We start from the raw sequence: 140717 nt of genomic DNA, 5'->3' as shown, positions 1-140717 counted from the left end.
GGAGAGAGAGAAAGCAAGAATCTCCTTTTAAAAATAAATTACAGATGCAAGTCACATTAGTTGAAGCCCCACGAGGCAGCGGATTCCTGAGCACCGGGGCTGGCACCAGCAGCTTGGTCAGCCTGGACCAGGCACAGCGGCTTCTCACCCCGAATGCCACCCCTGGGGAGCGGGAGGGGACAGGTGGCGTGGCTTTGGCATGGGGGTTACGCTGCTGATTTATGTGAGCTGAGGACATGACCTCACTTCTCCAATTGGAGCTAGCGCTTAAATTACAGCCTAATTACAGATGGGGCCATGAGGAGCTCCCACTGGTGGGTCCCATGGATGGGATTCAACCTGCCTTTCCTGGCTCAAGGCAAGGGGCCTCCTTCTCCACTGTTATTTTTTTGGGGCTGAATTTGCCACCTTTCCCTGTGGCGGTTTGTCTGGGTGAGCTAGACACCGTCCGGCCACTGTCGAGCTGGCACGCTGCTCTGCATGTTGATGCAGCATCCCTGCGGCTCAGAGCTGTTCTGCCCGGCCTCGCTCCCCCTTCCTCCGCTGCTGCTTTCTCACCTCCTGCAAAAATAGCCATCTGGTTGTGTGGGAAAGGTAAACTGTATTTTGGGTGGTCTCGGGGTGGGGAAGAGCTGCCCACAGTGAGGGGGTTGGATAGGCTGTGCTGGGGCAGAGGGATCCTGCAAGGCAGAGCTGGACATGGTAATCCATTGAAAGCAGGAGTGCTGCAGGAGGGTCCTGGCATGCCATAGGGGACAGGAGCTGCTGAAGTCCCCATGGGACCAGCTATGGCCCCATCAGCATCTCCTCTGCTCCTGCTGCGGTGAACTGGGGTGACGGCCCGGAGGGATGTGGCCAGCCAGCACGAGTCTGCGCAGGAGCAGCCCTGAGATGGGGACACGCAGAAGCACCTCTGCAATGGGGACACGTAAGAGCATCCCTGTGACAGGGAGATGCAGGAGTATACATGTGACAGGGACAAGCAGGATCTGCCCTGCAATGGGGACACACAGGAGAATCCCTGTGACATCGGTGTGCAGCAGCATCCCTGTGCCATGGGGCTGCCCAGATTCCCACTGCAGCCAGCCACAAGGGCTCTGCCCCAAGCACAGAGCTGGAGCAGGGGTGGCACTGTCCCATGGCACTGCTGCCCTTACCCCCATCAGGGACCTCCCTAGGGACGTTCTTCTCCATATTTCTTCTGCTTCACTCCCTGTGTCCTGCGCCTCTTTCCCCTACACAGAGCCCTACTCCAGGGGATTTTGGGGCTGCAGGAGGTTTATTATTCGCGTTGATTCTCAGTGCACCGGGGATGCTGAACCTTGCCATGCCATGAACCCATCACACACCTTGTGAGCGGCCGGGCTGGTACCCCTGGGTATCAGCGTGGAGGAGCAGGAGCATCGCTGGGGCTCATCCTCGTCTGCCACACACCTTGGAAACCCTTGGTGGGGTAAGCTGGAGGCTGGAGGAGGCACAGGGTGATGCTGGTCGGCCCCTTTGTAGCAGAGATGTTTCTGGTGAGGAGGAGAATAAAAAAAAAAAAGGAAATCAGTGTTTGTTTCTTTTAGAGAAGATTGCTCTCTGCGCGCTCCATGTATTTAGTTATTATTAAAGGGTTGTTTTGCTGTCAGTGAAAGCCTGCAATTACAGGCTCTCTTTTTTTTTTCTGGCTGTCACTACTATTCCCCATGAATACATTGCCCACAATTTTAACATTTCTGCATTTCAATGTGAAAAACCCCCCAAACAAAAAACAAAACAAAACAAAAAAACCCACCACCAACAAACAAATAAACAAAAAAACCCCACAAAAACAGATTTGGGTCAACACTTTTCACATATGTACTGCTGGTTTTGCTTGTCCCCAAAAAACACATTATTTTGGGGGCTCAGAGCAGAGCAGGATGTAGCTGTGCACTAGCAGGTGTTCATTGCTCTTTAACCCCTTACTTGCTCAACCTGTATCCCTGCAGGCAAAAAGCTCACAGGAATCCCACCAATACCAACGCTGTGGCTGAGGAGCCAACACTGCCTCATGCCCTGTTCCCATGGGTGCTGCCAGGGAAAAAAATGTACCTTTTTCACAGAAAAGCCTTATAAATTTCCCTTGATTAAATAACTAACAGCTGATGGCTGGAAACACGCTTCATGCCCTGCATCTGTCTGTGGCAGCTCCACATTGCACCTCCCGTCCCTGGCCCCACGTGGCGTGGGACACCCCCAGGTGGAGCAGCATCCCCACGGGAGCCAGGGATGCAGCATATGGGGCAGACCCAGCCCTGCCAGACCCCGAGTCCTCGATGTGCCTGGAGGAATTCCCCTAAAGTTCATGGGGATGCGTCTCCTCTCTCCGAAACCCTCCTCCCCAGCTGTATCACCACTAATCTAATGTGGCTAATTTTAAACGAAGCTGCCCTCCCTTGACATGCATCTCCCCGTGGCATTGAAATTAAATGTAGGCTGTAATTTGGCATTTGAGAAGCGAAAGGGATGGTGGCCCTAAGGGAAAAGATAACAGCTTGGCTGTTTGTGTTAAATAGCTGTCTGCGAGCTTCAAACTGCAGCCGGAGATCCAGCTCGCCGGTGGGCAGGCTGCCAGCCGCTGGCCTGCTTTTGGCTACAGCTCCTGTGCAGCAGGGAGCCCTGTGGGGGGATCACAGCCCTGACTCTCCCACCGCATCTCACAGGGAATCTGCTTCTTCCACACCCTCCATGGCTCCTGCTAAAACTGTCTTGCAAGCTCCTCGCTGTGGCAAGGGTGAGTGTCCAGGGGGCATGGCACCGGGCAAGCACCAGGGATGGGTACACAGCCCTGGGGAAGGAGAAGCAGCTCTTCTGGAACACCTGGAAACCTGGCATGGGGCAACACAGCCTGGCTGGGACATCCCAGCTGCAGGTTGCAGGTTGCATGTTGCATGGTGAGGACAGCCCATCAGGGATGTTCCTGTGGCACGTTGCACCTTATACATTGCAACTTGCATATGGCATGGTGAGGGTGGCTGGGGTGACATGGGGTGACACAGGGTGGGAGCAACTTGCGCCAGGGCCTAGAGCAGCTCGAGGCTGATGTGACACTGAGCCATGAATAGTTCTCACCAACCCAAGCAAGCTTGAACCCTGCTGGCAACGGGAAGTGTAACCTCAGCCACCGCCAAATCATAGAATCATTTTAGTTGGAAAAGACCCTCAAGATCATCAAGTCCAACCATAACCTAACTCTGGCACTTAACCATATCCCAAAAAACCTCATCTATATGTCTTTTAGACAACCTCCAGCCAGTGACACTGGATTTGGCCTTGGCACAGCACAGGAGTCTCTAGAGTGGCTCTGGCCCCAGCACTGCGTGCGGAGGAAAGCTACCTGGCACCCAAGGACTTTGCTTTAAACGAAGCTTTGCCTTGCTCGAATCAAATGTTTCTCTTGGCCCGTAACAAAAATTAATTATAATTTCAAGCTCGCTTTTTTGTTGCTGTTGTTTTAATGGATGTTGTTAATAAAAGGGAGACGTTGAGATGGCCATTTCGAGAGCAGAACATGCCTGTTTCGGGGGCAGTTTGCTTTCAACCAGAGAAATTCGTCAAGCGGTGGGAATTTGCCTGTGCTCCCTTTCCACAAGCTTTCCCTCCGGCTGGGGGGTGCCTGCCTGGGACAGAGACCCCCACCCCCAAAACGGCTTTGCAGGGGACACTGTGACAGGCAGGGACAGGCAGTGATGGGCTAGAGGCAGATGTCCCCACAGCCAGAGCTGGTTGCAGCCCAGGAACAGGGTTCCACGATGAGGTGGGTGACCTGATGCACCCCACAGACCCCTGACTCCCATGGGAGACCCAGCCCACCCGTCACCATCCATCCCTCTGCCCTCCTCTTCCTCGCTTGCACTCCGTTGCCATTTCCCAGGAGCTGCTCGTCCCTCCCAGCCCTTTGTACCGCTTGCCTCCATCCTCCCCTTTGTTTAGCATTTTAATTATTTTAATTACCTTGTTTGCCAGCTTATCGCGGCGCTCAAACCCATCTGCATGCACACAGGCAGACACACAGACTTTTATCTCCAGCCCGCCGTCAGCCCTATTAGCATTTTTTGCTCCATCGTTTGGTGGAGGAAAGGAGAAATTAGCATTTCTGCCTGGTCCAGTGGGGCAGGCATCACCACCGTCCCCCGCCTCACAGGGTCACTTCATTCTTCCCAGAAGAATGGGACTAATTTATCTCTTCCCCTCCTTGTATCCATTTGAAATGAGAGATTAAAAAAATAACCCATATAAAGCCCAAGGTGGGGGGCAATGATGTGCCCTGCTATGGGGGTTCCCTCCCCAGGGAGGTGGCTGTGCCCGGGTGAGATGGGTGTCATCCCTAGGGAGCATCATTGGGTCACCAGGAGCAACGTGACTTTGGAAAAAAGCTTTTTTCTTTTGAATTCAATTGCCAAAAATGCCACTTGGCTGGGGAGGTGGGGGGCAAAAGTGGAGATGCCAGACCTGACAGCAAGCGGGAAGGGATGGGAACATGATTGGGGGCTGCAGCCCCCTGTTAAAACAGCCATGTTGCTACAGCGGTGAGTGCTTTTTGGGTGAGCTGCATGGCTGGAGCCTCCTGCTCTCCTTCAGGGACAAATGACAGATTTCACCACTGGAAACACTTTTCCAGCATCCTCTTAGCGCTATTTGAACGCTGCTCCCAAAGAGACCGGGCCACCAATAAATCTGTATCAGCTCACCTTCAAACGCACTTTGGTGCCCTATTTTCTCTCAATAACAACAAAATAACAGCCCTGTTTTGGAAAGGGCTGCCAGCCGCCCCCCAGTCCAGGCTCCCCTGAGCAACCCGAGACCCTTTTTCCTGCAGCAAAGCTTTGTTATAAGCACATCGAGAGCTGCCCTTGCAGGACATGCCCAGGGTGGGAGGTCATGTAGTGAGGGTGTTATGGGGGGCCAGGCTGGGTGAGTGACAGTCCCTTGAGGGATGCCAGGGTGCTTGGGGCGGAGGGGGTCACAGGCACCCAGCTGTGCCCTGGTGTGAGCAAGGTGGAAATGTCCTATGGAGTGGGGCTGGGAAGCCCTGTCCATCAGGGACAGGACACCCTGTGGGGACAGAAAACCCTTCAGAGAGGAGACACCCATCCAGAGAAGGATGACCTTTGGGGATAAGACCCCTGTAAATGACAGGACATTCCTTGGGGAGAGGATCCCCCTTCCAGGACAGGATGTCCCTTAGGGACAAGACCCCTATGCAGGACAGGATGTCCCTTGGGGAGGGGATGACCATGCAGGACATGATGTCCCTTGGGGACAGGATGTCCATCCAGGACAGGATGTCCCCTGGGGACAGAAATCCCCCTGGGGCAAGGACACTCCCTGGGGACATGATGCCCTGGGGGGACAGGCTGGCCCCTTTGCCAGGGGCTGCTGGGCAGTGACCCTCAGAGCCATCCCTGCTCCCGCTTCTAAACCCTCCTTTAAACACTCAACATGCTTTAATGTGTGAATAAAGGGCCTTGTGCTTCTGATTTGAGTCATCAGGGGCAACAGGGTGAATTAACCAAATTCTGGATGAGGAGAAACCACCCAAAAGTTTGCACACTTTCCCTGTACCCAGCAAAATGCGTTAGGACCCAGAGAAGGCAATCAAGACCAATTTATTGGTCTTAAACCTGTTAAACAAACGAACCAGAGGTGTAAAAGCATCTGTCAGCCTGGAGACACTTCAGGGAGGCAGGTGGGGAGTCCTGCGGGACAGGGCGCAGGGACAGTGTCCCCAGCAGCTGGGGACCCATCACAGCTCCGCACTGCAGCCTGCACCAGGAAGGCAACAGGCAGGTGTTTTGCCGAGGTTTAGGCAGTGATAACTTAATGAGAAAGAAATTAGAAATAGAATCATTATTAAAACAGCATTAGAACATCATCCCACTAAAGTGATGGGATAGAGAGCAATGGAAGGTGTACGGACAAAATCCAAGGGAAGGCAACATCTGACATGGCACCGTTCAGTGAATTTGCTTGGGTGAGAAGGAGGAGGGTGAGGAGGAAGGGCTTGCTTGTGAAAATGGGCCTGGCTGCACGGTGACACTGGTGGCAGGGCAGGTGAGAGGAAAGCACCAGCCCTCCCAGTGTCCAGCTGTGCCATGGGGGACAGCAACTCCATTCACAAGCATGTCACAGGCTCAGCTGCTCTGCTGCTGCTGGAAGTTGCAGCAGATTTGATCTATAACTTCCAGGGATGTCCAACTGGGGAGCAGCTCGACAAGCCTGGGGGACGGGTGCTGCCCTCTTGGCTCTCCCTCTTCTTTTAATTTAAAAAATCTTTACATTGAGGGACAGTATTAATAAGGACCAGTGACATGTGCCATCACCTCCTTACCCTGCCATTTCCCTTGGCTTGCCACAGCAGGTCCCCACACCCTGCTTTTAGCACCCCTGGGGCATGGTTCAGAGGTGCCGGCTCCTGCATCTTTAACTCAGGCCGTCAGGACACACTTTCTTAGGAAGCCCACAGAGAGATTCTGCATGCATCAGGGCCAGGCCAGATGACGCTGGTTGCTGTGGAAACGGCAGGGCTGGATCCAGGGACCACAGCATCCTCCCTGCACCTGGGACCAGCTCCTCTCGCCCAGTTTGCAGCTGGAGAGCATAGGCTGCAGGAGACAGATGTTGGCAGCACTGGGCCATCCCTGTGCCCAGCCTGCTCCAGTCCCATCTTCCTGGGGACTGGCAGAGCCACCCTGTCCCACCCTGCCTGTGTCACACACGGGGTGTTTCCTCACACGGTGCTCCCTGCAATGGGAGACAATGCTCTGGACCTTGGCCACCACCTCTCCTCCCAGCCAGCCAGGCCCTGCATCCAGCCATCCGACCAGGTACCACCTGGCACAGCCTGGTACCTCCAGACTATCATGACCCCAGCAAAGACTTTTGCACCAGCAGCAAGAGTTCACCCACCTGTTTCACTGCCACAGGCTCTCCTAAACATCACCCAGACCTGGGGGGAGGTGGGACACAGTGACACGCCACACAGGTCCCTGGCGAGCTTAGCCAAATCCCACCACTTGCCAGGCAGGTGCCTGTTGGGTGCCAAACTCCCACCCACCCCAGGCTCATCCCAGCTCCGCTCACCAGCAGCTCTGCTCATTAGGAATGCTGGGATGATGGAGTATCCTGCTGGAGCAGAGGAAGCCAGGCAAAACGTCTCCATCCATCAGGGCCCCCACTTTCTGCCAAGCACATTAGGGGATAATTAAGTAAAAATAGGCCTTCCGACCAGTGTAGCTCATTAAGGGCTAATTAAGTTAATTAGTGCCAGGTGTGGATTGCAGCGCTTGCGCGTGTGGCTGTTGTTTGCTGTAATTGCATTTTCTCAGCAGCTTCCTCTGCGGAGCTGGAGTGTGGCCAGCAGGGAAGGTATTCAGTGCCCGGCTGCTGGTGTGACACGGAGCTGCTGATGGGCACCGAGTGAGGGCACTGCTCTGTGGGCAATGACCCCTGCTCTCGCCATGCCGGGCACTACCACTCCCAAAACAAGCCTGGCTGTGGGGCCTCTTAGCACTCTGGGTCTCTTCTGCAGCTCCTGTCCATCCCCCTTGGTGTGGTCCTCCTGCCTGCATACAGGGGATGGATGAGAGCGTTTGCCATAGTGGTCCCCAAAAGCAGGCAGGGAGGCAGGGGACAGCAGCAGGCAACATCCCCTCATGGCCCAGCAGGGTTACCAGGACTGGGATCTCTGAAAGCATCTGAAGGCAAATATGGGCAGGGATGACGCAACAGAGATAGCTGAGCATGCTGGTCATATTGGTGCTGGCAAATGAAAGAGACAAGGCAAAGAAAAGGGTGGAGTGTATGTGAAAAAAGTGAGCAGAAAGCATGAGAGAGTGAGCAGAGAGCTGTCAGGCTCTGATCTCTGCTCCCCACACCCGGGAACAATTAGAGCTACTCTGCCTGTGCCCTGCGGAGACACTGGAGGGATGAAGATGTGACAAAGAACAGGCTATTTTTTGCTGAGGTTACCGTCACTAATAAAAGGAGACTGTCCCTTGCCACAAGTTCCTGCTCCTTCCAGTGTTCGGGCATTTGGCATTCTCTTCTGAGCACAGACCTGCCGGTGGCAGCCTTGCTTGGAGCTGACCCACACTCCCTCCAGAGGGATGAAACTCAGAAACAATCCCACGAAAAGCAGCCAGAGACGGGACAAAGAGGCCATGCAGGATGGCAGCTCTCCCCCCATTCCTCTCCCCATACCATGAAACAGCTCTGCTGGGGCAGGAGCTGGGCGGGGAGCCCCATCTGTAACTCAGGACAGATGCCTGGGAGCATGGCGGCACCCTGGGGGCTGCCTTACCTGGCCCTCCGGCCAAAGGAAAGTTCCTGCTGCCAGCACTGCTGTGGCAAACGTGATGGGGAAAAGGAGGCAGGAGGGGAGCTGGGTCCTCACATTCCCACAGCGATCTCTCAGCACCAAGATAATTGCCTGCCAGTGACAGCTGAGGTCAGGCATGACGGATACCTTGGGAAGAGTTCCCGGCTGCGAGACCTCCCTGCAGCAACCCAGTTCAATACTGGGGTTGGGAGGCAGTTTTCCTGATCTCCTCCAGCACAGGCTCTGTCTAGGTGGATCAGGGTCCAGGCAGTGATCCTTCAGGCATCTCTGCCTTCAAACCACACACAGCCCCACCGAACAGTCCGACACATGGCCCCCAGAAGGGGTGGTAAGCAGTAGAGTACCAAGCATGAAGCCCTGGAGCTTCCATGGGGTGTGGTGAGAGCACCCAGGCAGGAGCAGTGCCCACCAGGGGGTCAGGGTGGCACAGATGGACCTGCTCCTGCTTTTTATCCCTCCATGACCATGGGATGCTTTTCCACCTTCCTCTCCCTGTCACCCTATCCTGACACACCAGAGACACACGGAGCACCAAGCAGCCCCATTTCATCTGCTGTGGGGACGGGGCTGGGGAAAGGGTGTCCTGCAGCCCCCTTGGGTAGTTAGAAGGCTGGTGGGCACATCCTGGTGCTGTCAAAGGCTTCGCTTGCCTGTGCCCTTGCGCCGGCAGTCGGAACAGAGCAGGGCAGGAGAGCTGCATGTTGGGCAAGGAGAGGCCAGGATGAGACACTGAGCATGATGCCACTAATTTGGCACCCGCAGGAGCCAGCACGTGCCCAGGCAGGCAGGAGCAGGCAGGGAAGCAGGCAGGCAGCGTGCGCCGAGGCAGCTCGGCAGCACCCCGGCTGCCCTCTCCCCGGAGTGGGTGCGGAGGCTGACAGGATCATTACAGCCGCTATCTGGGCTCACTGGCTCGGCTCGTCCCTCTCCCCTTCGCCTTTTGCATAATGGATAGGCTGTGAGTAATGGAAAATGGCAGCCCAGCCCCGCTTGCTGGCAGACCCTTAATGAAGAATATGGAAATCTCATCAGTCCAATCAGGCCAGCAAATGAAACTGCTTTCCCCCGCCGATGTGAGCAGAAGGCTAACGACCCACGCTCCCCAGCTCCCTCCCTCTCCCAGGAAGCTCCCCCTTCACCTTTCCCTGTTGACAAGTGAGCTGTGAACTTCATTTTCTCTGGCAAGCAGAGGCCTGTCTCATCTTCCTTGCCCCCATTTCCTGGGCTTTGTCCAGCAGGTATTCATGGTCTGAGCCTTCCTCTTGGTCCTGCAAGGGCTTCACTCCCCACCCATGGTGCTGTCACTGGATGAGTAACACCATCTGCCGGTCACCCATTCCCAGCAAGACCTCCAGCCATGACACCTGCACAGGGACACCTCCAGTTTTGCCAGATTTGGAGCATCTTTCACAAAACTATATGCCTCAGTCATGCAGGGACCACCCTGCTAGGAGCTGGAACCAGCACCCCATTCCAAAAACACCATGCTTTGGTGTCATCTGCACACTTGATGATGTGCCTTTTGTCTCCTTCTCCCCGTAAGTGCTCTCATGGTCCTGAGCAGCCTGGAAGCACCTCCACTTCATCTTAGTAGGATGTTTGTCTGAGAAAGCCTGGCCTTGTCCATAGTGGGACACAAGATGTGGTCAGTACTGGGGTCTCAGTCCACCCTGGGATCTGTAGGATGGTCCCCTTGGAAAAGGACCTGAGAGATGCAGGCTTAGCTATGCGTTGGACTCTCAGCACAGGCTGTTTGCCAAAAATCTACACCAAGGCTTCATAGCTGGACTTGCTGGGTCCAAAACACGGCTGAAAATAGATGTTTGCACAGCCCCTCACACTAGCAGGTCCTGACCTCCACGACAGTGTTCTCTGGCCTTTGCAGTGCTCTGGGCAGGGCAGAGCAGCAGCATCATCCCCTGCATCTGTCTGCTCCCTGAGCAGAAGCAGGAGACCAGCAGGGAAACGGACGCTCGCTGGTTTGGGGGAATGTTTCATTGCCGGCTTTCACAGGCAGCACACAGCTCCTAAACTGATGCTGTGCTTCAGCTGCAAATTTGCCCAGAAGCACCGAGGTTGGTATATGTTCTAATAAAATCCCAAGCTATGTATACACGCAGGGCATTCATCCATGCATAAATATATCCGTAGCGTGCAGTCTTTGTAGAGCACAGGATGCTAACTCAAGACTGGAGGAAACCATTCGTTTTCATGAGTTATAAGATCATATCTGGAAACACCTCTAACAAGCCAAGATCAGTGCAGCAGCTAAGCTGGCGCTGGTCCCCAGCAGAAGCTGTTTGCACACACCAGTAATGACGAGAACGGGCTGCTGTTCAATGTGCTGATCAACATCAAACCATTTAAATTAAAGGCTGAGGAGAGGCAGAGCCATAAACATTTATTGCAACACTCTGCATATCATCAGCTGCTGATTTGGAGGCAGTGGAAACGTGCAGCTGAAATAATAGGATTTATTGGAGGCTGAGATGAACTGTCCTTGATGGACAGTTGTGGAAGGGAAACAAAGTGCCATGTCCAGGGAAAAGCCATTCTTAAAATAAAGCTAGGGTTTGTGGGAGGGTGTTGACTTTATTAACACTAATGTCTCATGATTTTAGAGCCCATACCACTCATCACACCCAACTGTGGCTGAATGAGAAAGCAGCTTGAAGAAGATGCACTAGAATATCCCAGAGGACCGGAAATCAAAGTTGTGGTCTCTAAAGGCTGAGTGTGTAATTTGCTGGAAAGTTGACACCGTTTCTGATTCGTCTTGATGCGTTTTCCATTTGTTTGATCTTTACATTTTTATCTCTGTTCTTCAGACAGAAAAACCAAATCCAGGAATTTCTTCTGCTGCTCTCTCTTTTCTTCCTTATTTTTTTTCTGTTGCTGCAGTCACACAAGTCAAGTTCATTAATAACGATACTGACAATTTGCCTTTCAAACCAGAAGCACCTCCATCTCCTGCCACCCGCTGAAGCAGGGGATGCCCACCTTTTGGGGGACACAGCTGCTGTGCTTCCCACAAACAGCAGGTTCAGGCAGGAACCGATGGTGCTTGGAGCTCAGCACTGCTGTAATCAAATTGTCTCCTGTCATCTCGGAGCACCCTGTAATGCTCCACCAGCTAACAGGCTGGGAGGAGGAGGGTGCTGAGTAAGGCAGTGTCAGAAGAAAGCAGGAAGAAAATAATTTGATCGATTTTTTTTTAATCTTTTTTACATTGATCTAAAAATTGAGGATATAGATTGTTTTGTAAAAGGGAACTTCAGATAAAATCTCTCTTTCTCCTAGAAGTGATCCCAAGGAAATATTTTCATGCAGACATCTCTGACTCACAGATCATCCAAGGTGTCTCACACACATCAAAGTACCTAATATTTCAAATAGGAGACAAGCCCCATTTGACTTCATCAGATTTACAAAAGATTAAGCTTTGGCTGCATTTAACACCTGCCACACACCCCATGGAGATGAAATATCTCATATGTCTGCACCCAAACCTCTCCTGGGGACCCCTAGGCATGGCTGGATGCAGAAAGGCTGCTGCTGTGATGAACTGCCTCTAATTTGCCCTCTGAAGAGTGGGGGTGAGCATTACAGGTAACACCCTGTCACGCCTCTGTGGCATTGACAGCACAAACCCACTGGGACTGATGCAAGAGGGAATGCAATGATGTTTCTGTCCCATCTGAGACATTCCTGACAGCCCAGAATTTACTGCAACATTCATACCTCATTGGTCTCTTGTCTACCGCCTCGACACCAGTATCTCAGATAAAACGAGCCTCCCTGGGAGCCTCTACTGTATCTCATTTTTCTTGCTCAAATGGGTTGCAGAAGGGACTTGCTTTTGTTTCCACAAACGCAAAGCCAAAAAAAAAAACCCAACAAAACAGGCTACATCAGTATGGGACGTGGGTGGTTGGAGAAAAATGGGTTTCCTGCTGCTTTGTATGTTCAAAAGCCTACTAACCGGTACTCTGTCTCGACCACTTCTTGTTTTGCCTGACAGGTTAAGCCTGTGTTGGCTTGACAAGACATTAGTGGCAGAACTTCCATGCCAGCCTGCCATGCTTCCCATCCCACAATTCAGATGTCCAGCGATTAGCTGCTGTTGAAGGCAGCATGTGAAGTTGCTGCACATCTACCTCACTGAGACCTCGAGCAGAACCCGTGGCCCTCTGAAGATTGCTGTGAACTATGTAGAAACTAAATTGGTTTCTTCAATACGAGGTTCGATGCAGTGAGTGACCAAGGCAGTGTGGGGGTACAGGGGCACCTAAGCAGAGTTTTGCTGTCTATTCTGCTGCTTTGGACATTTGGCTTCCCCCTGCCTGAGTTCCTGCATGCACAGAGGTCCCTGGGGCATCCCTGCTTCACAGACCTCTCAGAGATGAAGCTGGTCATCCCACCTCTTTGTGAAGGTGAGAAGCAGCCCATGAGATATCTGAAAGGGCAGCAATGGGGTCTGGTGGGATGGCAACTGGAGGGACTCCTTCCCTAGGGCTGTGTTGAGCTTTCCTGCGTGCTGTCTGTCCCAAGAGCAGAGGCCATGCAGTGGCCTTTGGCTGTAAACTGGGGCTGGAAGATGAAGGATAAACCACCCACCACTATGTCTCAAGACCTCCCCTAACAGAACTGCTTTTCCCCCCCCTTTTTGTGCCTCAAAGACCACTATGTCAACCTTTGCTCTTCCTCCTGAGCTGTATCCTTCCAAGAGCCCTGTTCCCATCAGCAGTGAGAGCTCCAGTCCTTGTTCCTTCTCATCCAGAAGCGGGTCTCTCCTGCTGCACTTCCCACTAGAGATCAGCTTGTGAGTGCATCTGTGCCCGCTTCCTGCTGCCCACCCAGAGTCCTGCTCAGTCCCACGAGGAGGAAACCTGAGGAACATCAATGCTAGCGCTCCTACAAATGCAAGAAAAGGGACCTTTACAGTGTGGCTTCTTGTTGCAGGATTGCTCAGAAGATGTTTTCAAGCACTTCAAAACACACAATGGAATTCGCAGCTCTGCATCTTTTAAAAAGGAAAAGCAACACTCAAGGAACCTGCCCAAAAATGAGGAGTCTGCAGGCCGGTGTGAGGGAGGTGCAGGTGATGGGGGAGTGATGGGACAGTGCCTCTGGGAGCAGGATCCCTCACTGCAGCTGAATCATTAACCCCTGAAACACAAATATCAAACCCAGCTCGGAGTTATGCCTGTGGACATCCTCTGTTTGACCCAGGAGGGCTCACCTTAGCAGCAGCTTTTGGAAAGACTTTGCCAAGACTGGACGACGGGAAGGAAGGGCTGCCATGTGTTCTTGTTTGCATTGACACATTTGCCCCATTATTCATGGCTGGTGTGCATTTTCCTTCCACTCAGTTTCCAGCTTACTTTATCACTGGGTTTTCATGCCTTTGAGGCAAGCAGCATTGAAATGGTGCCAGAGCGATAGTCCTTTGCCAAGAGCCAACTGTGTATGCTCTGGGCTTTGGTTTTCCTTGGCGACAGTCCCAGGAGACGGTGTCTGTGGTCCTTCACTGTCTGTGTTGCTTGTCCTCTCCCCTGCCCAGCTCACTAATCATTTTTTAAATATACTAGCTAATTTTTTCTAAGTAGATGTGATGGAATAGTGGGACTCTCAAAGACAAGTGTTAAGAATATGGGTGTCCAGGTCTTTTTCCTCTGCCTTCTTGCGGTGCCAGCTGAAGGGCAAGGCTATGATGTATGAGCTCACCTCTAGTTAGATATCAGATAACCCAGCTGGGAGACAGCAATATTGTATAAGTCCATTTGGAGCTAAAGAAAAGCTTCCAACAGTGGCCGTCACCATTGATAAGACACTTGGTGTTTCTGCCAAGAGCTGCAGGCTCTTCTCTGCCAACAGATCAAGTGGGACAGAGTCCCCCAGGATGGCCGAGCACTGAGGGAAGGAGGACAGCCATGGGACACTGTCCGCAGCGGGAGCCACTGGCTTCTTGACAGGTCCTTGCCCAGACAGGTAACAACGATTTGGGCTTTATTTTCCATTTATGCCCCCCAGCAGAACTGAAGAAAGCCCAACACCCATCCTGCCCAGCGTCCCATCTCTGTCCATGCCTTTCACTTTGCACAATTGCCCTGAAAGCAAAACAGCGTGGGGCAGGGTACAGGGGAAATGGCACTGTCTTGCAAGTGCCAGGTCCTCAAAGTCTTCTGCCCAAACCCTGGATTTATTTGCCTTCTCCTGAGAAATTATGAAGTGGGAAGGCCAAGAAGAGAGTGATGCTATGGGGTGCACCCCTGAAACGAGCCACCTGAACCCAGGCACAGGTCTGGTCCAGTCAGGCAAGAGGGTCTGCAGGGGCTTTTGGCTGCTGCTGGAGCTGCTTGGCAGCACAGGAGGACAAGGAGAAAGACTTGCTTGCCTTTCCTCTGCAAAGGCACAACTTGGATGGTGCCCGCATCGCTTATCCCTGCAACGCAGGGCTGGGAAGGAGTTGCTGCTCTCCCAGCGACTGGCACGAGGAGAGCCAACTGGCCGCCCTCTGCTTTTGATATAAGGCTTTCCACAAACACCAGCTAATGGGAATTCCTCAGTGGTGTCCCTGGGAGCTTCAATATTGGATGTCAAGGCAGCTTTTTGTCTTCTCAGCAGGCAATGGGACCTGATGTGCTTAACCCTTTCCAGCCTGAACCAGAGGGTGAGGGACTGATCTTCGCAGGGTCTCGGTGAGGGCTGGGGCTCCTGCTCCAACTCTCTGCTGTGCTTGGCTGCTCCGTGCCCTGGCTGCAGCTGCACAGCACTTCTGCTCCTGCACACCTGGTGCACACGCAGCTTCATTTTATCAGCAAGGTGCTTCAGAGGATGGGGATCCACAAGGATTAAGTATCTTGCAGCTTGGAGCTGGCAGGCACACAGGGTACGCTGAAGGGTTTTGTTTGTGCCCGGTGAGAGCAGCTGTAGGCAGGAGTGGGTGAGCGGGGAAGTTACAAAAAGAGAAATAAGGAAACAAAAAGCACGTTGGGGCAGGGGGGTATGTTTGCATGGGGGAGGGCAGGAATTTCTTTTCTTACCCAAAAGTCTATAATGCCTTTCTTTAGTGCCTCTGTCACTGCATGGGGCCTCGGTCAATAACATTCCTCCCTCGCCCTGCGGAAGGAGACGGGCCAAACACGACACGGCTGAATGAAATTCCTCTCACCTCACCCCGTAAACATCCCGAGAGTCTGGCCCCATTATGGCTGGGTACAAAAGTCTGGGTCCGAGGCCGAACAAAAGGATGGGGAAGAAAGTATAGGTTGCCAGGGCAACGCTGTCCAGGCCGCCTGGTTTTATCAGCAAGGGGCCTGGGTTTTCTGCCTGAGTTACTGGAATCTGAGGCAATTTATTTCCACCACAAGACAGAGGCTTCAGAGGGCAGGCGCAGCGAGGCTCTGGCTCTGCTTTTGGTGTTCGCAGCAGGGCAGGTGCGGCGGGAGCAACCGGCACAGGCTCCAGGGAAGCCGGTACCCAGACAGCCGGCAGGATCCCGGGCAGTGCGGGGAGCAAAGTGATGCCCAGGGCACCTCCTGCAATGGGTGACACAGAGCAGTGACCCATGGGGGGCCCATCCCTCCTGCCCATTACAGGACGTGGGCTTTGTGCCAGCCTCCCTACAACATGTGCGGTCTGCTAATCCCTCTGTTCACTGAGTCTGTTCATCTCTGTTCACTGAGAATGGACTTACGTCTTTCTCCCTGCTTAGGGATCCTGGTGTCTCAGCAGGTTGGATTAAATTGGGAAATAGCTGTTACTTTACTTCCAGGCAAAGAGTGGTGACTCCCAGGTCTAGCGTTGTCCCCACTAGAGAGGATCTGGTCCATCCCTATAGAGAATGAAAGCTATCTCTAACAAGCCTGGAGTGGAGTAGGGTCATGCCTGAGGGTCAGAAGCAGCAGCACTACCAGGTGCCCTGGCATGGCGTTGAGAAAAGCCAGAGTAAGACTTTAAAGCTCCCTGAGCCCATAACTGAGGACTGGATCTGGGATGCGCTGGCCTCAGGCTGACAAGGAAGAGTTCAGCTATGGAAACTAACTATATCAATGTACCCACCTATCAGTTCTGGTGCCAAGAGAGATGGTATGCTAGAGACCTGAAAGCAGTAGTATAATAACATGGCAAGATGAGCTGAGCTAAATCTTACAAAGCATGTTATTACACAGGAAAGACCATTCAGGCATCAATGCAACACAGTAGGTCTACTGGGGGGCAAAGATCTTCATCATATAGCCCCTCAACCAGTCTGAAGGAGGTGACAGCGCTGGGTGTAGGGTCAACATGCAAGATAGAGAATGACAGTAGAAAAACTGAATGGTATAACAAAATAAGGGACAAAAGTCAGATCTGTTAATGCACTGCAGACAGGAGAAGCAGGTATTTGTGTATTCCAAACAAACTGATGTGCCAAACCGCATGTTCAGTGGCAAGATTTCCAGCGGCAGAACCCCTTGTGAAAGAGAAAGTACCACACTGAAAATTGCGACCATAACACCCATTCTTCCTCTGCTTTATTTTTTTATTGTGAGGCTTGGGGAGTTTGTAGGACGGGTCAGTAGCATGCAGAGACCTGGAACAAAACTTGCAGACCAGCATGTTTAAGTGGCTGGAGGAAAACCAGCTCGGCATGCAACAGAAAGCATTCAGCTGAGACAGCCTGCTCATCTCAATTTATCTAAACAAATTTCTAGACAAATGCAGCAAGCTGTGCTCAATGGAGTAACAGGGAAATTACTAATTAAACTGAAGATGATGGGATTAGTAGAAGAAATAGACGTTGACTACAGAAGCTGTACCCCTGGACGGAGGCAGTAGCAGGCTAGATAGAGTTCACCACTGGAGTTTCTCTGGAATTGATCCTGAGATCGATCTTGTTTATTCTCTCCATGAATTATGTTGTCATAAGAAGTGGAGGCGCTTAGGTTAAGCCAGCTGATGACGCAGGAGGAGGCATTGTGAATGCAGAGGAGACGAGAGATCAAACAGAAAGCAGCAGACAACCTTGAGCGCCGAGACGCAGGAATGAGTTGGAATTCAACAGGACGAAATGCAAGACTAATCACAGGGCTGGGATTTTTTTGTGCTAGACAGGGAGTGTGTCAGTTGGACATGACTGAGGAGGAGGTGAGCTTAGTTGTAGCAGTCATGGGTCGTTATGAACCACCAATGAGCTAAAGGCACAAAAAGGCAAACAGGACCTGAGGGGCCTGGGATATTTCCAGTAGAAGCAGAAAATTATTAATAGCATTTGCCAAGTACTGACAAGACCACGGCTAGCATTGGGTAGGAGTCCTGGGCAGGTAGGCTGAATTCAGGCCAGAAGCAGTGCATAAAAATTCTCTGAGTATGATCAAGAGACCTGAGATCCTATTTCACAAGTTAAACAAAGGCTAGAAGGAGTTATCTTCTCCATTGGTTCGCTAGCTGGGGTGGTGGAAAGTGCGTATGTGAGGAAGAAAAGCTGTATAAAGTAAGGGGTGGTGTTGGCACTATAATAACTGTGATCCAAGTGGACCAGAAAAACTCAGTACTTAGCAAGCAAGGATTCTGACCACCCCAAAGACCCTATGTCCCCTGTGTCTCCAACCCACCTGAAGCCACCTGTGACCTTGCCTTCTGCAAGGATCTCTTTTGCAGAGTGACTGCTTGCACCCTGCCTCTTCCTCCTCCCCCGCCTTCGTGTCTGGAAACTGATCCCCACTTCAACTTTAAAGAGGGAAAAAGAAAAAGAAAGCCAGTAGACTGGGCCTTTTGTACAGCAAAACAGATTAGGGGCCTCCCAGGGACTTGCATCTTGTGTACAGAAGAGGGAAGGGCAGGGAGACAGACAGACGCAGGGAGGGACAGACAGGAGGCTCCCCTCTCCTCTGCAGCTGGTGACATTCAGACCTGCCTTTAGCCTGCTCCTTGCCAACCATTTTTTGTCCACCTTCCTTCATTCTCTGTGCCCCCTCCACCACAACCCCTCACCCACTTGACACTGTGGATCAGCATTTTAGGGACAAGGATCTTTTCAGTTCCTGCAATGGATTTAATTCCTGAAACATGTGTCGTGTTCCCCTGCTTCCATGCTGAATCAGGAAAGCATTCACCTAAACAAAAGCCAAATCCCCCTCCTAGGGGCAATCAGGAAAACGGGTCCCTGCGGTGGTCTCTAGTCTGATGACAAAAGGTTCCTTGGACTACAGACAAGCAGGTTAGTGCTGCCATGGATCATAGAAACAGCTGTGGACAGCAGGGATTAGCCACCACCTGTGTGATGAAGGCTGCGTGGCTCCAGTCCCGGGGCCAGGAGGACACACGCCAGATGCTTTGTGCTACCTCTCTGCCTAAGCTTGGCTCTCAAGGTGTTTTCTTTATTTCCAGCTCACCCCTCTAAATGCAAAGTGCCTAGACTGGAATGAGCCTAGACCCGGGTTTGGACAATCTCAGTCTCTTGTCATTTGAAATGACCGATACCCCCGTTGCTCTGGGCTGTGGGAAATGATTAGGCACCAGTGAGCACAGTAAGGCAGTGTGATGCTGGGGTACGGTACCAGCACAGACCCTCTGCTGCCACCGGGCACAGGGATCCGTTAAGCAACTCCTTCCATGTTGGTGTGTGCTTCATTTTCCAGGTGTCTGCCATGACACAGCTGGCATTGGGACAGACTCCTGTCCTGAAGGGAAGCTGCTGCACCTTTCTAAGGGCGCTGTAATGTCCCACCTGAGGTGCGTCCATGCAATGCCCCAGAAATCCCATCCCTCTAGCCCTTCTGGGCTCAGGTTGTGTTCTCCATAAAACAGATGTAGCGCAGACACTTCCTCTGGCAGGGGAGTTGCAAAGCTAAAATCATTAACAGTTTTGAGACATTCAGCTGTTTTAGCGAACTCGACTGAAAAGCTTTTTAGGAGACTAATAATCTTACCTCCCCAGCAGAGATTGAATAACGTGCAGTAAATCCTGCCTAAGGCTTTGTGCACTGAACAACACAGTGAAAATGAAGTATTGCGAGACCTTTTGCTAACCATGCAATGTTTGTCCTGTGTGTGGGAGGAATTGGGGTCCTCTGGAAAATAGCTCAACTGTGTAATTAACATTAAAATTTTAAAAATCTGTGCAATAAAAAAAACCCAAACCCTAAGGTCTGTGCAAATGACTTTGGCCTAGTATTTCTCATGCTGCAACCAGATTGGACTTTGGATGATTTGCTTGTGTAGATACATGCATGTTTTGTTCTGTAATAGTCACCTATATAGTCCTTTTTGCCAAAGAGTTTTTTATTTTGGCCAAATTCGGGTATATTTCACAGGGACAGCAAGAGCTGGGAAGAACCAGAACTTCTGTTTAAGTATTAAACAAAAAACTTTACCGTAAGGGTGATCAAATGCTGGAACCGGCTGCCCAGAGAGGTTGTGGGGTCTCCATCCTTGGAGACACTCAAAACCTAATGAGATGTGGTCCTGATTAACCTGTTCGAGCTGAATCTGCTTTGAGCCAGGCAGCTGGACTACATGGTGTCCAGAGGTTCCTGTCAACCTCAACTGTTCTATGATTTTTAAGTATCTATAGAAGGTGATAGAGTAAACAGATACATATACATCCCTCAAACTTAAGAAGTAGGTGCCTTGTAGAGAAAATTCAGTGAAAACCACTAAGCTGGTCAAAATTCCAATCAGCTGAAAAGTTGGTCTTACAGTGGGAAATGTTGAGCAGTCCCAACTGATACTTCTGACCCTGCTGAAAATGGGGTTGTCTCTCTTGTTTTAAATACATTCAGCAACCTCTAGGGCTGCTTTAGCTGTTTGGAGCTATCTTCTATAACAAGACAGACAGAACAACAGAAGCTTGAATTTTGACTGGAGACGTGAAGAAACTAGTTTTTCCAATCCTTTTTCAGAATATCTTAATTGCGTTTATTCATTATATTGGGTGAGACTGAAGACCCACCTCCCCTAGCACTGTTTGGGCTGGCAGCCATGGATAGGTCCTTGGAGGAGAGATGGTGTGTGACCCTTTCCTCAGGCTCCTGAAAACGACCAGTATAGGGTGTCAGTGCATTGGAACAATGTGGTTTAGCCTCTAACCTTCAGGACATGAGGTTTGCTGTGGGAACTGACCATTCAGATGCAACAGCACTGAGCCTGCAATCCTTTGTGAGCTGAGGGCAAGGTTCCGCTACCTGCTACCCTGCTACCCATGGAACACGAAATCCTCTTTTTGCTTCTTCCCTTCAGTCCAGAGAAAAAGACAGTGCTGGTGGACTGAATTATAGCACTTGTGGCATTTTCCTGTTGCAGACCATATCGAGGGGCATCATTAGTTTCCAGGCAACTGATTTTGTGGCTTTCCAAGGGCCTCTGGCACCAGGGCTTCTCACTGAGGACCTTCTTTTCTTCCCCTCCCTTTAGAAGCATTACTCTTTCACCCAAATCGCACAGATTTCACTCTCCTGGTTGCAGGTTTTTTGCTGTCCCTTGTCTTTGATTTTCAGATCCTCACAGATCTTTTTGGAAATATCAGCTAACACAGGCTCGCCTCAGGAAAATCCCGAAAGGGGGTAGATCTGCAGGGGCAGCAACACAAAGTGCAATGGCAGAGATTGAAGAACTGGGCTGGGGGAGTTGGCAGAAGAAGACACAGTGGTAAGGCATAGTCCCACATAAGGGCATGTAAGCTGGTGCTTCTCATAGCCTGGAGTGATTAGACAAATAAGAAAGACAATGAACTGGGACCAGCACACAGCTGTGACAGGCCTTCATACCTACAAACCTTACAAAGCCACACAGAAGATATTTGGCTGAACTCAACCGAGTCCTCATCTTGGGTCACTGTGCTACTGCAGCAGGACCTGAGGGGAAGAGACACCCATGACGCTGCTAAACACCATAGCATATTCCCTGCTTAAACCAGGGCTATCTTACTGCTGAGCCTGGGGCTTCTGAAGAGGAATAAAGCTAAAATACTGGTCTTTACCAGATAAAGCTGAGTAAAGCTGGTTATTTCCAGGAAAAAGGGAAATTAAATTCTCCAGACTGCATTGTAAAGCGGTCCCAAATGTTCCTCTTGACCAAAAACACATAAAAATGTAGATGTGCTTCTTTTAGTCCTAGAGACTTGACATTTTAGAAACCTTTTTTTTTTTTTTTTTCCTGGAGCTACACTTTTTGTGTTTAAAATGCAAAATTCCAGAAGAGAAGGAAAGCTTACAGGTTTCTAGGAACAGCCAGGATCAACTGTTCCCTAATGCAAGGCAAGCCAGGAGCCAAAGGTGACCCCAGTACAGGCAGTGCCCTCACTAGGGCACAGTCCCACAGCATCTGAACCTGGCAGGCAGATCCCAGTGCTGGTAACAAGGGTCAAGGCTGTCCCACACAAGATAAGATGACGAACCAGCTCCAGGGTCCATCCAGGGAGTCCTGTTAGGAGCAGGAGAGCCAGGGGCAGAACTGGAGACAAGGCTACAACACGGGTCTGATGTCCAACCAGGAGGCAGGGCCAGAGACGAGACTGGAGATGGATACACCCATAATGTAGGTCAGACAAGAACTGGGGATCCAGGTCTCAGCTTAAGGTGCTCCTGGGGCCTGACAATATGAACTTCACAGCCTCACTGGAAGCAATAGAAATACCCCTACAAAACCCAAGAGGCAGATCCTGCTTATTCCTCTGTTAATATTAATAAGCACCTGATTTTTTCCTGGTGTCCTCTTGTGCATCACTTGCATCTTGGGAAGGGGGGAACTGGATCCAGGAATCAGAGTGCTCAGCTCAACCCCAGGGAAACGGCAAACATATCAGACATGCCCAACATGAAGCAGGATAACATAACAGGGAAGAGGAGAAGGAAGGTGGAGAGGGATCCATTATTCATGAAGGCAACAGTAGTACAAGACAGGCTCCACAGACCCATGCAGCATCGGGTAAGGTTACTGCAGAAACAAGGGTTGGTAACTGCACGCCAAAGCTCTGTTTATGCGGAGCAGAAAACAGAGAGGAGCTGGGCCTGGACCTGCCCTTCATGGCTGGTAACAGTCTCCTGGGATACATGACAGCAGAAATAAACTTCCTTGAAAAGCTCTACTTATGGTCCTTCGAGGAAGATTTGGGAAGTGAGAAGCCCACACAGCACAGGAAGAGGGAGAAGCAGCTCCGCAGAGAGGAGCAGCCAAGTGAGGTCAGGGCAGCAGAGGAAGTGTCAAGATAATCAGATGAGCAGAGGCTTCTGGGCAGCTCCTGGATGGATGTATCAGAGCTTTCTACCTCCCTGTGCACATTACCTGCTTTCCTTCTCCATCTCTCACCAAGGCTGATCCTGATTTCCTCCATAAGCCTGTCAGGGCTTGGCACTTGTCTCAAATTACAGCATGTGTTTGCTGTGGCTCTACTGTTTCTCACAAAACAATTATTTCTATTACATCTTCTAGACATGCCTTTTTTTTTTCCCCTCTGTTTTCTGCTGTCTTTCCCTTGTAACCAGAGCTGCTGACTCCTGTTGGGCAGGCTGGATGGGGGAGCAGGGAGCTGTGTAATGCTAACTGCTACAGCACAGAAAATACATCTCAGCAGCTGTCCTAGGGAATTAAACATCCCTGGCTGTTTGCACAGGAGCCCAGGCTCTGGCTTTGCACCACTTGGCTTGGGACCATCCTGAGAGTGTGATGGAGTGTTTGTTACAAAGAGGGGAAAACTACCAGCTCACCGTAAGATAGAGGTTAAACAGAGCTAAACTAATTTGCAGAGAAAGGGCTATCATCTTTATAGCTCATTTCCCCTGAAGTGGTGTCACCTGCAGCAATTTTACCAGAGCTACTTAAATAGTGTGTGATGGGCAAGATCCAGCCTCTCTTTCAGGCAGCAAATGGTGGTTATTGTCTGTATCACTCTAGCTGCTGGAGCACAGTCACGTCCATAGAGCAAGGAGAAGGCTTGTTTCCTGGGCACTTGGTGGTGTGTGTATACATAGCACAGATGTTGGGCAGGACAAACATTGAGACATTTGCTTGAACTGGTATGTTCCTGCTCACCTTTTGAGTTTGTTTGATGTGTAGGAAAGAAACAGGGAGGGAGAGGATTATCTATTCAAAATACAATCAGGTGTTGAATGTGAATATGGATGATGGGCTAGGAGGAAAAAAAATCCATGACTCACTGCAATGGTTTTGTTTTGCCTTGAACAGAATCAGACCTAGAGCAGGTAGAAAATGAAGTGCTTCCTACCTTGGGCAGCTTGTGCAAGGCAGAACTGTGTGCAGGTGTGCAAAGGGTAGATGATCTCAACTTAGCAGGTGAGGAGGCAGCAGAAGGTGCAAACTTATGCTGGCAGTGTGGTGGCCCTGGGGCTGCAGCACATTTGCAGGGGCTGCTTTGATAGATTGTAGTGTGGGCTGAATCAGGCCCACATGCAACAAAAAGCTCTTGCTTGGCTGAAGAAGGCTTCACAGGATCAGAACCTGTTGGTGCTGCAGGAGATGCTAATACCAAATCAGTGCATGTCACTGTCACGCTGTGCCTGGAGGGATGTAAGGCTCAGGCATGCTGGCTTGGATCATGTCCCAGGTATAGCATGGAGGCTGCCAGGCACTGCAGCCAGGAACACTTAGTGCTCACCTGGAATATGTTGTGTGATATATTTGGAAACTTTTTTTAAAAATTGTTTTTAATTATGTTCAGCTTTTCTGATATTTCTGCTGGTGGTTGTCCACACGGTTTTGCAAAAAAAAGCCACCATCCAGCAGTGTGTGGGCCCTGTGTCTGCCTGTGAGCCAGGTCCCATCTGGCTGTAATTACCAGCTTCACATCAGCAGAAGAGTGTAATATTTAAACACAAATGTTTGATGTTTGCATAGCAAACCTCAGGATGGAAAGCTCTTGATAATCAGCCTGCTGGAGAGAAGCTGGGTCTGCTGCAGGTGAGCACTGAGGCAGATGGGTTGTAGCAAGACCTTGTGGGTTTTTATGGGGATAGAGGGAAGAGCAACACTGGGTGCAGGAGCCTGGGAGAACTTTGTGCCTCGCTCCAGTCAGAAGCTCCACACAGCTTTGCATTTCTCATTTCTTGCTTAGACAGGGAAGGGCTGCCAGCAGAGGAGCTCCAGCTGCAGACTACAAGCCGTGCAGAGCGGTGCAGTACAAGGCAGCTGACCGCTGCAGGGGTCTCTCGTCTCCTTCCGTTCGATACTTCTGAGATGGTTGTCAAGACTTGTAGGGTGGTAGAAGAGCTACTGAAACCAGCAATAGCTTCTTGCTCAGCATGGTAGCCATCAGGATGGATAGCAACATCTGGTGGATCTCAATGACCAGCTATTCCCGGAGAGGACTGCAGGCTCTGATCTATTTCTTGAGTACCCAAGCCCTCAGAACACAGTGTAGTGCTCACAGAAATACAGTGTATTGTGCTGGCCTCTACAAAGCAAGATCGAGAGTGCAGTGGGTGTTAGCTACTACTGGGTGGACCTCATCTCCTCTGGAGATGGTGAATCCCAGCCCTTCCAAGACCCTTCCAAGGGTCTTCCCCTACCCGCAGGGGACCCGGTCTGATCTCTCTTGTGCATGAGACTTTGCCTCCCTGCACTTCCCTGCTGATCATCTGGGGAAGGAAGACAACAAGCCAGTACTTCACCCTGCTCCAAGTAGCACGACGTAGGAAAACAGTTTTGTCCATTCCAAGACACCTCTGGAATGTGACAGAGACATGTGTGCTGTCTGCAGCATCCTCCTTTTCGCATTAAGGTCTGAGGTTGACCTGGCACACCCAGCCAAATGACAGTCCTGGAGCTGCTGGTCTGTGAACCACCTCCCGTGGGGTAAATGGCACCCTTGGTTTGTTTTCCTGATGAGGAAGAAAAGGCATGGCTGGAGATGGCTTTCCTTCGTGATGCCATCGTGTGTGAGTGACTGTCTCTTCCTGAGCTTGTCCAGCCAGGGCTCAACCTGTTGCCACTTGTCATTTTATATCAGTGGGAAGCTAAAGCAGATGTAGGGTAACCAATGCCTCCTCGCTGTCTTGGGGAAGGGGGTTCCAGGCCTCTTCTCTGCAGCTTGCACACCCTAGGCAAGCCAGCCCTGATGTCGTCATTGCCTTCAAGAAACACTGCTCATCTCGACAAAGTTTAAAGCCACATCCTGACAGACAAAAATAAATCAATCAATAAATAAATCGTCCGTCTCGTCTGCTGGGTTCTGCAGTTTATTTCCTTGGTGCTGATGAAAAATAGTTGGATGCTTGGTAGCTTCATGAGACTAATTATGATAAACGGCCCCATTGCTGCTAATATCCGGCCGTTAATTCCCAGATGGAGCTGCAGAAAATGTCAGGAATGGAAATGTCAGCTCTCTAAAAGGACCTGACAGGTATTGAAGTGGGGACTGGAGCGTCAGCAGAGGAGGGAGTAGGGGAGAGGTAGGAATTAGCGAGATGACGATATGCATCTGAAAGCTATAATTCTTCTGACTTGATTGCTCAGTTTCTCCCAGTTATGTCTCCCTCGAGCAGCACAAACCCATGGCTTCCTTTGGATTTTGGCTACACTGAGCTCTGTTCCTTCCACTGAGCAAAAAGGCTTGGCACTCACTAAATGGGCGACGCTTCCTTTGGCCAGAAGCAGCTCAACCTTAAGCTTAAGGAATCTCCTCCCAGCAGTTCCCTTTATACGTGGTGCAGGGTGGGCAGGCTGATTTGCAACAAAAGGTTATGTCCAAGCTTGACTTCCATTCTCCTCTGGGTTTCATATGTATATTCATATTCACATTTACATTGCTACAACAATCAGTTGCATACAAAAATCAAATGGAAAACAGCAAATAACACTTGAGGTTTTGCTTTTTTGCTAAAAATAAGTATTTTTAGTTGGTTTTCTGTGTCTGAGAGGGCTCTTTACAGCAAAATTCACTGCTAAGTGAGAAGGTACTTCAAGAGTAGATGGACCAGCCAGATAAATGATACGAAATCCCAGACATTGACAGTGCTGTGTTACTGATGGCAGGAAGTCAGGCTGGCACCTGGTGCCATAAATCACCTGATGAACAAATGTCTAGAAGGTATGTTTTGAAGTCACTGTAAATGCAAAAACATTTTGTCCTCTTGTGTTTAAAGATGCCACTCTAACATACTGGCATGCTTGAATCTCTGCTTCTGATGGTGTCACATTTCTTCTAAGGTCTGGTGCAAAGAAATGCATTGATTTTGTTCTGTGCAGCACACCGGCTCAGGCCCTGCTCTGTACAGCTTCTGAAGTGGTGCTGTTCAGATGGGGATCTCTCCCAGCTTTTGGTGTGTGCTTTCAAGTGGAAAATATCTGAACAGATTGAGGATTCCTTGATCAAATGGCAGTTGGTTGAAAGAAGGGCTTTTCACAGGAATCTGTTACTGTTTGTCAGCAAGGGATGGCATTTTTGCTCAAAATCAGACTATTTTGACTCTAACCTGCTGAGAGGAGATATAATATTGAGCCTGATGGTTCTAGTCCAGACCACAGACTTGAACCAGAGCTCCCCACACCCCCCAGCAGGTGCTCTTATGGTGGGGAGCCAAGATGTCCCTTGTGAAAAGCTTGATGTTCCTCTAGAAGCTTCAAGGAAAGATTCTAGACTTTCTAAAAGTGAGCAAGTCACTTCTCCTGATGCTATTAAAAAAAAAATGATAAAAGTGTAGGCGTCCCGCTGGACTTCCTTGGTCATTCCAAATTAATCATCTGAGGACCTCAGTCCCTGTACGTTGTGTGGGAATGCCTGAGTTGTAAGACTGCTCGTAGCTCTTCAGAAATGTTTTGCAGTTCTTTTGGGATCATTTTCGCTGGGGGCGGGTGATAAATTTCCTAGAAGAGAGCAGGCTCTATCTATATCCTCCTGAGTGCTGTGTTTTGCATGCTTGAAGAGTGCTTATATGTGAATCTCTGAAATTGCTGAAGAATGCCAGGAAATATCACCTCTCAGGCTACCTCCTCCCCAATACAGACTGGGCATATTGGCTTCCTCATGAGGCAGACCCTTGTATTCTTACCTGAGATGACTTGTGTCACTGCTGTCAACAGTTCCCTCTCAGCAATTGAAAGGCTACAACCACCTACCTTGATGCTCCTGGGTGCCAGCGGTTAGACTGACGGCTCCATTTTGATGTTGTCTCTTAAGGAAGACGGGGAAGTGCCTGCACCATATTTATTGGGGGACCTACGGAGCTCCAAGCCCCCTGTGCATGTCCTGACAAATGACCTGTCTGCATGTCACCTCAGGCCACATGAAATCTGACCATTTATCTGGCTGGAGCTTCTGAGGAATTTAAGGGTCCAACCCCAAGGGGTTTGGAAGCCAGACGGTGGGATCTTCAAGAGCATTGCTGCTGCTAACCCTCTCTGGAATCAAAGTCCCTATAAACAACATATAGTCTTCTTCTGGAAAAGTCTCCCAGCTCACTGGTGGCTGACAGGCTCCTTCTACCTGCAGCCCTATGGAGAAGACAGCAGCATTGTGTTCGAGACAGTTCTGGCCATTTCAGCTGAGCCTGAACCAGTTGTGTAAAAGATGCCTACTGTGAGCTTCTCTGCCTGCCCCTGCTGAGATCTCGTCCTTGAGGCTTGCTTAGCCTCTCCATCACCACCACTCCCCGCCTCTTCAGGCTTGGCCCTGGCAATCCTCACTGTCATATTTCCAATTTTGGCCAGCCCCACACATTCTGTGCACCTTCCTTGGAGAAGCAACCTCTGCCTGCAAAGCCCTTGGGGGCAACCTTCTGGCTGGGTTGACAGTGTGAGCCCGAATGTGAAAGGACGTACCCTGGGGAGATTACTTGGTGGCGTGGGTTAGGGAGGAAGCTAAGCAACAAAAAATTACACTCTATTGGGGTCAAAATCTCATTCACTTTTTGAGGCTGCAGTGAAAACTTGTTGGAAAACACTGAATTTGCAGCTGGCTGCTATGAACTGCTCCTCTGGTCCCAGCCTGCCTGAATTCAAGGTAACAGCCTTGCACTGATAGTGCTGTTGAAAGTAGGAGGAATATAAGGTGAATCAGGCTTGATATCACCTTCCTAGAATCAAACTGCTTCTTTAGAAGGGCACAGGTGCCATGAAGCCAGACCTTGTCCTGACTGTCCCTGCTTTGTGACTTTCTTGTGAGTTTGCATTCCGGGGTTCGATCTAAGGAGTTTCTGTCAAATGTACTGTTAGCATTATCAACATGTAGTGTTTTACTCTAGATTAATGCTGTATCTTGTGTGTGGGAAGGCATGTAGGTGTGGAGACAGAGAAATCTAGAGCCTTATTCTCCAGTGGCCTTGTGCTTTGAGGATCATTTACACCTTCAGCAACATGTAGGGGGGTGAGTACGGAAACACTGCTAAATCTGAAGGGCCTGCCACCCACGTCAGGTATGTGCAAGTGATGAAACAAAGCAACCAGCACATCATCTCTAAGGTCCACAGAAGTGGGAATTTTTGATATTTAATTATTCCTCCCATAACTAGAAGAAGGCTGCTCTCTGTAGAAGTGAGCTTTGCTGTGGTATGCTGCCCTGGCAATGTTGTTTTCTGAGCTGTTGCTTTGGGATGGATGCCTGAGAGCCAAGAGAGTAAAAGTGAATGGGAGGAAAGGTGGTTTCAACAGCTCATGGACAATGAAAGAAAGGAGCTGGGCTCTTCAACAAGAAAAGAGCTTCAGAGACAGAATAAACCATTTGCACGTTACATATATTTCCCCTTCCCAGTGCCAGCTCACATCCTAACACCTACTGAAACTGGACTGATTCTCATGTCTGGCAACTGGAGGAGATGAGAGCCCTCTCCCTTACTGTGGGTCCAGACCCTGCTAACACCTGCTCATGCTTTCACCACACCAGTCATCTGCCTGGTTGGACAGGGAGAGCAGTGTTTTCCTTCTCCCAAAACAGCCTCGCCTTAGGGAAAGTTGCGGGTAAGTCACTGATCAGCCTGTTTCAGCAGGGACTTGGGAACCTCTTCTTAAAGAACCATTAGCTTTGGAACTCAGCATCACCTGTAAGTATGGGTGGATCTGTGGCCTCAAAAGAGCCCATGACAGAAAAGGAACAGGAAGAAGGACTGTCAGAAGAAAGACAATGCTAAGCTTTCTGTGGTGGCACAGCTGGGGACAGTATCTCAGCTCGAACTGATGCTAGAAGGAAAAATCACAGAGATGCTCAGATATTCTGACTGCGGCCACTGCCACTCCGAACCTGCCTTTTGCAAGTGATGGGGTCTCACACTCCCCTGCCTGGACATCCTGGGCTAAAGGAGCACCCGTGGAAGCGGGACATGGTGTTGGTGCACCCTGCTGCATCCCCTGGGAGTGAGTCTCTGGGGAATCAGAAAGCCCTTTTGAAGGCAGGTCCGGAAATGCATCTGTCATGGCAGCACACGGGTGGAGAGCGGGGTGGCTCACACACCTGTCTGCTCGCTGTTCTGGCCTGGTGGGTTTGTGAAGGCCCAGCCAGTTGAAGCAGCTCGGCTTTCATCTCCTGTCTTGCTGAAGCATTTTGTGTCGAACTTTGAAAGCCTGGTCAAAAATGAAGCACAGCCAACTGCAGGGACAGCAAGCCCGCCTCTAAATCCCAACCTGCTGCAGGGGAGGCAAAGCAGGTGTGAAGTGGCTGGATACTTTTCCCATGCAAAGGGACTTCACCATCGCTTCTTCCCAGCCAGAAGAATCTGGGATGTGACTCCTGGGAACCCCAGCAAGAGCTGTAATTATATCAAACCTAATCAAGGCAAGCCAGCATGTGCTCCCTTCTTAAATAGTGATGAGGCTGGCAGTATGACAGCAGTATGACAGAGTACCTACACCTGGGAGTTTCTCCAGCAGCCGCTGCATTGAGCAGGGTCAGGGGCAGTCCAGCATGGGGTGCGAGTCCGCAGAGACCTCCCTGCTGCACCAAGGTGATCCGGAGAACGCCTTGGCAGGAGCTGAGCATTGCTGGGAGGGAGCTTTCTTGTTGGGAGAAGCTTGTGAGCCTCAAGGCTCAGCCTGCACCTCTCTCTGCCCAAACCTCACATCCCCTTGCTTGCAAATTTTTGGATGGTACAAGTGCCTCCTCCACCCTTGACTCACAGGCCTTTTGCATCCAGTGCCGAGCTGGTGCCAGTGCCCAGTCAGTGAGAGGACCCGGTGCCCATCACCTGGGCTCTGCTGCCTCCCCGTGGCATGTCCCCTCACCCCAGCCCTGGTACCACCCTGCCTGACCCTCTGCCCCCATGCAAGGCCAGACAGGTGTCTGGCCAGCCAGCCTGCTGGGTGTTTTGTCTGCAGGGAGCCCTGCAGAGCCCTGTTGCTCCAGTCCTGGTTTCTGGGGCTCATACCTCCCCCGGGTGCAGACCTGTGCAGCAGCAGGACTCACTCTCAGCTCTCTGCCTGCCTGGGCAGGGCTGGCAGGTGTGGGGGGCGAAGTGATTACAAAGCAGCCCCTGCCCATCTACCTGCCCATGGGTCCCCTCCTGCACTAGGGGACTGGCTGGTCTCTGGTCTCCTGCTTCATCCTTTCCTTCTCCTCTTCTGCCCTTTGCCATCCTTCCCAGTAGATCTCTTATGTTTTGTTTGGTTGGTTGGATTTGTGGGGTTTTTTGTGGTGTGTTTTCTTGTTGTTGTTTTCCCCTCTCAAAATCCTTCCTTTCTGCTCCTTCCATCTCTTCCATCTCCCCCAAAATAATCCAAACCTCACTCCCCCGCAGGGCTGGCACTGCTTGTCCCTTCCCCACCATCTCACCCCTGATGGACAAGCTGGTTGGGACCTTCCCTGTGCCACCTTTCCCTGGGCAGGGTGCGATGTGTTCTCCAGGATTGTAGCACATTGGTGGTAAACACACGTCCGCACGTGAAATGACCCTCTAGATATGATTGCTCAAGAATTCCATGGGCACATAAGCTTGGCTGTAGACAAGCCATCATGCAGCTCAACGTCCCACAACCTGCCCACCTACAATGTTTTTGGGGATGGGTTGAAACAGGGATTTGCTGGACCTTCCGGGACAGCTGCCGGTGGGGCTGGCAGCCAGCTGGCATGGAAGGTGCCACCGGAGAAGCAGACACCCAGCCCCTCACATCCCTTGCATAGGGAATGGGGGCTGCCTCCAGAGGCACTCGCTGGAGACCAGTTCCTCCGTGGGATAGACCAGCTCCTCCGTGGGATGGCTCAGCACCCACATCCTGGGGCTGGCAGCCCTGGAAGGTCAGAGCTGATGGTGGCTCTGTGGTGCTGGTGGCTTGGTGGCAGTGATATCACATCAGTGGCGGTGGCCTCTGGTGGCAGTTCTGTAGTGGCCCTATGGCAGCTCCGGGGTGGCCCTGGGGCGATCATGGTGGTAGCTCACTGATAGTGCAGTGATGACTCTAAGGTGGCAGGGGGGGCTCTATGGGGGCTCAGTGGTGGGGGCTCGGAGATGGCACTGGTGTGTCTGCGGCGACCTTGTGATGGCTGGCTCAGTGATGGTGGCTCCGAGGCGGTACTGGGGGCTTTGTGGCAGCTCTTAGGTGGCGTTGGTGGCTCCGAGTTGGCAGTGGGGACCCCGGCAGCCGCTCTCTGCCCGCAGCTGCCCCGGGAAGCCCCCCAGCCCGAGGAGCCGGCTCCCCCTTCTCCGGGCATGCGGCTGCCCGGCCCGCGCTGCCCGGCGCCTCCCCCGGACCAGCCCAACCGCCGGCGCGGGGGGAGCCACCCCCTCGAGCTGGACTGTTGTGCCTGTTCTCTCGTCCCGTAGCAACGTTGCCGGCGGGGGTTACGTGCAGCCGCGGCGCAGCGGGCCGGCCGGTGCGTACCGCCCGCCGGGGACGGCCGGGCCGGGGTCCCCCGCTCCGGGCAGTGCCGCCGCAGGCTCGGCCGGGAGTGAGCCCGGGGCTCCGGGGTCTAAGGAGGGGCTGGAACGGGGAATGAGGCCGCTCCTGGCTGGGCTTCGCGGTGGGGGAGGAAAGCAGCCTGGACGGGCAGGACAATGGCGGGGGGGTGGGGGCCGGGCAGGCGGATAGACAGACGAACGGACACGCAGGTGTGGGCTATGAGGATCACCCCTCGTGTTTTCCCCGGTCCAGCATAAGTGGGTGTCCCCCTCCGCTCGTGCAAAGCTGGGGTTGGTGGGCTGCTCTGCGGGGTGCCTGGCTCTGTCCCATCCCCACAATTAGCGACTGCCCTGGGGCTGCTGCTCCCGCACCCCGCTGGCGACCGGGGCTGTTGTGCTCGACAGAACGGGCGTTGTCGGGAGTCACGGTCTAAATCCTTGCTGTGGTGTCTCGTAGCACCCGCCGTGGCTGAAACCTCAGAGCGTGCGGTGTAACCTGGTCGTTAATGTCCTCTGTAATGAGAACACCGTTTGCCGTCACTCTTGCTGTTTCCCCCACTGCGTACGCAGGTTCTGGTGGCCGTTGTGTGGTGCTTTCCCACGGAGAAAGGAATGCATTTAAAAACCCGGAGGAAAATCAATTTTAAAACCACGCAAAATGTTGGAGGGAATGGGCTGTTATAAAACTCGAAATTACTTTTTTAAAGTAGAAGAGATTTGAAGTAGCGGATAATGTTTAAAGCAGTTTGAGAGCGCATTGCCTTGTCAGAGCTTATATTATCTGGCTCAAATTACAAGAAGAAGGAATTTCTACATGTTGGTGTCTGGATGGTGCTGTAGTTGTGGTTTTGTCCAGTCCATAGATAAACAGATTTCAGATAAATGACTACTAGATTTCAATCTGCAGTTTTGCTTTGGGGTTAGATTATTTTTAAAGTACTTTTCTCTTGTTCTGTTGCAATTTTTAGCTGTTTTGAACCTTATTTGACAGAAAAAAGTCCATTTTGTCAAAGCTTTGGATCAAAGAATCAAAGTAGAGGCAACAGATCAAAAAGCTCATACCAGACAGTGAGAAAGACATGTGGGAGTTTGACTTGGATATGAAAAGCCTGGATTTACTGAGAAATTGTAATTATAGTTTTGCCACGATGACACACAGACGCTATAGCTAATGTTGTGTCAGCAATGCTATTAGAGTATGCTCTCATTTTGAATAGTTCAATTTAGCATAATACAATGCACCTGGTGTATCTAGGAAAAATGCTTTTCAGGTGTGAGAGAGCATGACTGAGCTGCCAGGAAGATAGGTGTTTCAGCAGTGGTGAACAGCTTTTCAAAGCTTATTGTAGCTAAACCTGGGACAGCTTGGTGCAGGCTGATGTTTGCCACTGAAGAGTGGAGAGATGCTCCTGAATATATAGGGGCAGCAGAGTGAAGGGTTATGGAGGGAGGCTGAGGGTCTGCTCTCAGGAGACATCTCTTCTCCTTATCCCAGCTTTGAACCTCCCCTTGTGGAAGGGCCACCGAGTGGGAAGGGGTTGAAGGCTGCGAACGCGGAATGCGGCCGCAGCAGCCGGAGTGTGACACACAGGGCCCTGGGTTGTTTCTCACCATGGGCCATTGCTGGCTGAAGGCTCGAGCTGCCCTTGTGTGCTCCCGGTGAGATGGAAGGTGTTCCCTTCCCATTGCAACCCGAGCCCTGGCTGCCTCAGCAATCCACACCGAGCTCTGCTGCCTGGGGGTGAGGGTCTGGGGTCACCCTCGGATGGGGGGTGGGGAGGGCAGTCTGCCTGCTGGTCCTTGTTTTGGGGAGTGAGGAGACAGGAGGTGCCATCAGTAGAGTTAAAGGCTGTGGAAGTGTGAACTGCTCTGCAATAAACCCCTGGCTCAGCAGCTAGGCTGAATAAAAGAGACAAGGTCTTTTAAACCAACCTGGAGACTGTTCACGAGAGCTGGGTGGGAGCACTGAAGCACCCCCTCGCTGGAGGCTGGCACCGGAGCGAGCTCCCCATTGAGCTCTGGGAAACCCTGCTGGAACCCCTGGCCACGTCCCAGCAGCCGGGGTGGCGGGAGAGTAGGATTCCCTTTGTGCTTAGCAGTTCTCCCATTTGTATATCAGTTTTAACACACTCAGACAAGCTGTTTTACTCGTCTGTCTGGGGAATTGCTGGGAAAACTTTGGAGGCTTTGTTTTGTTCTTTATTTTGGATGGTGTGTGTCAGGTTTATTTGCAGTTACAAACACCAGACCCTCCCTCTGTGCAGCTGGGAGAGCGTGATAGATGGATGTTTTGAGCTGGACACTCAGTAGGGGTTTGTTTTATTTTGAGATAAGTGCTCGGGAAGGACTTTATGGAGGGTGAGCACAGGGGGAGCAAAGCAGTGAAGAGTTAGGTGTGCTGTGGGCAGGCTCAGTGCACACTTTCCCTATTGCGGGAACTCAGCCATCATTGGCAACATCCACATCATTTTGGTTCTAGGCAGAGATAGCCAGTCCTGCTGAATCGGGAGTGGGCTCAATTGCTCACCCCAGTAAAGGTTCAGATGAACCTTGCATTCCAGAGTTAGCTTTTTTTGGGGTGCTAAGAGGTAAAAATGCAGCAAGTCATGTTGCCACCTCTGCTCCTGTTCCCAGGAAGAGGATGTTGCGGTGACACATCAGGAGAGCCACCCCAGGGCTGTTCCACCTTGCTGCTGTTCTCTGTGCCAGTGCAGCAGGCACGAAACGGTCCAGCAGTGATTCATCAGGAACCCTTGGATCTTGGCTGATAGCAATCAGTCCTGCTGGGCTGCTAAAATAGATATGGCCAGAGCATGAAATAGCTAATAAAAACAAAATCCTCCATGGAAAATTCATTTTTCAGGGTACGAGGTTCTAGTTGCTGCACCACAGAGAAGCTGAGAGGAGAAATATTTGAGATTTTCTATCTTGAACAAGGGGAGGGGGTATTATTGATCTTGTCTCCCAAGTCTCTCCAATCTGTTCGTTTACTCCATTTCACTTAAAGGATTCGCATCATGGTAACCTTGATTTATTATCTGATTTCTTTTTTGAATCAACCTCTCAAAATTGTGCACTGGCTTGAACCTGCAGTAATAAAGCAGCACAGTTATCTCTGGCACGCGTGTCATGCTTTCTCTGCTGAGTGTACCCGATTCATTCTTGCAGACAGGCAGCAAGGTGAAAATTAGAAAACATTGCCCTTTCTGATCAAGAGTATAGGATGGACAGAGTCTTCACTCCATCCAAAAGCAGAGCAGAGAGGACGTGGCAGGAAGGGATGCCGTGTTGTCACCTCCATGTCTGGATGAGACTCCAGACAGGTACTACTGAGTCCTACCAGCCCAGACAAGGTCTTTCTGATGCTTAGCTCTGGCAAGCTGGAAGGTTCCCGTGTAGCAGCCTGTTGCAGAGGTTTGGCCTCTGAAATTCAGCAGGGCAGACATGTGGGTCCTGGCAATGATGCAGGACACAAACTGTTAGTCAGGTAGGGCTGGATGAGGAGTCTGGGTCTAACCCTGAGCAGGAATTGATGAATAAGCCATATTGCACTCAGAGTATCCTTGAGAGACATCACACAGAGCTTTGACTCATAATTTATAGGAATAAGATATGTGAGTATGTGTACATCATCACATCGGTGCGTGTGTGTGCAGGCTGGAGGGGCTTGTGTCACTTTAGCTGTACTAATTACTTACAGTAGTAATCTCTGTGTTTAGAGAAGCCTAAAATCATGGGCTGCAGTGTCATTGTGTCAGAAGTCTGAGGGCTTCTCTTAATTAGTATTTCTCAGTGCGCAAAGGTTTTTATAAAATAAAGCTGTACAGCTGTGATATTTGCTTGGACTTGAGTCTCCCAAGGTGGATGGGTAGAAATTATTTGTGAGCTGAGATCATCAGCAAAAATATCCCTTGCAGGAGGAGAGAGAGGGGAGCTTCTGGCTATATTTTAATATTCGTTACGTGATGCTTAAACATCTTTCCTGAATTATTTAAATGAAAGAGTCAGACTTTACACCTGGGAGTAGCTGTGTTGGTATCTAGGCTGGAGTCTATTCCCACTGGAGTCAAGTGTGACAAGGTTTTTAAGGGATTTGCGTAGAGCAGAAGTAGCATTTCTCTTGTAGTGTCAGTTTACTCAGATTCTGGCAGCCTTCTGAATGCTGCCACAGATCTGGGAAGCCCCTGCTGCTTCAGGAAAGCAGCTTTTCATGCATATACTGCTGGTTTTCCCCCTTCAAAACCCATTTGGAATAATAAAGTGCTCTCTTTCCCCAGGGTTAGTGAGCCATCAAGTCAGCCACGTGAGACTGATGTTCCCCAGGTCACAGAGGCACCACTTGGTACCAAAGCAGGGGGTCCAACCTACCTTGTTACCCACTCATCTTAGCAAGCCAACGATATGCAGCACGGTGGGAGGGTGAGGACGAGCACCAAAGATTGAATGTTTAACAGGCTCAATGTCTTTCCACTCTAGTGAGCACAGGGTTGCATCGTAGCACTGTTCTCCTAAGAAGATGGAAAAAGCAAAGAAGGATTTGACAGAATCTCTGGGTTGGATCCCCAGGCCTCCCAATATCAGTAATCAGGCTTCAGGCTGTGACTGCAGTCAAGGAACAAGTTTCTTGTTTCCCGATATGTGCAAACAGGGGCCAAAAAGACTCTCCACCTTTAGGCAAAAGAAGCTCTATGGTGATGTCCTCACTCCAGGAGCCTCCAACATCTCAAGGGTAGGTGCAAAGATCAATTCTTTACCACTGTCCTTCTGAAATGGGAAGACCTACAGTACACCTGGTATGGAGAAATACAGGTTTCACCCTAGGTCCTAGCCCTTCGTTTTGATCAGAGCCCTATGTGCAAGACCTTGACCCTCACAAAGTGAAGCCATAAGGCTCTTCCTGATGATCGCTGTGTTGCCTTCCTCAATGGCCAATGCCATCTGTGTTGTCGTGGTGTTGCCCGGGTTTAGGATGCCAGCATGGCAGGGCACACATACAGTTGTGACTGCAGGTCATATTTGGAAGTAAAACCCTAATGACCGCCTGCCTCATCAGCCCCTGATCCACATTTTGAGCTGACACCAGGCTGTACTCTGCTGAAAAATCCCCTGCCCCTTTGTGCATTGGGCTGAAGTTTCCGGGTATTTGTGCCTCTTTGAGCCTTTTCTGACCAGAATTCACAGTCTCAGTTGTCCCTAAAGCTCTGGTGAAGTGGGTCTTACAGTCTCACTCTCTCTCTGGACCTCTGCAACCCACCCTTTCACTGTGCCACAGCTGTGCTCTGCTCTCTCTGACGCTTCCCTCACATGCTGCATTTCAGGATGTTTGTGCTGGCCCCCGCATGTACCACTCTTTGGTAAGCCAGGCGAACCTCGAGCAGCACACCCCTGAAGGTAAATATACTGAGAGGAAACCTGGCGTGGCAAGAAATGGGGCCAGAACTCTTAAGGTTGCTTATACTGAGCGTGCTGGGAAGTGGGCTGGTGACTCTAGGTTAGTGCTCTGCTTTCATTCTCCTGTCAGTGCCGGGAGTGGTGCTGAGCTGCTTGAATGTCTCGTGAAAAGTGAATCTCATTTAGAGGTGGAGCAAAGTGATCTGACTGGGTGGTAAAACTCTGCTCCCTTTTCTCCTGGATATATCTCCCCAGCGTTCAGGGTAGGTGGCATTGCTGCCTAGGGGAGGTTGGTCCTGAATTTGCACTGAATTTGCACACATTATAATTGTGTATGGAACCAGCAGTGCCCCTTTCCTGTGAAAATGGGACCTGCCTACGAGCGCTGTACTCAGGATCTGGACACCCATAGCCAAAATCATGGGCCTCTCTCATTTATTCCTTCTGCATCCAACAGTGCCCCAGAGCAGCTTGTTCTCCCTAGATGCAAGGGGTCTTTGTGTATAGGGGGCTGCTGGTCCCACCTCCTTACAAGAGCTTGTTGTATCATAGATGCTCAAATACAGAAACAGAGCATGGTTGGAAGGTCTGCCAGTGCTTACCTGGCCCCTGGAGCACTCCTGGGCATATGGATCATAGCCTGGCAGCAGGTGGGGAAAAAGTGTGTGTGTGTGAGAGGATTTTAGTCTTAGAGAAAGATGGTAACTATATATACCACCTTCCTGTGCTTATAAGTGACATTTATTTTCAAGAGTGAGGACAAATGAATGCATCCTCAAGTGAATCTTGACAAGCTAGACTCATCCCTAACAAGTGGAAACAGATCTCTATTTATGATCTGCTGCTTCTTCAAGGGGGGAGAAGCTATCAAGCTGGAAATGTAAATGCAAATGAAACACTAAGTATTGACATAAATAGTTGATAGTGCACAAAGTGCCATAATGGATGGTGCCATGGATTTTGCAACAATGAAGTGACAAAATTGGAACAGCTGTGCTCCCTGACAACAAATATAAATCAGGGCCATTCTGTAAAGACCCCAAGCAAGAGATATGCATGAGGCTGAAGGAGCTATAGTAAACCCTCTGCGTTTTAGAGATTCCTCTACATTGTTCTAAGTGTCCATGTTGGTGTGGACAATGGAAAAGTTTAGGATCATATTTATTCCGGGCTAGGATAGCTATGGGGATTGTGTCAGGGGACATTTAAGAAGGGCAAGGGAATGACCTCTTGGACCCTTTCTATTCCTGATCGTCCTGAAACATGCCTGGCTTCAGATTATTGACTGCTCTGCACAATTACTTTGAAATCAAGGGGTCGCATCCATGGTGCAAGCAGAAGCACATGGAGCAGGGTGAAGGATTGGGCCCAAAGCTTGACATCCAAAATACCTGCTTACAAGCCAGAACCTTAAGTCTCTCCTTGTAAAGTGTGAAAGTTCATCAAATAAAAAGCTCTCACTCCACTGAAATCTATTTTTAGCTCAACGCTTATCTCTGTGTAGGGAATAGTGCTTTTAAAGCTTGCATGCAATTACTTCATTTAGGTTAAGTTTCAAATTCCCAGTTTGCTGCTCTTCTATTATTTGTGGCTTGTTTAGCAATATAAACAGTTTGTTTTATTTATGGGGTAAATGACACGGTTTAATTTGAGCCAGTTCTTGGAAATGTATACTTTTTGTTTAGTCCAAATTTCCGCTCAGAACGTTTGGCCAAATCGTGAGATTGTTAGCTGTTTAACTCGATGTTTTCTCACACCACTGCTGATGTGAGTGGGAGGTTCGCTTCGGAAAAACTGAGGAGAGGTTTGTCCCAAGTAAGGCATGAATAGCAACTTCATATAAAGATGACCTGAGCGGCTTGTTCTCTCCTGCAGTATTCACAAGCCCTTTATCACCATCTTGACCAAGTTCTTCCCAGCTACGACTGACTCTTGGTCTCGGAGCACCCGGGGAGGCAGGGATCCCCGCCCCTTTCCGAGAGCGAGGGAGGCCATGCACTAGAGACAGTGGCTTGTCCACGATCACACCGAGAGGCTGTAGCAAAGCTGGGAACAGAACAGAGCTCCTTAGAGCCAGGTCAGTTCCTGGCCTCATAATAAGGTGTGTGATAGTAAATCTCAGTGGAGGCTGCTTCTGTGCCATCATTTCAATATTGGAAAACCATAACGACTTATTGCAGAAGGAAAAAAGGTCTTCCTTTCTGTTTTGCATTTGGTGTCTGTTTGATTTCTCTCGCAAATCCAGTGAAGTGGCTTCTGCTGACAGCCCTGGAGACAGCACAGTCCTCCTGTGTGTGTGGATGTAAAGCAGAGTGATGTCTGGTGGTTTCAGACGTATGTTTGTCTCTTAGTCACAACCTTCCAGATGCCTGAGGACTTTGCAAGTATCCTGGATAAGCAAAGGATTGGACCAACCACTGAGAAACTCATCGAGTCAGATTTCCCAGCACAGTCATTCCAGCCCAAAGTGCAGGTTGCCTTCAAGGTGCTTCCAGGGCAATGTCCTCGCAGGGTTGAGATAGAGAGGTAAGTAACCAGGAGGCAGCTAGAGACATCGCTATGGAATGGAGACAGCAGATTAGGGTGTTGATTTTTGCTTTGAAGGAAAACACTATCCTGTAAAGCAGTGGTCTCTGAAGTGGGGGCGTGCACACTGCAAGGAGTGTACAAGACAATTCCATGGGATGTGGGAATAAAAGATTATTTTTTTTATAATAGCATTTATTTAATCTTTTTCTCATTCTTTTTTAATTTCTTTATGTCTGCTCTATAATGTGCATAATATATTAGTACAGTAGTACATCTATATAATTTATAAATTAGACTAGATGACCATTGTAGGTCCCTTCCAACTGAACTATTTCTGTTCTATAGATGAAGAACTATACACGTATGGGGCGCATGACCGAAAAGTGGAGCTGTAGGCGTGGGAGCCCTTCTAGGCACATTAAGAGGTTGTTCTTCATCTGCTTTAAAACAGGAGAAGACGTCTGTATCTCAGCTTTGATATTGCTCAGCTCTTAGCCAGCAAGGGGATAGACTCCAATCAGCTGATGCCAAGGCACTATGATCCTGACAATATGCCAACTATTGCAGAGAGGGCAGATCCCATCTTTCCCATCTACCTCCCGTTAAAGGTAAGAGAGCATGTGATCTAGCTCACTGCTCATACCACAGGATGTTTCTGAGAACTGCAGGACACAGGCATCACTGATACAACAAGCAATAAACCTGCGTTAGAGCAGATTTGGGCCCTGAAGGGTCTCTGCAAGATGCTGAACGTCTTCTGCAGGGTGCCCACAACTTCCATCAGAACTAATAGTCCTTGAGGATGCTCCTCACTGTCATTTATGTATCCAAAGAAAAATTGTTGTCTCGTGTTTCCTCCTGGATGCAGTAGTCAGTAGTAGTATTGTGTGAGAGCTCTCTAGGTGGTGATCTCTGCTCCCTAGGAAAGAGCTAGAGGTACAGATATTGCTGTTTGGGAGAAGATTATTGAGAAAAGCTTTTCCGCCTGGACTGTATTCTCTTTTTGTAGCCCATTTGGGAACTGCATATTAATTTTCCTTTCATGAAATTTTGTGTCAGGTATTTTCTTCTCTCTGAAGTAAGATTTTATTTCACTCATGTCCTGGCTTTCTAGATATTTGACAACAAGGAGTATGACTGTCGAACTCCAGAAGAGTGGATCTCGCTAGGACTGGAGCCAGGATCTTGTGATAGAAAGCCAGTGCCGGGAAAAGCTCTTTTACCTACTGATGATGTACTGGGACATGGTAAAGCTTGAATGAATGAGCCAACAGTAACAATTACAAGCCTGTTCAGCAGGAGGGAACATGTAGATTCTGACAAATGCAGCTCTGAATAGCAGAAAAAGCAATAACTCATTCTGACCAGGCTCAGGCAGACAGAGACCAGGGATCTTAGTGGCTGTTGGTGCTGCTCTGGACTGTTTCCACTTCTTTAAAAGTAGCCTTTGCTTTTTCCCCTTCCCGTTTTTGTTCCTGGAAGTCAGTTAAGTCAAAATTTAGCTTTATTGATATGTAGGTGTCATCATGAATTTACTTAGTTAGCTTGAACACAACATGTTCTGCCTGGATTTCACTGCAAGTGCAGGATCAGAAGTCAAGTTCAGACTGCAGTGAAAATCCAAGTAGTAACTCTGCGGCAAATTAAGTCGCGTGGATCACTATTGTTTTCCTGTCACTCAGAGCCTTCCCAGTCAGGCATCACCAGGTACACGTGCCCAGTTGTGGCTGCAGTTCATATCAACACATCTGTTTTAGCTTTAAAGCATAAGAACAGGCATTCACACTAACTGCAGCTTGGGGCCAACCTCCAGAGGCTTGGCTGTCTGCAAAACATAAGCATAAAACAGCAGCTGTGTGGATCATGGGGCAGCCAGCATGTGATAGCTGAGTTCTGCTGTGGGGGCATTGCACCCGATCGCTGCCCAACTGGGATGGGCTGTTCTGCACACACATGGTCGGACCCTCTAGGCCCTGGGGAGATGGGACCACTAACATCCATTCTCATCTTCAGTATAACACTGTCCTGACCTGTATCTATATTGACATCAATATCTTTATATATCTGCCTGGTCAGCACCTCTCAGCATTTAAGAGGATCCAGACATTTAAGAGTTAGAATGACCCAGAGAAATAATAAGCTGGGGGAGAAGTTACAGTGTTTTACGCCCACTCCCAATTAGAAGAATGAGGACTCATTGTGGAGGACAACACAGGGCCAGAGCTACACATGGCAAAGGAGAATAGGATCCCTGTAGGTCAAGAGGGCCCCTGGATCAAGGGGTAAAGGAATCGGGAGGCAGAGGTGTCCCCAGGTATGGGCTGAAAGAGAGGAGGTAGGGGTGTACAGGACCCAAATATGAGACTGTGGCTGCAAAGAGTGAGTGGGAGTGCCTGAAGCGGGCGGTGGGAGGGTGGTCAACAGGAAACCCCCAGAGGTAAGAGGAAGGAAATGGAGGGCTCTGGTGTGTGCGAAGAGTTGAAAATGCTAAGCTGTAAGACCTGAGTTCATGATTTCATTGATCACAATAGAAATTATGTGAGATTGACCGACTTTCAAGCTAGTAAATGGATTTGACTGTAGCCACACCACTCTGATCAGGAAAGTCCATTTGCTGTAGCCTCCAGAAGAATGGACTAACCCTGTTTTAATCCTTGATTCTCTCAGAGGACTCCAAAAGCCAAAAGTTAATCTACAGTTGGATTGATGTTGGTGTTCTGGATTATGACAAGAAGACAGAGCTCTACTTGGTCCATAAAACAGATAAGAATGGGCTAGTGCGGGATGAAGCAGGGAGACCCATCCTCAATGGAGGAATGACTCCAGAAGGTATGTTTCAAGTAAGGCTTTTTGAGAGCCAGTCCATTACTCTGGTCCCAGGTAAAGATGGGAAAGACATAATTTAATTCCTCTCCGTGTTATCAGTCTTGATGTGTCTGTTTAACCTGTCTGGAAAAACCTCCAGGGGAGAGAACTCCGCATCCTAATTTGACAACCTGTTTGAAGCCATCCCTTTAAAGACACCTTTCCTTTTTCTCTGTCTCCCATCTTTCCTGCTTTCAAAACAAGCTAAATAATGGTTTTTCTGGGCCAATGCCGTTTTGTGGTGGTATGTTGATAGATTAAGATGAAGTACCCCTCTTTAGAAAGGTTTGGAGATGCTGCTAATTCCATGCTCTTTGTCTCCTGCTCCTCAGCTTTGGCCCCTCATTTTGATCTCCAGTAAGGCAGCCCAATTATGTTGTCCATCAAAAAGCTGCTGTCAGCATTGCAAAGCCGTTCTGAGGTTTGCGCTCCCTGTAAGCCCTTATAAGCTTTCCTTTCACTTCCCAGGAAGAGCGCCACTGTTGTCCTGTCAGTACTGGGTGCCACGAGTTTGCCTCCTGTTTCTGGCCGAAGATCCCCAGGTGTTTGCACAGCGGGTAGTTGATGCTCACAGCTTGCGTAAGAAGACAGAGGCGCTGCTCCGGTATAACCTGTATGTGGACTGTATGCCCATAGATGGACTAAACAGCATCAGTGAGGAATGGCTGGAGCGTATGAAGCTGTTGGCTTTGCAAACACCCAGGCTGGAGAAAGAGGAGAGGTAAGGCATCAAGTACATGTCTGGGGTCTCAGCCTTCAGTCTGTTAACATTGTAGGGCTTCATAGGGCTACAAAATGAGTGACAATGGAGACACATCTTGGGCATCCAACTCAGAGACTGTGGATCTCATCTGTTTTCCAGGCTGCGCACATGCACACCACCCTCTTGCCCAGAGCGGTATCAGAAGTAGGTAGGACAGGAGCCCAGGGACACATGCACAGAACAAGTGATCTGTCAGTGTTCCCAGATGAAGTAGATGTACTTCTTATGCAGATGCACTGAGCCCTGCTTTCACCTGCAGCTGAGCGTCCTTCAGCAGCAGGAAGGCTGGACAGAAATGGCCTGGCTGACCTTGCTTTCAGGGAACAGATCAGTCACTGCTGAATTGATCTACAGACCACCAGTTGTCCCCAGAGTCGGTGTTTGTCTGCTGGTGACTCTTCTACCTGTTAACAGCTGCTAAAACAAATCAAAAGAAGATCTGCACAGAGTGAAGCAAACAGAACAGGCGATCTCTACCTGAATATAATCAAGTGTCTGTTTGAGATGCAGCTCATATCAGGAACGTGTTTTAAGAGTCCCCGGGCTGATGAATCATGAGCCATTGGTGGCGTCGCTGGGAATCAGCCATGACTGATTGCCCTGCTCAGAGACAAGGAGGTGTGAAGCGCTGCATGGTCTGCCAGCCTACACTAGAGAGTGGAAGAGTAATTAGTCTCTGTTTGTGAGCAGAAATAGAGGCATAAAGAAAAGTACTCTGCCTGCTTGAGGTGAAAGATGATGATTTTATAGGGCAAACGGAGCAGGGTTTCAGCACTTATACACGTGTTCTGGCTGAGGAAACTGGTGTCGTGTTCCACAGTTGGGAAGACAGCTCATAGAGCCCAGCTTTTCCAGAACTACCAACTGGCTTCCTCAGTTCTTAGTCTTTTCCTCTTCTCTCTGTAACGCTTTTTCCCCTGCACACTGCCAGTGGAGATTTTGCTTTGATCTGAAAAGACACTGGAGAAGGCTGTCGTCCAAGTCCTAGGGCCCACTTGCCTCTGTCATGAAGTGTCCAGCTGATAGCTTTGCTGGCTGCTTCAGTGTCTGCACAGCTCTCCTGATGCGTTCAGCAGTAGGTGAGCTTCTAGGCTAGCAAATCCAGGAGGAATGAGTGAGGGATGGGGTTTGCAGCAAAGCTGCAGACATACTTCTGCTCAGACACTGTGGGTTATCATTGTTTCCATGTCTTGTAACAGGGTGTTAGGCCGTGTGTGCCCTCTGGAGAAAGAAGTGAGATCAGACTATGAACGCACCATGAACAAGATGATCTTCGACAGAGTTGTCTCTTCCAAACCTCAGACGTTTTATTATGTCACCCTGCCAGACAAAGAGGAGGAGAAAGTACCAGAGAAAGGTATGGGACACAGGGAAGCAGTTTGAACTCAGCATGGTGATAGGACCTCTTGTCTTTGATAGGATTCAGGCTTTGTTGCAGAAACTCTCAGGTTCATGTTAATGATTAAAGCTCATAAGGGGAACCAGAAGGAGATTATATGAGATGTTCGAGTATGCGTGCTCATTTTTAGAGTATATTTGCACATTCATATTACCATCCACCAGCCAAGCTGCAGTAACTCTGCAAGTGGAGCCTTAATGGCACCAAATACATGGCAGCGTAATTAGCTTAACTGCCTTCTGCTCTGCACTGTGCTGGGACCGGCCACCTTTCCTTTGCTGTGCTCAGCCATGGCATACCTCAGATATGAAAGGGGACTCAGGATCTTTTAGAGTTCCGAACTGGAGGAAAATGACCACAGTAAAAGATGAGGAGGTGTACTTTTTGCACTTCAGTCTTCCAAAGTTTGGAATGCCTTGAGGTGGTTCACAGGTGGCCTCTCACAGGTGAGATGACTCAGCTGTGCCTTGAAGCCTTAGCAGGAAGATTCTTCAAGTCCAGTGTTCTTTCTCATGGAAACTTCATGAGTCAAAGCCTCAAGAACATCAGGGACTGAGAAGGTCTCTCAGCCCCTAATGGGAGGCTGCAGAATGTCTCTTTCACCCAGCCCTCTGCTGAGACTGCTCCATGATAAGACTTGGGCACTGGAGTAGAGTCCTTTTCGTGAGTGCTGTCCCAAAAGAGAGCTGTACTCTTTCTCCAAGACAGAAGCTGGGATGGCTGTTGCAGGCAATAACGTGTTTATTTTTTGGTGGTTTTTTTTTGGTACCAGGGCTCGTATCCATCCCAGATTATCCTTTTGATGAACAACGAGCAAATTTCAACTTTCTCTCACTCCTGACCAGGCCAGAAGTCATCCTTCTCCTTATACAGGTGCAAGATGAGTGCAACAAGGCAGCCGCCATGTCTCTGTTTAACTCGGCCTTAACCGAGCATGTCTGCTTGGAGGAGTTTGAGCAGATCCAGACTGAGACCTTCACCCAGGTGAGCATGGGGGGTGAACACGTGGAGAAGCCAGCAAAGCTCTCAGCCTGCGTTAGGTGCAGCAGCTGCTGATCGATTCCCTGGAAATGGATGAGCCTTCAAAGGAGATATTTGGGTGAGGCAGGGAGGGATTTGCATGCGTGTGTCAAATTTATTGGGATGTGGGGAGAAAGGGCTGAAAGAGCCATTGCCCCCTAGTTGGCATCAGCCAATGCTGACTGTGCTTTCAGTCATATTTTGAGCAAGTGGCCGCAGAGGGCTACAGCTCCTCTTTCCTCTTCCTGGTCTCCGTACAGGTAGCAGTCCTACTTGGCGCTCGAAAGTTTCCACTTGTTTTGTTTTCTTTTTATTTCCCTATCCCTCCAGCTGCAAGGCACAAGAGCTTTCATTTCTCCTGAAGCACCCATGGGGCTAATGCTTTTCTACGCTCTATGTTCTTTATGTACTTAATTAAATTACTCTGCTTGCAATGCCAGCAGACTAGGACAAAAATTTGCAACTCTGTGGTAACTCTCGCCAGAAGATCTTCATGTCCTCTAAATGAGGGCAGCACATCGCACCCTGGATGTGGCCATACAGAGTAGCTTGGGCAGGGTTACACAGTAAATCAATGGCAGAGGGCATGTGCGGGTCCTTCCCAGCCCCATGCTGTTTCAGCTAGGCTGTGCTGTCATCCACTTAGTGACTGAGGTTATTTTATTACACACAAACAGCAGCTGCCTGTGGAGCAAAAGTGACACTTGGTGGTATTTTAATAAATTAAAACGCTGCAGACTGCTGTTGCCCTTGGCTTCTTCCACTCTTTCTCCTCGCTTGTCAAGAGAAGACAACATTCTGTCCTTTACTTGCTCATCATACTGTCTATACAACTTTTTTTGAGGGACCTTGACACAGGCTGCTCCAGGCATACTGCTCTATAGAAAAGAGAACAAAAAGAAAACACTGTACATAAGAAAAAAAAAGAAGAACTGAGTACTCCTGCTTTTTAATATCAGGCTTTCTTTTTGTAAGTCTTTTGTCGGTGAAGGAGATATATGGCCAGGTTCAGATGCCACGTGTGTGTGCATGGATTTGAGAGCTACTGTTGAGCTGCTGCAGCTCTGAGAGAACAGTTGCCTTTCAGAGCAGAGGAAGGTCCAGCAGTTCCAGGTAGCAGCTTTCCCATCAGTCCTTGGAGGATAACACAGCTTGCTTTGTTTCTTTGCCCTAGGTTCAGATGTTTCTCAAGGACACTTGGATCAATACTCTAAAGACTGCAATAAAGAACAACCTGAGAGATTCAGGCAAAGGCTTGTATGACCTGGAACAGGACGACTGGGATCTCTACCAGATGTCCAAACTGCATAAGTTGATGATGCGGATCAAATTCATCCTTCAGGACTCTGTGCGCTATCTGGTCCAGAACTCACTGATCAGCTTCACCCAGCTTTTGCTGGATGCTTGCCATGGTATCCTGAATTGCTCAGAGGACATGGAATGGGGAGATGATCTCATCAATAGTCCCTACAGGTAAGGAAAGGGAAGAAAAACAGAAGAGAAAGAGCAGAAAAGCCTTGTAGCATTGTTCGTCTTTGCAAGCAAGCTTTGCACTGTACGGGGGTTTAGGCGGGGCTGTTCCCCCAGTCCTCTACCGGACACATTTACTTGAGTCTAGAAGAATGTCACAGAACTGGCTGTTCTGTTAGTGAAGATTTGAAGTTGCTGTTAGTGATCAGAACCAAGGTCTGCTACTTTGTCATACTGTTGTAAAGATTACCCACTTCTAGCATTCTCGAGGGAGCATATATTTACTGCCAGCTTCTTCTGGAGGACAAGAAGAATACCAGGAGGCATGACTGCTTAATTCCATTCTTGGATTAAATCTCAGGAGTAGGATGTAGCCTGGGATCTGTCAAGAATACAAAATTGTCACAGTGCCTAGAATTTTCTTCTGGTCAGCATTGATTTAGATGAATTTGAAAGCATATTGGAGATGCTGGATGCCTAGTTTGAAGAGCATCTGCAATTTTCTCAACATAAAGTTATGACTTTTGGGGATTCTGGTATGTTGTGATTGACAGTTCCTTTGCCTTTGGTAGATGAGAGGTCTCAATGTCTTTACTGATAACTTCAGAACTCAATGTTTTGTACCTTCATCTGCATGGGACAGTCCTCTCTTCTGCTTTCCTTTCCTGTCCAGTAAGCATTTTGCTATCCGCACGAGAGCAATGTAGGTGTATGCTGTTGTCTCAAAAAGCATCCCTGTTTTCCCTTATTTCTTCCCATTGCAGGCCTCAAAGAAATCCACTCTTTAAAACAGACCTTGTGCTAGACAGCAGCGGTGTTCACTTCAGCCCCCCTGTGGAGAGCTTTGAGAAGTCCCTCATTTTTCTGTTCAACAAGGGAATCCTGGTGACTCACACTGTCCCACAACTGGAGAAGGTGAACTCTTTTGCATCAACAGTGGCAGAGCTCTGCAAGTCTCCTCAGTGCATTGCAGCTTGGCATAGACACCCCCGAGCTCATACTGAGGGAAACAGTTCCAGAAGTAGGTAGTGGGGAATCCAGTTACATTAGTTTGGGCACAGGACTGTGCTAATGCAGTTCTGTTCTGACAGGATTTCTTCAAGCTCTGCAACCCTGTAGTTGTTTTATGGGGTTGCTGTCTCTGCTTGGGTGCTGCAGGTTCTGTGGAGACGTGTCCTAAGTAGCCTGGTTGCCTGAAGTGCATGGCAGCTGGTAAAAGCAGACTCATCAAGGAAACAGCAACTTTTCCAGTGTCATCAGTCTGGTGCAGATCTTTTCTGCATATATGTCCTTCTGCCTGTTACTGTCAAAGCTCTATCTCACTCCTGAGATCCTCCTTCTTTGGGGAGGTGACATTAAACTGATAAAACAACTCCTGACACGATGTGGAAGGGTGGACTGCATGACTTCCCAAAGGTGCCACTAGGTATTGTCTCGCCGCTCTCCTGAGGACACACAGTTAGCTCTGCTGGTGCTGACAGACCTCTCTCCTTCCTCTTCCAGTATGTGTTGGAGAGCATGGGTATCACAGGCACACCCTTGCTGAACTCGGTGGACTTGCACGAACCAGAAGTGGAAGAACTCCGCGAGACTGTGTGGTCTGCCATTCAAAAGGCACTGATCCCTCTCCAAGCCTATGCCAAGAGATACGAGAAGTTCTTGGAGCTGAATAACAATGACATCGAGTACTTCCTCAGGTAAGTGGCCTCTGATGGAGGCACCTCTATAGCCCAAATGGCAAGTCTTTTCAGAAGCTGTTGTGTGGATGTGCTTGAGAATGTGAGACCTGTTCCGAGACCATGGATATGCATGATGTACCTCAGATGCAAGATCAGGTGTCCACCAGAGGCAACCATCAGCCGTGGGCAGTGGTCCCTGCTTTTAGAGGACACTGGTGACAGTGAGAATTTCTTCCTGGCTCTGACAGCAGTTGCATTCCTGTCATGTTTGTAAGTATAACTGGCTATATTAATGGCCCTGAAAGTGACTCATCCTATTTGAAAATCCAGTTAGCATACTTGACTCTGACCTCCTCAAATAGCGTCTGTTCCAGCTGGTAACATTCTGTAGAAAGTGATGTTTTCTTTTGTTTCAGTCTTGTTGTTTTTACTGCCAAAACTCTTTGCACCTATGCTGTCCTTTAGCTTCTGCCACTTTAGTGGTCTTCTTTTTAGCCCTCATGTTCTTTCCAAACCGTGGGACTTAAGTGCTTTTTCTCTTTTGTTATTCCAGTCTAATAATTTAAAAACCCAGTCTGAGAAATTCCTGTCTCTTCCCAGAACACACTGAAGTACCTGCCCTCCCCCAAGGTGCCTCCTGATCTCGCCCTGTTTACCCCAGTGCTTTCATTTTGCCTCTCCCTCTCCTCTTACCTTATTACCTCTTTTATCTCTTTCTTCCACTCCTTTTCTGCAGCTGAAATGTTTTCTGCTTCAGATCTGTTGCTAAAACCCATTGCAGATTTGACTCTATCCCTTCCCTTGCTCCCCAGTAAAGTTCCTCAGCTACATACCAGTTCCATGTCTTCTCATACAGACATCTTCTGAAGCTGGGGGCCTGTCTGCACGGCTGTGTGGGCACAGCTGCCGTGCAGGTAGGCGCAGGCAGCCTGGCTTCCTCTGCTCGGCACTGGTGGCCATAGCAGTGAAGACACTGAAGCAGAGCTTTCAGTGCAGGCTGGTCACCCAAACAGAGGGACTTTCTTTGCTACTATAGCTTCCCATGCTCAGTCAAAGCTCCTCACCTCCTGTGCCAGCATATCTTTGGTTGTAAGGTCTGGAAGGCATTGGTACCCTCTCAGTCTGTACTTGCAGAAAGCTGTATATATTTCAATAGAAGCATGTTTTAAAAACAGTAAACATACTTGTTATTAATTTCATATCTTAATCCTTTGGATGGACACATCTGGACATCCTACAAACAGCCTGGATGTTGAAGTAATTTTAAGGTCTACATTACCTTTTTTTTGTTGGTGTTTTTATTTATAGAGAATATGAAGAGCAAAGTCCATCTGCCCAGGAGGTGATGACTATAGTAAACACGTACTTGTCTGAAAAGGAGAACCTGCAAAACAGTTTGCCTCGTTCTATTGTCATTGGTCCCTTCCATGTCAGCACAGAAGATGTTAAGCGAAATCTGTGCAAAAAATACAAAGCACTTGCCACTTCCATGTTGGACTTACTTGCTAAAAACCTGCATTTGCAGGTGCAGAATGTAAGTTACCTTGTTCAATAGACATTTGTTAGTGTCTTGTCCTTTGGCTTTTGAAGTTGCTGTGTTTGTGAAATGGTCAAAAGATGCCAACTGAGGCCACATTAATGAGGACATTTTAAAGATTGTGTCAGAGTGATTATTTTAAAAAACTTCTAGAGAGAAGATGTGCAGACTCAATCAAATCAGGTATTAAATATACGTAATAAATTATGAACCTGAAAGCTGTACCTCTTGAGATGAAATTCTTCAAGACCCTGCCATCTTATAAAAACGTGTGGTGGATTGAAAAGATCTGCCTAGGAGACAACTGGAAGGTCCTTCTGCTTGCTCTGAGTGTAACTGGAATGTAGACAACTGCCTCTGCCAGAGGGTTGTCTAAATCTGTTATTGTCATCATTTCAACTACATACCTGCGATTCCTCTTCCTCTTTTTTTGGCAGTCTCATTCCATTTGAGCTCAAATGAGAAGGATGGAGAAGGACTGCAGAAACAGGAACAGGACTGTGTACTCATCACTTTAGACCACCTTCAGAATGGGAAGTGGGTGGATTATGGCAGGTTGTCCATTAACAATTAATGACTTTTTGATGGTCTTTTCTCTGCTGTGTCCTCCTGTAGATCTGTGATGTATATAAAGCTGTCAGCTGCAAAATGCATGAGAAACCAAACATTATCGAGGAGCTGGCAGAGCTGCGGGAGTGGATGAAGGGGGTCCCTGAGCAGCTGGCTGTGCAGGAGGTAGGACGCGCTCTCCTTGTGGACAGGGGACCCTGGGAGAAGGGAGGAGGAAATTTGTCAATGTAATGTGTGGTGTCTCAGAAGCAGAACTCCAGGTTCTTTTGCTTCGATGTCATTGCATGCAATGCCAGAAGATCTCTGGCTTTGTAGTTTTGTAATTTCTAAGATTTGTACTTTTAAATACAAATATCATGAATTTAAATATCTATTCAAAACAAAACAGCAGTAAAAAATCTTTCCTAAAAGACAGAAAAGTGTGCTTTTTGCTATCTTCATGATCCATTATGCATTTGTCTACTGAATAGCTGTTTTCTAAAAATGATTGTTGTTTTCAGGAAGATATTTCTGCTACCAAATACCTATATTGCTGTTAATGTATTTCTTCTAATAGGATATTCTAGTGCCAAGTTATTTCAAAGTTATTTGAAGTGTAGGTCTTCTCTCAGCTGAACAAATGGCGAACAAAAGCATCAAGCTGTAAGCTCACTTGTCCAGGTCAAGGAAAGAACCTGAAGGATAACCCAAAACATTGAATTTCTGTCCAGCACTTTATCCACTCGGTCACACTTCATTCATGTAGAACAGAGGGTGACAATGGCGTGATCATTCGCAGAACAAGGGATTGTAAATCCATTCCTGTTGAAGCAGCCTACATCACGTTAAGCTTGTGTGACTAACGCCCTTCAAAAGCATCTCTTGAAAATGAGGTGTACACCAGACAGTTGGAATCAGTATGGTCTAAAGGTGTCTGGTTTTTTGTGTCTTTCTCTCACCCTGTGCAGGAACTGATTCATCAAGTCGTGGAAGATTACAAGGTCCTAGAGGAATTCCTTTACAAACTTACTGACGAAGATTTCAGTGACATGTGAGCACAAGGCATTTCTCCCACTGTCAAAGTGGGATGCTTTGCAGCAATTACTGCTCTCGGTGCTTCAGGGGCTATGTGTCTATCAAGGGTTCCAGCAGAACTTTCGAGTGCCTCTCAGGCTACATGAGCACTGAATCCTTAAAATGCAGTTTATAGATAAGTGTGGGTTTATGCTGCCTTCTGGCCTGAGGACAAGGCAAACCAGTAGCTATTAACCTGTTTAAGGTATTAAAGCTCTTTTGGGTTTTTTTTTGAGTCATTTGCAAGGTTACAAAGTACAGGGTTTAGGCTGTGTCAGAATCTGAATGAACACTTCCAAGGTAGGAACATTCAGGGTTTTCTTAGGAATAGGAAGGAATGTGAACCCTGTATTACTGTTGCATTTCTTTTCCCTGCAGTCTCCTCTTAGTTTTATTATTTTACTATTCAAATTGGGGGCTGGCTTTGCCCCAGTAGCAGAGTGCACTCACAGCTACACAGCTTCTAAAGTCAGCTCAGTCCTGGAAGCACTTCTCATATAGCCTGGACAGTCCAGTGTGTCTGCAACCTCAGTACCTGCAGAGTGCTCCTGAAACTAGAAACATGGGATGCACGGTCCAAAAAATGCACAGAAACCACGGGAAAGTAGCTCAGTTCTAGGACAGCTTAGCACAGATACAGCTGTACGCCCACCAACCAGACCTGGCACATGCAGGTGGGAGGTTGCTTCATCCCCAGGCTCTGAGAGGGGTGTGAGCTCAAGCGTAACGCTGCAGAGCTTGTGTCGGGCACTGCACACAAGCTAACAAGTCCAAATAGAGTAATGGTTGGGCCAGGGCCGGGTAAGATCCAAGAGATCTGCCTTGGCATAAGCAGCTGCTTTGCACAGCCTTTTCCATATCTACCCAGCGTTCCCCAGGGTGCTCTGCAGAAGCCTGGCCAGCCAGAGCTTTGCTGTTTCGGGGTTACCCTGGCCCCTCACTGCCCTACTGAATGGGAATGGCTTCTTCAGTAGCCCTGAAAAGCTGCAAGCCAAGATTCTGACCCCATTTTTTTCAGTTCCTTGTAAATGCATTCAAAGACAGACATTCCCTCTGGATGGCAACTGTTATTCTGTCTCCTAGCTTTTCAGTAGCATAGTGGATTTGTTCCTTTTAAAAAGGCCCTCCACTTCTCCCCAGCCCTCTCCAGTTGAATAGCCTAGTCACAAGAACTGCATATCAACAAGACAAGCTGGAGAAAAATGTTTTGTTGAAACCACATGTGTTTCTGTTGTTGTAAAGCTTCCTTGTTTGGTGGGATTTGGCTTTCTCATTCTGTTATTTTCAGCATTTCAAACATATGCTCAAAAAGCTTCTCTCTCTCCCTCCTCCTTTCTTTTTTTCTGTTTGTTTTGTTATATCATGTGAGTGCAGGTGGGCTGCAAGACACTGGCCACACAAAATAGCTCTGCAAACTGAGTCCATTCAGCTCCAGCACCTGGAGGATGAAGAAAAATTTCGCAAAATCCAGGCCATAGATCAGAACGTGTTTCAAGACAAACTGGAGGAGATGCAGGTATTAAGCCCCTGACAATAAACTGTCCAGAGAAGGGGGCCGTGAAGCTCTTGTGGTCAGCTAGATGGGAAACTTTCAGATGAGATTTTAGTCAGATGAATTTTTAGGTCAATATGCTGTTGGACAAAAATTTACCACCTCCTCCCTGTTTTTTTTTCTCGGAAGTTGGGCTTTTGATTAGGAGTTTCATTTTTGTGTGAAAGATGATATTCTGGGTAGAAATACTGATTTTTCACTGGGAAGGTGTTCACCAAGACACACTATTCCAGTTCTTGGTACTCAGGCAACACAGGCACCGCCTTATTCTTTCTCGTGTACTCACTTCCCTGCAGAGCATCTCCCATGGTGTGCTGCCATCAAGGGGGAAAATGCAGCATTCGGTCATGGAACTCATCTTGCATGAAAGATCCTGAAACAATAGCAGAGTTTTGGAGCTGAGATAACCTCTGGTTTCTGCTGAAAGAGTTTGAATTTTATTTTTCACCAGAAACCCTTAAATACAGGAAAAAAAAAAAGCCATCTGGGAAAGGCTGTGATTAGTGACCTAGATTATCTTGGAAATAACCTCCCAAAATGATAGTACCCCAACACTGAACAGACAGACAAAACCAAGCCACCAAGACAAGACAGAAAAGTTATTGGAGAAGCTCTGGACGGATTGGAAATGAACGAGTGACTTAGTAGAGCTATCATTTTTGCTTCACTGATTCTGTAACTAATTACAGTATAAATGCAGTAGCAAGAATTTTGAGCACAGATTTGCTGCTTCTTCTCCTCAGGAATTAGCTATTGTCACAAAGACAAAAAAGCAGCTGATCCTCACACTTGCACTTTGAACCGCCTGGCCAGTGGTTATTGCTTCTCCTCACCACTTCCATGGTCTAAACAGAAGTGGAACTGGATTAGGAGAGGTGAAATTGTGAGGATAAGAATCTTACCTTTGAATGTAACAAAGAGCACACCAGGAAGCTGTGTCTCCAGAGGCAGCACTCAGGTTCAGAGCCACATCTCATGCCTGCCGTTTCTCTTCCAGCTGATTGTATATGGCTTTTCTGTCACCGTGGACACTAATCAAGCTCATGATTTGGCCAAAAAAGCAAGGCAGGTCAAGAAACAGCTGAAGGAGCTTCAGAATTTGGCAAATGTCTACAACAACAGGGAAAGGATCTTCGGGATGAAAGTTACTAAAGTAAGTGTCAGGTCCTGTATCTGCAGGATCCTTAATCTTTTTTGGGCCTTCTAGGTAGTAGGTAGAGCAAATAATGAGACAGGGAGGAATCCTTCATGCTCATTATCAGAAAAACTGCTCTGTGGTCCTGTAGAGTGACCACACTGCTCCGTCACTCCACTGTGCTGCAGAAGAGCTGATGCCACGTTCATGGGCCTGATATTGCTACTTCTGTGAGAGACTTTGGGTGCTCACTGGGTGACGATTATGAGGAGGAATTGGATGGGGAGGGTCCTGAAGCAGCAGTGCAGTGCATCAGTGTCTGTAAGGCTGTTACTGCAGTTCTATAGACCTGAATGCAGTGGCTGCACAGCGGTGTGCAGGCAGCTGGCTGGGCTCGGAGCACAGCCTGTTCTCCTAAGGCAGCAGTTCTGTGGTTGCAAACACCCGTTTTGCCTGTAACTGTTCAGCTGCCAAGGAATCATTGTCATCCACATCCAGCCTTGCCTGGCTGCAGAGTAGAAGTGGAGCTCACCTGATCTCTCCTGCCTCTCAGTCTATGGTTAATTCTCCTTCACTGTAAGGAGCCAAGTTTTGATATGATGTGCAGTGTATGCTTTCACTGTTTGTGTGTGGACTACCCATCAAAATCTCATTCTGCAGCAGAGCATTTGTAGAGGCAAGTGGAGAGAGTGCTCTCCATACCAGAATGATGGTGCAGGCCCAGCTCCACTGGATGTTTCATTTTGGCCTGAATGTGTCTGAATGTGAAGCCCAGCTTTGCTAGTTGTTCTCCCTTGGAATCTGTATTCTGGTCCCAGGAGGTGGTCTGATACATGCTCCTGAAGTACATGTTTCTTGTTGCTTGCTTGAGATTAAAAAAAGAACTGTGGCTTTTTTGGCCATTTGACATGCAAGCTGTCATGCAGAGAATACACTTGGTACTTATGCTTGCTTTTTCTCTCTTTCCAAAGTACAGTACGCTATCCAAGATGGTTAAGGACTTCCAGCCATACTATGATCTCTGGACTACAGTGTCAGACTGGATGCAGTGGCATAACAGCTGGATGAATGATCCTCTTGTGGAACTTGAGGCAGAGCAGCTAGAAAAGAATGTCAATGAATCTTCTAAAACAATGCAAAAATGCGTGAGGCAGTTCAAGGATTCACCAGGTAGATAAGCAGCCTGGGGGGAGGAAGTTGGTCCATGTCAGCATTTTGATGTGAGGTGTGTCACAGAATGCTCTGAATGGGGATTGTCAGGATGTCACACGGTTGTGTTGTGTGTGATGGAGCCAGCTGAGAAAATGCTAGCAAAGTTATTTTCCTCTTCTTTTCTGCAGTTATGATGATTCACATCTAGGTGCTAGTTTGCTGCTTGAAGTACCAGTCTGGCATGGAAATAACCAGGCTGCAAATTCCTTTTCATATCTAATTCCCAATACAGTACTGAAAATAAAACCCACCCTCTTATGTTGCAGTTAATAGTTACTCATTTATATAAAGTAATATAATCCAGAATTGTGATAGAGAATTACTATGTGGCTCAGTGGCTAGACAGGTGGGTTTAAGCCCTTAGACAAGCCAGGAAGTAAAAGAACCTAAATACGGATCTTCCGGGTGCTGTTTTCTTGGCCAATATTGTTTTCTCTATTGGCCAATGAATTTAGTGGAAAGCCAGAAGACATCTTGATTTTTTTGTGAATAAAATGAAACTGCAAATTCTGGAAATGATCTGTGGAATGTAATAACCATTTTCCTTCCTGCCTGAATGTGTGTGAAGTTCAGATGATCGCGTCCAGCCCTTGCAGTCCACATGAAGGTCTTTTAATCATGGCTGCTGGTAAAGCTGGAGTTGAGACTTCACTTGCAGCTTAACTTCCCATTCCATGATTCTCAGAGATGCGTTGGTCATTCTTTAGAGCTAATTCTAAAATCTCCTGCCAGATGGCTTAGATTGAAATATATTTTACAGTGGGAGATTTTTGATTCATCCTTTTAAACTTGAACTCACTCTTAAACAATGCCATGAATCAGCCCCAATGGAGGAGGTGATGAGTGGTTGCGTGAGTAACTATGAATCATTATGGTAAACAGAAATACTAAGAATACCTGCTTGTATTCATTGCAATATTTCCTGGCACCTGGTGAAATATGTGCCTCGTCCTTGACTCTGCCTTGTGTTCACAGACCACCCAGCAGGGAGTGCGAGGCGGTCACGTCCTTGCCATGAACGTGCAGTGCAGCCATGCAGGGTGCAATGAAAGGAGGCACGTGCTGCAGCCAAATTTTGGAAAGGAAGCAAGTCCCATGTTCTTTGCATATCTGTTGCTTTACTCGCAACAGCACAAGCTGGAAAAGGACATGATGTGAACAATGCTAAGACATGGGCTTCCAGGATGCCCCCAGAGTGAAGCCCTTTCCTTGACTTTGTCCCTCCTATGAGGCTGAAGTGTCTTTGGCTCTGGTGTGGCCATGGGCTGGCAAGGCGTCTCCTGCGTGCTTTCCCTTTCCAAAGCTGGCTGCAATCCTAGCCTACTTCTAGCTCCTATGTATTGTGTCCATCTTCTATTTAGGATCGCCTGAGCTGGGTGTGAGATAACTTGCAGCCTGATCTTGTTAAGGAAATTAAGATCTTAGAATGAAGACCAGAGCTTCTAAAATATCTATTGGCAGATGGGTCTTCATCACGCTTCCACCTGTATAAGGAAATAAATTTGTTTGCTTCTCGTTTTCTGGTGAGCTCTAGGCTAAGGCACACTCCTGCTTAGCATGGACTTGCCTGGAACAGACTTTTGGCTAATAAGCAGGTATGCTTCTGGGAGTGGGTGTGAATCCTTGCTTACTAGCCACGTAGAGAGAGCCCTTGTGTCCTCATTACTTCAACCTGCATTTTCCAGTGTGCTCTTCTGTTGCTTACCTACCCTATTACCATGTGTCTACAAGCACATCAGGCTTTGGACAACTTCTAGGGAGTTCCTTAAGGAAACATCCTTACACACTGTGTTGCTGATGTTCTTCTATTTTTCTCTCTGCAAGCCTGCCAGGCTGTGGCAACGGAGTTTCGAGACAAGATTGAAGACTTCAAATCATATGTCCCCTTAATTCAAGGGCTGAACAATCCTGGTATGAAAAGCCGACACTGGGAGATGCTGTCGGAAGAAATTAACATGGATATCAAGCCAGAACCCAGTCTGACAGTTGGTCACTGCTTGGAGATGAATCTGCTGGATCATATCGAGAGCATTACCAAAGTAGCTGAGATAGCTGGCAAGGAATACGCCATTGAGAATGTGAGGAGAGGGGGACTTGCTGTGTCTTTGGTTGCATTTCTGTTGAGCAGGCAGTCATTGCCTTGGGTGATGTTCCTTTTGTCCCAGAGCATTAGACACATTCTGCAGCACAAGTGAAAAGGCTGCTGGCCTTAGAGAGAGGAGCAATGGCCACGCAACTGAGTTCACACACTAGAAGAAGTAATTTTGCCTTGCATAGAATTTCAGTTGTAACATAACAGTGCTGCCTGATGGTTATGCTGATCCATCGGTTGGGTCTCACACCTCACTGTGGGATTAGTGACTGTTTAAATTAAAATAAATTGATTGTCTGCATTCTGCCATTCAAATCTTATGTCAGGGATTAGCTGTGACTGGAAACGGAGTTGGGAAATCCTTTAACATGCAGGGAAGACTTGCTGGCTCTGGGAATTCGTGGGTTAGATAGTCTTTCAGCTTCAGTTCACCAGTTCAGATGTGATCTAAGATGGTCTTGATTGAAAGTCATTACCTTCTGGCAGGTTTTGTTCTCTGAAGTCTCAGGCGAGTTCTCAATGGGTAGCTGCCCCTTTCACAAAGCTGTCATTAACCGTAATCATTAATAGACACTTCACTGACAGCCCCTGTGCATCTAGTAGCATAAATGGGCCTGGAGATGAAATTGCCCTTTTTTCCCCTCCCCTCGGTGTTGAGTCCATGGGCAGTGCAGAGGAAATGTGCTGTTGCTGTGTGTGTCATGCATTAAACACTCATCTGCAGTTTCCAGTGGAATCCAAGAGCAAAAGCCTGTCAGTTGCTAGAGCGGGACATTTAGAGGGTTGTGGAAGCTGGGAAAACCATTGCAAAGGCTGTATCTGAAAATTAAATTGCTTGTCCCTCTGTTCCAGGCACTCAACAAGATGGAGAGTGAATGGAACTCAGTTTTCTTTACTGTGGAGCCTTACAAAGACACGGGCACCTTTATTCTGAAAGACACTGATGAAGTTAATCAGCTCACAGATGATCACATTGTCATGGTTCAGAGCATGTCCTTCTCACCGTTCAAGAAACATTTTGAGGAAAGGATGGGCACATGGGAAAATAAGCTGAAGATAACACAGGTATTGGTTTCTTACCCACACACATGGTGAAGGCAGGCAGCTGGGCTGTGCTGCCATGCTTGAACGTGGACACTGTGCAGTTGCTTCTAGCGAACTGGGAGGACAACTATCAAGAGAATATCAGTCTTTAAGAAGGAAGAGGGCCTGTCAAAGCCCTCTGACTCTAATAACATAGGGGATAAAATCTCAGAGCCTTTTTCTGCAAACAGCAGTGATGAAATTCCAACTCTTTTAGTATCTGTCGCCGCGCTTTTTGGCAGGGTCAGGACTCTCCCATTGCTGTGAAGAGCCCTACTGGTATCTCTAAATGTATTATACTAAGTGAATCTTACAGATTCTTACAGGTCTTGAGGAATGAATTTCCATTCATTCTCTTAACTCAGAGTGTTGTTCAAGGATGTTTTCATGGATTATTCTGTAGGTATGGCTGGGGCTGAGGTATATCAGGCAGCAGAGAGGATATGACAAATGCAGAGTCTGGCATATTATTTTTCATTCTTCTTCCACAAAAGAAAGCTCTTTTCACGAATAAAATCCCCGTCTTACTGTGTGCTCACATAGTACTCTTTTCTGTAAAATACAGAAACACTAGCCACAGAAATTTGACTTAGCACCACAAAGTCCCTTTGATCTTAAGTATTGGCTTACACATATTTCTAAACTACCTGCTGACAACAATTAGCAAAAGGGATTAATTATTCGGGAAGGAAATTCCAGCTCCTGATGCTGCATGTAGATTTTAGAATTGTGGAAGGTCTGAGTGCAGCATCACCTCTTTTTACTTTTCTTTTTTTCTTCTTTTTTTTTTTTTTTTAACCCCATTCTGGTGCAGTTTGAATGGTTTTGTTGAACAGGTTCATAGCATGGTGTCCCGATATGCTCCTTTTGTGTCCCACTAGGATGTCCTAGAGGAATGGCTGAACTGCCAGTGCTCTTGGCTCTACTTGGAGCCCATCTTTAGATCAGAGGACATCAAAAGACAGCTCCCATTGGAAAGCCAGCGCTACCAGGACATGGATACAGAGTGGAGGAACATCATGAAGAATGCTAAAGAAAACCCTGAGGTGCGTGTCTTGATGAAAGCCAATGCAGATATCCCAAATTCCTTGGAGCTGTGCTCACACAAGAACTGCCTTTGGGTTGTTGCCTTTGTAATGGTGTGGGCATGAGCAGCCCTGCGTGAGCCATGCACCCTCTCCCAGGGTGCCATGCTAGGTTTCTTCTCTTGGAACATGTCCTTTTGTTCTAGTGTCCAAATGGACAGCCATTCCCCGCAATGCATTGCACCAAGCTGTCCGCCCCACCAGAGACCTTCTCCCCAGCACACAGACTCCCTACCTCTTATGACTCTTGACCCAGGCCTGCTATAGTCCTAATCCATAAGATATCTCCTTCAATTCTTCCTCAAGACCGACCCTTTTAAATTGTTTAGAGCCATTGTTTGGCTCTTTTGCTGCCCTTCACCTGTTTCTGTGGCCTGGTAGCAGTGCTCTGCACCCTTCTGTTCTCCAGTCGCCACTTCCCAGGTCTCCATCACCACTTGTATTCCATATTACAGATGTTGATGGTATTTCCGGGAATCTAGAAATGCGCTTGTCACATCCATAATTGCTGTTTCCTCTCTTTGCCCACAAAGCTCACACTTCTCCAGATCCCTGTGAATGACTCATTTAAATCCTATCAGTAACATCAGTGGGCAACCCAATTATCTCCCCTGCCTTGTCTCTAACATGCTCAGAATACTGATGCTTCCTCTGTTCTCCATTCTCTTTATAGGTGATGTCTTTGTGCCCAGATCCCGTGCTACTAGAGAACCTGCGAAAATGTAACAATCTACTCGACCTAGTGCAGAAAGGGCTGAGTGAATATCTGGAGATGAAGAGACGCGCTTTTCCCAGGTAACCCCAAACGTCAGTGGGCTGGATCACACTTGCTGGTTCAGAAAACACAAAAGGAGAGGCTCGCTCCAGTTCGCTCTGCCAAGAAAGAGCAACACAATCTAAGCTTAGGATATTGTCATGAGACTTGCAAACATGAGCAGGGCTGTGCCTTTCAATGCTGCCATCTGATGGGGAGAAAACAGGCAGACACAAGTGTTGTGAGTCTAGTAGCATCGTTGCATATCTGTCCCTTGTGATTTGTCGAGAAAGGATGGTGTAAAATGGAAACTTTCATGTAACTCCATCCTTTATTCCTGATGTAATATGTCTATGCTTTAATACTCATTTAAGCCTACTTTGCATGGGAATGACTGATTTCTGCAGATGGAGAAGTCTGTCTCTACAGAAAGGGAGATGACAGGACCATAGCTGCTACTCTCCTACACAAATACAAAGAGATCAGTGGGTGGTCAGAAGCAGTGTCTCCAGCGATAGGCTTGTTCCTCGCATTGCTGGGACTTCACCCCTGATGCTACAGTATAGCAAGCCTCCCCTCATGCCTCACTCTGTGTTTCTAGGTTCTACTTCCTTTCAGATGATGAGCTGCTGGAAATACTGTCTCAGACAAAAGACCCCACTGCTGTACAACCTCACCTCCGCAAATGCTTTGAGAACATTGCACAGGTAGGCAAAGCAAGCACCCTCATGTCTTGGCCCACCTTTGGGAAGTTGTCTTGGGAATCCGAAGGCATCCTGAGGTCTGGAGGGCTGTTCACATTCTGCTGCGCGGACATGGATCTTCTGGGGACCTGTGACTGCACACAGGCATTGCAAGGTGCTCCCTGCCCTGGAGTGGGATTCCAGCAACCTCACTTTAGGCATTTCAAAGCCAGACATCTGCCTATGAATTGGGTACCCTCGATTTCCTTTTGGACAATGAGGGGAAAACAGGGTTCTGCAAAGGGCAACTTGCAGAAATTCACTTAGATCCCCATTTTAGGAGACGAGAATGCTCTCTCTGGAGATGTCTGTCCATCACACTGTGGAGGCCAAGAGAAGTAGCTCAGACTTGGCTGTCTACTCACAGGCACCTGGTTAGGATGGAATCACACTCTTGCTGACAGCCCCAGCAGGGACAATGAGCAAGCCTGAACTGAATTAAGTTTCTGCCTTCATTCCCACTTAGGAGCCGGGGTTAAGCCAGCTATTTTTCCTCTTTATTATTCGTAATAGGTTTCAGACTCCATGGCTAGTCACAGCTTGTACCACCACAATACTCAGACACTAAAACCAATCTCCTACTCATTAGATTGGGAAAATAGAAAGGAAATTGAACTGGAAAGCTGGTGCAAAGCCATTGGAATAAATAAGGAGACTTTCAGTGATATGCTGAGGTACTGGAGAAGCTGTTAGAATTTTACGCTTAAAACCGGGCACTGTGGCCTCAGGGGAAATGATTTGAATCTACAGAATTGAACAGGGTTTGCATCCTAGATATGCAATGAGACATGTTCATCCTATCTGTAATTTCATTTATTTTGCTTAAGTTAAACCAGCAACATGAATCTCTTGTTTTCATACGGGCACCCTCCATTTTTTGGAGAGGTCATTTTGCACATCTATCGCACACTTTGTTATCACTATTGACACCCAAGTTTGGCACCGGAGAGCATACACCACTACAGCCTGGCTGTTCCCCCATGGCAGGAGGGGAGGAACAGAAAGAAAATCCTCCTTTCACATCTCCTGTTGCGCTTCTTCCATTAGCTGCTGTTCCAGGAGGACCTGCAGATCACACACATGTACTCTGCTGAAGGAGAAGAGGTGAAGCTGTGTGTTTCCATCTATCCCACTGACAATGTGGAGGAGTGGCTGCTGGAAGTGGAGAAATCCATGAAGGCCAGTGTACGGGACCACATAGAAAGATCAATTGGTGTTTATCCGGAGGTAAGAGTTTTATCACAGACTGGCTGGTCTCCAGTGTCTTGGTTCTAGGCTTACCATAAAGTTCACCAGTGATCGGGCTGATGAATTTGCCATATTCTACTAGTTTTAAAATACACCTTTAATCCAGTTGTGTGTGTGTTAAGTGCAGAATGTGCAATTAGGCAAGCAACTAATGCTTCAGAAGAATGCAAACCCTGCACACTCACTCAACAGCCACAGAATGCTTCCCAGTATCATAGAGCAACCCTGCATGAATCCATATCTATTCTTCTCTCCAGGCAACTTCTTTTTTATCAGGATCTCCTTCAAACTCTCATGTCTTGCACATGTGCTAGAGGCTGGTAAAAGTAACCAAGACATGGGAACTATTGATTTCAGTCAGTGCACAGGGGATGCATCTTGGCTCTGGTTTCTGTGTAAAAGCTATGCTTGTAGAAAATTTAAATTTTAATTTGTTTGGGTCTAAGAAGGCAGAAAGCTGAAAAATGAAAAGGCCTCAGATATTTCTGTTGCCATTTTCTACTCAGCAACTGGAGGAAAAGAAAAGGAAAGCCTCTTAAACAATAACACAGTTCTTATTTTGTAATTATGCATCTCAAATCAGGGAGACATAGGAATAAAAAAATAAAATCATTATCTTACCACCTTTTTTTTTGTCTTTTTTGAGACTGCACGTACTACATGGGTCTTGCAATGGCCTGGCCAAGTGGTCATTGCTGGCTGCCAGATTTTCTGGACAAAGGAAGTGTCTGAAGCTCTGGAAGCTGGAGATTTGTCCAGCAGGCTCTACCCACAGCTGACTACTCAGGTATGAAAGTGAATATAAGGGTGAGATTCTGCCAGATGGAGATTTTTCAATCATGAGACCTTAGATAACTTATAAATACAGCCAGGACAATATTGTAGGAGAAACAGAGACATAGTCCCACATAGCACAGCTCAAAACCAGCTAAATAACCAGGTTCTTATCATCTTAATCATTAGGATATTTGTCATCATAAACCTCTAATAATGTACAGCACAGATAATATGGTCATTACCTGAAGACAGAAACAGAGTGAAAGAGCCTCTCTCCAGGGTCACCCAAAAGTCAAAGGTGGAGGAGAACTGAAGGGATGGATGGTAGTAAAGTAAAACTGCATCCTTTATATCTGTTCCCTGCATCTAATCACACCTAATACCTGGGATATATTAGCTCTGGGCCTCATGGTGGCTCTAACTCTTTCTTTTCACCTGAACATGGTAATGGTGTAGGCAAAAGTGAGCTCTGACCACTGTTTGCTTTCTGAGGGGTCGTTTGTATCTATGGCAAGAGAAGAGGCAGAAGTTGCCTGGACACAGGCTGTGATCTGGACGTGGCATGCCATAACTTCAGTTGCATTGTGTTAGTACAGCCTGGCTCTTTGGGATAGGTATTGCTTCAGAGTATTTTCTTTTCCTTTCCCAGCTGGGTGATTTGGTTGCCCTGGTCCGTGGACAATTGTCTAAGATGCAGCGATCAGTGTTGTCAGCTCTGATTGTGATTGAGGTCCATGCGAAGGATGTTGCAGCAAAGCTGATTGAGGAGAATGTGACAAGCATGAACGATTTTGAGTGGATCTCTCAGCTCAGGTAGAGAGCAGAGCTGTTGAACCTCACCTGGCCTCCTTGGCCAGTCTTCATCCTCCTTACTCATCAGTTGTGTCCATAGCAAATGGTAACAAGAGTTTGCATGGTCTGTAAGCAGTATTCATGAGTTGCCTCTAATGTCCCTGTGAGGAATGAGATTTAAATCTAAAAAGGATGCTGGTTCTAAGGTGTCTAACAGATGTAGTTTTGACAGCATCCACTTTGGCAATATAGATGAAGCCGTACCATGGTGTTTCACTGTGAAAGGGCATGCTCCTGCCTAAGGAATATGACCCTTGGTATAACACCTAATTTCAGAATTCCTGTCTGCCCTGTTGTGGTACCTTATCCTTTCTTCTCTCAAGAGGGAAACCCTTGACATGCAGGTCTCCAGACTTGCAGGTTGCAGCCTTATGAGCTGCTGTGTTGTCTGCCAGGCAGTGTTTATCTTTCTGATGTCATGTTCACTCATCGTTAGATATTACTGGACGGAGGAGGACATGTACATCAGAGCAGTCAATGCTGAATTTCTCTATGGCTATGAGTATCTGGGCAACAGTGGCCGTCTGGTCATCACGCCCCTCACTGACAGGTAAGGAAGTGGTTTTCTGGGTAATAAGTGTATCTTTTTATTTTTTCTTTTGTTTTTGTATGAACAAGGCTTATTGGGGATTAAACTAAGGATGAGACCATGCCAGTCTTACTGCTTAATTCATGTAAATAGAAGCTATTTGTACAGTAGATGACTACCTGAGAGAATAGAAACACCCTGGTGTTGGTTCGGTGTTCCTAGTGATCAATGCTCAGACTGGTTGTTTTCACTCTCCTAATTCTTAATATGGTGCTCTGACTCATATAAAATGCCTATGTGGTAGTTAAGGAGCGCTTCTACAAACAGGTAAATAGGAGCATCTAATACCCTAGAACACGCAGCAGCGATCGTAGCTTTACCCTTTTGTAACTGTTCTTTTTCTGGAGAGTGAATTCGTAGCCAGTGGCACAAGGATGTATGCATGCAGGCCCCCATGAATACTAATCAAGGCCATATAGCTAACTCCTTTGCAGAGTGCTGCATATCCAAGCAGTTCTGCAGAGTAATAAAGGATGGATTCCTACCTGTCTCTGACTGAATAGATCATATGTCTCCCTTACTGAAATCACTAATAGAAATGCTTTTCATCATCTGGTCTCTTCTTTGTTGTAGGTGTTACCTGACGCTTACAGGAGCTCTGCACCTGAAATTTGGAGGAGCACCTGCAGGACCAGCGGGAACAGGCAAAACAGAAACGACAAAAGACTTGGGGAAAGCACTAGCAATCCAAACTGTAGTGTTCAACTGCTCCGACCAGCTTGACTTTATGGCAATGGGAAAGTTTTTCAAGGGACTAGCCAGGTACAATGGAATACTGTGTGTCATTATCAAGGAGTGGGTGGGATACAGGGATGCTCACCACTGGGAATCAGTGGGTGTTTTTCAGAGCAGCCCAGAAGAGCAAACAAAGCCCTAGTAGGAGTGTTACTGTGTTCCTGAATGAGCAAAGTTACAAAATTCCTGCCAGAAGGGAGAGACAGTTGAGCCAATTAAAAAAAAGAAAAAGGATAAAAAGAGATACTGTTCATTTAAGGCAAAATTAAAATGCTTGACACCAATCCACTGTTAGAAACCTGTGCAAATGTTTGCAGCTCTGGCCATCGTTTTAGTATCATACACGTTAGACTGAGATTCAGCCCACAAGCTGCTTAATCTTAAGGAGGAGAGAATCTGCTGTGTATCCAAAATTGAGCAGCCAAGAGAGACTGCTTTAAGCCCTGAGGAATCCTCTCAGAGAAGCTCCTCTCTTCTCTACATTTCAAACAGAGCTGATCCAATTAGTCTGTTGCATGCTGGTGAATCTGAATTAGTCACTCCAACAAAAGCTGATGCTCCCTTCTCAGATGTTTTCTTTATAAGTAATTTAACTTCTTTTTTAAACCCTGCCTTGTGGGAAGATCACCTTCCTCATAAACATGCTTCCAGCTTTATACATAGTCTTCCAAGCTCTGAAAAATGGACTTAAGAGATGCCTGAATTGTATCTGCAACACTTACAGCTCACGTACAAAACAGGAACTCAGTGTGATGCCTCTTTCAAGCCCAGATCTGTAACATGCAGAATTTGTTCCAGGCTGTAGGGTAGGACGTTGCCATAGTCTTATAGGGACCATGTAGCTTCTCATCCTATGGCCTGGGATGCATAGATGTGGTGAGAGGCCACAGCCCCTTCCACTGTACCAGTACCCTGTGGCTGTGTCACTTACCTGCTCTGGGACATTAGGGGCCTTCTGGGTTCACTTCTTGCCTCTGTGCTGCCTTCCCAGCATATGGATGTATTATTTCTAGATCTAACTGAACTTTTGAGTGCAAGTTTGCTCTGTGTGATGTTCCTGACACCCTTCTTTTCTTCTTCCTTGCCCAGTGCTGGCGCATGGGCTTGTTTTGATGAGTTCAACCGCATTGATATCGAGGTGCTGTCTGTGGTGGCCCAGCAGATCACAACCATTCAGAAAGCACAGCAGCAAAGGGTACGTAATGGACATTAGGCAGACAAAAAAAATCTCCACTTGAGCTCATCCAGGCTAATCCCTGTGTTTGCGTGTCTCTTCATGGAGGACCAGCCTTACTGCTTGGGGGCAACTTGGACAGATGTACTTGAGCTTCGAGAAGCGTGACTGATGCCCTGTCTGTAGCACATCGTATCGGGCCATTGCACAGTCAGCATCTCGGGTGGGTTTTGCAGCCTCACCGTAGTCTGTGCTGCCACAGTTGCCCAAAGTCACAGACTGAAGTGTGTCTCAGCTTGAGCTGCAGTGCCAGCAGACTTTGGTGTGGGAGACAATCTGATACAGATCCACTGAGCTGTGGTAAAGGCAACCAGTGTTCTGCCATGAGCTGCTCAGCACCACCTTTGTCTAAATGTGTTAGCCAAGCTTTAGTGGATTCACAAAGCCCAATATATGCAGCAGAGTACATGCTCATACACACACAGATCTGCAACATAAAGTCAATTGTTGGTTTTCATGGAGGCTCAGCTGTCAGCCAGTCTAGCAGCCAGCCTCTGCGTTGTTCTCTGGAGACTCACAGGGGTTAGGACCTGAATCTCCCTGACTTTGGCTTGGAATTAGAAACTTGCTCTCTGTGAATTCTTCTGCATTACTTTATCCCTGATCTGAAATTACTACCTACGCAGTTTTAAAAAGGATTTAGGTTTCTCTTTGCCCTCTCTGCCACAAATTAATTCAGGCACAAACTCTACTGCAAAATAAATAGAAAGATGCTTGTTTACAGCTGCAGCGATAGAATTCTGTTCAAGAGCCAAAAAAAAAAAAATTATCCTATCAGTAAATCTTCCATGAGCCCAGTTTCTTAAATGGGGAGGAATATTGCTGGTGACACTGGATTCCTGCAGTGGGGCCAGACTGAGTCACTACCATTGTGGGCAGCTGTGTGTGTCCATGCTTGATAATTTAACTACTGAAAGCCATTGTTTTCCTCTTGGAAGATTCTGCTACAGTGTTTAATTTGCAGGTCAGGCTCTGTTCTTTGAGGATGATAATATTTTTTATTTTCTAGGTGGATCGCTTCATGTTTGAAGGCACGGAGATCCCACTGGTCCCATCCTGTGCAGTCTTCATCACAATGAACCCAGGGTATGCTGGGCGCACTGAACTGCCCGATAACCTGAAGGTAAGGAGGGCAGACGACAGACAGAAAGTGGAAGGGTGATACAAGTGCTCCATGCTAACTAGACCACCAGTGTGTCTGTGACAAGGATTGGGAAGTGATGCTTTTGGAAAGTTTCTAGTATCATTTTGAGATTTGAATCATATCTATAAGCAAACAGCACTCCTCAGATTGCAGTCTACAGGGATGCTGCCCTGGCAGGTGCCAGGGACACTCATGCTGTGTCCTCTGAACAGTCTGGGAGAGACGCTCAGCCTTTTCAGTTTGCTGGAAAAAGCAAGAAACAATAGTGTTTTGATCTTGTGTTGGAACTGTATGTTTCAGGCTCTCTTTCGTCCTGTGGCCATGATGGTCCCAGATTACTCCATGATTGCTGAGATCTCACTCTACTCCTTTGGGTTTAATGAAGCCAAAGTCCTTGCGAAGAAGATCACCACAACATTCAAACTATTGTCAGAGCAGCTCAGCAGCCAGGTAGATGTGATAATGTCCATGAATGTTTTTTGAATGTGAGGCTTTCCTAGCCTAGACACAAAGTACCTGGATGCTTCTCTTGGTGCCTTGTCATAGTGTATCGCAAAAAGGTCACAATACCCATTTATCACCTGCCTCCTGTCTTTCTAATCCTCATTTCTCCTCCTGAGGCTGGATTTGCATTCACCTTCAGTCTTAGTTAGGATTAGAATGGCAGGACAACGGAGCCAAGCAGCTCTGCCTGCTTCTCCCTCCATCTAGTATTTTTCTTCATCCAGTTATTCTTTTCTTCACCCATAGTCTGTACAGCTGAGGACTAGTTAGTTGTTGGAAAGATTGCAAGAGCAGACTTTGATGAAGGAGCAGTTGTTCTGAAGGAACTCTCTCTTGTGAGAGGCTTGTTCTCTCTCATTTTTCTTTTCTTACCTGCTGAGTGCATGTATACGTTCACTCTTTTTAGCTAGTGCTCCTGTATCTGATGACGTTGTTTCCTCTGTGCCTATTCCAGGACCACTATGACTTTGGGATGAGAGCTGTGAAGACTGTCATCTCAACAGCTGGTAACCTCAAAAGAGAGAATCCTACTATGGATGAGGTAAATGTGCTTCTGCCTCACACTGTTGCCACATAAGAGAGGCAGGACCTTTGAAGTTCTGAATTCTTAATCTTTGCAGGAGCTGATCTGCCTGCGGGCTATCAGGGATGCCAACATACCCAAATTCCTGCAGGATGACCTCAAGCTCTTCAGGGGTATTGTCTCAGATTTATTTCCCAAGATCAAAGAAGAGCCTGTTGATTATGGTATCCTGGAAGAAGCCATTCGCAAATCCTGCATCAAAGAGAATCTGAAGGATGTCGATGGTGAGGGGAAAGGCCCTCCACGAGCTCCCCCCGGGCCTGGGCTGTTAGTCCAGCACCCTGCGCTATGAAAGAGGGAGCTGGTCCCAGACCCTCTCCTCATCATCTTCCTTTACAGGCTTTGTGACTAAGTGCATCCAGCTCTATGAAACCACTGTGGTTCGTCATGGCCTTATGCTAGTGGGGCCAACAGGCTCTGGGAAGACAAAGGTATGGTTGAGATACTGTGCTGGCCCCTGCAAACCACCTATTGATGCAGAGGGTTGAGCTTCATGGAAGACATGTACTCTGCTATTTCAACCTCTCTGAAACAGAAGTCAGGGGACCAAAATGCTGCCTTTTAGCGCTGATTTATAGCCATAGCGAAGTATATTAGTATCTCATTCTTTTGAGTTGGGAGATTAGACTGAGGCTTATTAGATCTGCTGCAAATTTCTAAGGCTGAGACTTGCTTCGACATCTTGAGATTCTTCAGGCCTCTTGCATAGATGATCTAACTTCCTCCCCCTGCATCTGGATTATTTTATTTCTGTGAATACAGCCAGGCGTCTCCTTACCATGCCATTATCCTTCACTACGTCTCCTTTCTTGCTGGGTTTGGAATACAGTTGCTGTGTCGTTACGGAGCCATGGCAGCTAACTCTCTTGCTCTCCTGCCTTTGCAGTGCTACGAGGTGCTGGCAGCTGCAATGACGTCACTGAAAGGTCAGCCTGCAGCCAGCGGTGGGAATTACGAGGCAGTCCGCTACTTTGTGCTGAATCCCAAATCCATCACAATGGGCCAGCTTTATGGAGAATTCAACTTGCTAACGCATGAGTGGTAAAGTACAAAACCTGCTTTCCTTCCTCCCAGACGGGAAACGTTTTTCTTCTGGTCCTGAGCTCTTCTCTTCAAGGCTGAGAACAGTTTAGGATAGAAGCATAAAACCAGAAGCGATCAATTCCTTATCCTCAGCAAGCCACAATAGCCAGTCACAGCGATTTAAGCTGACATCTTTTATTGTGCGCTTGGCCCGGCTGCCAGCACATGCCCAGACAGTTACTGCAGCTCCGCTGGCAGCATTAGCTGCATAACAAGAAATAATTCAATTGCTTTGGAGCACATGCCCCTGCTCTAAGATACAGCAGCTTAAAACCACTTGTTTTGCTTCTGAAGAAAAGTGACCTCTGTACTGTGCACTTGAATTGTTCTGTATAAATACCCTGGTGGCCTTGAATGATGAGGGATGACTGTCAGACATAAAGGGGCATTTCATTCCAGTTACCAGGGCTCCTGCTTGCTTCTGTGGTTTGGAAGCAAGAGCCAATAGCCTGTTTGCCCTCTTGACAGCCAAGTCCTACTGCTTGTGTTTCCATATGTGACCTGAAGTTGACTTTGCAGCTCACTCTATCCAGAAGCTAAGGTGTGAGAAGTGCTGTGGATCTCCCTTTGGCTCTGTCACCCACCACTTGCTTGTGGACAAAGCTAAAGACTGTGTTCTGTAAAACCAGCTAAACTAAATAAATATGAAACTAACCACCCTCTAGGAAAGGTGCAAGCAGATAAACATCACTGATGCTGAGACCCAGCGCTTCCCAGACTGGGCTCTGGTGTGTCTTTACCAAAGGACCTTTTATAGGATATTCCAGTTAAGTTTGACAGTTCATTTATGATGTAACTCTACCCAGGGGCAGCACACAGGCACATCAACATGACAAAAAGAAAAATACAGCAGCCGTGTAAAATGTATTTACAGACAAATCCATCTGTTTTAATCAGCTGAGCTTTAGAACAGACTGCTTTCCTTTGGTTTCAGTAACAATACCCTGGCATTCACTAGCACTATGAAATAACAAATAATTATTTAATAATGGGAGTGGAGTCCAGGGCCTGAACAGAAATTGCACTCCAGGTTTCCACGTGCAGATTAAGTTCTTGCTGTCAATGGTCAGCGTTCCTTGTGTATCTGCTCTCCTGTTCACCAGCTCCAGCACCACCCGAGTTCACGGGCAGCTGAGCATGGGGAACTTAAGTTATAAAGAGGGTCATGCTCTTTATGTTGGATTCACCCTCCTAACCTACAGTTACTCAGCTGAAGCATCTGAATTAGCAGAGTACTTGTCCTGAGTCTCCCTTTGCACTTGGTGGAGAAAAGGAGGCACCTCCAGAGAGCAGGTAACCCACCTATAGCCCGAGTGGATGCTTGCAAGGCCTCTTTGCTTTTCACTGAGGACAGAGATGTGAAAGGGAAACTTGGAATTTTATAGTTAAATGACATGAAGTCCAGATCCTAATGCCAAAAGAAATTGTTTCATGGTGCCACTCAGGCTTAGGCGTATGTCTCAGTAAAAGAAAGAGTGAGATGGACCTTTATGCAGCTCATCAAGAAGTGAGCCACAGGTATCCTTGGACACATGAACCAGAGTAAGATTCTGGCTCTGTTGCCTTGTATGGTGAAAACTTTGCCATTGATTTCAGCAAAACAGGAATGAGCCAAGCCATGCCTTCCTCCTGCCTTCCAGGACAGATGGGATCCTTTCCTCACTCATCCGACAGGGAGCTGCGGCCACTGACACCATCAAGAAGTGGTACATGTTTGATGGGCCAGTTGATGCTTTGTGGATTGAGAACATGAACACGGTGCTGGATGACAATAAGAAGCTGTGTCTCAGCTCGGGGGAAATCATCAAGATGACAGAGGTAACTCATACCTCCCACATTTGCTGCCTGTTTTCCTTCCTCCTTCCTGGAACAGACTTGCCTTTGACTCTCTACTTGATGCTTGTGATGGGCTTGTATGGAAATTGGTGTCTCAGTGGCAGCCGTGTGTTGGCCAGACCTCTGTGGTGCTGCACGAACACAATAAAAAGAGGGCTCCTGTAACAAAGGGAAGGATTTCAGCTTCACCAAATTATACTGAAAGATATATCACAAGTGATCAAGTCCTTATCCTCCTTTCTCTCCTTTTACAATTTCCAGAGCATGACCATGATGTTTGAAGTCCAGGATCTGGCTGTTGCTTCCCCGGCCACAGTGTCCCGCTGTGGCATGGTTTACCTGGAACCCAGCATCTTGGGGCTTGAGCCCTTCATTGAGTGCTGGCTGCAAAAAATCCCAAACATCATCGAGCCCTTCTCAAAGCAGCTAGCATCTCTCTTCAAGAGGTTCCTCAAGGTGAGCTACTATGCCGTTCCAGCCTTTCCATGGCTTGGAGCTTGTCAACTCAGATATCGGCCAGCCCAGACTTGTCAAGGCCTGGATTTAAATGCCATTGTGGGAACACTCCAAACTACCAGTATACAAACTGTCCTGTGAATTTCCTGGGTTTAAAAGATCACTGATCGCTGCAGATGTGACTTAGTCTTGTTGGTCATTATTGTTTGGTTTATTTCCTTTTAAAATTATCTTCTGGACAAAATCATCCCTTGTGCAAAGCCATTGCTTAAAGTACAGTTATTCCAGGGGAAAAGTTGTAAGAGCAGGTCTGGTCATTTCTACTCATCTCCTGATCCACTATTTGAATGAATAGCCCAGAGCTGCAAAGTAAAGGTCATAGAATCATAGCACAGTTTGGGTTGGAAGGGACCTTCAAAGCTCATCCAGTGCCACCCCTGCCATGAGCAGGGACATCTTCACCCAGATCAGGTTGCTTAGAGCCCTGTCCAGCCTGGCCTGGGATGTCTCCAGGGATGGGGCATCTATCCCTGAACACAAAGAAAGGTCTGAAGGGAGCAAACCATTTGACAGCAGCAGTGGCACAAGATGCACGTCACTGTTGCACAGAACCAAGAGGCAGGCCTAGAGGTTTCCTGCGGCTAAGCCTGAACCAAGTTGTTTGACTTACTTTTCTCCAGTCATTGTGCTGGTACTCGGGATGCAGCATTCTCAGTCATACCCTCCCTGCTAGATGTAGCCTGCAGGGAAGTGAGGAGAAACCAGAACCCTGGAAGGTAAAAGCAAAGTCAGGTGTGTTGGATGGTGACAGTGAGCTGTTCCTGCCTCTCCTTACAGGATGCCATCGGCTTTGTCCGGCGGTTTGTGAAGGAGATAACAGCCTCAACAGACAGTAACCTCACAAGGAGCCTCCTCGTGCTCTTGGAATGTTTGTTTCAGCCTTTCATTCCCAGTGAGGTAGGATTTTGCTGCTGTCACTGGTGTGCACCTGTAACTCTTAAGGGCAGTAGGTCATGCAGAGGGTTAGTCACTGCAGAACAAAATGTTGGTGCAGAAAGGTCAGACTGTAGTTCATCTGCATGGCAGGAGGCAATACAGCATCCTGCCAAGCACAGGCAAACCTAGAAGGATTATGCTTTGCCCACTAAAAGATAAACTCTCTGCCTAGCAGACTAGAGGGAAGAAGTTCACTTTTATATGTAGCAGAGGGAATTTTAAAATTTTCTACTGAATTTTCTACTGAAAGCAAAGATTAGAGCTAAGCAGTGATGCACTTCAGATTGCGGGTCTTTTGAGAACTGGTATTGAAGAGGGCTGGACAATTTTCAAATTTAAAAACCAAGGACTACATTCTTCTCCCAGCTCCTGTTGAGTGACATTAGTTCATCAAGGGCAGTCTCGCAAGTACACCAATGAAACAGCAAGCTTTAATCCACAGAATGCATTGACAAGGCCTGTGAAAAGCTGGCTAGAATAAGCTACATAGAAGCCAAGCAAAATTATGAGCAATTAAGAAGAGTCTGTTTTCTGTGTACCTTAACTATGCCTTAGAATTTTACTTCTGCTCTTGTCTGGTTCCCAGGGAGTTAGGAGGATTCCCCAGGAGAAGATGGCTCGTATTGGAGAGCTGATTGAACCCTGGTTTATATTTGCCTTGATCTGGAGTGTGGGTGCTACTGGAGACTCCCAAGGTCGCACGGCCTTCAGCTTGTGGCTGAGGGAGAAGATGGCAAAGGAAAAGGTGAGGAAAGGAAAAGCAGATCCTCTCTTATTATAGAGGAACTGGTAATGAGGAATGGGTATCAGAGCTGCTTGAATGTTTGGAGGCTTCGGATGGGCTGCCTCTTGGGATCTGGGGTAACAGGTCTGCTTCAAACTTCAAGGCTGTCCTGGAGCTGGAAGATCTGGGAGAGAGACCTGACGCCCCTGCCCTGGGCAGCATCCTGTTAGTAAACTCTTCCTTGCAGTAGGGCAGATCCTCCTGTGAATTCACGGTGGCAGCCAAGTTCACCCCAGCTTTATTCCCACAGATACAGTTACTTTTCCCAGAAGAAGGACTGGTTTATGACTATAAACTGTATGATGCTGGGCTTAGCAGTCCTGAAGAAGATCTGGATGAGGAGGTCATTAAGGAGGTAAAATATTTCACTTTCAAACCCAAGCTGGGAAATTTGCAGGGGGGGATCAGGAAGCAACACAGTCCTGCCAGATTTGGTGGGATTTTCTCATCAAGGGTAAATAAGAAAGGGCTATAGGAACCAAGTGAGAATGTTTAAAGTGAAATGAAGCTTTCCATTGAAGGAAGAAAGCAGTTTCTTGCCCTCAGGGTTATAAAGCAGATCTTTTGAATCTGAGCCAAAGGCTGGTCAGTTCAGACCTGAGTGCCTCTGCCAGTGCTCAGAAAGTGAGAGGGCTCTACAAGTGTGGCTGCTGGAGAAGGACAGGGAGAAGCTCAGATGGAAATGTCTGCCTGTGTTAGAAAGCAGTGCACAACAGCTCAAGAGCTGTGTGCAGCAGTCTGGAGGAGGAGCAAGGCAGACAAATACACCATCTTTTTCACAGGGGACAGCAGAGCAGTAGGGCACGCAAGGCCCATCTGACTGACAGTCACCGGGCCCTCGGCTGAAATACAAAAAAAAAAAAGAGGAAAAATGCTTCCCCATCCTGAAATTGGAGTCAGAGCTAAGTAAAGAGCCCTACATGAGCGTCAGATGCTTAGCAGAAGCTGCCAGTATTGACTCTGTGGGAAGGCCACATGGGGTGCTCAGGAATGCACATTTTCTCAGTGTTCTCCAGCGCATCCCTGATAAAAACCTCTATCTCACTTGTGTAGTGGGCTCTGGGAGGTTAGTCTGTGCCTTCATTCCAGCACGTGTCATCCATGTCTTGTACAATTGCAAAACGTCCATTGTGCCACTGAGTGCAACACAGACGATGGCACCAGACATGAAGATAGGATCCAAGCTAAGCCCTCTTTGTCCTCTGCTGTGGGGACACTCACAGGGTAGGTCAGCTTAGGACAGAATTCCCATTCTTGGAAAGATCACAAGTGCTCCATCACCCTTTGATCCCAGTTCTCAGACAGAAGGCAGATATGTTGCTGCTGGAGCAATGATGTCTAACTCTTGGGCTACCTCCTTCCCAAAGGAAGTGAGTCAGGCACTCACAGCATTGCTGTGCAGAAAGGTAGGGGTGGCAAGAGTAGACAGGGGGTCTGGAAAGCTCAATTCCTCATCAGAATCTGAACTACTACGTAAGGAGCTGTGATGGTGAAAACAGCAGAAATACTGGTTTTGGATTCCCATAGGGGATAGATGCAACCACTCCCTCTAAACATACCTATACCTTTCAGGTGTGCTGGGAGCCGTGGCTGGACCCTACAGCAAAGTTCACCATGGTTCCTGATACAAACTTCTGCGACATTATTGTGCCCACGATGAACGCAGTCCGAATGGCCCACCTGCTGGGGCTTTTGCTCACCAACCGTAAGCCAGTACGTGCCCAACCTTGTCTTTGGTTTTTTAATTCAAACCTGTTCTCTTCAACAGGAGCACCTTTTCTTCTCCCAGTACAGTCAGAACCTAACAGCTACCTTATACTTTGAGATTACTTCCCACTCTCATGCGTTTTTAATTCTCTGCTCAAAAGCTGTGACTAAGCAACAGGAGTTCTCCATTCAGTCCCCAGGCACCATGCCAGTGCCCCAAAGGGATATCAACACTCAGTTCTTCAACCAAAATGCATCAATTGCTGGATAGCCCATCACCATCCCTCTTTACCTATTCCCTGTGGTTCCATTTAATACTTCTCTGGTTGGATTCCCTCCACGCCAAGAGATCTGTTACCTTGAACACATGTCCTTACTGAAGCAGCGAGCCTTCTGGCCTCCCCCAGCCTTTGAATGCCTAAGCGAGGAGTAACCTGCATTTCCTGCAGCAAATGTCAGAGAGCTGGGAAATGCAGACTGTCTGCTTGTGCTTCTAGGTTCTCTGCATTGGTCCCACTGGCACAGGGAAGACTCTCACAATTACAGACAAGCTTTTGAAGAACTTGCCTCCCAGATACATCACCCACTTCCTGATGTTTTCAGCACGCACCTCTGCCAACCAAACCCAGGATCTCATTGACAGCAAACTGGATAAGAGGCAAGTTTCCTTTCTGTGTTTGCAAAGGCAGTATCCCTGAGCTCAGTGTTTCTATCAGCTTGGCTAGTTAATTTCACGCCAAGACCTGAAGAGGCCCCAAGTACATAGAGCTGTGGGAAACAAATAGGAAACACACCAAATCTGAGCTGGGCTTGTGGGAGCCAGTAATAACTTGATACAGTGGCAAGAAAGTAAGAAGGATTAGTGGGGGTCTGTAAAAGTTGCTCCAATTCTAGTTATTCCAGAAATACTACATTTCACAGCGCAGGTGTGAACATGGGAGAACATGTGGCTGCTGACCCCCAGTTCCACCCCCATGGTCAGCTGCTTCCCATTTTCCTCCCTGGTCAGCTGCTGGTTTGAAGTTTCCAAAAGATTTACAGGCTCAAGCTTTGATTTTATTTGCACCTGTATATTCATTGATACTGTGCATTAGTAGACAAAACTTCACTCCTGTTTGGAAAGAAGCCAGTGCCTCAAATGTTGCGCTGGAACTTTTCTGTGCAAAGGCCCATATAAAGAGGTATATGGAGTGTAAGTGCAAGGCCGGCTCAAACTGCTGGCTCAGGAAGCCTCTGGACAAAAAACAGCTTTTGGGTCAAGGTAGGAGTTACACTGCAACAGGAGTTTTCCTGTGTCCTTATGTGGCTTCTGTCCTTACAGGCGAAAGGGTGTGTTCGGGCCTCCAGTTGGGCGGTACTTCATCTTTTTTATTGATGACTTGAACATGCCTATGTTGGAGACATACGGTGCTCAGCCACCCATCGAGCTGCTGCGGCAGTGGATGGACCATGGGGGCTGGTACGACAGGAAGCAGATCGGTACGACCCAAATTATTTGCCCAGTACTCATGGCAAAAGTTGGCCTGTTGATAGATGTGCATACCTGCTGTGCAGATGTGTGGCAAGGGGTTTTAGCTACAACTTGTCATTAATTCCTGATTTTCCACTCTTCAAGGTACCTTTAAGAAGCTGGTAGATATTAATTTTGTCTGTGCCATGGGACCTCCTGGAGGAGGAAGGAATGCTGTCACCCCACGCTTCACCCGCCACTTCAACTACCTCTCCTTCACAGAGATGGAAGACAGCAGCAAGAAGGCTATCTTCTCCACCATCCTTGGCCGCTGGATGGGTACGTTCTGCAGACAACTGCCACCTTCTCCTCATGTTACAAGTCAACCCAATGATAATAGAGGTTGGAAGGGGAGGCATTAATACTGATGATCTGATAAAAGTGTTGGAAACTGGAACTTGCGTTAGTTTTTTTGAAGATGCTTTTTGGAAAGCGTTGTTTGAATCTTAGCAAACAGTCTCAGGGCCAAACTCTGGTGGTGCAAATCAGCAAACTCCAACTTTGACTCTCACAGTTTCATAAGGTGTTCCATAGCCCAGGCCTTTCACAGAGGATTTTATTTGTGATAAGTGCTGCAGATATCCTTCACCTCAGCAAGTAAAGTGGTAACTCAGGGTTTTTGTCTTCTTCTAGATGGACTCCTAGGAGAAAGAAGTCACAGAGAGCCAGTGCGTAAGTAAGAGCAGAAAGATGAGAGTGAGAGACTGTGAACAGACCAAGCTGATGGGCACAGCATGGCGTAGCTTACCTGTGCTTTCGGCAGACAGACACTTGCCCAGACAACAGCCTTCTGTGGAAGCAGAGCCTTCTGTTACTCTCCATCTGCTGCAGCCTGTGGACAGCTGAGCAGGGAGGCTCTAAGCATGGTGCTGCAGCCACCCAGAAAAAAAGGGTTTATTTGGAGTTAAATGAGTGCTCTTATATTTGACAGGGTGGGAATTTAGGATCATCCTTGCAAATGTGCCCTCATCTGCAAATCTGCTGGTAGGAAGGAGTGAGAATAGCGAGCTATGAGAAAGGCAAAGCTGAGGTCTCTGAGTGCTTCCAATATTCACAGACATCAGTACCTGACTATGAGCTCGGGGCACACTGAAGCAACTAGCTGTGTTTTTAAAAAAGTAAAGAAGGTTGGAAATAATGAAAAAAAAAAAAAAGTATAAAATGCCAGGGTGTCAGAGGAGTGTTTATAATGATTTGGATTGGAAAAAAAATATTTTAAAAGTATTTTATTTGCTTAAAACTGGCAGGTGTGTTTAAATCTTATCAGACTATTGCATAAGAAATTATTCCTCAGTGGCTTTGCATTTGCTGAGCTCAATGGATTGCAGGGTGGTTTAGCTAAGAGGACACTCACACCTTCTAGCTTAAAAGTAGCTGAGACTCCACTGAGGGAGGACTACAAGGAAGGAGAAGGAAAACCTGCCTGTATTTCGGGTAGGCACCAACTACCTGTCTGGCAGTGTCTCCTCTCCCCTTGAGGTGCACCAAGTCTTAACACTGCAGAATTGTTGTGATATGTTCTCTTCCCACATTTGCTTCCCTTGGGTTGGAAACCCATTGGCAAACTGTCCACTGCAGTGAACCAGTGCTTGGTCAGGTCCCCATGCAGTCTCTGCATAAGGAAGCAGAAGAAAAGTGTGTTCTTGTCCAAGTCCTAGTGACACCTCTGGCACTCAGTGCCACCCATCTGCACTGGTAGGACCTTCTCAACCCAGAGTCACCACCTTGGCATCCTCTCCACCTTTCTCTGTCTCTGCAGCAGAAGCAGTTGCAGTCAAAGACTTGAATGAGCCCTTGGTTGATGCCACCATTGCTGTGTATTTGACCATCACATCCCAGCTGCTGCCTACACCAGCAAAATCACATTACACCTTCAACCTGAGAGACCTCTCCAAGGTGTTCCAGGGCATGCTCATGGCTGAGCCCGGCAAGGTGGAGGTGAGTCCTCCCATCAGCACAGCCGTGCACCCCAGGGAAGACCAGAATAGTTCCAGTTCAAGCCTCATTGACAGGCCTGCAAACAGGCCTCAATTGCTTGTGGAAGCTACATTTTGGTACAGTTCACTGAATGTGGTGGACTTCTCTTTGGCAACATTGCCAAGTACCCATAGCAAAGAGACCCTCCCACCACCACCCCAGCCCTTCCTTGTTGTGGAAGCAGATGAGTGGTCACAGGGAGTCAATATGACACAGCCTGTCCGTTCAGGGCTGGATGGAGCCATAGGGGACCACACAGGGGACCATGTGGGGACAGAGGCATTGTCCTGTTACCAGCTTGTAGCAAGTATGTCTTGTGTCCCTTCGGCTCTCCTGACGACCTTGCTCTGGCTCCAGCCTAGCCAGTAGGGATTGACTTATCACAGCAAGTACTTTGGACCCCAGTTCTGTGCTACACCAGAATGAAAGATCTTTCCAAAAAACCAGAACAACTTCTGGAAACAGCAAAAAATAAATCAAACTGGGGGAAGATAAGGACAAACAACATGAAATTTAAATCTCTTAAAGTCTGACATATGGACAAATAAAGGGGGGATTAGCTGAAGCTGTAATGAGCTCTCTGCAAAGCAGCTGTTTTGACAGGGGTTGTTTTTGAGAGGAGAAGGGAATGCAGCTTCCTCCACCCAGTTTTCTCTGCTCCAGCTGCTACTAGCAGGAGTGGAGCTGGCCTCACGCCGGGCAGGAACCAGCTTTCCTGACAGTCAAGCTCTTAATACTTCTCTGCTTCTCTCATGGGGGTGTTTTGCTGGGGTTTCCTACCAGAACAAACTGCAGCTGCTGAGACTGTGGTACCACGAGAGTTGCCGGGTATTCTGTGATCGCCTGGTCAGCAAGGAGGACCGGACCTGGTTTGACAACCTGATGAAGAGTATGATGGAGGATTTTGACACCACTTTTGAGGAGGTTGTCCCCTCCCAGCCAGTTCTGTTTGGGGACTTCATGGAGCCAGATGCCATTGTCAAGCAGTACGAAGCAATCAACAGCCAGGAAAAGGTAAGGACCCAGGGAATCATGATGATGTGAGCTATGTTCACATCTTCCAAGTCTTCTACAAACAAAAGAAGGCAGTTAATGGTAACTGTGGGGCTGCTTGAATTGAAGGTGTCTGGAATCACACATCCTGTTAGGGCTCTCCTGTGAAATCCTACCCCAGATATGGATGGTGGCTGCATTTGGTGTGATGGGAAGCTGAGGTAGAACAAGCTGTCTCCACATTGCCGTCCTGGGGGCAGCCTGCTATGCCAAATCTCCCAAGTGAGCTGCACTTGGGACTGAAAAGTGAAATTTACTGGAAAGAAATGTCGCATTACCCCCAAACAATACTACTTTTGCCATTAAAGTCTTCACAATTGACCTTTACAAGTAATTAATGTTACTGCCAGATTCCCTGTTGGAGAAGATACTGCGAGTACATTGGTAGTGATAATTAAGCAAAGGCAATGTGCAGTGCATTTTGCACTCATTATCAGAAACAGGTGATTATCCTGTTGTCTCTCCTTTTGTGATAGCTGTGTGGCAGGGACTGGTAGTTAACTGAGCTTTCCAGTCTCTTGCACAAGGTGGGTAGGCCTGTCCCACAGCAAGGTGAGCAGGGCTGAGACAGCCAGGCTTACCAGACCGCTGCAGTGTCCGCCGATGGGCGCAGGACTTTGGCACATCAACAGGGATGTCGGCACTGTAGGAATTCCAGCTACGTTGCTTGCCAGGGTTCACAGTGAGATTGCTAAGTGGGTAGGACCAAACCCCACATGTCTTCATACTTCAGCTTGTGCTCTGGCCTGAGGGTGCTGTTGAAGGGCAGGTGGAAAGGATGCCCTGAAAAGGGCAGGAGAGACTGTTCCTATGCTGTTCTGTGCAATGGCTGGACTGGGAGGACAGCGTGCTCCTCTGCTCACCCACAGCCAGCAGGGTTGTCTTCCAGCACCTGCCCTTTCCAGCCAGGATCCCGACAGTGGGATGCAGCAGCAGGCACTGGTCAGCCACAGAGTGAGGAAGCTCTCCCAGAGGGAGGCCCTGGAACAGCATGAGTCGGGCCACCATAAGTTTTTTTCTTTTTAACTATGCCTTGCTGTTTCTTTGGACAAACAGCACTATTGGGAACAGCAGACCTTAGTCACTTGCCTGAGTTAGTTTAAGGTCACTGTTCAGCAGTTCCTGCTACCACCACTTGCTGAATTCAACCCAGTTCCTCTAAGAGCATGGAGCAAGGAGACCCATCACTTCCTCACCAGCAGCTGCTCCCAGACGCTGTTGAGCACCGGGCTCTGCCCTCCTGCTTCTCTCTGGTAGCCACAATTGACTGTTTGTGCCCACAGCTGAAGGCGGTGATTGAGGATTACCTGGAGGAGTACAATCAAAGCAACACCCCAGAGCTGAAGCTTGTGCTCTTCATGGATGCAATACAGCACATCTGCCGAATCAGCCGGATCCTGCGGCAGGCTCCAGGGAATGCTCTTCTCCTGGGTGTTGGGGGAAGTGGGAGACAGTCTCTCACCAGGCTGGCATCTCACATGTAAGTAATGTGCTCCCGTGCATATATTGTGCAGCAGAATCTCTTTTCCTGCCCTTCCTGCTAATGGTTACATATTTTACTGATTGCTGACGCTTCAGAGCTCTCAAGAGCTAGGGCTCAGTTAACGTGCGCATCTACACTAGAAAAATCTTTCCTGGGAGCTGGGCAGCAGGAATGTGAAGACAGGAGTTACTAGTGACAAGTGATCAAGTGACACTGGTAGCCTGGCAAGTAGGACCCATGAGTCTTGAGAGCCAAGAGAACTCAAGGAGGAAACATGAAGGGCCAGGGAACTAGGCTGGGAAGCAAATTCTTCCAGCTCTTAATATGTGGTGTCATCCTGGGAAATGCAGCCATGGTTCCCAGGGCCACCAGCCTCTGGGGGCAGCATCACAAAAAACCCCATGTTCAGTTGCTCTCTGCACACTGAGGCACTGGGCTCAAGAAGCACTGTGACTTTGTGAGCTCATGCAGTTGTAATTCTGGTTTCTAGCTCAGGTATCTCTGCTTTGAGTAGAACATGCTCTTGGGTTGGTGGCTGAACATGCACAAGGACAGACGTGTGCTCAGGACTCATTGCAGGAAAACAACTTGCTTGAGACCTTTCCCCCTGAGTCCATGACACATACTCAGGATTGATGAAAGAGGAGATTTTAATTTGATGTAACTCCATAGGCTTTTCTTTCCTTTAGGGCAGATTATGAGTGTTTCCAGATCGAACTGTCCAAAAATTACGGCATGACCGAATGGCGAGATGATGTGAGGAAGATCATGATGAAGGCAGGCATTCAAAGTCTGCCCAAGACATTCCTGTTTGTAGACACACAGGTACAACAACATTAGCATGGTGGACTCCATCTAAAAAGGACTCAGAAACAACTCTCTAAGCTCAATAAATCCCCATAAAGAGGGTTGAGAATCTTGGTACAAACCAGGCACAACTTGTATGTCTTTAGTAGCCTACCTTCATCATCTTATAAAAAAGCTGCAGGGAAACTAAAGGTGGAGCATCTGTTGCTAGAGGGACTGTAGAGCTGTGTGTGAGTGGGCTGATTCTTATGTTGCTCAGGAAAGCCTCTTTCTGCTCCATCCGAGGGTTTGGTGGGATGAAAGCTTTCAGACCCAGATGCCTGAAGCTAAGCACTACGCTGAACACTGGTGCTAGAAGTCCTAAATAAAATAATTCTCTTCCTTTTCAAAGATACCAGTAGATTTAGGGCCTTATGCCTGCTGTTTCCACAGGATAATGTTGGCTTGTTACTGTAAACTGTAACTTGCTAATGACTAGGCCAACTTCTGGAATTCGTGGTTATGTTCCCCACAGGCTTTTTCACTGCCTTCATTAGCACAGGAATGAAGCCCCTTCTGGCAGTGCCCTAAGCAGCGAGATGAGCATCTGTCAAATGCTGCTTATTCTTGCATCTTCGTCCCTGCAGTGAGAAGCATATCTGAGAGAAGGGGGGGCGTGGGAAGGTGCATTTACTCAAGTAGATGGATGCTGTGTATTTCTGATTTAGCAGAAAGGTGGAGAGGTGAGTGTAGCTCTGCAGGGAGATCATCCCACAGACTCTGACACATCCCTACAATTACTCTTGTCTCCCACATCGATGAGCTTTAACCTAATAGCAAAGTGTTCTGTGCTGGAAGAATGAAGACCCAGAGCAACGTGGTGCCTGGGTTCTGTTTGCAGAGTCGCTGCAAGTCAGCGAGCGAGGCCCTGAGTGCAATTTGTGTGTAAGGAGACAGTGAATGGGCAGAAGGAGACACATCCCCCACCCCTGAACTGGCTGAACATGGCTGTTCCATTGGAAATGCTGGGCAAGGGCAGAATATGCGTTACTGGATCTGAGAGATCACAGAAGTGATTTCTTACAACAGAGGCTGAGGGCTAGATTTATCTAGAAGCGATCCCCATGGCATGTGGAGACATGACTATCTTTTGACTTAAGAAATGCTTTTTTTTTCCTTCGCTATCATCTACGTAGATAAAAAATGAATCCTTCCTTGAGGATATCAACAACCTGCTCAACTCAGGTGACATTCCCAATATTTACAGCCTCGATGATGAAGACAAGATCATGACAGCTATGAAGCCTGTTGTTCGAGATCTAGGACAGCAGCCCACCAAGGCAAATCTGATGGCTGCATACACCAGACGGGTTTACAGCAATATGCACATGGTCCTGTGCATGAGGTACAGTTCAGGGATAGGACTTCACCCTGTCAATGTTAATTATTTCCTCCTCGGCCTTTGCCTTGCATCACTTTGTCATGGGACCTTTGTTTCCAAGCCCCTGACTTTGGAGGAGGAGTGAGGTTTGCATACCACCTTCCCATAGGACTACAGACTGCTTTTTTACACTTTGCTGGTTTCAAGATGAAGTTTGAAAAGTTTAGGAAAATAATTATATGTGATCCAGATTAAATACAAGCTTCCTCCTCCTTCATGCACCATTGAACTGTTTGTTACAAAAATATCCTGCTTGAACTGGGAGCTCAGTTGCACCATGTTTACTCATTAATCTAGTGCACAGTCCATGAGCAGCTCGCTTGCTTGTTTGCAGGAGGGCTGCCAGAAGGTGCAAGGCATTCTCAGTGCAAGTACCAGAAGAATTGGGGTCCTGATTTTCATCTGGTGGTGCAATCTCTGCATTCACCTGCTTAAACTAGACTTCAGATCACTTTTCCTTCTTACCCTTTAAGTGTTCTCCCTAGGGAGAGACCCGAAAAACATCATCCCACAACTATCTTAATAATTCCAGTATATCCCCAGGACTTCCAAGGAGTGAGGTGCAACATGCACGGAACTTTCATTCCCTATTTCTCTCCCTCCTTTTTCCTCAGGTGTTTCCCTTCCTTCTTCCTCTGTAAGAGTTCAGAATTGTTCTAGGGAAATAGGAAAGCTGTTTTATCCTTGCATCTATAGATAATTATAACATCTCTTTTCTGGATGTCTTTCCCTCAGCCCTATTGGAGAAGTCTTCCGCGCACGCTTGAGACAGTTCCCCTCTCTTGTGAACTGCTGTACCATTGACTGGTTTAACAAGTGGCCTGCAGAAGCCCTGCAGTCTGTTGCCTCCTCCGTCTTGCAGGAGATCCCACATCTTGGTGCCAGTACTGAAGACATCGATGGGATGGTAGGTGCCACATGCAACACACAAAGCATGGTTTTTGTGTGCAAAATGTGCCGTGTCTCTAGATACACAGACAATGGGTGCAGGACACACTTGCAAAAAGGTCCTACCCTGTAGCAGAAGTGTTTCATGGCAGGGTCATTCAAGTAGAGAACTGGTTAGTTTTTGTATGCCTTGAAATGGCCATGTCCATTTGTCACCCTGCCTCTCCGTGGCACTGAAGCTCTGCTGTGACTGTACTTCAGGGTCTCTGAACATGCACGCCCCTTGTGCTTTCTGTGGGCATCACACTGACTTGCCCACCACACATTCAGTACTGAATAAGATTGTTTCTTTCCTTTCACCTCGTAGGTTCAAGTGTGTGTAGAAATCCATCAGAGCGTGGCAAAGAAATGTCAGATGTACCTAGCAGAGCTGGGCAGACACAATTATGTCACTCCCAAGAGCTACCTTGAGTTTCTCAGCACCTTCAGTTCCCTGATTGGAAAGAAGAAACAGGAACTGAAGACAGCCAAGAAGAGGATGAAAGGGGGCCTGGACAAGGTTTGTCCCTCATACCCAGGAGAGGTTTGGACCCTACCTTAGCTACTCTGAGCAGTGTACTTATAGCTGCAGAGATGCAGTGAGATGCCCTACACATCTCCTGTGTAACAGGAGAAAACTCATGCTAAAGCAAATGAGAACTGTGCCTTCTGTAGGGCCAGTCTTTCTGAAGGTCTGTAACAGCTGTAAAAGAATCATGGTCCCCAGTCTTTGGGGACCACAAACCTCTCAGGATGTTTCTTATTAACCTTTTAATGGAAAGCCCTATAACAGCAACATTGTTCTGCTGGCTGATTGCCATGAGCTTACAAAGTAATGCCTGTCGTGCGGGCATCGTTAGGCAGTGCTGTTCACAAGCACAGCACCAGCTTCTTGCTTAAGCAGGGACCAGGGTGGTACCTGCTTTGTAGAGCCTGGCCCTGGGCAGGGAGCAGCCCCCAGGGCAACACAGCCCTTTCCTGGGGTTTTCCGTGGCTGCCACCTGTGCTCTCACTCTGCTCTGCTCCCACAGCTCCTGCAAACAGCAGAGGATGTAGCAAGGATGCAGGAGGAGCTGGAGTCTGCCCGCCCTCTCCTGGCACAGGCAGCCAAGGACACGGAGGCAACGATGGAGCAACTGCAGGTACCACTGCTGGACTGGTCGCCTGAGCAGCTCTAAGCCCAGGCTCCTGTTGCCAAAAGGAGTCATTCCCCCACATCCCATCCCCGGGGAACTGGTCCAGCGGCAGCCTGCCCCTGCTAGCTCAGGCCTCGGGGTGCATCACATACAGTCACTTGTGCCAGTGCAGCAGAGGGAACTGTCCTCTGCTGGCTGTCACTGCCTTCCCTCCTCCTTGTGTTCCTTCCTGCCTGTCTTCTACTGTGGGATGGCCAGACTGAGACAGAGAGAACAGACACTAACGTCATACAGCTCTGCTTGCAAAAGTGAAGGTGTCTGCAATCTCTCATCTTCCCACGTAGTTTTGGGAAGGTGGCCTGATCCACTCACAGAAAAAAAAAAAAAAAATGGCTGTATTCCACATCCCCTTGACACCTCCTGGTAGAGTTTTAACCCTGGGACAGACGGAAGTGACAGTTTTAGAAACAAAACCCTCAGTGTATCTCCTTACTCCTACTCTTTGCATCCCTCTGCACCTTTTCCCTATGCTAAAAGGAAAAATGGGTAGAGCAGCTAATTCCTGCAGGACACAGGCACAGCCAGAACTAGAGCTTGTGGATGATCTCTACAGGCTAGCAAAACGCTCTTGCCAGTATGATGCAGAAGGGTGATCCTCTCTCGCAGCTAGGCCCCAGCATGTCTCTGCTGGAGGAATATACATGACCTTCTAGGACAGCTCTAATCCTTACCTAGCAGTGCCGAGCCAAGCCCAAGGGGTGCTCTGGCTCCAGCACACTTCTGAGGCTGTCTGCGATGTTGCAGGTGGACACAGCTGTGGCTGAAAAGACAAGAACCACTGTACAAGCTGAAGAGATGAAGGCCAACGCAAAAGCTCAGGCAGCTCAAGCCATTGCTGATGATGCTCAGAAGGACTTGGCTGAAGCCCTCCCAGCCCTGGATGCTGCTCTTGCCAGCCTGAGGAACCTCAAAAAAAATGATGTTACAGAGGTAACTGGGTCATGGGGGAGGGTGGTAGGAGCTGGGTCTGGTCCTAGACAGCCACTCACTTTGCAGCAGTAACCCTTCTATAGGCTTGCAGCATTCTCAGCCTCTTGCAGCACCTCTGTCCATCCCCCAGAGCTCACACAATGGGCAGCTGCCCATGCACCTTCTCAGCTTCACAAGCAAAGAGTTTTGAAGGGCAGAGAGGCAGCAATGGGCTCCTCGGTGTTCCTACATGTTGTTTCCAAATTGTGCCCGAGAGGGTGTTGAGGGGAGCTCACCCCACAGTGCTTGTCCGTGAGGGTCCACAGTGCAACGCCAAGCATGGGACGGATCTGGCAGCACGCTGTCTGAACCATCAGGCTCTTTTGAAAGGGGATTCACCACAGACAGAGAAGAGGAAGAGGCAATGGCTGGTGGGCTAACTTAAAGGAATACTGGCTTGAAATAGGACAATCAGAGAAAGGAGAGTGATTCTGAGCCTGCCAAGTGTCACAGCCTGTAGCCAAGAGGTACTCAGCAAGTACAAGACTTTGCCACACAGGGAGTAACAGCTGTGAAGGGAAGGGACTTACTGCTCTGCATTTGTGAATAACAGACCTTTTTATTTCCCACAAAACATACAAAACTCCTTTCCCCAACAAGTGGAGAAAGACACAGTGTCAGTACCTTTGCCCCCAGCACCATTCCTCTTGTAGAGCTGGCATGAGGAGTCTCCTGTCTATGCAAGGCTTCCAGTGCCAACTCACAAGGTGCACTAAGTTGTTACACACCATCTAATCCCCCCACACCAGCTTAAGGAGACTCTTCATTTAAGGAATAAGCTCCACGTTTCTTTTTAAGCCCAGCTGCTGGGCCATGACCCAAGTAACTTGTCACAGGAGCCAGGACCACAAGAGTTTTCCCTTAGTCCAGGATTATGACCCATCCCAACCAAAAGGGGACACCACATGGCAGGGAGCAAGCATCCATTTGATCTACTCCTTTTCATAGGGCTGCTCATTCATTAGTCCTTCAGAGAAAGCTGATGCCTGCTTCTCCAGCTCTTCCACCACCTCTCTCAGCCGATCCTCATTGCAGTAAAAATACACATAAAGGTTGCGCTCTGTCTGCAGGAGAGGGTTCTCCAGAGCCCTGCGCTTGTCGTTCAAGTCACTCAGGAGGTCTACCAGCATCTGCCAGAGGTTGTCCTGCATGTTGCTCAGTTGCTGCATCAGCTTGGTGATCTCCTGAGGGGCAGAGCCCAAACACATGTGAACATGCAGAAAGAGGGGGATTTAGAAAGAGGGGGACTTCCTCCCACCCATGGAACAGCTCAGCTCACCAGAAACAAACCGCCCACCTGGCTCTGACCTCCAGACACACCAGTCCAAGGAACAGCAGCAGCTTACTGGGTCAGGGCACCCCAATCTCTATACTTAGTGTATGTGAAACATGGTAAGAATCACCTTTGTCCCTCAGCCAGCCAATGCCTCACTGGACCACTTCTGGGACAAGGCAAGAATTGGGCCAAGCTTCTCTCCCTCTGTGGGCTGAGAGGCTGTAAGTGCTACCCCTGCACCCAGGGCGGATGGCACAGCAGGCTCCAGCTCCCAGCCCCGTGCCACCCAGCAAGGCCTGGTGCAGCAAGAGTGCTTGCTTACCGGATCGGAGAGCTGCAGCATATTGGAGCTGTTGTACAGCAGCCGGTAGAGCTCCTCTGTGAAGGTCTCTAGGGCAGGGAGCTGGGACATAGGAGCTGCCAGCTGTGCTTCCAGCACCCTCTGGTCCTGAACCAACTGTGAGCACCGGGCTGCCAAGGTTTCATAGCTGCGGAAGAAGTGCTCCTTCTGACCTTGCCCCACCAGCATGTCCCAGAGCCTGCAGGAGGGGACAACCAGTCAGCAGTGTGAGCAGTGTGCCATTGCTGAGGGGCCATTGTACACTCTGTGACTGGGATGTAAGCAGCTGTGGTGCAACAAAGAGGACAGCCGCTCCTCGTGAGCAGCCCATGTCCTGAGGCCTGGTAACAGCAACATAAAGGACCAGGCTGGCTCAAGATCCAGTCAGGGACTCCTTGCTGGTGTACACCAGCACCAGCTGCTCCAGGGCTGTGCAAGGAGGACTGAAAAGCCTGTTAGTGCAAGACACCTAACCAGAGAAAGCCCTTGCTTCAAGGACTTTGTGCTTCCTTCTGGCCCAGCTCTCCTCCTTGGCTAAACACTTGCCTATACAATCTTCACCTTCATATCCTAGGAAACCCTCTGTTCTCTGTACTCATTCCCTTCTCCAAGCCCGTGCTTTGCTGCATCAGCCCTAGCCACCCAGGAAGAAGCAGATGCCATCTTCTGGAGAACTTCACACCATCATGGAGTTGAGGTGGCTCTGCACTGGCAGAAGAGCACTGCTAGACTGCCTGGTAGCTTGAGTCTGCTGCATGCCTCTTCCCTCCCCATGCCACTTCCTCCACATCTGGTTTGTTCCTCATGCATACACACACCCAGGCCCTTACCGTACAGCAGAGAGGTCTTTGGGGTCTATCCATATGCGTGTACGACTGTTCTGGGAGGAGCTGGCATGTCTGAAGTATTCCTGCTGCTCTCGCAGCCTGGTCTGGGCTTCCCTCATAGCCATTGCCATCTCCCCCAGCTGAGCAGCCCTCTGGTCCAGCTGCTTTCTCTCACATTTCAGCTGCAGTTCCAGCAGTTCCAGGCGGCTGTGCTGGCTCGCCAGCCATGCAGCCGCCTTCTGCTGTGTCCCCTCGATGTCCTGCAGATGGGCAGCTTCCAGGCTGAGCTGCCCCTGCAGGACGGGCAGGAGGGAAAGACGGGCCTCTGCCCTCAGCAGGGGCGGCAGCTGGTGGGTCAGGGTCTCCATGATGTCGCAGCGCTGGGCATGAAGCTGCTTCTGAAGCATGGCAGCCTGACGCAGGAGCTCTGCTTTGACGGCATGCTGTGCAGGGAGGTGACAAGACAGTCTGGTGTCAGGGTGCATCGCTAACTCTGCCAGCTCCTCCTGCCATGTCAGCTGTGCTCCGGCATTGGAGAGGAGAGACTGCCACAGCACAGGCAAACCCTGCTGCAGGGGGTGGTGGAGGAAAGGGAACACTGGCCCTACCTGGTTCTCCTCAAGAGCTTCCAGAGTCCTCTCGACCCACTCCAGTGCAGCACAGTTGCCCTCCACTTTTGCTGACATGATGATAACCTCCCTCTGGGCACAGATACGCGCTTTCTCAATTTGGCTCAGCTCCTTCCAGAAGCTGTCTTGGTCTTGCAGTAGCTCATCTCCATCAGTCCCAAGGCTTTTTGGCATCATTGTTTGCTTAGTGTCCACTGTCTCTGTGGCTTCTTGGCTGCCATCTCTCTCCTCATCATCCTCCATACTCAACACCTCTCTCCCATTCCTGCCCTCAGATAGCAGCTCTGCCCTCAATCCTTGGACCAGTATTCCATGGCTTGCTGGTGCCTCCAGCCATGGTGTCTTTGCACACTCTTGATAAGGAGCTCTACTTGTTCCTTCCTGTATTTCCCAGTCCGAGTCCATCTGTGTCCCAGTCTCCAGGCTTTCCTTCAGGCTGCTTTCTCCCAGTGCACTTGCTCCCTGAACATCTGGAGCCCAGACGCTCTCTGGTAGGACCTGCTGGATGAACCTCTGAAATGCATCAGTGGCCTGTTGTTCTAGCTCCATGTAAGGGCCAAGATCCATCTCACACAGAAGTGCTGGTGGCCGGCCCTTCCCCTCATACCACTCTGCCAGCTGCTTTGCAGCCTTGCTGATCTGGCACAGGACAGCACTGGTTTGGGAGATCTCCACTTGCAGGTCCGCCTGAGCCTCCTTCACGTCCTGCTGCACCACTTTCTCTTCCTCCTCCAAATACCTCAGCTCCTGCTGCAGGTTGGCTGTCAAAACCTGCAGCTTTTTGTACCGCCAGAGCAGTCGGTCACGATAGTCCTTCAGCTCTTGAAGCTCCTGTCGCAGTGCCTCCTCATCCTCTGGTGTCGTGCTTGGGAGCTGTGGCACCTGGAGGCACGTCTGCAACGCCTGCTCGAGGGCATCGCCTTCCAGGATGGGCTTGCCTGCAGCCAGCAGGGCCTCGTAGGCGTCCACCTCAGCCGGGCTCAGCACGTTCTCCTCGCTCACCGTGCGGCAGAACCAGTCGAGGAACTGCTTTGTCTGAGGGCAGTCAAAGAGCCAGTCAAAGTCCTTCGCACAGAGGCTGTCTGCATGGGGGTAGAACAGCCTCAGCGTCGCCACAAACTCTGCCCCTCTGTTGACTGTGTTAGACGGAGAGGCCTCAGAGTGTGCCTGGCTGAGCATGGCAAGGATGGTCAGCACTAGAAGGGAAAAAGGAGCCACCCTTAAGGGTCCTGACACTCACAGCCATCTCAAGGGTTCTGCAGCAGCACTCCTAGCTGCCCACTTGAGAGACTCAAGCAGTCCCTCCCCAAGTGCTACAGAGCAGCTCATGGGCTGCAGCATTGCTATGGTGGGGTACAAGAAAAACGAGAGCCCTCAGAGCAGGGGAGAAAGCCTGTCCTTACCGCCTTCCCATCCATCCTCCTCCCCAAGGCCACACAGATCCAGCTCCTTTGTCAAGACATATTCAGTCTGCAAAACACACCTGGCTCAGCATCAGGGACAGCTTTTTCAGCCTACCTGTAGTTCACTCCATGCCCTTTCTGATAACCAGCTTTCCCTTCAGATGCCTCTGCCCTTCCTGCCTGTGCATTGCATCCTCTAAATGTCCTGCCTCTGCTCCCCATCTCCCCAGGTCAGCTGAGGGACGAGCACCCCATCTCACCAAGAACCAAGCCAACCCACTGTCTCCATTTGTGTTTTGAAGGTACGAGCAATGCAGCGGCCTCCCCCTGGTGTGAAGTTGGTGATTGAAGCTGTCTGTATTATGAAAGAAGTCAAGCCCAAAAAGGTGCCAGGAGAAAAGCTTGGCACCAAGGTGGATGACTACTGGGAGCCAGGCAGGGGCCTTCTCCAGGACCCAGGGAAGTTCCTGGACAGCCTGTTTAAGTACGACAAGGTAAGTGGTGGCAGAGGGAGACCAGGGCTCAGGTGTTGCCTCACAGAGATTCAAGACCTTTGAGACCCTCCTCAGTCAGATCTCTAGCACCGTCACCACCAGTCTCCATTCTTTCCCACCATTCCTTGCAGGACAATATTCCAGAAACTGTGATCTCAGCCATCCAGCCCTACATTGACAATCCAGAGTTTCAGCCAGCTGCCATCGCCAAGGTCTCCAAAGCTTGCACCTCCATCTGCCAGTGGGTCCGTGCCATGCACAAGTACCACTTTGTAGCCAAGGCCGTGGAGCCCAAGCGGGTAAGAGGCAGCGTGACCTGGTTGTGTTAGGGAACACAGTACAACCACCCCTTTCTGCGGAGTCACTGCGTTCTGCACGTCAGGACACAATGTTCAGAACAACGCTTAGCAGCACCAAGGCCTCAAAACACATTGATATAACAAAGTAGAAAAATAAACAAACAAAAATTGGCTTAGAATGCTGGGACAGAAGTGATACCTTGTTCTTAGTGCCGAGTTCCAGGCTCAGCAGAAACTGCACTTAGAGAAGCATTTCCTCATCAGCCTTAATCCTTGCCTAACCATTTCTTTATTATTATTTTGGTGCAAGCAGAGGAACCTTTTTTCCTCTTCACTAGTGGGCCACATCCTGAGCTTGTGTAAGCTGGCACAGGCTCTAGGCTTTCAGGAGCTCTGCAGAAATGCCCTCCTTACCCCTACTTTTATTCCAGAGCTTGCAGAACATCCTCCTGGAGTTACACAGGTCAACCTTTGTCACAGGGGAGGATCTCAGTATCATCTAGTGCTTTTATGGAAAACCAACTCCAAGGTCTCTGGCTTTGGGGAAGAGCCTGACCACACACGCAACATACCCACCATTTCCTTGTGCATCTCCACAGCGAGCCTGGCAGGAGGCAGAAGAGGACCTGCGTGCCACTCAGCAGGTCCTTGATGAAGCCAAGCAACGCCTGCAGAAGGTGGAAGATGGCATTGCCATGCTGCAAGACAAGTACAAGAACTGCATAGCCAAGAAGGAGGAGCTAGAGATGAAGTGTGAGCTGTGTCAACAGAGGCTGGTCCGTGCCGATATGGTAAGGGACAGAGCTGGGTTATGTCTGCTTACATGAGACAACCTGATTTCAAGTCAAAGAGCACAGTGGTGAAAACCTCTGTGTGCCTGCAACTCAGGACAGTCCTAGTCTGGAGCTGCCTGGCCAGATCTCAGCAGCGCAACAATACTGGGGAAGCTAAGCTAGCCAGGCACTGGTGTGAAAAGCTGCTGTCCTCCTGTGGAGAGCTTCTTCAGCCAGCTACAGGTGTGCAGGACAGCTGAGAGCAGCCCAGTAATCCCAGAATTAAGTGCTCACAGCTGGGGACAGAACTCAGGATATGACAGGGGCCACACTACAACCTCTGTTCACCTGCAGCATTACCCAGGTCCAGGACATGGGGTTAGACCACTAAGCAGCTCTCACATGTGCAACTTACCTCACAGCTCATAAACAGCCTGGCTGATGAGAAGGTGCGCTGGCAGGACACTGTTGAGAGCCTGGATTACAAGATCAACAACATCACTGGGGATGTGCTGGTTGCAGCTGGCTGTGTGGCTTACCTGGGCCCTTTCACAGTAAGTGCACAATGTTCCCTGCAAGGGGCTCGCTCAGCTGCTCTGCTCCCCTGGCCTCTTGCTGCTGCTGGCCACATCAGCTGGGAGAAAGGAGCAGGGCAAAAGGGTGCGAGGTTCTGCCTGGATCTCTGTGTTTGTACTAGAGGCACAGAGGGTCCCATTTGAATGGAAATAGGAGGGTTTAGATGCTCCCAGCAGGCTAGCTGCAGCTAAAAGAAAGGATGTGATGGTGCTTATCGTGGCAGGGACAGTACCGTGTGGCACTGTGCGAGGAGTGGATGAGGCAGGTGTCAGAAAACAACATTCCTCACACCGAGGAGCCAAACCTGATCAGCACCCTTGGAGACCCCGTGGAAATCCGCTCCTGGCAGGCAAGTTGCTGAAAAATCTGACACTTCAGGCTGAAGATGCCTTAGGCAAAGGCTGAAACAGCTCCCCCCTCACCCGTACCAAAGGACAGACCTCAAACCAAACAGCTCAATAACGACCAAGTGCCTCCACACCACAGAGCTGGAATTGCTACCGGGACTTCTTGCACAATGAGCAGGAGAAGACCTGGCAGCATCCATGGCAGCAGCCACAGCTCTGAGGGCATCAGCCTTAACCTGTGAGGCTTCCACATTACAAACCACAGGCTTAGAGCAAAGCACTGGCCACAGCTTGGCCAAGCCTAACTCAGCAGCTTCAGGTAGCGCTGCAGCTCTGGGCTCAGTTGCTATCAGTGGTGCTCTCACCACCATTCCCTGGCCACCACACCAGGACCATGGAGGGGCTAGGGCAGCAAAGGCTTCTTTTTGATCAGCTGTCTTGTGCTACCAGGTGTTCCAACAGCTTTTTCTGCCCCGTTAGGTTGCCGGCTTACCCAATGACACCCTCTCTGTGGAGAACGGAGTAATAACACAATTCTCCCAGCGCTGGACTCACTACATAGATCCCCAAGGACAAGCAAACAAGTGGATCAAGAATCTGGTAAGAGCTGTGGGGAGGAAAGCCAGGTCTGCCAGGATGGGGGAAGCAGTTTTCTGTTAGGAACTGCATAGATCAGCCTTGGGCTTTAGGCTCCAGAGCTGGAAGACCCACCACTGTCTCAGCCCAGCCTCCCCATCTGTGTTAATACCAGCTGGATTTCTCTGCTTGGGGAAATGAGGACAGGGCAGGAAGGGGACCAGCTATAAGCAAGTAAGGTATCAGATTCCCATTCTGGCTCCCCACTAGTATTCTGGGGGCCTTACATCCTTCACCACACCCTAAAACACACAGGACAACACCAGCATCTCCCACAACAGCCTGTAGGGTCCCAAGAACAGAAGGGATCAGGGTGGTGTTACCTGGCTGGTGAGCACAGTTCCTGCTGCCAGAGCACTGGGGATGCAGAACCCAACCTCTGTTCTTCCTTTAGAGAGGCACCCACTGCTCTTTTGAAGGCTCAGGCAGCTGCTCCTGTTTTGGTCCTCCAGGGATTATTCCCACCCACCTGCTCTCACTTTGCAGGCAAACATGCTGACTTACCAGTGCAGGGTTTGGCAGGAGCATGACTCTCTGAAGGAGCTTCTTCCTATTCTCCCCCTTCCTGCTGCCTCCTTGGGCTGTCACTAGTGCCTGGTGATGTGGGCTAAGCTTGCCAAAGTAGCCAAAAACTAGCTGAGCAAGAAAATATGTTATTTCTGCTGCTCCCAGTACACCAGTGAGAAGTGTACCACACACCAGAGCTGGGTGTGGAGGTGGGCAGGACAGTGCGGGTACCCTGTCTCCCCTGCTGCCTTTCAGGAGAAAGTGAACGGCCTGGAGGTGACCAGACTGAACGACCGAGACTTCCTCTCCACTCTGGAAAATGCCATTACCTTCGGGAAGCCCTTCCTGCTGGAGAATGTTGGCGAGGAGCTGGATCCAGCTCTTGAGCCTGTCCTGCTGAAACAGGTTCTGTGTCTCGCCTTGGCGAGGAGGGCGCCTGGCTGGGCTGGAAGTGGGGTCTGGCTGGGCTGTGGTGGGATGGGGTGGGTTTGCAGGTCTCTCTGAACAGGCAGCACTGACGGGGATGATTCCTGGTGTGTACTCATTGGTCTTTGTGAGGGCTCTGACATGTTGGTTACCTCCTGCACACCCCAGTCTTTTGCCAGCGGGTGTTCTACCTTGACCATCAGGTTCAGGCCTTCAGGTCTGCTGGTCAGCTTTGAGCTCATCTGTCCAGAGAGTCTTCAGACTCTCTCCTCACTGCAGAGTGCCGGGCACCGCAGGATGCCTTTCCTTATGAGAGGTGGCCATCCCAGCCTTCCTGCATTTGTTCCTCTCTGATACAGACCTTCAAACAGCAAGGCAGCACAGTGCTGAAGCTGGGGGACACGGTGATCCCCTACCATGACAGTTTCAAGATGTACATCACCACCAGCCTTCCCAACCCTCACTACAGCCCGGAGATTTCCACAAAGCTCACCCTCATCAACTTCACCCTCTCACCCAGGTACCCGCTTACCCCATCAGCTGCCCACCTTCCTCAGCCTCTTTCCTCACGGTCCTCGAGCTTTTGAGCCTGCTGTTTCCCCCTCACCTCCTTGGCTTTTGTTGTAGTGGCTTGGAAGACCAACTGCTGGGACAAGTGGTGGCTGCAGAGCGGCCTGACTTAGAAGAAGCTAGAAACCAGCTCATTGTTAGCAATGCTAAGATGCGTCAGGAGCTGAAGAAGATAGAAGACCAGATCCTGTATCGGCTTAGCACTTCTGAAGGAAACCCTGTAGATGACTTGGAGCTCATCCAAGTGCTGGAGGCATCCAAGCTCAAGGCAGGAGAGATCCAGGTCAGAGATGGAGGTGCTCTGTCTGTGCTGCTCTGTGTCCCCTGCCAGCACTGCACTAACCATGACATCTCCTCTGTCCCCCAGGCCAAGGTGATGGTGGCGGAGCAGACAGAGAAGGACATCAACATCACCCGCCTGCAGTATGTGCCTGTTGCCGTCCGCTCGCAGATCCTCTACTTTTGTGTCTCAGACCTGTCCAATGTGGACCCCATGTACCAGTACTCACTCGAGTGGTTCCTCAACATCTTCCTGATGGGGATCAGTAACTCCAAGAAAGCAGGTGCCTGCCCATGACAGCCCCATCCCCTTCCTTACCCTGTGTTCCTGTTTTGGTGGCAGCAGAAGGCAGGACACCTGTGAATCATAGCAAACACGCCTGCTCATGTCAGCTCTCAGCACAGCTCAGAGCTGCCCCGAGTGGTGCCCACACAAGGGAAGGGAAGGTTTGGTTGCAGCCAGCCCTCCCTTCTCTTCCCCACTGCTCCTCTGCTGCCCTGTCTGACCAGGCAGGAGAGATGTCAGTGCCAGGGCATAGTCATGGTACATGCTGTCCTGGAAATGGCGTAACTCTGCTTGTCACAGTGTCACCTCCACACACAGGTCCTGGATCCTGCTGCCGGGCTGGGACAGCTCTCCCCGCCGCATCAACCGGGCTGGTGGTGGCTGGGCTGTGCAGGCTGCCGCGGTGCCACATGGACACCCTCCCGGTGCTGGGGCCTGTCTCACAGCTGTGTGCTTTCACAGGGGTTTCTGTGCCCAGTCTGTATTTGCGAGCAGCCTCAGGGTGCGGGTGTGCCTCCACCAGGCACTGGCAGCTGACAGGGAGAGCACCCTCCATGTCACCCACAGCAGCCACCACCCTTATCTGGTTGTTGCCTTTTTTTCAGACGCTGTGAAGGACCGGATTGAGAACATCAACAACTACGTCACTTTCAGCCTCTACAGCAATGTATGCCGTAGCCTCTTTGAGAAGCACAAGCTCATGTTTGCCTTCCTGGTTTGCGTCCGGATTCTGATGAACGATGGGCAGATCGATATGGTGAGCAAGTCACCTTGATCCTGTGATGGGATCCTGTCAGAGCAACTCAAGCCCAGCCTGTTCAGTCCCTTGGAAGAAGAAGAGGAGCCTTGTTCCCTGAGGCTGGGGACAGGCTGATGGGAAAACCCAGGACCTCTCTCTGCACCCAGATCTCAGACCTTTCCCTGTGTCTATGCAGAGCTGCTTAGCCTAAATCACCTGCAGCTTGGGCGGGTTTGCTGCCAGACTGCTGCAAAGGTTAGCAAGTTCCGAGGGAGCAGGCAGAGATTAGAAGACATAGAAAAGCTACTGGCAGCTGAACAGTGATGTTGGTCTCACAAGACCCTCCAGTTTGTTTACTCCTCAACACACACACACCTGGCAGGGGAGGCAGCCAGAAAGTTACTACAGGATTTTATTTGGACACAGCTCAAATCCATGCGCCTCAGGCCCAAGCAGGTAGCCTATGATCCCTCACCACGTCCTGTCTTGTTGCCAGGAGGAATGGCGGTACTTGCTGTCAGGAGGCACCATAAAGGAGGTGCAGGAGAACCCAGCTCCAGGCTGGTTGAATGAGAGAGCATGGGGAAACATCCTGGCCTTGAGCAACCTGAAGAACTTCTCCGGCTTTGCCGATGATTTTGCAGCCAACCTTGCAGCATTCAGGGCCATTTTTGACAGCCTCAAGCCTCACAGGCAAGTGCCCCCTGCAATACTTGGCGCTTCCCCAGTGGAAGCAGCTCTGGTTCCTTGCTGATGATTTCAAAGCTACTGACAACAGCCTCAGCCAAGTGACTGAAATGTTCTTGTCCCTTTTGAAACCCCAGTGGCTGCTTGCAGGGAGCTTGGTTGCTTCTTGGGGAGCTGCAGAGTCTGGCACATCCCCCTAAAACGCACCTAATTGCTTTGCAGGCAGCCCCTGCCTGGGAAGTGGGAGACTGAGCTTGATGCGTTCCAGAAGCTGCTGGTTCTGCGGTGTCTGCGGGGAGATAAGGTCACCAACGCCATGCAGGACTTTGTGGCGCTGAAACTGGATCGGCGGTTCATTGAGCCCCAGGTAACCAGCCAAAAGGAAGCACTGGTGGGGCCAGGAGTGGGTGAGGAGGCCTTGAGCTTGCTGTCAATGGGCTGTCAGCACTTTCCAGCTGCAGCGAGAGTGCTCCCATCTCTCCAGCTGCAGAGAAGGGGGACACTGAGTGTCCCCACAGCTGGGGAACCACGTCTTAGTCAACAGATCTCCTACCTGTGGTCCACCACTTAAACTGCACTGGGAGGACGCAGTTATTTCAGGCATACGGGGGAAGAGTTTGACTGACAGATGGGAAAGTGGTCACTTCCCTGACCCCGCTGCTGCCAGGCGAAAGCTATACCAGGCCCTTATTGAACGTGTTTCTGGCCTCAGCACCCAAGAGCACACTGGTGCCTTGGAGAGCAGCTGGCGGACCGGGGAATGAGGAGGTACTGCACGTGGTGCTACCATGGCCCCTCCACTTTCACCAACATTCTGTGTTGCAGACCTCTGACCTCTCAGTCGTCTTCAAGGAGTCCACTGCCACCACCCCGCTGGTGTTTGTGCTGTCTCCAGGCACTGACCCAGCTGCCGAACTCTACAAGTTTGCTGAAGAAATGAGGTTCTCCCAAAAGCTCTCTGCCATTTCTCTGGGCCAAGGCCAGGTAAGCTGCCGGTGCTGACCTGGGGCAGCACTGTCCTGCTGGCGCTCCCAGTGATCTCACTGAGCTCAATGAGGTCAAACACACTTGCAGCACAGTGAAAACACCCTCTTGCCTCAGGATTCTTTCTCAAATTCATGCCTAGGTCTTCCATTCCCTCCACCTTCTCACACCATGACCCACAGGCTTGCAAAAGCTGCATAAGGGCCCTTGCTGTGGCATCAGACAATGAAGATCTAGCTGAGCCATGGGGACAAAGCCAGACTATAGCTCTAGAAAGTGGTCCTTCCACCCAGCAGCTACCTCCTTGTCCAGCTCGGCAGGGCACAGTCCACAATGGACCAGGGTCTCTGAGCTCTCCTCATCTGCCTCCTTAGGGCCCCTGTGCTGAAGCCATGATGCAGAGTGCCATGGAGAGGGGCAACTGGGTCTTCTTCCAGAACTGCCACCTGGCCCCAAGTTGGATGCCTTCACTGGAGAGACTGGTTGAGGGCATTGACCCCAGCGAGGTGAGTGGTTCCATTGAGCAGCCTGCCCGCTTGCGGGGGGATGGGGAGGCTGAGCCCTGGGAGGAGCCCAGATCTAGTTCCATCCATCCACAGGTTCCCCATAAAACCAGAGGGTCAGTGCAGGAGCAGCCGCAGTGGCTGTGCCTGCACCCTCTGAGCACGTGCTGCCCTCTGGATTTCCAGGTGCATCGGGACTTTCGCCTCTGGCTCACCAGTCTTCCAAGCAACCACTTCCCTGTGTCCATCCTCCAGAATGGCTCCAAGATGACCATTGAGCCCCCCCGCGGGGTCAAAGCCAACCTGCTCAAGTCTTACCTTAGTTTCAGTGATGACTTCTTGAATTCTTGCCCCAAGGTAAGACCCAGGTTGTGCTTTGGTTTGCAGTGCCCAGCCTGTGCCTACTTCAATGTATCCTCTCCACCTAGATATTTCTCCTCTCTGAGCATAGATCTTCTGGGGGTGGGCTGGTGGTATTTCTCATAAGCCTACAGCTCCTCTGATGAGCCAATTAGGAGTTTAACTTTGAGAAACAGAAGCCAACAGGATTGCAGAGGCCTGGCACAAGGCACTTTCAGCTCTCTTTAAGCACAGGAGCATGGCACAGCCTTCCCAGCACAGCAGCTGACAGGTTTCCATCTCTCCAGGCTCCAGCTGGCATTGCTGAACTGGCACATCTACTCTGCCAGGTCCCTGGAGGAACCTGCCCCATCCTAAGATGCCTTCTCCAAGGCTGAGCACCTCTTCTCTCTGCTCCCCTCCCACAGGTCACGGAGTTTAAATCCTTGTTGCTGTCACTTTGCTTCTTCCATGGGAACATGCTGGAGAGGAAAAAGTTTGGGCCTCTGGGGTTCAACATCCCCTATGAGTTCACAGATGGAGACCTCCGCATCTGCATCAGTCAGCTGCAGATGTTCCTGAGCGAATACACAGACATCCCCTACAAGGTAAGCACGTGAGGTGGGTCCTCCCACGGGAGGAATGGGCTCCCAGTACACGTGTGGGTTGGAAAGCCACGGTGGGTCCCTTGCAGGTGCTCAAGTACACGGCCGGGGAGATCAACTACGGCGGCCGTGTGACTGACGACTGGGACAGGCGCTGCATCATGAGTATCTTGGAAGATTTCTACAAGCCCGAGGTTCTGACTCCTGACTTTGCCTATTCTGAATCAGGGATCTACAAGCAGATCAGCACCTCTTCTGACCTTGACGTGAGTACTCCAGCAACAAATTGCAGCTCGTAGATGCAGGGGGATTGTCATAGTACAAAGGGGATCTACTCCTCCCTGAAGCCCACTGCATTGCCACTTCCTTGGGGGAATATAGATTTGTAAGAACATGGGGATCTTCAGCAGCTTTCAGGAAGCTGCATCTGTTTCAAGCAACAGGAGGAAAATCTCGTCCCTGTGCACAGGAGGCGGTAGCAGCTATCACCAGAGTTCCCCAGCTGAAAGCTTTTATACTCTGAATCATTTTGATATCACACACCTATAGTACCTGAGGAGCTCTGCAGGAGGCACAGCAGGAAGCTCACTGCCAAGCTGCCTGTTCCTGTAGCATGTTTGCTTCCACACAAACACAGTTTGACTCCCCAGCCATACACAAACCATGGCCATGGCCTCTGCTTAGCCACCAAAGCTGGCTCGGAGGAGCTGCCACCCTCTCAGTGTCCCCAGCAGCCCCAGTCCTGTGTCAGGCAGCATTGCTGAGGACACACAGAGGCTGTCCCTCGGTCGAAGCTGTGAGTTAGGTCTCCTGGTTCTGGAAGGAGACAAGGAGCTCTGTAAAGGTCAGGTGAATGAATCTCAAACACCAAAACAAATATCTCCCCACTGAACCTGCCGGTCTGTGATCTGTTGGGTTTAGCTTATCCAGCAACCATGGCTTAGTCATTTATTCTGGGCCAGGCCCAAAGGGGCACCACAGCTTTATGGCTGTGCTCTCAGCCTCATGATTTGCTTGGGCTCCTCTCCAGGGCTACCTCCAGTACATCAAGGGCCTGCCCCTCAACGACAGCCCGGAGCTCTTTGGTTTGCACGACAACGCCGACATTACCTTTGCTCAGAACGAGACGTTTGCTCTGCTGGGGACCATTACACAGCTGCAACCCAAGACCTTGACGGTGGGAGGACGCAGCAGGGAAGAGGTGGGTGACCCGATCCCATCAGTGCTCTGGCAGCCAGTGCCTGGCATGGGCAGCGAGCACAAACACCAGCTCTCAGCAGCTGCCACCTGCCTGCTGGCTGCCAGCAAGGGCACTGCCAGACAGCCATTAGCTCTCCCCACAGCAGACATGGCCAAGAGGATTCTCACCCACTTGCTGCTTCTCTACAGCTCGTGGAGGAAACTGCCAGGGAGATCCTGGCAAAGGTTCCTGCCCCCATGAATGTGCAGGAGGTGATCCACAAGTACCCACTGCTCTACGAAGAGTCCATGAACATGGTGCTGGTGCAGGAGGTGATAAGGTAAACCCCTGTAGGATCATGTCCTGGGTCAGTGACCAGCTGGTCCCTTGGGGAACAGCAGAAACATGCAGGCCCCTGCTCCCACCCACCCGGGAGGAACCTCATTGCTGAGCATGGCAGCGGCGTTGACAGCCACAGCAACAACTGTGTTGTCCCAGCCAGGGCCTTCACCGGTCCCTGTCCTGCAGGAACTGACCAGTGTCTCCATCCACTACCGTCAGTAATCCAGGGTGGGGGACAGCTATGAGACCTCATTGAAGAGGAATGGGGCTGTAGGTTACATGGAAGAGCTTCACTTGTACAGAGATCCAGACCCTCTCTGGGCAGATGTGGGTGATAAACCACTGCACTGAGTCACTCTGCTCCCTCTGCTCTTTCTCTGTAGGTACAACAAGCTCCTGGAGGTGATTGCTCAGACACTGAAGGATTTGCTGAAAGCTCTCAAGGGCCTGGTTGTGATGTCCTCTCAGCTGGAGCTGATGGCCAGCAGCTTGTACAACAACACTGTCCCCGAGATGTGGAATGCCAAGGTACATGCCCTGGCCAACCCAGCCACCTGCAGGAGCTCACCCAAACCAGGGAAACGGGTCATTGACCACCAGAGCTGGCCTGGGCTGCCTCACATGGAGCTGGCTCTTTCTTACTTCTCTGGCGTGGAGATGTCTCCTGCCCAGTGCAGCTCACGGTTGTTCCCAGCCCCAGGCTGGATGAGCCCCTGAGCTCTGGGCAGCTGCCAGCATTGGTGGCATGAGGTCTGGGCTGTCCTTGCGTGTCTTCAGCACCCTCCCTGTATGTCCCTGCAGGCCTACCCATCGCTGAAGCCCTTGGCATCGTGGGTGGATGACTTGGTGCTGCGGATTGAATTCCTGCAGAAATGGATCAGCCATGGGATCCCCTCCGTGTTCTGGATCAGCGGGTTCTTCTTCCCCCAGGCCTTCCTCACTGGGACGCTGCAGAACTTTGCCAGGAAGTCCGTCATCTCCATTGACACCATCTCATTTAGCTTCAAGGTAAGTCAGACAGGGGCTCTGGATTTTTCTGGATTTTTGAGGAATCTGCTGCTAGGCAGCCACAAAGGCAGCAGCTCTAGCCCTGACCTGTCCCAGAAATGAACTGCAAGCTGCCCGTGGACCCCATCGCCCCCTTTGTGCTTAGATACACCTGCCCATTCTGCCAGAGACCTCCACAAAGCACAGAGACCTCTCTGCCTCTCAGGACCTGCCACATCCCTCTCCACAGGTTGTCCCACAGCCTCATGATGTGAGATTCCAGAAAACCCAGCTCAGCGCATCTGACCACTGGGGTGGGCTCTGCTTCGGTAGCATTGACTTAGCTAAGAGCAGTTTAAAGGGGTCCTGGGGTGCCCCTCCAGGGACAGACCTTGATCAGGGCCCTGGGCCCACTCTCCGCCGCAGGTGATGAAGGAGTCAGTGAACAAGCTCACCCGCCCTCCCAAAGAAGGCTGCTACATCCACGGCTTGTTTCTCGAAGGCGCTCGCTGGGACCCCACTGCATTCCAGTTAGCAGAGTCGCGCCCCAAGGAGCTGTACACAGAGATGGCTGTCATCTGGCTGCTGCCTGTCCCCAACCGCAAGCCTCCTGTCACTGGCATCTACCTGTGCCCAATCTACAGGACTCTCACTCGTGCAGGTAGGTGCCCTAAGACAGGTCTCCAGAAGCAAGGGAGATGGTAGAAGCAGATGGGAAAGGCAGTCTGGGAGAGGCTGCAGGACCTCCTCCTCCTCCTACCGTACATCGGCAGGGAGCTGGGCACTGTTGGCTGAGACCATGCAAGGAAGAAGGTTTAGCCTGCTCTGGTTGTGGAGACAGAGCAGATGGGGACCCTGGCTACACAGCAGTGCCTCTGGCCAGGCTCTCCTTGAGCCCACACCCAAAAATACCACCAGCCTTTCCCCCCAGCCCTGCTCAGCCTGGCACCTAGCATGGGGATGGGCCAGGGGATCTCACACAGGGTTACTTGTATGGGACTCCCCATCAGCATGCAGCAGCCACAGCTGCAGTACCACCCTCCTGCCCTCACTTCCCCCATTACAGGCACACTGTCAACAACGGGCCACTCCACCAACTACGTGATTGCTGTGGAGATCCCTACAGACAAGCCCCAGAAGCACTGGATCAAACGGGGCACAGCCTTGATCTGTGCCCTGGACTTCTAGCCAGAAACCCCCACCCTGTGCAGAGGTAGGAATCACAGGCAGCAGCAGAGCCAAGCGCTGACTGGCAGCAGCTGTTCCCCCTCTCCTTCCACCCTCCAAGCTGTGTCAATAAATCCAAGTTTGACTCCACCAGCATCATGTTCACTTGGTGGTGTTGCAATCCCCACAATTAAGTTTTTAGCACTGCAGAAGAGCTGCCAGGGGCACAATGTGGCCTGGAGCAGGCACCCAGTGCTCCCAGCCACACACACGCCCCTCTCCCTTCCCTCACGCACCTCTTTCACAGCTGGCTGGTACAGGATAGCTTTATTCCTTCAGACAGATCCATTATTTACAGCACTTGATATTAGACACAGCAAGAAACAGAAGGATTTTATTGCCTTCAACAAATACCAAAAGAACAGTTTCATTCCATAATCTAAGACTTGTACAAATCTGCACATCTGCAAAATTCAGTCCTGTCCTGTAGCAGCTGCCCTGGGCCTGGCTGGTCCTTGTCCCAGCTGCACCTCAGGAGAGGTGCTGCCCTCTGGCTTCCCAGAGCTCTGCTGGGGACAGGCAGGAGAAGCCCATGTGCAGGAGATGGCAGCGAGAGGTGGGCCAGGCCTGGTGCTGTGGCAGGAGACAACTGCTGCCCACATCAGCCATCTCTGGCTCAGCAACCAGTGAGAGCTCAAGCAGGAGCAGAATTGGGCTCCCTCCACTGCTTTAGCTGCACCGAGTGAATCCACACCCAGAGTCCCCTCCGGCACTGTGCCCAGCAGCACCGACACCACCCCCTGAACTTGGTCTGTTCACGATTCACGGGGTTTCCCTGGTGACCGGGTCTGGAGTGACCCTGTATGACCCACAGGCACTGTCAGGGCCAGAGCTGGTCCCCAGCAGAACAGCCATGGCAGCAGAGCCATGTGCCACCCTCCACACCCTCAGGGATGGCCAAAGGGTGGGTACGAACCAGTAATATATCTGGGGAAGTGGAGGAGAGGGATAGAAAACACAGACACGACTGTCCTTGGGACAGCACTGAAGGCCAGGATGCAGGAGGACAGAAGCCACAGCCAGCTGCGGCCAGCACAGTCTCACGTGGGCATCACTGGTGTTCCCACCACACCAGACCCGCCACCAGCCAGGTGGGCTCCTCCCCCGGTGCCGCAGTCCTTCGCCACAGCGTGGAGACACAGGCCCACGGCCCCGGGCACTGCTGTGGCACGGCTGGGCAGCTGGGCTCTCCGCTTGCCTTTGCTGCGGCTGCAGGGACGCGCCTTGAGACTACAGGATTCCGCCTTGCACAACTCTGGCTCAGAGGATTTCTTTGTCCCTGGGTTCCACCTCGGCTGAGGGCTTGTCCCTGTGGTCCCTCTTCCTTGGGCAAAGGGCAACATAGATCCAAGCGCCACTGCCCAAAGCCACAATGCCCAGCTGATGCTACTCGCAGTCACGACTCCCAGGCTACTGCCGCTTGGCTTTGTATGGGCGGGAGCGTTTCCGGCGATCCGGCTTCCTCTGCTTGTGCAGGCGGCCAATGCTGACTCCCTGCCGCCGGCGGACAGAGATGTTCTGCTCCACGAGGCTGGCCAGCATGCCTGCAGGGGGGCAGACAGACAGGCCCACGCTGGGGTGCTGGCAGTGCCCAGGCCGGAGTGCAGCCCTCACTCTTCCACCCCCAACCCCTCAGTGGGCTCCTCCTGGGACTATAAAATGTCTCAGAGCGGAGATGTGCAGCTCTCCAGGCTGAGCGCTACCCCATGCCCTGGGTCTGGCAGGAGCAGGGAGCAGGGCTGGGGGTCTTCCTGCCACGCTCGGCGCAGCTCCCCCAGCTGAACCTGCACCCCAGCGCCATGCCCTCGGCCACGCAGCACAGCTCACCTTCCTGAGCCAGCATGGAGATGAAGGTACAGATGAACTCGTCGTAGTTGTGGGTTCTCCTCTGGTCATCGATCTGCAAAGAGATGACAAATCCACAAACAATCCACAAACAGGCATCAAGGAGAAATGAGAGGTCAAGCCTAACGGGCCAAAGCACCAGCATGCCTGGGCCAACCCATAGGCCAAGGAGATGAGAGTGGGAAAGGACCAAGCTCCCAGCCCAGTGCACAACTGGGGTGGTCTCCATCCCTGTTCAGATGTTAGCACTTCCCACAAAGAGGAGTGGAAGAGGCAAGGGTGAGCAGGGCCATGGGGCATAGGCTCCTCCCTTCCTCCTGTCAGTGCTGACGTTCAGCTCTGGCCCAGCTCCTGTGCTCCACCACCCTCCTCAAGCCACCTGGTGCTGCCCAGGGGCTTTGGTCTGTTCTGGTGGGAGCTCTGCCCCGCAGGGCTGTTTGGTAACCGGAGGGGCACTCTAAACGTTCCCCATAGCCATTCTCACCCAAAACACCCTCCCTCAGCTTTGACATAAAGACACCCCGGACAGAAGCCTTCAGGCAGCAAAATCAGCAACACAAACAAGCCATCACCAAACGTACCTTGAATTTCTTCCTCTTCTCTACCTCTTCCTTCAGGCAGGCCTCGTAGTTAGCAATCTCTGCCTCCACGCACTTCAGCAGTGCCAGCAGCTCCTGCCAGAACCAAGCAGAGCAAATGTCAGCAGACAGACCCCAACCACAGCCCAGGGGCCAGCAGGTGAGCTGGTGGGTGCTCCTCTCTGCGCTGGGAAAGAGGATCAAAGCAAAAATACACTTGCCAGAGGCGAAGAAAAAAAAAAATGATTGGTTCATTGTTGAGAATTTCTGAGTCAGAGGGTGATCAATCAGCCAGCCTGTGACCAGCCTCAGGGGAGCTGGGGACTGCCCCAGCCTGGCCCAGCCCTGGGTACCTGGTTCCTGGGGACAGGGAAGGGCTGTGTGTCTGCCCGAGAAACACCCCAGAGCCTGCTTCTTCTCAATAACGAAATCTGAAGACTTCCCTTTTGAGTAAAACAGTTTCTAGCCAGCTCTCCTCGAGCGAACCCTCAATGCACTTGTGCCACCTGGGCCTGCTCCTGTCTCTGGCTGGAGAACACAGCCATGCAGTAAAGTTCTCAGTAGGCCAGGACTGGGGAGTCCCAAAGGAGAGCACAGTGTGCCCCACAGCTTGGCTGCAGGAGACAGCGGCTCTGCCCACTGCCACAGCAAATGTCCCCGAGATGACGCAAGGCACAAAACCTACGCTGCCCCGTGCCTGGAGGGACGGCTGCGGCGCCACGCGAGCGGGACAGCGTGCACATGCGGTTCGGTCGCTGCCAGCGCTGCTGCGTCTCTGGGTGAGCGCAGGGAGCTCCACGTTCCCAGGGCTGTCGCAGCACAAAACTCACCTTGGGAGAATACTTTTCCCCCCCAGGGTGATCACTGGTCCTGCCAAGTCCCACCTTCTCTTTGCTGTCACTGGCCTCACTGCCCTCCTTCTCCTCCAGTTTGATCGCAGCCGGGGCCTCATCACCAGGTTTGATAGAAGGTGGGGAGATTTTCCCCCCATCTGCAGACAGAGGAAGGAAGTGTCAGGAGCCATCACACAGGACCGGTATCCCCTCCCAAAGCCAAAGACCACTGTCCCATTGCTGCAAGCGAGGGGCCACCCCTCCGAAAAGCCGTGAGGCACTGACCTGCAGCAGCCAGCGGGCAGAACACGCCGTCCTCCGTGAGGTGCAGCAGCCCAGTGCTGATGATGGGCCCCAGGTCCCTGACAGCCCGGTTGTAGCGCAGGCAGTCCACACGCAGCAGCCCGTCCTCCTCACCGAAAAGCACCTTGGAGATGTGGGAGGTGACGGGGCTGGAGGGGCGGGTGGGGTTGGCTGAGCGGATAGGAGAGCGCAGCGGGGAGTTGAAGGCGCTGCCGATCTCGGAGGCGGTGTCGGTGCTCTCGTTGCTGGGGGTGGGAGAGGGCTGGGAGTGGGTAACCACAGCCACAGTGGTGCCCCCACCGCTTGTCTTGATGGACAGGGGAATGGAGAGATCCTTCTGAGATTCCTTCAGCTTCTCAGCCAGGACGTTGATGGTGTTGGGCTGGAGGACAGAGAGCTGGCCATCTGCAGCCCCCGCTGCATGCTCTTGCTTTACCTGCCCCTTCCTTTTGTACCTGCCCAGGAACACACAGGGAAGGTGAAGAGCTGGTGGAAGGAGATGGGGGCCCAGTGCAGGCACTGCCAGCTCCACACTCAGCACTCCAGGCTGCCTCCTGGGATGAAGCAAGGCCTGAAACATTTCTAGATCACCCCCAGTGTCACCAGCTTCTCTGGCAGCATCCCAACGCCACTGAACCACTGAGCTGCAGGTACCCCTACACAGCCAGGGGGAACAGGGTGCTGCACACCCCTGCTCTTCTTCCAGAAGCCCCAAGAGCAGCCTTGCTGCAATTCCACCTTCCTGACCCTCACAGCAGTCTGAGCTCACCAACATTGTCACCAGGAGCTGACCAGGCAATTGGCACCGGAGAACTCAGGTTGTTCCCCAAAGCCTCCTTATGAATACAGAGTTACACAGCCAAAATTCAGGGTTGACTGTGATGAGCTACAAAATGGCTTCACAAAATCCAGCGAGTGAACAGTAAAACAGCAGGTGAAGAGGAAAACAGCCCTAATTGCACACACAGGTGCTGGCTCTAACACAACTACCAGTGCTCAGGAGAGATCTGCAAGTCACCAGTGGCAGTTCTGCAAGCATCAGCTCCCTGCCCCCCGCCCTCAGCTCAAGCTGTCACCTGATGGCTGAGTTGGTGTTACGACCTTCCTCCTCCTCCTCATCATCGTAGTCATCCTCATCGTCCGAATACTGCTGGTGCTGTCGGACTGGCACCCGGCTGCGACCCACTCCTGCCGCAAGGTCTTCCTCCTCCTGCAAAACACCATTGCTGATGGGCTGCCAGCAGCGGGACAAGGAGGAAGAACCCAGTGGACACGTCCTTGGTCCAGCCAAGCATCAGAGCTCGCGCCTTTCGAGAGGAGACAGGGCACCCTTCCCTGTGCATGCTCAGCTGACCCACATTAACAACAACCTCTTTTGCCAGGTTAGACTTCCCCCTTTCACCTTCCCGCCTGGGCTAGCACAGGGTGTGCAGGCTGCGAGGCAGGGGCCGGGCTGAGACTGGCTGACGGCCACAGGCCTGTGGAGGTGAGGGACTGGAAGTGAGAGGTTCAGCCCCAGCCAGATGGGCAGCTGGCCAGGAGCTCCAGCCTACCTGCATGGGGGACTTGGCGTAGTTGTGGTTATCCAGGAAGGCTGGCAACCTCTGCACAATGGGGTTGGGGTTTGCTGGAAGCACCCCATTGACACTGCTCACTGATGTCTTTGCCGCTGGTTTGGATTTGTTGGGTGGGCTCTGTGTGGCTGCAGGGTGGCCCTGGCTGGGAGGCTCATCGGTGCCATCTGCCAGACAAGCACAGCACAGCCTAGCGTGACCAGCACTGTCACATTTTTATTAATGTCCTCTGCCACCCCTTGCCCACCACATGTAGTAGAAGAGCTCCACCAGACCATCATACCCACTTCCCATTCCACCTCCAGCTGCCACAAGTGTCCCCAAGATTAAGCCCTGCCATTTTCAAGCTCCATGTCTCTCCAACACTTTTCCCAGGCACAGAGGCATCTACCACAACCCAGCAGAGCGCACACAGAGATGGGCTTGGAGAAAAGAGAGGGAAGCTGACCACAAAATTCCCTCAAGCTCCAGGTCAGCCAGCCATTGTCACCAGCCTGTGCTCGCCCCACGGCAGGCTGGGCCGGCTGGAAATGCCACTGGTGCAGGGTTTACCTGGATGGGTGCTCTCTGGAGCCATGGTCTTGCTGCTGGCTGGCTTTGCCTCTTCCTGAGGCTGAGACTCCTGAGACTTCTGGGTCTGGATCAGCTCAGGCTGAGTTACTCGGATAAGCTTGAAGGCAAACGACAGACAGAATGTAAGTGCTGGACTGGCGTGACCCAAACCATATCCTTCCCATTCAAGCACTGCAGAAGGAGAACTTGTGAGGGTGACCCAACTGCCGAGTGCCCATGCACGCAATTAAGCGACAATGCTACAAATAACCGACAGCAGAAGGCCAAGCAGCAAGGCTGGTCATCTGCTCTTCCCAGAAGACATTTCCCAAGCCCCAAAAACCCCATTAAATCCAGGGCCTCTACAGAGCAGGGTGATGCCCTGGCAGCAGAGCCCATTTTCACTCCAGGCTCGCACAACCTCAGGACTTGGGCTCTCCTACCTGCTGCAAGGCCTCCAGCACAGTCTGGCGGTTCATCTTCAGGATGTGCAGTTTGGACTCATATTTCATCCTCCGATCAGGCACCACTGCCATCAGGTTGAAGCGGATGTCATGGTATGGCTCCCTGCAGGAGGGACAGCAGACATCAGCTGCCAGCTGGCGGTGGAAAGCATATCCCGCAGCAAGGGGGGCAGCAGGCTGCAGGAGGCTTTTCCCCCAAAACTAAGTCAACGTCTCGCTGGCTGAAGAAGCGAAGTTGCTTCAGCTACAACACAAAACATCCTTCAGAGTCACAGGTTGGTTGAGGTGGGAAGGGACCTGCGGAGGTCGTCTGCTGCCACCCACTGCTCCAGCAGGGTCACCCACAGCTGCTCGCCCAGAACCAGGTCCAGATGGCGTTTGAGTATCTCCAAGGTTGGAGACTCCACAACCTCTCTCTGGGCAACCTGTGCCAGTGCTCATTTACCCTCTTGCCCAAGCATCTAGAAGGATGAGAGGCACCATTCCTTCACCATTCCTCAGGACCAAAAGCACCATTCCTGCTCCTACAGACTCAAGCAAACAGGGACCTGATCTGGCCACTCTTACCCTGTGCAGCCACTTGCAGGGACTCTGCACCACACAGAGTGCAGCTTCTCTGTGTTCTGCAGGCAGGCAAATCACAGGCAAGAGAAGGCAGAGCACCTGCATCCCTCTCACGCAACATTCTCTACCCCCATTTCCACAACTTGTTGCACAGAGACCACAGCAGAAATAATCCAGGGAAAAACCAGTGAGGTGCCAGTGCCTGCCCCACAGCCGGGGACATTACCCTGCAGTGGCCAGGCCGATGCGCTCCATGATTACTCTCCTGGCTTTGTCCGTCCATTCCTCGTCATCAGCCCACGGCCCTGCAATAACAATACAGAGTGGGAATCAGCAAAGCAGGCCAAGGCTCCTGCTTCAGGGGGCAGAAGGACCACACTGTCAGCCCATACGTGGAGCCCTGACTTTGCTTCTGAATGGAAAATGTGAGTTACGTGCAGGGGAGAAAGGTGGGTTTTGAACCTTATAGACCACAATTGATTCACAGACTCCAGGCTCGCAAAGTCCAAGAAAATCCCAGGACTTGCTGGGATCCACAGGCTACTAGATTTGGTGCCACGGTCAGGAAACCAGGTACACAAAGCAAGTACCTTACCAAAGGGCTTGACAGACAGACACAAAGTCCTCGAGGGGATAAACAAGTATCTGAAACACAGAACTGGTGGTCACGTTGTTAAGAGAAGGGAATGACCTGAGCAGTCTGCTGGGATCTACGCTGGGACCTTGTGCCTCAACACACAGCAGTTATTTGGCACAGGGAGAGACTAAGGAGACAAATTCTGCTTGTGATACAGAGTTATTGCAGAGCTGCTGAAGGACCTTGTAACCCTGAGCAACTGGGGAGGGAAATGGCAAGGCTGGAAAAACAATGCAATGCATTTAGAAATAATCGCCTTCTAGCCACAGGCCCCAGTGCATCAGCTCCAAAATGAGCTATGAAAAGTCAGGACAAATCTGGGAGCACTGGCGTGATTCTCCACAAACATCAGCTCATGCTCAGTGACAATGAAAAACAGCACACGTATTTGGACACACCAGGGTGTCACCGAGCAGGGCCAGGCAGGTGCTTACCGTGGTCAATGGGATAGACTTTGAGCCCATCCAGCTCAAACAGCCGTCCCTTGATGGGGACATAGCTGACGAAATGAAAAGCCTCCATGGTTCGCACAGCACTGATACCATTCTGCTTTTCCGGCAAGTGCCGCGGCTCCGGCCTGTGAGGGCAAGAGGCAAGAGGTCAGGGAAGAGTCTCCCTCCTCAGCAAAAGTGAGCAGCAGAGACCCCCCAAGAGACCCCCCACTCACCTGGCATGGCTGTTGTGGGCCTTGGCCAGCTCTGGGGCATTGCCAATGGCGTAGCCTTTGCTCTGTGGCCAACAGCAAGGGAGGAAAATCATTGAGAGGTGATAGGAATCAAACAAAATGCTTCACCCACCAGCTCCCCATTCCCTCCATCCACCCACAGGACTGGAAGAGCAACTGTCAGCCCCACCCTCTGCTCTACTGAGTTTTAGGTAAAAGCCAAGATGAAAAGAACACACAATTGCTGCTACAAAAACTACACTTAGAGGGAAATACAGACTCCAGGAAAGGTATGAAGGCAGGAGGAGGACTTTTGATTGCAGACTTGGAGAATGCATCTGAGCTTGGGAATAACAGGACAGAAGGCTGAGAGCTCTGCCGGGTATAAGAGGACCCAGGCTCTGAGCGTGGCAAGGCAAGAAGATGGGACAGAAGTGCAATACTGACGTAGCATGCAGCCAGAAAGGGCTGGGAAGGAGCCAGCTCGTCTGAGCGTTGTCCTGAGTGGGGAGTGAGAGGCAGTGTCACACATGCCACCTGCGCACAGCCCTGCAATCCCTCTACCTCAGGGCTGAATCCTTTGGTGAAATCCTTCATGCGGCTCAGCGTGGGGCCCAAGTCGACATTGTTGCAGTTCAGGAGGACGCTCAGCAGGGCGTGGGTGGCACAGGAATTGGGGATCAGCTGGAGGGTGACACAAGGACCATCTTAACCAGCAGGAACAAGGCAACCCTTCATCAACCCCTCTGAGCTGACAATAATCAATGGAAAAGTACTGACGCAAGAGCCGCTTGTGAGAGCAGCGACTTGACCTCAGCTCCCAAAGGAAGGGAGCTCAGTCTCGTTCAGCAAGCCACACCGTGCCCCCACGAGCATCTGCCCACTGCACAGCCACGTACAGGCTCACAGCCCCCACAGGATCTGCTCCACCCTGGAGCTCAGGACAGAGACCCCCAGGAAAGAGGAGCTGCCCTCAGGACCAGTAACAGCAGCGCAGCCTCTCAGTAACATGTTGCTTCCCTGAGCTGTCACACGAGACACCCCCAATCCCTCTCACTCCTTGACTCCAGCTTACCTGGTGAGCAAAGAACATGTTATTAACGATGTCATCATCAATCACAGATGTCTCATCCACCAGGGTAGAGACCTTCCGGCGTGACCTGCGCTCCTCAATCCACTTGAACAGGAAGATGAACCCATACACAGGGCTGCAAGAGAAGTCAGCAGCTGCATCATTTTGAGCAGGCCATACCAGAGGGGCTGCCCTGCCCAGAGCCAGAGACCTTCTGTTTCAAACCACAGGCAGAGCAAAGACAGAGAGGAAAAGCAGAAGCACCAGCCACACCTTTCTGGAAGTGACCATCCCTGCCACAAGTCCCCCCAGCCCACATTACTGCAGACACTCTCCTGCACTGACGTTCCAGGGTCAGACAACAATCAAGCTTGAAAACTTTGGGGTTTGATAGGTCTTAAGAGGCTCAAGACAGAGAAACAGGTGGTAAAATTCACTTCTGGACACTGACCGACCTGCAAAACAGTGCATGACCACCTAATGACCCTTTTACATATATGTTGTATTTATTTTCAAGAGGATTTCAGACAATAGCTTTTAAGAAAGCAACAGCCTCAAAGCCGTTTTAGACCAGTGAGACAGGAGGAAGCTCCCACTACAAGCACGCTGGTTGGAACTGCACCTTTCCATGGGGAGAGAGAGGTGAATCCCTCAAAATATGTCCCACTCCTGCCCCATGAGGTCTCTCTCAAGGCACAAGATTGCCAATCTTCCCCAAACCTGACAAAACACTCCTGGTTCATCACTTACAGCACTGACCTCCATGACTAATGAGCTCACATGATGAGTTCCCAGGCCCACAGACACATTCTGCTGAACAGAACTCATACTTTCAGGTCTACGACTTACCCTTGGCATTTGCTCTGCAGATCATAAATCTCTTCAACCTGCACTCCCTTGACCCCTGCAAACAAAGGGCAGAAGCTGGTGTAAAGCCCACCAGACAGGACTAACGGTAACATCAAGCACAAAAACAACTTCCCAGGAAGGTTTCTTGCACTCACCAAAATCTTCAACCAGGAGTGTGAAGAGACCTGGAAAGAAACAAAACCAGAGGGTTATTCTGACTGAAGAGAGCGGAAAAGAAATGTGCTGCCACTGGCCCCTGAAGTCCCACGTGGTCCCAAGCCAAGGAAAACCACAGCCAGGAAAATGGCAGCAGAGCGGCACCAGGATCAGGCTGACTCCCCAGCAGCAGAGCTGTTGAGCCCTGGCTCGCTACAGAGGTGCTCTGGCTCCCTTCATCCCCATTCATCATCCTCTCCCTCAAGAGGGCCTGAAGCCCCTCCTGCCAGAGCCCAGTGAAGTTGGACCCACCTCCAGCATCCTGAGCCACTGCAGACAACCTGCCAAGAAGTAAATTCCCACCTAAACAACACACACATTTCTAACAGGAGGGAAGCACCACTGAATAGATCACAGGATATTTTAAAATAGGATAATTTATGTTCTGGTTAGTGAAAGACAGCCAGTGAAGGGAAAGCCAGCTCACAGCAACAAGGCTGCGGGGAGTCTGAGGGCTGAAAGTCTCATCTTCATCTCCCTCTCTCCTGGGGGACCAAATCCAAGAGCCTGTCTCCAGTGACCACAGAATTCCCACTACAGAAGGACATAACCAGGGATACAGAAACAGCAAAGAGACCAAATGACTATTAGACATCAGCAACTGAGCAGCAGCTTCCACTATGATGTGACAGCAAAGGCAGTCAGCCCAGTTTTCAGGCTGTCCCTCTGCACACTGAGCTGGCGAGCTCAAGACTGGAATAACAAATCTGCTTCTTTCGTTCCCACAGAAAGGCTACTGAAAGTCTGGAAGGAAGTCGACAGAATATCAATAAGAAGGATTCAATCCTGAGAAACACGCCTATAAAGCAAAGAATTTAAGGAACCTGAGGTAAGTGGCTCAATGAAGAAGGGAAGAGCCCAAGGGGCTTCTATACCAAAGTTGAAATTACTAAAACAGGGAGGAAACTTCTAGGAGCAAAAAGTCTTCATTCATTTAGCAGAAAACATCTTACTTGTTACAAAATTGGCAGTGGAAAGAAACAGGCAGTGGGAACAACATGTTTTGAACCAGTGACAGCCTCCTCACCATGCAAAATCGTTACACCAACCCAGGCACCTTTCTGACTGAGATTTTTTTGCCCAAAACACTTGATGCCACGGAGGGCGTTGTCATATGGGTGATGTCTACAGGGACCTCACACAGCACTGCAGCCTGGCTGTCTTCCCTGCAGCAGACCCCTCAGGGCAAGTGGTCCCTGGGTTCTTCAGATGCTCATCACAGCCACGGTTCTTGGTCCGTCTTCACACGGCGCCCGTTAAGGACGCAGGAGCCGCAGCTGTTTGCAGGTACAATCTCTCAACTGCAAAAGCTCCCACAGAAGTTGAAAGCCTCACTCACTCTCCAATTTCAACAGTCACAGTCTACTGATCATGGCAAAACACGTGCAACACGAGACGTGAACTGTATTGCAAGCTGTGCCTCACAGCCAGGGAGGATTTGCATCAGAGCAAGGCCCTGCAAACACAAACAATGGTGATGGCCAAATGCAGCGCTGCCCCCACAGCAGGTCCCACCAGCAGGTCCCACCAGCAGGAGAAAGCCAGGCAGAACTTCCAAGCTCACTGTGCCCAGCCCCAAGCACCCCCACATCTCCACTCTGGAGGACCAGGTGTCAGACTGGCAGGGCGGCACCAAAGGAGATGGGACATCGACTCTCGTGTGTGTCCTCCTGTCTGATCAGCATCGCTGGGGAGTCAGAGAGAGGATGGAGCAAAACTCCTCCAAGTACTGTGAAAGGACAAGAAGTGACAGAAGGAGCTGCAGCAAGAGAAATTCTGACTGCGCACCTGGAAAAAAACAATTCTTTGCTACCAGCAGGGTCAGCCCTGAGACCAGTGTGCCAAATTGTCCTTCTTGGACATATTCAAACTCAATCAGACATGGCCATGAGCAACCTGAACTACCTTTGAAACTAGCTCTGCTTTGGGCCAAAGACTTCCAGGGGTTCGCTCCAATCACAGATTTTTTCTGATTAATTTCAGTATTTTGTATTACCTCAGCATCTACAAAAGGCACAAGACCCCCAGCCCAAATTATTTGGGTTGGCTGGAGGAAACACTCTGTTGTCCACAACAGCACAGGCAACACTACGCCAGCAGCCTGAAGGTTCCCCAGTCTTCCCCTCTGACCAAACAGCCATGGCACACAGCACAAATCTGGATCTACAAAACACCAGGAGTTTTCAATCCAAAACCCCATGGCGAGGGCCAGGCAGCTGATGGGATGTGCTAAAGGCTGAGAGCAGCATGTGGCCACCCCTAACATTGTCTCAGCTCCCACCTCTGTGTCCGAACCTCTATGCATCTGAAAGAGCGCAGCTTCGGAATGCTGAGAGCCGCCTCTGCCCAGACAATCTGCCAAGCGAATAACGTTCCCTCCCAGGTGTGAGAATCCAAACCACGTCCTGCATGAGAATCCAAACTATGTCCTGTCTTCGTCATTGTTGTGATGAAGAAGAAGGGGGAGAATGGGAACAATTTTGGCAATTCCCAAGTACTAGTAAAAATAGGATAAAGAGCAGCAAAACCTGGGCTGACTGGGAGGCTGAGCAGACAGAATATTTTGCTGAGCGCAAGATGAATATAACGCCAGGGGCCCAATTTCCTCACCCACAGCCTCAAAAATACCATCACAGCCTAAAGACCAGCTCTCAGCATCCCAGAGGACAAACCAAATTGCACTGTGGCAACGCAGACTCATTAAAACAATGCTCAGCCAATGCCCCAACCCTCAAATCTGAACCCGTGAAACAAACTCCAGGACTACAGCACAGAAACCACCTTCTCCAACACAGCAGGAAGGGGATGCCCGTGACCATTCTGCTCCCGGCTGCTCAGGCACAGTACAGGGCTCTGGAGCTTCTGGGCTACCTGGGGAAGAGGGTGTGATCCACCCGTTCAGTTGTAAAGCGATGACAGGATCTGACACACACGGGATGGAGATGCTACACCTCATGGACAGGCACATATGTTGTCCTCAATCACCGGTGAAGCTCTGGGGCAGTTGCCAGTCAGAGCAGTTTCTGTAGCAAGGGGCATCCCATACACGTCTCTCCCTGTGCTCCAGCAATATTTCAGGGTGTATTTGTAAATGACAGGAATGCCTCATGCTGCACCCCCACAGCACTTCAGATGTGTCCACAGAGACCCCTGCATTTATCACACACACAGAGGTGTCTGGGGCACCTCAGACCCCTGTACAGTTGCTGCCAGAGCCCAGCTCCTGCTCTGAGCCTTCACACTGCTCCATTTCACCCCAACCCTGCCCTCACCCCACACCCGCACCCCTACACGCAGCCCCCTGACATCCCCACACCCCCATTAACCTTCCTCTAGGCCCCTATGGGCGATGTCCCATACATTACAAGCCCTCCTGCCCCACACACCCTGGCACCCTCACCCGCCCTCCCAGCGCTCGGCCCGTGCCCCCAGGCATCCCCTTGGCCCCTCAGCACCCTCCCTCCTCAGGCCCTCCTCTCCCTGCGCCCCCTCCCCAGTCCCTGCTCCCACCCCCTACTCCAGGCCTGCACCCCATAACCCTGCCCACACCCCGCACCCCAAACTCCACCTGCACATCCACCCCGGCCTGTCCCGCCGAGCCCCGCAGCACAGCCCGCACCCCCGGCCCGTCCCTCGCAGCCCCCGGCCCAGGCCCCGCCCCGGCCTGTCCCTCACAGCCCCCCAGCCCCGCCGCCCGCCCCGGTGCCTTCCCCTCCCGCTCACCGGGGTCGCTCTCCAGCTCCAGCCAGCCCTTATTCATCTTCCCGCGGGCCGGGCCCCGCCGCCATGTCCGGCCTCGCCACCCGCCCCGGCTCCGGGCCTCGCCGTCGCCCGCCCGTCGACGTCATCGCTACGCGACACCGCGGGACGTCAGCGCGCGTCGCGCCACATCGGTCCCGAGCGGGGGGGTCGGCGGTGGCCGCGCCACAAAGGGCCCGGGGGCCCCGGCCTGTGTCCGCCCTGTCCTGGGCCTTCGTCCCTGGGACGCAGCGCTCCGCGGGTGCTCTAGCGCGGGCCTGAGACTCGGTAGCCGAGGGCAGCCCCTGCGGCCTGGGGCGGGGAACCCGGGCCTGTGGTGAGGGGCTGGGCTGCCCCATGGTGAGGCTGGGCCCAGCCGGACCTGCCCTGACCCTGCCAGTGAAGAGAGGGTGCCAGATTCATGTATACTGTGATTAAGACGTATTCATCATTAACCAATCGACATTACAAATGCTTTCTGACCACCTGCAAAATGAGGGGCTGTTTTTCAAGTTTCAGATCCTCCTGCATGACAAGAGGGAGACAGAAGATTAAGTGATACACTGTTTAGAAGCAGAGTGCTTAGTTTATATTTACCTAATAATTAATAGATGTAAGTAAGAAACTGAAAATTGTAACTAACATCATCAATTATTTCTTAGTATAGACGTATGTCAAAGTTTTCAAAAATTGTAATGTATATGTAATAATGATGTGAATATAAGCAACACAAGAGCATCCAGTCGCTGGATCACTCTTGGAGGATGATCCCAAATGTTCCCCAATGCTGACAAAATAAAGAATGCCACTTAACAGTATAATTGACTCTGCTGTTAAGTTTATTTCTGTTTCACCAGCAGCTCCGCTTACGCAGCGTTGGGCGAGCGGGCGCCCCTCCACTGCTCTTCCGTAGGAAGTGGCTAAAAATAGGAGCCGGATCCATGGCTGCTCCTGTCCCCCCGCCCCACAGCTTTGTTCTGCGGCCGTTCCCACGCACGCCCTGTCCCCCAACACTCCTCTCGCCCTGCGTCTGCCCCAGGGACGGGGCCTGGCCAGCAGCACCAACACCCAGGGGGGCAACAGTGCTTGGACCTGCCCACCAAAGCTGTCTCCTTCCACCCCTCTGTGCAGGTGAGGACACGTTCATGTCCATTCAGCCCCTGGAAATTTCTAGGGACCGAGGCTGCCTCTGTTGGCTGGTTGTCATGAGGGACATGGCTGGAATGTGAGCTGTGCAGAGCCCGTGACAAAAGCCTTTCTCAAGCCCTACTGATGTAAACCCACCCAGAAGGGACAGGTTCAGCGGCTGCAGAGATTTTCAGAGGTTTACGAGGATGGGAAGGCCCTTGGGGCTGGTTCCTGTTCTTTATTCCTGCTCCATTTGGAACATCGCTGGCCCCGCTGTCACCTCCAGCCCCTGCCGCAGCGCAGGACCAGGTCCCGCAGGCAGCAGAGGCCCCGGGACCTCTCCCGCTGCCCCCCCGAGACGGGCAGCCCAGCCCCTGCTCTGCCGAGCACGGGGGTCACTCAGAGGCAATGGGGCGCAGGCATCTCAGCGGCATGGCTCATTGCTCCAGAGCCATTAAATCCAGGCCCTGGGGAATCAGACTTCTGTCTCTTTGTCCCTCCTTGTCTCTACTTGTTGCTTTTCACCTCTGCACCCCCTAGGCTCACAATTAACCAGATCCACGTGCTTGGCTCCAGTCTGGCCCGTAAATCCCTGCTGCCAGCTCTGCTCCCCTCCCAGCAGGACGTGTCCTGACCCGCCAGCCCCACTGCAGCTCTCCCACCGCAGGAGGCACCCCATGCAGGGACCCGCCTTAGCAGAGAGGTGGGACAAGGAGCTGAAGCAGAGGGTTGGGACCCGCAGCTCATCTCCATGGGCACACCGTGGGACAGGGCAGCGCTGCCGGGGGACTTTGCCCCCAACAAAGGCACCGCAGTGAGCTGTGGTGCTCTGCTACTGCAGCACAAACACATGCACACACAGGGAAGAGGGATGATATCATGACCTGGCTTTGTGTGAGCTATTTAGGGGGTTTAATTATTATTATTATTTTTTTTCTTTCCCGTTCCTCTGCCTCCGAACAATGCTGGTCCCGGCAGCACTGCAGTTCACACCATTGTGTGGGGCTGCCCAGCCTCAGGAAGGGGGAGATCCTTATCGCCCTGCGCTGACCACTGAGGCCAGTGAGCTCATGTCGGGTGAGAAAAGCCAGTGAGCACCTTGCCGGCAGCCTGGGATGGCGCTGGCAGCTGGGGGCTTCCCACACACCCACCCCCCAACCCTGCATTTGGGGGAAGCCCTGGGAGCTGGTTTACCTCCACCAGGCAGCATTGAGCCCTCCAAAACCAGCCTTGTCCCACCCAGCCCTGCAGGGCCACCAACTACCAGAAACACACCCAGGCTGGCGTGCAGCCCCCCAAACTGCGGTGGGGCCACCTTCTTCTGCATGTCCCCACTCCCACCTGGGCACACTGACAGTGCTGGCATTGGTGCCTCTCCCGTGTTTACCCAGGAGCGAGTCTAACCTGCCCACAGACATTTACTTTCCTCCCTGATTCTGCCCATCCCTAAAACGGTCTGTGGCTGGGGGGGGCGGGGGAGAAGGAGGGAGCTGGACCCACACACAGGCTGGCACCGCTGAGCACATCCTGGTGCCACAGGGACAGCTGAGTGGAGCCCTGTCCCCCTGGGTACACACAACAAGGCTCTGGCTCCCCAGGTGCAGTGGACAGTGGGGCTCATCCTGGGCATGGAAGCTGATTGACCTGATTCTCAGTTTTTTGCCCCCCCATGAGAGCAGGCGTCATCTTTCCCAGGCCCCGTTGCAAGAGCCTGGAGCTGTCAGCCGCTCCCCACGGCGCCAGGCTCAGCGTCTTTATTTGTGGAAAGCCAGCAAGCTCCCGGGGTGATGGCATTGCGGTGTCACCTCAGTGACAGTGGCCCCACACCCACTACAGCACCCAGCTGTGGGGCTGATGCATACCACCACACCAGCCATTTCGGAGATAGCCCTGCAGCCACAGAGGGTGACAGAGACCTGCCCAGGAGCCAGCCCTGGCGTCATGTCCACCACAGTTAGGGGGGACAGAGGGACGAGTCTGGCCCCGCTGCAAGGCACCCGCCAGGACAGGAGTCCCCCAGGGCAACCAGCAGCATGGGGAGCCTGTCCTCATCCCCAGCCGCCTCACAGCCATTTCCCTGCCCTAAGTAGCCACCGCTTGCCGGGGCACGCGGTTTTTCTCCCCGTGGGGTTTGGCCGCCCGTCCCTTCCTGCCCACATCCACCCCGGCCAGGGCGTGCTTGGTGTGGGCCAGCTTGCTCTTGCGGTGGTGGGGACGGCTGCTGCACCAGAGGCGGGCACAGTACTCCTCCACCCGCCGCAGGTTTTGGGAGCTGATGAGGTGCATGATGTCCTTGAACCAGGTTTTGGGAGCCTGCGGCACCAGCCGGGGCTCAGAGCAAAGTGGGCGCAGGGGTTCGTCCCCTCGCTCCCGGGGGACGGTGTGTGCCAGCTGCTCACTGGTGAGCACCTCCAGGGCTGTCTTGGCCACTGTCTGTGTGAAGCCGTGCTCCAGGGTCTTGCAGTAGTAGATGCCAGCGTCGTGGCGGTGCAGCTTGCGGAAAAGCAGCCCTTGCTCCGTCTGCAGGATCCGCTCGTCTGTCTTCACCTATTGGCCACCACAAGGTTGTGGGGTGGGGTCCAGATCTGGCCCCATATCCCCGCTATGTCCTCACAGGGTGAGCACAGCAGGCACGGGGGCAGCCTCACCTCATCCCGCTGCTCGTCAGGGGGTCTCTGGACAAACCACTGCACGGTGGCCTGCGGGGAGCGGGGGGTGCACTCCAGGAAGGTGCTGTTCTCCTCTGCCCCATACAGCACCTTCTCTTCAACGTTCTCAAAATCATCCACTGCGGCACAGAGAGACGTAGGCTCATGGGGAGGGCACAGCCAGGCTTCCACGTACCTGGGTGTCACCCCCTGCCCAGGGCCACTGTGTGGCTTCAGTCCCCTTCTCCCCATCTCCCTGGGGACAGACAACACCCACCTTCCCTTGGGGCACCCTTGGTCTAAGGGACACAGAGACAAGGGTGCCCCAGCCCACCTGGGGTAGTGGTTTTAAACTAAAGGAGGGGAGATTCAGGCAGGACATGAGGAAGAATTTTTTTTACGAGTGTGGTAAAATACTGGCCCGGGTTGCCCAGAGAGATGGTGGATGCCCCATCCCTGGAGATATCCCAGGCCAGGCTGGATGGGGCTCTGAGCGACCTGATCTGGGTGAAGATGTCCCTGCCTATTGCAGGGGGTTGGACTAAATGAGCTTTGAAGGTCCCTTCCAGCTCAAATTAGTCTACGATTCTGTGGCCACAAGTCCCTCTGTGTGCTGAGGTGACTGAAAATCTCAGGACACCTGGATGAGCTCCTCAGCCCTGTGGACCCCCCCAGTCTCTCACCAGTCAGGTTCTGGTCCAGACACTGGTGCACAGGATTGCCGTGGCGGATGTCCTGGCGGCGGTGGCGGCGCTTACCCGAGGGCTGGTAGTGGGTGCAGGCGGTGCCGTCCCAGGCGCAGTAGGGATCCCTGGCCAGGCAGCACTCGGCACAAGCTGTACCGTACGTCTCACACCGGTGCAGCCGCACCTGGGCCACCCCGAGGCTGGAGCCCACGTAGAGTGTTTGCTGGGGGAACGGCACCAGGATGGTGATGCCGCAGCCCCCATAGGCACAGCCCCAGCGGGGATCCCCAGGGCAAGCACCATGTGGGCTTCAAGAGGCTGGTGACAACCACTCAGTCCCTCCTGGTCACCTGCCATGTCCCCAGCCCCATGGCTGAGCCTTATCCATACTCACACGTTTGACAGAGATCTCCATCTGGGTGATGGGCACGGGCACCTGCAGGGGTGGTGAGTGGGTGTGAGCTTGGTGAAAGCCTCACCTTGGAAAGCCCAGCTCATTCAGAGGTGCCAGAGGTCTGGGGGCACACTGGGAATGCTTTTGGGGACAGTGAGAACACCCCCAGCCACCCTCTGCCCTCACAGCCGTGAGACCTCCCAGTCCCCAATAGTGCAATGACAGCCCTCAACATCCATCCTTAGCCACGTCCCCACCCTGAGCCCACCCCGCTGCCTCCCTCCCTTGCATGCAGAGCAGCAAATGGCACCTTGAAAACCTGCAGCTCCTCCAGGACAATTTCCTCAGTTGTGACTGAGCTTGTCTTCTGCAGGACCACCACCTTCAACACTGAGCCGGCATCTGCAAGGAGGAGGAGGCTGGAGGTCTGAGCATTCTGCCATCACACCCCCCTGTGTCATGGCCACCAGTAGCCCCAGCGCCAGGGCTCCTCCCTGCACGCTGTTCCTGCTGCTCACCTGTCCCGAGGAAGAGGACGTCATGCTGCCCATCCTCAGCCTCCACCCGGTCCACCACGAGCTGGTGCAAGCGGTGGGGCAGGTCGGTCTTCACCAGGAGGGGCCGGCGGTGCCGGGGGTACACGGGCTTGTACATAAGGGGGTGTGCACGGGCAAAGTGCAGCACCTCGTCAGGAAAGTCCTTGGTGGTGCCGAACTGCCACCGGGGCTGGTTGGTGGTCTTGCTGGGGCACTGTGGGGACCAGAAGGCACCAGCTCAGCCTGGCCACCACAGCACCCTCCTTCTCCCTCCACCACCCCACAGAGCTGCTTTGGGTCCCTCCCTGCCTTCCCATTTGGGATCCATCTCCTTCACCCCTTCCCAGACCTCGCTTCCCAGCCATCCCATGTGGTTTCCACAGGGAGCCCATCCCAGCAGGTGAGAAGATGGAGGATCAGCCCCATCACCCTCCAAGAAGAGCAATCAGAGGAGCGAAGGGGACCTGGTGGCCCGGGGAGTCGCTCACCACGCCAGGCCGTGGGTAGGGCACCCTGCCCTCGTAGGCACCCCACTGGTGGTGGGGGCTCTCCCGGTGGGCAAAGGGCCCGTTGAAGACCTCCCGGATGTCAGCCATGCGGTACACACAGACAGCAGAGCCCTGGAAGACATGGCTGAAAGGAGACAGTGGATGGGGTAAGCAGAGCCACACTCAGAGCCAGCCAGCGGCATCAGTGGGGAACTTGGGAGAGCTGACATCTCCATACAGACCAGGGCAGAGCTGGGGGAGGCTGGGGAACAGCCTGGGTCATGGGTGGTTGCAGCTGTATGTCCCCAGAGACTGGGGCTGGACCACCTACCTGACAGTGCTGAAGAGGGCATAGATCTCCGGGCTCTTCCCATCCTTTGTCCTCAGCAGGAAGATATCCTCTGGGGATGAGAAACCCAAGCTGTGGAGGTTCTCTTGGAATCCCAGGAGCTTGCTGAAGCCACCAACCAAGGGTCCACCCCCAGTGAGGTCCCTAGCTCCACACACCCCTTACCCAGCTCATCAAAGTGAGTGTCAATGCCACCAGGGCCGGGGACAGAGCACACTAGCCGGGCTTTGTTGAAGGTACTCCACTTGTTGACCAGCACCCTCTGGCCTCCAGCATCGTTCTGCAGGGAGAGGAAACATCAGGGCCACTGCTGTGACTTGGCACATCCCTGTCCCGCGCGGTTCCTGTGAGCATCTCACCACGCAGACCCGTGCCACCCGGCTGACAATGGCATACTCCTTGCTGTCCGCCTCCACCACCTTCTCCGTGAAGAAGAAATAGGCTTTGTCATTGTCCTTGTCGTTGTTGTCCGGGATCAAGTGGACTGCCACGAATTTGGGGTCTGCAAATGGGAGCTGGTTGCATCAGGTGGCGTGAGAGGGCACAGCCGCTGCCTCCAGACCCCCGCACCACACTGAGGCGGGATGGGAACCAGGAGAACCCCCCCAGGCCACACTGCCCCAGTGTCTTTCCCCAGCACAGAGGATGTCACACCATGGCCAGCGGGTGCTCAAGGCTCCTGGTCCCCAGCATTAGCCCAGCTTGGGGGATAAAGGGGCAGGAGGAGCTGTTACCATTCAGTAAGCGTTGGTCCACCTCAGTGCGCAAGGCAGAGCGGGTCCCCATGCTGCGGAAGATGCCGGGATCACGGCCCAAGAAATCTGCGGTGAGGCCAGCATACAGCTCTCCACCTGGCAAAGACATTCGCCGCGGGGCTGAGAGACAGCCCGGCTGACACAGGGACTGGCACCAGGACCGTCCCCAGTCCCAGCACCCCAAGGGCTCTTGGTTCCCAAGGAACACAACCCACCGATGACAGTGCTGGTGAAGGCATGGCTGGGCTCGAGTGGGCACCTGCCCCGGCCGGGCTCCACGCTGGCGGACTCCAGGCTGAAGGTGTGCTGGGCAAGGGGGACAGGCAGGGAGCAGGCAGGTGAGTCCCCAGGCTGTGCCTGGGCACGCAGGGCTGGGGCTGGTTCCTGCCTCCCTGCATCCACAGCCCAAACACTGCCAAAGAGATCATCTGGGAGTAGGATCTGTGCTTTTTGGGGCAAGGCTGATGCTATGGGGATGCACAGCAACCAGAGGGACCCACCAGCCCCAACGCTTGCCCATCTCCTGGTCGGAGGCACTGTGGTATGGGCAGGGTTGGCTCTGCCTGCACAGTGCCCAGCTGTGAGGAGGGGATGGGGGACCTCTCTTTCCACCCCAGCCAACCTGATTTATGAGCAATGAGCTGTGAGAGAAGGAAACCCCACCCATACCACAGTCCCTGGCAGGACACCAGCCCCAGGGGACATGTCTGATAAGGCAATACCAGGCCAGAAAGGTGGGGGAGATGGGGCAACAGGGAGCTGGCTCCTGACAGCCCCCCTCCAGTATTCAGCATGGGGCGAACACCATATTCAGCATCCCCATGCCATCCCAAAGCCACCCATGAAGGAGGCAGAAGGTGGGGATCTACTCCCGGGGGTGTCCTGTCAGGGATGCTCAGAGTGGGCAGCCACCGCGGTGCTGCCCTGCCCTACCTCGCCGCGGTGCCCCACATAGATGAAGGCACAGATGGGGTGGAAGGCGCCCGTCCCGCAGGCCAGCAGGTGGGTCCGGTTGTAGGGGTGCAGCACGCGGACGTAGTTGGCACAGTCGGTCTGGGGGAAGAGCAAGGGAGGGAAAGGATCACAGGGGGCTTGATGCCCACCCCCAGCTCCCTGCCTCTGCCTGGGGCCCTACAACAATGGGTGAGCCCCAGCCCTGGCTCCCTAGGCTGCACCCAGGCTCTCTGCCTTCACCCCGGTGCCAGAGGTGCGAGGTGGCAGCTTGCACCCACCCACAGGGCTGGCACCGACTTCATCTGAGGAGACCCCAGCCCATTGCAAAAAGATGGGGCTTTTTACTGGTCCTCCTGCTGCTGAGAGCATCCCTGGGGGAACCACGCATGGCCCGGCTGGTACCTGGGTATCTCCTGCCCACAGACACCTATGTGTCATCCAGGGCAGCAAGGTCACCTGCCGAGCCATCTCCTGGTGGCAGCTCCTACACTCAGTCCCCTGGGGGACCCTCCTTTTCCCAGCGCCCAGGACGTGACCAGATGCAGGGACATCCTTCCCCATCGTGTTCCTGCTCACACTAGGGATGAAACAAAAGGAGGAAATGCAGGAGACAAAGACGGATACCCACAGGCATCCTCGGCTGTCTCCAGAACAGCCCCGACTTCTACTGTCTGGGGCTGTCCCCTTCCACCAGGGACCACCAGCAGTGGCACCCCCGGGGCCGCAGACCTGCCACTTCTGTCCTGGCAGTTCCTGCTGGGAAAGGGCTCCCATCCTTCTGCTCGGGCATCACCATCGTTAGCTTGGCAGCTCCCCCCAGCCAGCGCCAGTCCTGCCTGCCCCCACCATCCCCCTCGGCAGGACACGAGGCCCCTCGTCTGCTGGGAACACCGCCACCGAGCTGCCCCGGGGGTTCCCAGCCTCCCTGCTGTTTATTTTCCCTTTGCAAAGAGCCTCTAAAATAGCAGGTCTAAAAAAAATATGTATGTTCAAGAAAAATAAAAGGTCGAGTCTGCCCCATCTTGAATCTGTCGGTGAGAGCTTGTAAAATAAACACATGGAGCAGGAGGGGGACTCCCGGGAGCAATTTGTCTGGGCCAGGGGAGCCTTGGGGACTTTTTCCCCATCATAGTCCTGTTTCATATCGAACAGGGGGGTGCAAAGAGTGGCAAGGTTTGGTGAGCAAGGTCGCTGAACCTGAGTCAGCTACACATTTCCCACCATCAGAGGTGGCCAGGATGGGCCAGACCACGTTGTAGGGGTCTGGAGCAGAGCATGGGGGTTTCAGTGCCTCTGAGCTGCAGTCTCCCAGCCCAGCTATTGCTGCTCACTTGGTACAGCCATGTTTGGGACATGCTGACCCTGGCTCTGCGACCACGGGGCTGATCGGAGCCCCAGAGATGAGATTGCCAGAGCCCAGCACAAGCACCTCGCATGGCCAGGCTTGGTAACCAACTCCTTGCCTCAGTTTCCCTCATGCACCAGGATAACCTCTTGCTCTGCTCTGGCATTAACCGGTCTGTGACCCCCGCCCAGGGCCATCTCCCATGAGGTGACATGGCACAGCCCTGGCCCACAAGGGGACCCCCCCAGCTCAGGGCAGAGCACACATGGGTGAGACTCACCCTTGGGTCCTTCCCCTTCCGAAAACACTCCTCCGTCTGCCCAGGGAGGGGAGGCCAGTAGATCTGAAACACAAAGGACCTGTTGGAGCAGGAGCAGGGACAGCAGGAGCTCAGCCGTGCAAACACATGTCCCCTGGCTGCTGATGGCACAGGGATGGAGAGACGGGCAGAGAGAGGGACCAGCAGCTCCTCAGAGCCCCAGCAGGACCCACCTTCCTGGGCAATGCACCCCAGTGGTCACAGCCCACAGCCGGGCTGGTTTTGGGGGGTCACACTGCGGATGGCCAGAGCTGGCCTGGAAGGTGGGGACTTGTGGGTGGTATGGGGACAGTAAGGAGAGATGGAGTCCAAGTCCCCCACAGCCTTCAACAGCTCTTGGACCAGGGGCAGCTTGGGTACACAAGCCCTTGACCCCGTTGCAGTGACCCAGCATGCTGAGGGCACCTCATTTCCTTCTCCACTTTCTGCTGCTGGAAATGGCCCAGAGACACGTTTAAAACAATCCAAGAAGTTGTAGAGGAGAGGGTGAAGGGAGAGGGGAATCACCACTCAGCATTGGTGCTCTTGTCTGTCACCTCTCCCACCAAGAGGCTTGGAGAGGTCTGGGGGCTTTTCCAGCTGGGTCCTGGCACAGCTCATTGCAGTGATGAATGCTGTTAGCTCCTTGTCTCTGCAGGCTTTCAGCTGTATATTTGGCCTATGAAGGGGATGCCCAGATGGCGTTGGGGAGCACTCACTGTTTCAATTACAGCTTTTTAGTAGAGTGGGGTCTCAGCACCCAGGACTGTGGTGGGCTGTGCCACTGGCTGCAAACCACGATTAATCACTAATTGCCCGCAGCAACCAAGGCCAGCCCTCCCTTGCCAGGCAGTCCAGGTTTACAGATGCATTTTGGGGCACTTGAGACAGGGCCATTCCTAGAGCAGGTCTTGTTTCAGGGTGGCTTTGCTTGGCTCAGCCGGGTAGCATCTGCTCAGAGGGGAGAGGGGTGCGCAGGGCGGGGACAGAGACTGCGGGGGGCTCAGCTGAACCCAGCTCACCTCCTTGGCATCTGCGCTGGCCCCGTCCAGGAGCAGCGAGTAGAGCACATCCTTCCCCCCGATGAAGAGCCGGTCACGGTACTCATCCAGGTAGAGGGAGCGGAAGCCCAGGAAGCCTCGGTGGCCAAAGAAGAGAACGGAGCGGTTGGTCCCCAAAAGTTCTGCCGGAGAGGGAGGAAAGCACCAAGAGGAGTCATCCCGGCCCCAAAGACCTGCAGGACCTTAAATGTCCCCTCCTGGCCATGGGTACAAGCACTTGCCTCAAGCCTGTGGTTCATCCTGCTGTGCACGCTGAGGTCCCCTGAACACCAGCCCACAGCCCACTCAACATGAGGACAGGAGGGACAAGTGATGGGTAACATCCCACAGGTAAGTGCCCTCTTGCACCCCCAGGCCCTCTCCACCTGAGGGCCAGCCATTGAAGGATGCTGTGGCAAACAGGCATTGTGGCAAAGGAAAACAGAGTGGGGTAACACAACCACAAGTGCTGTGTGGGCTCCCAGCCTCCGAACACCCTTCACACCTGCCTGGGAAATGTGAAAGGATGTTCAGCCTCCCACATCAGTGGCGGCACCAAGGGGTCCTAGTTTTCTCAGGGGCTGTAATGGGTGCAGAGGCAGCAGTGTCCCTCTGAGCTGCTGATTCTGAGCATCATGGAGCCATCCTGGGGCCAGCAGAAGAGCTGCTCCCAGACACTGCAAGCAGCAGCATCCACCTCCATCCCTTCCCAGACGCACAAGCAACCCAGCCTCCCCCAGCCCAGGGTGCTGCTCTCCCTCCCAGGCAAGGACAAAGCCACAGAGCCAGCAGGCAACAAGGTCCTGGACAAGTTTACCTCTGGCAAGGTTCAGCTCAACCACCCCTAGGTCATACCATGGCTGTGCCACAGCAAGTCGGGCTCTGCAAGAGCCTGGCAAAGGCTGTGCCGGCTGCCAGCCCCGGGCCGGGCCCGCACAGAGGCCAGGAAGACAGTGAGAGTGGACATGAGGTGAGCAGAGGTCCTGTCCTCCCCAGGTGTGAGCTGGAGATGCAATAGGAGGCACCCAGCCAATGCCATGGGAAAACAGACACACAGAGCCCATCACTACCACTATCAGACGCCAGTGCCATGGAGGCTTCCTCCCACCATGGCATGGTGACAGTGCTTGGAAAAAGGCACTAGCACAGGGACACTGTATCCCTGGAACAGACATCACATCCCAAAGCAACAGGGTCTGATGATCAAGGCTTCCAAAGCAGGTCCAAGCCCGAGCCCCATAGGATGCAGAGAGGACCCTCACACTGATGACAATGTGGGGGCAGTGGCATGACTGGCTCCTAATGGGAAATGACTTTTCGAGTCAGCAAGCAGAAAACCCCGTCACGGTGGCGCCCACCCAGCCGCCACAGAGGAAAAGGGCAAGAGGGAGCGGTTCAGCTTCACGAGGCTCTGAAACCCTGTCCCAGCCACTGCACCCACCAGGCAGAGGAGGACAAAGCGCCATTGATGAGCACAGCCGTGTCCCCAGAAACCCTGCGCTGGGGAAGGCTGCCAGCTGCCACTGCTGACCCCCGGGAAACCCCCAGCCAGAGCATCCGCCACACATGTCCCCATGCGAGGGGAGGTGGTGGTGGGACAAGCAGAGTGGCCAGCAGCCCAGTGCACTGGGGTGCCAAACCCTGCTCTTGCTGGGGGGACATTTGTCACCTCCAGTGAGAAGGTGGCCAGTGACACAATGATCCCATTCTGGTAGGAAATGCTTCTTCTGGGACCTACAAGGGAAGCAAGATCCATCCACAAGGGGGGAATGGCCACCTGTACCCCATCACACACAGCTCCCATCCCCACCAAGTCACTCAAGGGCAGTCCCAGTGCCCTAAATGGTGATGCTGGTGGTGTGGAGGGATACAGCCCCGGCGGCTCCATCCTCACCAGGAAGACTTCTGTGCTGCAAGAAGAGTTGACATTAGGCACCGGGGACCCCTCCACCCCATGTCGCATGGGGGTCCCCTCCTCCCCTTGCCCTCTCAGCATCTTGGGTCCTTCCGTATCGCCAGGCCCAGCACAGGAAAACGCTGTCGTCTCCTTCTATTCTTGCCCAGCAATAATATTTTCCCAGCTCAGAATAACATTGGCAAAGTCATTGAGCTCCTTTTATTGTTTCAGGCAAGACTTCCCCCACTCCCCCAGCCCCAACAAATTCCTCCTGCGCCTCAGGTTACACAGGCTCTGGGCGCCTTCCCCTCCCCTGGCTTCCCCCCCCAGGGAGCAGCACCCTGACATGCTCCACCCATCCCCAGCACCCCTTTACCCCCAAGGTGGGGGTCCCATAGAAGCCACCCCCCAAGCACCACTGCAGCAGGATGGGGGTCCTTTGGGGGAGACAGTGGAGACCTCAGGGGGCACCGGGCTGCGCTGTGATGCTACTCATGCACAGCAGCAAAATGCTTTTTCCTCTCTTATAAAAGCCAGTGCTGGAAGTCAAAGGAGAAGGAAAAGAGCAGCTTGAAGTGAGAGAGAGAAGAGGTGGGGACACAGCCACCCCTGCACCCATAGCGTGACACCTTCCCCTATGGCTACCCCAAATGTTGAGCCACCAGCCACACACAGTCCAAGCCGACGAGCTAAGCGCAAGCAGCTTCACTTCACCCCGGTTTTCATTTCAGAGGCGTCTAATGGTTTTAATTGAAATTTTCATTTTCTTTTTCTTCCCCCCAGGGAGAAGGCGGTGGCAGAATTTGTTTCATGGGAAATTTCAGTTTCTGTTTCCAATTTGGAAGAGGAACAGAATAATCAGCTTAAGAAGAAGAAAAAAGCTTCAAAAGGTTGCTCCCTCCCCACGGGAGGCTGAGGAGCCCGCCCAGCCCTGGGGAGCCCCTTGCACCTGGGGAATGGCAAAGCACGACTTTGGGCTGGAGCGGTTCAGATACCCAGCCAAACCCTGAGCCCCACGACCAAGCTCTGCCGGGCCCCCAAACCTGCCAGCCTTGCTGCCAAGCCCCACCTGAGGGCACCGATCCCACCACAGGGCAGAGCCGAGAGCCATCCCAGGCTCCTGCTCCCTCCCAGGGTAAGCGGGGCCACTCCGTGCCTCAGTTTCCCCCATGTAGCAGGGAGGGAGCCCCAGTACAGAGCCAGGGACACTGCCAGCCCCTGCCTCAGGGCCAGAGGACCCCCGGGCAGCACCAGGGCAGGTGGCAGATCTCCCCTGGCACAGGGATGTGCTCTGCAGGTCCTGGGGCCCTCTGAGAGCTGGGCTACCCCAGTTCTCGCCACTCTTTGAGAAGAGGAAAGAGATGTATTATGCAATTTATTTTGTTTTAACTTTTCTAAGAGCAGGTTCATTGTTTTTAGGCAAGAAGAAGGAGATTGGGGCACTCCAGACTCCTGTCAAGTTTGGCTGGAAGCAGCCGGTGGATTAAGTTGGCAAAGCGGGGGATGCAGCGAGCCAGAGCAAGATCACAGGGAGAGTTTTAATTAAAACCGAGCACTCCCAGCACAGCACCCGAAGGGCCCCCCCGGCACCCCAGCACCCGCCTCCCAGCACGGCAGGGCTCGGGAGTGCCCAGGCTGAGCAGCACCCAGGCACCCCCCCGGGCAGCTGAGAGACCGCCTGGCTCCCACCCAGCCACGGGCAGGGTGCTGAGCACCCACGGGGATACCCACACCAGGGGAGCACCCACGCACCGCAGCGGCCACCCTATCCACATGCCAGAGCACACCAGTGCTGGAACAGCGCCCTGCCTCAGTTTCCCCCCACTCCACGTGGGAGACGATCCCTCGTGGGAAGCAGCGAGGTGGTGCATTCCCCTGCCCCGTCACTCGTCTCCCCCCGTTCCTCCTCCTCAGGGGCTCCCACCGTCCCGCGTGTGAAACGGGATAACGCCGAGCAGCCACCCACCGAAAGCACAAGGTGCCCCCCCGCATAAACTCCTCTATAAACCCGCACTTAGGGCGCAGCGCCCACAGCCGGGGCTCCTCCTGACCCCCGCGTGGGGGGAGCCGAGGACACCCCTGTTTGGGCAGACACCTCCCATCACCCCCTCACCCCGCAGCAGGTGCCCCGGCCCGGCTCACCGCGATAGGGCAGGCGGAGCCGGGGTGGGCTGCGCCCCGCCGCCAGCAGCGCAGCCCCCAGCCAGCACATCCACACCGACACCCACAGCCGCATCCCGCCGCCGCTGCCGGGACTGCCGGTGGCACCGAGTTCTTATGGGGCCGCCATCCGACCGCCCCCGGTCCGCCCCGGCACGCCCCCGCCGCCCCCCCCATCCTCCGGGACGGCGGGGGTGCGCGGGGGGTGTCGTGAGGGGCGGGCCGGCCCCAGCCCCCGAGGGGGGGCCCGAGAGCTCGGGATGCCCCCAAACTGTCGCCTGCCACCAGCGGTGTAGGCTCTGCTGCAGCCCGCCCCCCCCTGCCCCCGCCCCATGAGGTAACTCCACCAGCCCCTTCAGCTCATCTCTGAAGATGGGGAGCAAGGTGGGGTCCCCCAGCCTTGCCCTCCTGGAGGGGTAGGAAAGGGCAAGCACATGTGTCCCCTGAAAAGGACACTCAGTGTGGGGTGATCTCCAAGCACCAATAAGCACCTGGCTCCTGGGTCCCATCTCAGCAGCCAGACAAGCTGGGGACACCAGGCCAGTTGGGGACACCAGGCCAATTGGGCAAAGGGGCTGAGCAGGACCAAGTGGAGCATGGGGTGCTGCACACAGCCTCGGTGCACCCACAGGGCAGGGGACAGGGCAGCAGGAACCCACCACTGTCTGCCTGCAAAGGTGGCTGCTCACCTGCACCCAGAGCAGGGACTCCAGGCAGCAAGACCCCATGGCATCCACACCATGCCCGTGCCATCCTCCTCCAGGGCTGCAAGGGCAAGGAACACGGCCCTTTGAGACATCAGAGAACCCATACAGGTTTCCCACCAGTCTCGTCCCTGCTCTCAGACCAGCATGAGGGCAGCTTCACCACCCCCAGATCCCCAGGGTGGAAGCTGCTTTATTAATTAAAATGGAGGGTAGGACAACGTGGGGGCCTTGGCTCACCTCCAACCTTTCGTAATGGAGCAGCTCTGCATCTCCCCCTCCCCCCCTCTCAGGGTAAAACCACCCCAATTTGGCTTAGAGCCCTCAGCTGGCTTTTGCCCTGGTTCCCCAGGGAAGACCTCAGGGACAGGTGGCACAGGGTGGCTCTGGGACAGATCCAGCACCCCTAGGTCCTGGGGAGCAGTAAAGGGTGGGGTAAGAGCAAGGAGGAGATGCAGCCCGCGGGCAGCTCTGGCAGATAAGCGGCAGCTACCTGCCCCGACCCGCACACTGCCTGCCTGGACCCGAGGGTTTGGGGGAGCAGCACGGCAGCAGGCACTGGTGTAGGGAGCAGGATGAAGCCCAGAACCACTGGCTGCTCTTGTGCCCTGCTGGCACCTCAAAGCTGATCTGGAGCGGAGGCTCCCAAGGAGCTGCCCCACAGCCTGCCCAGACAGGACCCTCCCCGCAGCACCATCCCCCAGCCTCACAAACCCCAGAGAGCACCCCAGCAGATCCCACTGTGCTTAGGAAATCTGCAGTGCCCGAACTCCCCGAGATGCCCCTGGGCAGTGCTACAGACAGACAGATAGACAGAGCGCCTGCTCCTGGCCCTGCTTATCAAGGAGATTTATTGATGTGCACAGCAAGGACGGGTGGCACTGGCCCCAGCTCCCCGGGCAGGCGGGCAGGGAGGCAGGACAAGGCGTGAGCAGGCAGAGAGGGGCACCAGCCAGCCCCTCACCCCACAGCCAGCACAGCCAGAGGTGGCACAGGGACAGGGGCAGGCACTGCTGACACCGGGAAAGGCAGGAGGCACCCAAGCATGGGCCTCTGGTGGCACCTGGGCAAGATGGGCACAACCTCCAGGGGGCGGTTGGGACCCAGATTTTGATGGCACAGACAGGACACACAGCACAAGTGTCACCATCAGGCCAGCCCTGAGTGCAGCCAACGTGGGATGGTACCATCTTGGTGCCCGGCACACTGGCTGGTGTTTGCTGTGCCCACCCCTGCTCTCTTTGTAAAGCCTCGTGTCCTGCTGCTTGGCACCCCCGTCCTGCCCCTCCCCAGGCTCTCAGCCCTCAGCGGGCAGTGGGGGCACCGATGCCAGGGCAGGCAGGAGCTGGGCGTAGATGTCGATGCCCCGCAGGAAGACTTGCTCGTTGAGGAACTCGTTGTGGTCATGAAGCAGCACCGGAGTGCGGTTCATGGGCGAGAAGCCGATAGCAGGGTGTCCTACCTAGGGATGGGGAGGGTAGAGGATGAGGTCCCCCACATGCACCCCTCTGCTCTGGCATTTCTCCTGCTGGGGGCTGCAGATCCCACCCCGGGTGGGGGCCCCATGGGGGCACTGGCATTGCACTCACTGCTCGGATGTAGCGGCTGTCAGTGGCAGCTGGGAAGATCTCAAGCTTGAGCTGCAGCTTCCTGACAAGCAAAAACCTGCGTCAGCATGGGCAGCAAGGCAACCAGGTCCCCTGTCCCCCTGCCACCCTGTGGGGAAAGTGACCATGCCAGGAAGGTCCCTGACACCTGCAGGATGATGAATCCCATCCCTTTTAGGGGGACAGGAGAAGATGCCCTGGCACAGCATAGAGCATCTCCTCCTATAACCCCTGCCGTGACCCAAGACTCCTGGGAACCCTCTGGCTCCCAGCAGAGAATGACCCCACCAGGGTCCTGCACTTCCTTGGGACACTACTTACATGTCCCTGCAGGCCCCACTGAAGGCTTTCCACCACGGGTTCGAATCCTCGGTGGAGGTGACGTTTTGGTCCATGCATTTCTGACGGAGGAAGAGGGCAGGTGAGGGACAAGGTGGGGGGGCACATGGCAGGGGAGGGATGGGCATGATGTGCTCAAGTGGCCAAGATCCTTCACCTGGAAAAACTCATAGGTGACACCGTCCCCAGCATCACGGCACCACGCAGCCACCTGCTCCTCAAAGGCCTGAGGTAGAGACAAGAGGAGGGGTGTGAGCGGGGTATCCCCCAACCCACTCCCCTTCTGGGCGGGGCCGGTGTGACACCCACCTTCAGGTCCACGGTGGGTGGGATGCGGATGTCAAAGCCGACTGCCATCTCAGAGGGCACCACATTGAAGGAGACGCCCCCCTCCAGTATGGTCAGGTTTAGAGAGGTGACATCCCCTAGGGTCAGGCTTGAGTCGGACTTGAGCCTCGGAGGACACAAGGGAAAGTCACCCTCTGCTACCCGCGGAGGAGGAGGAGCGCTCTCCCACTCCGCCGCCACCCCCAAATGGGGAAACTGAGGCACAGGGCAGCAGCACCAGATCAGAGCCTGGCTTGGGATGCCAAGGGCCCCCTCCACAGACTGAACTGAAGCCACCACCGTCCCGCTGCCTATCTCCTACCTCTGCCTCTCACTCTCCCTGAAGGCCAGGAAGGAGTTGATGACTTTGTGCTGGGGAGGGAAGGGCAGGGATGAGGAGCAGCTCTATAAAGGGGCACCTGGCAGTGCCAGGGTGGGCAGGGGGGTGCACAGTGAGTACCCCCCTCTCTTACCATCTTCTCGGCTGCCGTGTTGTTGATGAAGCGAGACCCATGCCCAGGGCTGCCCATGCATTTCACCTTTATCCCTGCGGCCGCGGGGGGAGAGGGAGATGTTGAGCAGAATGCCAGGGGCAGCACCAGCGCCCCAGCACACAGCAGAGCCAGGGAGGGGGTGGTGGGCATGCAGCTACTCACACCATGGGCTCTTCTCACCATAGAAGACACTGAAGGTGTCAGATGGGCTGGCCAGGCCTGTAGTGGGCAAAGCCGGGGGGTCAGTGGGGCACAGAAATGCCATGACATGCCTCCTCCTGCTCTGCCCTGGCAGCATCTCCCCTCCAGGCTGGCACCGGGTGCGTCACTGCTTGGGTGAAGGAGCCCCCAAGAGTGTCCCTGGAAGCCATGCTGCGTCCCAGTGCCCAGGGGATGATGCCAACAGGCAGAGGGCTGCAAGCCAAGAGGGGACACGTCCTTGTGCCAGCTCTGCCACCACTCACCCTCGTCCAGGGCAAAGCCCACGTTGAGTGCTCGAAACTCGGGACGCTGCACGAACACCTCCATGCCCTTGTGGCCACCCATCTCCTCATCTGTGGGGGAAAGCCTGGCATGGAGGAAGGAACTGGGGCATCCTCTGGCCCACTGCACCCTGGCCCTCCTTCCATGCTAGCCTAGGTGCCACTAGTGCACCCGATGTCCTTGGACATGGAAACTCTTCCAGCTTCAAGCTACATGAGCTCCAAATCTGGAGAGGCTGGCACACCACAGGGAACTCCTGCGCATCACCCAGCTGCCAGCCCCTCCTGTCCCTGTTAGAGGGGACATTCTGGGGACTCACCAGGCACAAAGGTGAGGTGTATGGTGCGGGCAAAACTTTTTCCCTCTGTCTTCAGCCTTCGGATGGCCTCGAGGTACCTGCAGGAAGAAGGTGGTGCCTGGGTATCACAGAGGAGAGGGGCTGGTGTGTGATGAGCTACCCCAGGAGGTCAAGTGGTGGCACCCTCAGCCCTAGGGACCCTGGGCACGGTGGCATCCTGTCCTGCATCACTCAGAGGTATCCCCATTCCTTCCCTTCCCAGTGGGCGCAGAGCCCTTCACTCACTGGATGGAGACACACTTCATGTCCTGGGCACCCCGGGCATAGATGTTGCCTTGTGAGTCCTTCACAGCCTCAAAGGGTGGGTAAGTCCAGTGCTCCTGTGGGGACAGCGGCCATGATGGCACAGGAACATGGCAGGCACCAACTCCTCTTCGCCTGCCACCCCTTGTCTTCCCACCATCCCCACCCCACCCCTCACCCTGTCCCAGCACCTCAAAGACGGGCACGACATCGGTGTGGGAGTTGAGGAGGATGGAGCGCAGGTGGGGGTTGGTGCCTGGCCAGGTCAGGATCAGCACCACGTAGCCCTGGCACACCTGTGGAGCAAGGGCAGCATGTCACTGGGGTCCCATCTGGGGACAGAGGGGCTACGACCAGCCAGCTGGAGCCAAAAAGCACCAGCCTGGGTAAAGTTTATTGATGCCACCTGGCAAGTCATCCCTTCCTCCACTAGGAGAGGGCAGGCAGCAGAAGCAGGTATGCCTGCACCCCAGGGCCAGCCTGAGCGCGGGTGCCAGCTCCTGGCTGCAACCCAGACGGAGGACAGGAGACAAATCCACTGTCTTCCCCCTGCGCCGAGGACTCCCCTGGAACAGCTGGTGCCCAGCAGGACAGACGTCCCCAGCCAACATGACCCTGCCAGGTCCCCGGCTAATCATAGCACAGGCAGCCACAAAGGTCAGCGGAGATCAGCCCAAATACCAGCTTAAGGAAGGGCTCAGGTCAGCAGAGGATTACAGGCAGAGGCGATTCACTCCTGCCCAGCTCTGGGGCAGTGACAGGGGAACAGCCCAGTCACTAAGGAGTCACACACGGAGGGAGAGATGGATGGATGGATGGATGGATGGGTGGGTAAACTGAAGCCCACGCCTTGCCTCGCTCACCTCCACTTTCTGGCAGGTCAAGCCCAGGTCTGTGCCAACGCGCTCCAGAAACTGGATGGCTGCATCTGAGGAGGAACAGGGATGCCCAGGGTTACGTCAGGATCTCCCTCCCCTCTCACTGCTACATCCCGGGGACCCCAAGGCTCTCTGGGGCTCCCAGGCCAAGGAAAGAGGTGACCAGAGACAGCAGGTGATGGAGGTTCTGGGCACAAGTAGTAGTCAGGAGCAGGGACAGGGGCAGCTTGTCACCACCCTTTTGGGGCAAGGACTAGGGGAACATGAAAAAATAAGAATTTAATGGGGCAAGTTCAGGGGGGACGGTAGGAGATATATAGGAGATGTAGGAGCTCCTCACCAATAAAGAAATCTCAATGTACTTTAGTGGGAAGATGGAAACATTAACAGAAGGAGATCTACACTGGGTTGCTACAAGCATCTGTCCCAGAGCCAGGGCACTGTGGAAAGGGGTGGCCCCTGGAGCAAGGGGTTGGAGGAAGAAAAGGCAGGTCTGGTTGCAGAGACGTCTCTGTCCCAATCAAAGACGCCGGTAGAGATAAGGCACAAAGGTGTTTGCTCCTTAACACCACAATCAAAACAGCCCTGGCCAAGGACTCGGGCATCCAGGTCCAAAGACCAGAGCTGCAAAGCTGTGTTGCCAGTTTCCCGCATGGCTCCCCATCCTGTCCTCACCCCATCCTCACCGTAGTCAGGTTTGGGGTGGACGGTGTTAATCCTCAGGTACTCCCGGAAAAGCGTAACTGAGGGGTCCTCCAAGGCCCCCGTGCTCTTCCCAGTCTTCCCGGGTGCCATGGCAGGACCCAGGGTTGCAGAGCTCTAAGGGAAGAGCAGGAAGATGGTTAATCACCCACCAATCCCTCCAAAGTCCACTGGCAAGCTCAGTAGTCACAGAAACTGAGGCGGGATGGGGCAAAGGTCTCCTTAGTGTGAGTCCTGGCATGCTGCCACTACAGAGGTACCCCCAACTTGGGTACAGGGTAGATGAGGCATGTGCCCCATGTCATCCTTTCATCCTCACCCCAAAGCACATGTTCCTGCCCCAAACGTGGTGCCAGGGCAAGCTGTGATGCCCAGGTGTGGGGTGAGATCCAGGGAAGGGCCAGCTGGGGTGTAGAGGGCTAGTAGGGAGGAAAGCGGGGTAACAAGGTGGGGAAGTGGGCTATAGGGGGAAGAAGGGTGCAGGGACACGTAGTAGTTGGGGTTACCTGGTGGTTACAGGTCTGGGGATGCAGGCAGGGAAGGCAGGATGCTGGTGTAAGGGGGTACAGGTAAGGAAAGGGGGACACTGCCTGCTTAGGGGTTGCAGAAGAGGTGCAAGGAAAGGTGCTGAGAGTGCAAGGAAATGGGGGGTGGTAAAGGGTGATCAGGTGCTTACAGAGGGGCTTGGGGGGTACAGGAGGGTGATGGCTACTGGGTGTTTGAGGGGTGCTGGGTGGCTAGGGGAGCACGAGGATATAGGGTGCTGCGGGGTACATGGGGGTACAGCAGGAGGGATCAGATCAAGGGGAACACTGGGGGGTATGG

At 51.6% G+C, this 140717-nt stretch overlaps 5 protein-coding genes across 6 annotated transcripts; 1 reads left to right on the top strand and 4 right to left on the bottom strand.

Annotated features, from left to right (window-relative positions):
- Positions 1-36763: 36763 nt before the first annotated feature.
- On the top strand, positions 36764-105151 carry DNAH1 (dynein axonemal heavy chain 1; the record flags this gene model as incomplete). Its single annotated transcript, XM_080350581.1, is given in 79 exon segments — positions 36764-36856; positions 37446-37518; positions 39870-40044; positions 40499-40655; positions 41162-41294; positions 42715-42878; positions 42881-42887; positions 43381-43633; positions 44875-45032; positions 45847-46058; positions 47269-47567; positions 48329-48479; positions 49068-49261; positions 50552-50777; positions 51396-51515; positions 52298-52380; positions 53778-53919; positions 54953-55108; positions 56062-56260; positions 58127-58380; positions 59247-59459; positions 60359-60523; positions 61236-61357; positions 61918-62023; positions 63107-63286; positions 63954-64094; positions 64734-64897; positions 65373-65486; positions 66099-66287; positions 67350-67455; positions 68504-68617; positions 68939-69088; positions 69597-69683; positions 69763-69949; positions 70065-70156; positions 70612-70766; positions 72449-72626; positions 72906-73100; positions 73938-74057; positions 74683-74841; positions 75131-75235; positions 76453-76593; positions 77085-77245; positions 77909-78066; positions 78203-78376; positions 78731-78769; positions 79857-80035; positions 80858-81088; positions 82411-82607; positions 83300-83435; positions 84593-84801; positions 85573-85744; positions 86093-86284; positions 86796-86906; positions 87705-87890; positions 92707-92898; positions 93030-93197; positions 93797-93988; positions 94393-94524; positions 94770-94895; positions 95374-95493; positions 96292-96441; positions 96822-96982; positions 97090-97315; positions 97400-97595; positions 98203-98354; positions 98833-99033; positions 99250-99390; positions 99849-100007; positions 100382-100513; positions 100697-100867; positions 101278-101457; positions 101544-101720; positions 102485-102655; positions 102844-102974; positions 103360-103504; positions 103778-103984; positions 104390-104624; positions 105030-105151. Coding segments are annotated over 79 exon segments (12564 nt in total).
- HAUS3 (HAUS augmin like complex subunit 3) lies at positions 88862-92415 on the bottom strand (the record flags this gene model as incomplete). The annotated part of the gene is made up of 4 exons (XM_080350415.1): positions 88862-89113; positions 89528-89744; positions 90376-92220; positions 92405-92415. 4 exons carry the CDS (start codon positions 92413-92415, stop codon positions 88862-88864), a joined length of 2325 nt encoding a protein of 774 aa, XP_080206541.1.
- Positions 105152-105497: 346 nt separating the features above from the next.
- On the bottom strand, positions 105498-119161 carry BAP1 (BRCA1 associated deubiquitinase 1). 2 transcript variants are annotated; one of them, XM_080350462.1, is made up of 17 exons: positions 119065-119161; positions 115281-115310; positions 115126-115180; positions 114280-114412; positions 113769-113888; positions 113208-113269; positions 112975-113117; positions 112130-112208; positions 111319-111442; positions 110876-110993; positions 110303-110490; positions 109826-109959; positions 108732-109204; positions 108444-108604; positions 107617-107709; positions 107018-107090; positions 105498-106734 (listed from the first exon to the last, which is right to left on the bottom strand). In XM_080350462.1, the coding sequence occupies exons 1-17, from the start codon at positions 119099-119101 to the stop codon at positions 106601-106603; spliced, it is 2157 nt and encodes a 718-aa protein (XP_080206588.1). In that variant the 5' UTR covers positions 119102-119161; the 3' UTR covers positions 105498-106600. The 2 variants fall into 2 exon arrangements, with proteins under 2 accessions (XP_080206588.1, XP_080206589.1); XM_080350463.1 differs by having other exon boundaries at positions 108498-108604.
- A 3128-nt stretch (positions 119162-122289) lies between these two features.
- Positions 122290-133833, bottom strand: SEMA3G (semaphorin 3G; the record flags this gene model as incomplete). Its single annotated transcript, XM_080350746.1, has 16 exons — positions 122290-122754; positions 122856-122995; positions 123539-123764; positions 123936-123977; positions 124246-124337; positions 124454-124685; positions 124960-125104; positions 125291-125360; positions 125474-125588; positions 125668-125810; positions 126043-126159; positions 126279-126369; positions 126997-127116; positions 128643-128705; positions 129683-129843; positions 133740-133833. 16 exons carry the CDS (start codon positions 133831-133833, stop codon positions 122290-122292), a joined length of 2316 nt encoding a protein of 771 aa, XP_080206872.1.
- Positions 133834-135758: 1925 nt separating this feature from the next.
- On the bottom strand, positions 135759-139985 carry LOC308043977 (aminoacylase-1-like; the record flags this gene model as incomplete). Its single annotated transcript, XM_080350404.1, has 14 exons — positions 135759-135923; positions 136051-136111; positions 136390-136469; positions 136565-136633; positions 136717-136861; positions 137057-137106; positions 137208-137281; positions 137391-137447; positions 137693-137782; positions 138031-138107; positions 138295-138389; positions 138504-138608; positions 139176-139240; positions 139877-139985. 14 exons carry the CDS (start codon positions 139983-139985, stop codon positions 135759-135761), a joined length of 1242 nt encoding a protein of 413 aa, XP_080206530.1.
- Between the last annotated feature and the right edge of the window lie 732 nt (positions 139986-140717).

Source organism: Nesoenas mayeri (genome assembly GCF_963082525.1).
Source record: "Nesoenas mayeri genome assembly, chromosome: 10".
Taxonomy (NCBI): Eukaryota; Metazoa; Chordata; class Aves; order Columbiformes; family Columbidae; genus Nesoenas; species Nesoenas mayeri.
Note: the sequence above shows the minus strand (reverse complement) of the source record. Positions and strands in the feature narration are given on the sequence as shown.

Excerpts from the sequence above, each read along its gene's own strand:
- BAP1 (XM_080350462.1), bottom strand. The coding sequence starts at position 119,101 with ATGAATAAGGGCTGGCTGGAGCTGGAGAGCGACCCCG. Across the intron at positions 111,443-112,129 it reads ATCGGCCTGGCCACTGCAGG|GGAGCCATACCATGACATCC; the intron begins GTAATGTCCCCG and ends TCCCTCCTGCAG. Across the intron at positions 110,994-111,318 it reads TGCTGGAGGCCTTGCAGCAG|CTTATCCGAGTAACTCAGCC; the intron begins GTAGGAGAGCCC and ends TTTGCCTTCAAG.